This window comes from Nyctibius grandis, chromosome 7 (genome assembly GCF_013368605.1).
Source record: "Nyctibius grandis isolate bNycGra1 chromosome 7, bNycGra1.pri, whole genome shotgun sequence".
Taxonomy (NCBI): domain Eukaryota; kingdom Metazoa; phylum Chordata; class Aves; order Nyctibiiformes; family Nyctibiidae; genus Nyctibius; species Nyctibius grandis.
In genome coordinates, this window is record NC_090664.1 from 11,696,233 (window position 1) to 11,839,751 (window position 143,519).

The window sequence follows — 143,519 nt, forward strand, 5'->3', positions numbered from 1 at the left end:
GCACACCTGGCCATGATAGAAAATGCAATACACGTGCACACACACCACTGCTGGTGAAGGCCACTAATATGTCTCAATTCCAGACTTAGAAACATGCTAACATCTAATTTTCTGGCTTGCTTATGGGGCAGGCACCAACCCCACCAAGCTGTGATGTGCCCTGGCACACAGCGTCCTACCAAGCTGACACCTGACAACGGACTTGGAAAAGCCTCATTGGCCTTCTTTGCCTCGCTTTTACTGGCAAGATCTCAGCCCAGTTTCACAGACTAGGGGAGAGAGGCACTCCCCACACCACAGAAGGGTCAAGCTAGGGACCACAGAGGTAGGTCGCATGCACACAAGCCCATGGAACCAGAGACTATGCACCTGAGGGTGCTGGGGGTGACAGCCAATGTCACTGTGAGGCCACACTCTCTCATCTTTGGAAGGTCATAGCAGGAGAGGTCCCTGATGACTGGAGAAAGATGCTTTCCTTAAAAAAAAAAAAATAAGCAGAAAGGAGAATTTGGGGAAGGACCAGCTGGTCAGAGTCAACCCAGTGCCTGGGAAAATTATGAAGCAAGTTCTGAAGGTCTGTGTCCACATCATGAAGGACAGGAGCATGACTGGGAAGAGCCAGCATGGGTTCTCCAAGGGCAAAGTGTGCCTGACCAGCCTGCTGCCCTCGTGATGGAATAAGTGACCCACTCTGCAGGGGCAAGGAGGGCAATGGATGTCACTTTCTTTGGCTTTAGCAAAGCTTTCACCACATGACATCCTCCCATAATATCCTTGTAGCCAAACTGAGGCAGTATGGGCTGCATGGATGGACTAGAAAGTGGGTGAAAAACTGTCTGTGTGCTCAGGCTCCAGAGGGAGCGGTCATGGATTCAGAATCCATCAGGCAGCCAGTTATGAGCTTTGGGGTCAATACTGGGAACAGAACTGGTTTACACCAGTATCACCCACAACCTGCACAATGGGAGATAACACATCCTCAGCAAGTTCACAGGCAATGTCAAACCATAAGGAGGTCATTACCCTTAAGGGCAAGGCTGCTGTTCACAGGGACCTCGACAGCTGGAGAAATGGGGCAATGGGGACCTCATTAAGTTCAACAAGGACAAACGCAAAGTCCTTCCCCTTGCCTGGGATAGTGCCCTGCAACAGTGGGGACCTACTGCCTGGGCAGTAACTCTGCAGAAAAGGACCTAGGGGTCCCAGTGAGCAATGGGTGGAACACGAGCCAGCAGTGTACTCCCACAGGGACAAAGGCTAACTCCAGACTAGGTTGGATTGGCAAGTGACCAGCAGGTCAAAGAAAGCGATCCTTCCCCTGTTTTCAGCAGTAGTGAGACAGCACCTGGGGTATTGTGTCCAGTTTGGGGCTCCCAGTGTAAGAAAGATATGAATATACTGAAGCAAGTGCCATAGAGGGTCACTAAGATGGTTAGGGGACTGGAGCGTGATGTGTGAAGAAAAGCTAAGGGAACTGAGAAGACTGAAAGGACAAGAGGCAGCAGTCACAAGTTGCAGGAAGGAAAATCCTACATGGACATAAGGAAAAACCTTCTTTGTTGTGAGAGGTGGGTCAGATATGGGAGCAGGGGCGTAGAGAGGCTGAGGAACATCCATCCCTGAAGATTTTCAAAACCACCCTGGGCAGCATTTTCTCTGCCTCCTACCAATGCAACAGCCACTCTTGCAAGGACTACAAGAAACAAACATTTTTACTTGGCTTATTCTTAAATGCCTAGCAGGAGTCAGAGCAACAAAAAGTACCATTTACTGAGTGAAGATCTGAAGGCCTCTTAGGAACAGAGATGCAGTGACTGGCCCAAGGGCAGCGTAAGGGCAGGAAGGTGAGTGCCTGGGGCTGTGGCAACATTCGGTCTCATCACCTTGGTATGGGACTTCATGAAATGATTGAGAAAGCTGCTAGTGGCCACAGTTTAGTTGGAATTTGGCCTGGAGTGAAGTCAACAAGAAAGAAAAAAGCCTCTAACATCAAAGCTTTCCTTTCAGGGTCAATTTACACCCTCAAATTGTCTGTTGTCTGAGTCAATCTAACAGCTTGCTGCTGAACAGGGAGGGTTTGCTTACCCAACCCTCTCCTGCTCATCCAGCTCTCTGGTCCCACCACCTCCTCTGCTCGAGAACTCATCAGCCCCTGCTGTCAGCTGCCTGGGGTGTCCAGAGACGAGCAGCAAAGAGCAGGAGCTAGAGGGAAGGAGCAGGACTTGCCCCTTTCTGAAGTGTTGAGCTGTTAGATTGGCTCAGCCACCTCCTTCTGCCAAAGGGCGGGCCGGGTGGGAGGGAGGGAGTGAGAAGGGGCTAACTGAGCTGTCTTGCTGCAAAGGAAAATCCTGCCGTTGGAAATGCACAAGACCAAATTTCCCTAACCTAGTGCTGGCAAGATCACTTGAACAGGCTCAGCGTGGAAGAGATTCCCTGGTATGTGGTAGCCACAGATGTAGCAGCGGTCCTCCCCAAACACTCATCCTCTCATGCCACTGGCAGTGGCAAGACAGGCACTGGCTGCCCTGCTTGGTCTCTGCACAGCAGATTGCGGGGTGCATTTACCACCCGCAGAGGGGAGGTCACAGACTCTGTCCCATCAAGTGCCCAGAAGGACAAAACCACAATTCCCAGGTGGATGTTTTTGATCTAACTACCTAAGGCCAAGAAAGCAGGATCTGCAGCTATTCAGTGTTGCCCGGCATAGAGACTGGCGAGGGGAGATTACTGACTAACCATTTATTTTTACGTGAAAGAAGCTAGCAACATGTGTGGGTCAAATTGTCTTTCTGTTTCACGCATCACTACCTAGAAGGTTGCTTTCCTATCACTGCTGCAAATCAATCCTTCAAAAGTTTCCTGGCTCGGTCTCCAAATCACTTATCTTTGATTATTTCTAGTTCCATCGTGTCTTGAGGCCACAGGACAAAAGCCAGGAGTCCTACAGTGCAACTGCTCACTTAATTCCTTGGGTGTCTTCCCTGCTGATACATAGCAGAGATTGGCAACTAATCTATATATAGTACAGCACCGCAGCCGAGACACAATGGCTGCATTCAGCGTGCATACATGATGATGTCAGCAATGGCTGTTTAATGGCATCATGGGAAGCGAGGGGAGAAAAGAATTGGGAGGAAAAAAAAAAGAAAGGGGGCCCCTGGCCCCTCCACTTTACATAATTTCCTTCACCACCAGATGGGAACTCATGGGAATGCTGGCCCCTCATCTCGGGAGCTACCTCCCCAAAGCCTGGCATGGCCACATCTGTTTCCCTGATTTCCTACACTTCTGATCTTCTTCACCTGCCCTGCACCCCACCACCTTGGGCGAGCTTCCTGAGATGCTGCTACTGCCATTTGACTTGGCTTCCTGAGGCTCGCTCCCTCCTTCCTTATTTTTACTTCTCCAGCTTGCAGTAGCATCCAAAGGCCTGTAGCTGTGGAACACCGAGGAAGGGTAGAGTCTGCACTGCGGAGACCACACAAGCCCCTTGGCTGCTTTTATTTAAACAAATGAGCATCTGTACTGCCAGGCAGTAGTTCACAAAAGGGGCTGTCAGGCTCAACGCAACTCCACTGCTCTGCGGCGAGCAAACAGAAGATATACAAACTTCTCTTCCCAGCAGCCATCCATCATCGTAAATGTACGTGGGTTTTATTTGAAAGGAGAGACAACACCCTGCTTTAGTAAAGTGAAAAAGGGGAAAGATCCTCAGAGTGACAGCGTTCCCCTCTCTGAGACCTACAGCATCAGCCACAGCAACAGCTTTAAAACTTCCTAATCCCTGCCTTCCTTTTAAAGTTCCCGCTCCTGCAAACAGTACCAGTGGTACCCTCCATTTTAAGAAAGCTTCCCTTTGTCTTATCCCCCAGCCTATTTATAGCTCCTGTGGCAGAGGTGTACTGGGAAGGATTTACACCAGCAGGCGCAGGGCCCTTCTGCGCACAGAGAGGAGGCACGTCGCAAAGGGACATTTAATAGCCTCCAAGAAACATGCCGCTCCTTGGGGCTCGTTTTCTGGGAGGAGGCTCTCTGGGTTTCAGCTGCCTATTTTCCCAGTGGCAAGTGAGAGGGGCTTTGGGCTGTGACGCGAGTGATAGGCTGCTGTTCTAAGTCCACTTTTATGAAGGACCGTAGGGATGCCATTGGGGTCCCATGTAGGAGAGGAGACAGCCACCTGCTCCCACTGCCAGGGAGAGCTGCCCAGGCAAGAGCTTCTCCCTTCTTGGCTCCCTGGCAGAGCAGTGAGGAGGGGAAAGGCCTCTTCATGGGTCATTTAATGTTCCCAGACACTTTATAGAGAAGCTGGGATCTGAGACTCCAACCTCTTGAATGTCCCGCGAGCACGCAACAGCCTCATCCTGTAACCTGAGTCTGGAGGAACCGCAAGATGCAAGGTAGCAAAAGCTTCATCTGAGCCCATCTTACAGCTTTGCCTACAGGAAATGCAATTATAACCACAATAAACACTCACATGAACCACAAACTTTGATTATCACCCTGCATGGCTGCTTGCTTCTTCATTTGCTTTCGTAAAGGAGCGTCCCCAACCAGTGTTGGTTTCAACATATAAAACTCTAAACATTTCAGGTCCAGACTAGCTCAAATCCTGTTTCCTGCTAAGGACAATGCAGAAATACCTCCACTTTTCTCTCTCAGCATTCAATTTATACCTATGGAACTGACCTGCCTTGATCAGAGCAGCTGCAGGAGAGAGCAGCACCAGAACGCGGGTCAGGATCAGTGCTGCACATAACTCAAAATCATCTAGGGGCACGTGCCACTTTCCAAGGGTCACGGTTTGACGATGCTCGGGGAATTACATTGCATGGACCTGAGGGAGAAGCGGTCTGCCCAGGTCCCCCAGGGAATGACAAGGAGGCAGAAGGGGACAGGCAGCACTTGGAGTCAGATAGCCTTAAGATGTAGATGATGCCTCTTTGCAACGAGCCGAAGAGATGGAAGATACTAGTGTCCCTCTGAACAGGCTACACAAGCGCTTCACCCTTCCCGGCACAAGGTCAGCCATCGCAGTGCTGCAGCGTGTTAGGGGACACTCACGCGTCCCGGTTTAGGGACTGAACTGGGGGCTGGTAATGAATAGTGGAGGGTGCCAGGCTTCCTAGCTCCCGCAGCCAGATCTGGAGGGGAACAGCTGCCCACGCCCTGAGTTTACACAGCTGCAGGGAAGCATTAGCAGCTGACAAGCCATTCTCTCTTAAGCGTTAGCGTATACCACCTCTTGCAGTTAAAAGAACTCCCCCAGCCGAGTAAAAGGATCTTGCGGATGTGAACACGAACGAATGTAGGGCGGACTTTTGAGTTACAGCCGAGTTAACTGTGTGGAGAGGATAAATGTGAAGTGAGGTATCGGAGCAGCAGCAGTGTCAGGAAACGGGAGGCTAATAACAAAACATCTGCGATTATTAGCCCATAATGTTGGCACCTGCTTTCTACCTCCAGCTGCTCAGAGCTTGCATTTCTTGACCTGCAGAGCATGTTCACAAGACACAGCTATTCTGCCAAGTTTTACCTGAAGGTAAAAGTGATCTGATGGGACACGTTCGTTGAAGGTGAGTTTGCGTGCTTTTAATACTACTCCAGCATCAGTTTTGATGTGTGTTTTATAAAGTACAACATCCAGTCAGTGAAGACACTTCTTGCGGGCCAAAGCCTGGATTTAGACCATTCTTAATTGTAGGCACCACGTTTGAAAGCTGTGACAGGGTTAGAGTCGAGTCAGGGTGAGAAGAACAGACATTTGCATCTTCTGGCCTTGATTCCATCCTGGAGGGCAATATTTGCGCTATCATCATCAGAGATTAAAGCCAACACAGGTACTTAGTCTAACAAGAAGCCTGACTGAACAGATGGTGAATAAAGAGATTTGAGAAGTCTGGAAGAGGAAACTAGTTTTAGAGATGCGGTCATTGGGATGTAAAAGTGTTAACAGTCCCCATGATGCTAAGTCCCGCTAAATGGTTAGAAATGGCTGATTTTCAGCCAGAATTTCTGAAAGGAAGAAGGAATGAATCAGGATGCACAGAGGAAAAAAAAAAGGTCATTTAGTTTCCTCTCAGATGCATACCAAGTAGCAGGAGAGCTAGAGCGAGGCTTAAACGTAAAAGGTGCTCTGGGACACTCTATCAATATAAGTGAAAAACCCCCTTTCTTTAGCACATCCAAAAATGACACCTTTGCATCAGTTGCCTGCAGAGCTCTGTGCTGTAAGGCGAGACAGTAGGGGTTTACTTATTTTTGAGACCAGAGAGTAGAGGATCGATCCCTAAACCTGGTCGTGTCTCTGGGGTCAAAAGTAACGTCAGCTGTTTGAGTGCAAGATTCCCGCTTCCCAAAGCCAGCCCTTGAAGGGTGTAGAGTTGCGAAGTTGCACACCAACAAGACCTATAGATTTCACTTGCATATGTGTATAGGGGAGGCTCTCTCTGTTCCCCTCTGGATCCCATCACATCCTAACAAGCACATCTTTAAACTCAAGGTGACCCTGCTGTAGGGGAGATGGATGGGTGGAGGAGGGGGTGTCAAGAGCTTGAATTAATATGCTGAGCAAGCCAGTTCCCAATGATTTATACCATGGGGACAACTCTTACTGCTTCTTTGCTCCCCAACCCTCCACTCTGCTCAAGATCCAGCATACCATACAGGAAGCTCCGCAACACATGCAGAAAGTTGAACTTACTACTGTACTTACTAATGGATCCAATGACAGATATACGGTTGAGCGAGAGTCAGTACGCAAGAGCAGGCATGGCAAATTTGGAATCTGAGGCAAATTTAGAAGTTTGTGCTCACAAGAGAAAAAATGAGGAAAGAAAAAAAAAACACAAATCAGCGCTAAAGTGGCACAGTTGTCCATGAAGTGCAGTCGTGGTGAAAGCCAAAAAAAAGATGGATATTCCTCTGAGTGTAATGAATAAGTTGCTAACAGTGAGCTAAAAAACAACTGCAAAACCTTCCTCTTTCATTTATCCGGGACTATTTGACAAACGTGAAATCCCCAAAGACTACGCTAGCATCAAGATCTTGCTGGAGCCCTTCCCTGTGGATAGACCTGTTGGAAGTGCTCCCTTCATACATTGATTTACTAGTCGAATTCCTGAGCATGGGAGGCAAAGATCCAAGCAGGATGCAATGCTGTGTCTCTTGCCTCTTTGTTAACAAATAAAGAAGGAAGGGGATTCTCGGGTGCACCAGGACAGGGAGAGTTCTAGGTCTTTATAATCCCTAGAAAATACTATGCAGAACTTGAAGCTGTGAATGACTGTCTTGGCTTTTTATGTTTGTGGACCTCTTTGGTATAGCGATACTGGAGATGGAAATATTTTCCAGGTCCTTAGGTGCCAAACAGCAACAATGACAACAGAAGTTCAGTCCTATTCGTTTATTATTACCTGTGCGCATTCGGGGACTTGCATCAGCTACTCAGCTACTTCAGTTCGCATGCCCTGCCGAGCTTTGAGCTTGCACGCTGCCTTAGTGCTCAACACAGCAGGGCATACAGTATCTGCCTGCCAGACCCTTACACGCAGGTGGTATAGGGGAGAGCTCCTTATGTGAATGTTTGCCTCTAAAATTACAGTAAAATATCCCCAAACCCACAATTACTGTACCTGGTTCTATTTAACAAAGCTTTTAACCTCCAGACCCCTGACTTTTCCAGCTGTATTGCTTTTGGCAGGAACACTGTTCTGTTTGTCCTGTAGTGCTGCTGGCGGAAAGCAGATGCTTTCCTTCAAGCAAACGAAACTTCCAAGTACGGATAGTGGAAAGCACATCCCGACATTGGAAGCAGATGCTAGCGAGTGACTCAGGTGCAGTGTTCCATCCCAATGTCCTATTTTCCACTGAAATAAAAGGGGGAAAGGAAAAAAATTACGTCTTTTTAATGCATAGTTTAGCTGCAGTGGCTGGGCAGTTAGTCAAGGACAGAGAAACATTGCCAAATTGAGATTTTCCAACTAGGTGGAAGTTGGCTTGTATCTTCAGAGTTATTTTGATGCTCGTTAGGTGTCTCTGAAGATCTGGCCAGTCATGCCCAGATTTTAGCATTGTTAGAATGTTTTAACGGTTAATGTTTTAACACAGTTCTGATGTGATCTTGACACAGTTATGATTTCGACACAGTTTAAATGATGGGCTCGCCTTTAGTACAAATTACACCATTTCAAATTCAGACCAGCAACAGCGTATGAATGGAGGACAAAAGAAAGATGAGAGAAAAGGGTGTGAAAAATACCACAGAGAAGGGAATAAATGCGAGAAAGCTCCGCAGAGTGACACAAAGGAGAACGAGCAGAATGCAGAGAAATGCCTCAGACGCTCACGTAAGCAGTGAGATTTCATTTATTTGGCACAGAGGGACAATAGCCCCGCTAACCAGGATAGCTATTGTTCTTTTGTTTTTAAGAAACAAAAAGGGCAAATGTGAAGCACTAGCTTCCCAGGGAAAAATCATAAAAATAAGTTCTCATCCTGCTGTCTACTGAGGAACGAGAAACCTCTCATACTTCACCTATTGCTCTCGTGCTGTTATTCACCCACGTGTTTGTTGGCTCAGAAAACAAATGAAATATATCGAGGGCTTGCTCTATCTGAGGAGAGCTGAGACTTTTTTATAGCAGAACAAGTTAATTGGATCGAAAACCATCAAGTCAATGCACTAAGCAGAAAAATGCATGGTGCTGTGTAGTTGAGGACACAAATGCTCCAGCAGCTAATGTTTCAGAACAGAATATAATATTGGTGCATTCCCTTTAGCTTTATTTCAGCGTTTTTCATAACGAAGATGGAAAACCATCCATAATCAGAGGAAGCTGCAAAATGTTGCATTCCTTCAGCGGTGGTGGAGGGAGAAGAAAAGGAGGACTTTGATTTAGAAAGACAGAGGTGCTCAAATACGAGGATGACAGCAGGGGAATAAGGACCCACTGTTCAGGGACAGTGGATTGCTTATAGCCTTTTACAAGCTCAGGGAGGGTGTAAGCTGTAAATGAGGTTCGGGAGCTTTGGCACAAATACAGTGGATCCTGTCAGCGAAAAGACCTTCCACAGCATATAGGTAGCCTCATGAACCCGTTAGAGCTGTTTGAAGCACGGAGGGGCAGAATTCCCCCTTCAGCGGGTTCACTGGAAAGCAAACAGCTGTCACTGAGGAAAGCAGGGGTGTCAGATATGCCTGGAGACATGCATATGGGAATTTCTGCCCAATTAAAATATTTCTGAACGCAAGAGATGACGGTTTCTACTGAGGGAGCTAATAGCATTATCTGGGAAACCCAAACAGATCAACCACGCGTTTGTTGTTCGGGGAGTTATCGTTCTTCACAACTAACTGGCTTCATCTGGAAAAGGACAAGCTCCACAGCATCATAACCCTCTGCGGCAACCACAGGACAAACAAACAGAGCTGAGGCAAGGCTCGATGATTTTTTAACCTCTGCTAGTCAAAGCTGCAGTGGGTTTCACCTGCGTGCTCAAATGTTAACATATGGGTATGTACTATAAAGAACACAGCCCTCAAGCCAAATCCTTTAGTGATACATAAGGCAAGTTCCCAGCTGAATATACTACTGAGGGGCATAATAAATATTCATGTTTGTTTACAACCTAATGTATATTTGTTGCCCCATGGACTTCATCAGCGATTCCCATTGCTTGGTCTCCTATAAGGACGATAGCGCTTTTGAGTTTCTTAGTTCCCTGAAGGGCTTTTGGCGAGAGATCCTCACAGGCATAGCTCACTGCTGTGTTTAGTCCCTGTCAGCAAAAGACAAAAGACATTTTTATTTTTAAGTAGACACTTTAAGTTAGTGTTATTTATGTGTCTAAGGCCTAAATAGTGTAAGTTATTTGTATGTCTAAGGCCTAAACAGAGGAGAAACATCGTTCAATATATTTTAATAGCCTGTTTTCCATTTCTGTGGTGTTTTTAAAAATGTGTTATCATTACTTAACACTAATTTGTTTTGAGTTTATTTTGCTTATTTTCAAATGCTTTCGTTCACAAATCTCTCTGTATCTTTTCCTATTTTTATTCCTTTTCCTATTTTTTTGGCTTTCCAGTCCCTGAGCCAATTTCACGTTTTCAAAGTTTTCAGCATTTCCAGCGTCCTTGTTTAGGGTAAAATGCCATGTGTCCTCCCTTCCTAGTACAAGCCCCACTAAAACAAGAGGGTGGCCGTTCAGTCATGCTGCAGCTAAAACTTTCCTTTCAGCAGTTGCTGGTTGCGAAGCGTTTCATTAAACCAAAATAATTGTTGCATTTTTATTTGAAGTTCGGTTTCGCAGCAGTGTAAATGGCATCGCCGGTTAATTTTTGCTAACTTCACCGCACCAGTTTAAAGGAGAGGAAACGCCTGCCCCTGGCTAGCAGCAAACCTCGGGCTCGCCCTCCCGGCCACGGCAGACCCGGCAGCAACCGCAACGGCGCAGAAAGGAGCCGGAGCTCACCCCTAGACTGGGCGTCAGAAAACAATTAATCGAGCGATTTAATGTTTAAGGCTGCATTAACGCCCCGATGCTTTCAAAGAACGGCCCCGGAGCCCCGCTCTTTCCCCGCTCGCATCTCAAACCGAAAAGGGGCGGGGGGGGCTGGCAAACACCTCAGCCGCCGCCGAAGCGCGTCAAACCAAAGCGGCGGGGTGGGGTGGGTGTCCCCGGTGCCGAAACCGGCGATATTAACAAACGGCGGGGTGGGCTGGATGCGGGCGGAGGGGGGGGCAGGTCGGGCGGGCGGAGGGCGAATGTTTCCTGCCCGCCGCCACCGCCCCCCGGCCGCCCCCCGCCGCCGGGCGGAAGTCAGCCCGCCCCGTCGGAGCTTAAAAGGCTCCCGCACGCCGCGCCGCCCCAGTACCGGCGGCCGCAGCGGGGCCGGAGCCAGCGCCGCCGCCAGCCCTGCGGGCCACGCCGAGGCGGGCTATGCGCTGCCCCGCGCCCTGAGCTTCCCCCCCCCCCCCCCCCCCCCCCTCACCGAGGGCCGAGCCCCCCGGCTCTGCACCTCCGCACCCCGCCAGGCAGGGGGAAGGCGCCCGGCGCGATGGCTCTCCCCGGATCCCACGCCGCCCGGGACGGTGCTGCCGCATCAGTGAGTAATTCCTGCTAATTCACCCCCCGGGGCTGGTGGGCTCCGTCTTGGCAGATCGCAGGGGAGGCGGGCGTTTTGGGTTTTTTTGCTGCTTTTTTTCTCCCCTTCCTTCCCCCTCTTCGGGTTTTATATTATTTTTGTTTTCTCAATAAAACACCACGCGAAGAGGCGAGATGACAAAGGAAATGTGATCCTAGGCGCTGCAGGGGCTCAGAGCGAGCAAGAGCCGGAGAGGAGGAGGAGGAGGGGGCGAGCGTAGCGCTCTCGGATAGCATTGCACAGCGGCTCCAATTTGTGGGAGCGAATATAATACACCCCCCATGAATAATTCAGGGCGGCCGGCGGGGACCTGCCGCTGCTCCTCTGCCCGGCCGCGGCCGCCGCAGTGTGTGCGAGCCGCCCCGGCCCCGCGGCGCTGACCGGCCCGCCGCCGCCGGGAGAGCCCCCCCGGGCCGCCGGGCACCGCGTGTGGCGGGCTCAGCGCTGCCCTCCGCGGGGAGCCCCGCTTGGAGGAGGGCGTCCGGCGGGAGCCGGGACTTTGAGCGGCGAGAGGGGACTGCTCTTCTTAGCCGTCCCTGGAGCCCTTCTTGCCTTCCCATCTCCTCCTCCTCCTCTGTGTCCCGCCAGCGTGAGCCTCTGCCGGTGGGGTGGGCACCAACGCCGCCCTCCATCCCCACCCCCCAAGTCATGCGGTGGTGGAGCAGGCGTCGGCGGGGGAGGACTGGAGCCGGAGAAGTCTGCCTGGCCACTGTGTTTCAGTGCCTCTCTCTCTCCTAGAGCTGCTCTGGATTGCAAAAGTGGAGGGGGGAACTGAAACGAAATTTCCCCTTCCCCCCCGACAAGCACAGGTTTAAAGGAAAAGAGGAAAAAACCCAACGCCCCAAGAAGAAAGAGCGAAACTTGAGTTAAACCCCTGCTGTCCCCCCACCCGCGTCCTCCCCGCCTGGCCAAGAGGAGCTTGCACTGCTCGGCGCCCCGACCTCGTCCTGCGGCCGTGGGAACCGGAGCCGAGCCCCGGCGGACAGAGGTCCGGTCACCGCTGGATGCGGTGGGGATTAGGCGATTGGCGCCCATGCACTTTCTGTTTAGGAAGAAGACAAGTAACCAAACCACGTTGTCAAACTGCTGACCCAAGGGGGAAATGAAAAGACTGTGTGAGGTATTGACCGATCTGGGAATCGATACAATTTGTCTAATACAACGGGGGATCGGGGGTTAAGTACATGTGAGGGAAGAGAGGATCCATTTGCTGAGAGAGAACGGGACAGCTACACCTTGATACCAAAAATACCGCCCCCACCCCGCAGCAGCAAGCTCGGCAGCAGCGAGGTACGAGGCGAGGGTCCAGTTCCCTGCAGACCGCCGGATCGATGACACCGTATTTGCAAAACCGGCCAGTCGATCCCACTTGGCAAAACGACTGATCGATGCCAGCTTGCTCGTAAGCCGCTTGCAGAACTACCTTCTCCCCACGCCGCTCCAAACGCCCCCCGCCTCCTGTGGTTTTTCCCCCACACTTTGTGAGGGAGGGGAGATAGATTTTTTTTTTTTTTTTTTTTTTTTTTACCCCCCCATCGGAGAGTCGGGCCCATCGCAAATGGCTTCGTTTCCCGAGTCCGACTTCCAGATCTGCCCGCTGTGCAAGGAGATGTGCGGCTCGCCGGCTCCCCTCTCTTCCAACTCCTCCACCTCCTCGTCCTCCTCGCAGACCTCCAGCTCCTCCGGGGGCGGCGGCGGCGGCTCCTCCTGCGGGGGCCCGCCGCGGCGGCTCCACGTCCTGCCCTGCCTGCACGCCTTCTGCCGCCAGTGCCTGGAGGCGCAGCGGCACCCCGGCGCGGGGGACGCGCTCAAGCTGCGCTGCCCCATCTGCGACCAGAAGGTGGTGATCTCGGAGCCCTCGGGCATGGACGCCCTGCCCTCCTCCAACTTCCTCCTCAGCAACCTGCTGGACGTCGTCGTCGTGGCCGCCGCCGCCGACGAGCAGAAGAACGGCCGCGCCGCCGGGACCGGCCCCACCGCAGGCTCCGGCGCGGGAGGGGCCGGCGGCGGCAACAACCGCCACCACGGCCGCCCGCCGCCGCCCCACCGCGCCGCCGGCTCCTCGCCCGCCGCTGCCGCCTCAGCTGCACCCTCCTCGACGTCCTCCTCCTCCTCCTCCTCGGGTGGCGGCGGCGGCTCGGCGGGGCTCCTGCTGCGGCGGCCGCACAGCCGGCAGGGCGAGCCCCGCTGCAGCTCCTGCGACGAGGGCAACGCCGCCAGCTCCCGCTGCCTCGACTGCCAGGAGCACCTGTGCGACAACTGCGTGCGGGCGCACCAGCGCGTCCGCCTCACCAAGGACCACTTCATCGAGCGCTTCGCCGCCGCCCCTGGCCCTGCCGCCGCCGCCGGCCCCGCCGCGCCGCTCGCCCTCAGCCCGCCCTACCCCACCTCGCCTTACAACATCCTCTCCGTGTTCCCCGACCGGGCCAGCTACTGCCAGCACCACGACGACGAGGTGAGCGAGCGCGCGGCGCGACGCGGGAGGGGGCGGCCGCGCTCCCGCCCTTCGCCGGCGCCAGAGGGCCCCCGCCCGCCTCGCACCCCGGCGGAGGGCCGGCCGGCCCCCAGAGGCGGGCGGCGGCGGGGACCGGCCGCGGAGCTTCCTCCGCTCGCGGAGGCGTTCGGCTCTTGCCGCTCCGCGGCGCTCGGGGGCCGGTCTGCGGGGTGGGGGGCAGGGCCGCCCCTCCAGCGGCCGGTGCGGGGGGCGGGAGCCGCTAACGGGCCGGGGGAGGGCGGGCGGCGAGGCGGCGGCGTCCCAGGGCGCCCCGCTCCCTCCGGGTGCCGATCCGCCACCCGGGAGGAGGAGGTGAGCGGGGGCGGGGGCCCGCTGCGAGGTGCGGGAGCCGCTGTCCCGGAGGCGGCCGTCGGCGCCTCGGGCTGCCGGTGCGTGGCGGGGGCGCCGGGCTGCGGCGGGCTCTGCTCCTCCGAGGGAGCTTGTCGGGCGCGTAGCGAGGGGTAGCGAGGCCGTGGGGATGCGAGCGGGAGATGCCTGGAGTCCCCCGAGCCCCTCATGTTTATCATGCAAAGTTAAACTGCTTCGTGGACTCTGCTTTGTACCGTGTTCGGCGTGTAACCCATCGAATAAAGAGAAAACGAATAAATAGGGAAGGAAGATATCTCTAACGAGGAAAGGACTCCTTTTTGGGTTTTTTGTTTAATTGAAGGTAGAAAGTTAGCAAAGATGCTCACCCTTGCCTATACCAGCTACATCTCTTGCTCTTGGTTCACATTTTAGCTGTCCCTGTGCTGCAAACAAGAACTAAGAACTTTATACTGATATAAAAATGGGAACTTGCTTTACATGATCTTCACTTAAAATGCTTTGCTCCCAAGTTTTGTTTCTGATGATCCTAAGTATTGTTTCACAGATCTAAAAGAGGCTGCGGCTTCTTCAAAATGTACTCAAAGCATCTTAAGTTTCATTGGGACATGGTTTCTTGCTGTGATAGTCTGAAATTTGATTTTCATCTGAAACTGGAAAAGGCGATCAGCTGTTCCCCCCCCTTCTGCTCTGGGGGGGGCAACGCGGGGGATTTTGCTGGAATTTTCCAGTAACTTCAGTGTTGGAGGTAGTTTCCTCCCAGTATGAAATGGGACAGCACAACAAAACTGCTTCAGGGGACAAGCCTGCCTGAGGACAGGGTAGTACAGAAGTTTTCTGCGGGATGCTTGCGCTTAACTGATATGTGAAGGCGTTTAGCCTAGTGAAACGTGGTGATGCCTTTGTCTTCAGCTTGTTTGCAAGGACGCTTTTCCTACCTCCTCTAATGCTACTATACCTCTGAAATAACTTTCTAGAAAGCTCTGGAAGAGCTTTTCTTGTTCCTTAAAGTTGCTAGTGTCAAAGGACAAAGTATGAATTTTGGGGAAAAAGAAAAACCTTAAAATGGCATGTGGAGGGAGTGGTGGGGTGTGCTTGAGGAGCAAGAAGGTCTTTTTTTTTTTTTAAAAAAAAAAAAGGGGCAACTTACGGCAGTTGGGCTGCTTGCAGCTCTTTGTGGTATCTAAGTATCTTCCTGCTAGTGGGCTTCCTAAAGAACATACGTTAATATCGAATGCAATGAAACATGGTGTTCTTAATATGCTAAAAAAGCTACGTGTCTGCATTCACTTTAGACCATAACTTTGGACTTGTTGTATGGGCTAAAAAGCTTCTAGTTCTTGTGTTCTCAGAATCACAAAACTTATGGAAGTGTGTAAAATGAAACAATGGAGGACTGTTGGTCATGGCACAGAATATTCAGCTTCGAAAGCAGATGTATTCTCCAACATTTGGTAAAGAGTAGCTGGGACAGGAGCTCCAAGGTGTTTTGTAGACTTAAAAGCTTAAATTGCAAAGGGAAGAAAGATACTCTAGACTTGCTTAAACTGTACAGCTTTTCTAGAAGTAACTTCTAAAAAAGCTTGTTTATTTTACATAACTAATGTTTTATTTGCAACAGTGTGCTTTGAAAAGAGTACATGTCTCTTAGGATTGGTTTTGGGTGTCCTTGTGTCCTGTAGACCCAGAAATTGTTTTAAAACAAGTGAGTGTTTTCAAGCCTTCAGCTCCTGTTGAGAAAGGCTTTTATTCTTAATTCTCAAATTAATGATCTACTACTGTTCCTGATTAGTGAGTTTTGGTTCCTTAATGTGGGTGTGCCTGATCAGCATTTGCAAGTGTTTATTATTCACTCAAGGGGAAACATTTGGGAGAGACTAAGGCGGTTGAGAACAGTTGATACTGCAAATCTTTCTCACTTTTGCTAAAAATGTGGGTGAGGTGTACAATTTTTTGAGAAAGGGTGGCTGCAAAACTGTGAGGGTTATTGCCTGTTTAATTCTAAGAATGCTATTTACAGCCTCATAAAAGGAATAATAGAAAGGCAGCCTTCCCAGAGAGTAATGAAGTGATGCACTAGGTACTTTGTTTGGCTGTCTAATAGTGTAAAAACAAACCTAAAATGCAAGGCTGGAATGGCAGCTTGAAACCTTAATTTTAGTTGTTATAAACTCTGGTTCTGTGCAGGATGTAAGTGGAAAAAGCTGGTGACAGAGCAGGAGATTCCCACAGGCTCATGTTGTGCAGGTAAGTTTGAGCAGAGGCGGATCTCATCTGTAAGCTGCTAGAATTGTAGTTCCTCTCAGATGCAGAGTTCTTCCTCAGGATGTATCCTCACCCTGTTTGAGATGAGTTATAAGGAGTTTGACTCTGACCCTGTCCCTGAGGCTTTTCTGGGCCAAAACAGCTGGCTCCCTTGTTTTCTACCTCCTCGCTTAGAACATGTTACTTGTGTCCTTCCAACATCACAACTTCACTTGTTACGTTTGGTTTTGTTTCTCTCTGGTCTTTCCACCCCTCTTCCTGGGAAGCACTGTCCATTCCCCATAATTTTTCCTCCTCCTACCCCCGTTTTGAGACTCCCTCAAGTGAGGAGGAAAATAGCACTGTGGGTGGTTACTTACTGGGTAAAAAGTCTCAAAACAAGACTACAGATACACGCCTTTGCAAGGCAAGATCAACGTTGCTGCTTGTCCTTTCGGTGCAGGAAATGAAGGTTTCAGCTCTTTACTGGGATGTCTGGAGCAGTCTCTTCAGTTGAGTTGGTTCTGTTCTCAGTTGAGCTGTTGACTTGTGTAAAACAGTAACGTGTTGTATGCTATGAGTGCATGCAGTCACTGACAGCACTTAGAGAATATTGACTGTTACTGTAGTGGCAGACATTAAAGAAAGTGTAACTCTGGGCACTGCTTTCAGAGTGGAGAGTGCCTGCAAATACTGCAATACAATAAAGGAAAGTAAACTATTCCTGCAAAAAAAAGCAAAAGCCAATCTTTCTTTGTCACAGAGCCGCTGTTGAAACCCAGTTTGGTTGCTTACAACTTGGAACATCACTGTCTGATGTAAAATGTTGTCAGGGCAGCAAGGGAAATGCTTAATCTCAGTTAGATGCTTCAAAGCCTTGTACAAATGTAGCAATATTTGTATTGCAACCCTGAAAACTTTCTTCTGTGTTGACCATGTTTGTTGTATGGATAGAATTGGCAACATTGCAGTAGTAATTAGATGTTATTGTGTCAAAAGCCACTAGAACAGGAGTTTAAAATTGAAAGAGGTTTTACCTTAGTCTTATCCATAATTAAATCAAATATGCTAACTTATGTGTCAAAGTGTGCCTGATTGTCTCATCTCTCAGACTGAAAGAGCACATGTATTTTTCTTTTCATAGAATTCTTAATAATGGGCTGCAAATTAAACCAGATGCTTAGAAAATGTTGGAAGAGCCATAGGATACCTGGCTTGTATAGATAAACTACCTGGATTCAAATGGCGCTGCTGTTGCAGAAAATGGAAAAGGCCACAAGGCTCAAGTTAAGTAATGCAGGGTTTCCTTTATGCCAACTCTCAGCTGCTACATGCTTTAGTATCACTTGGTGATAACAGTGGCAGACGGTCAAAACACTTCAATAGCAGGCTTCTAACACTTTCTGGGGAAAGTGAGGAGTTGCCAAATTCAGTCAACTTAATGGTCTGTGACCCCATAGTTCTCATATTGCTTTACAGATTCCATTTTAGCAGTGGTTCACAGACTACAAGGCAAAACCCTGCAGCACTACGGTTCACCCCCATGCAAGAAAGGATTTTAAAGTTCTTTCTTCCCTTGCCTTTAGCCACACTGTTCCTTCCTTTTGCTTGCATCAGTTCTGGCTTTTTGGTCACATTCTTCATTGATCAGATTAATTCACAAACTCAGAAGTTTCTTGCCAGATGCAGTGAGTTGAAATGGCTCATGAGGGTATCAGTGCATGTGAACAAGACTGGCTAAAATTGGGTTGCTGTATTGAATTCTAGAGTTGCATATATTCCTGAATTTATTGCCTTTTTAGACTACAAAAATTTACACTTCTTTATTGTCTTACAGGATGTAAAAGATGCAAATTATGAAAGCTTATATATATATATATATATAGGGGAAGGCATTCTAACACAACTGTCAGCTGAACTAAAAGCTACTTATGTGGTACCTTGGCTAAATTTACTGATTGAATTTATACCTAAGTTGCTCTAATGTAGGGTAAAGCTCTGGTTTCACAATAGGGAGCAAACTGTCTTAACATCTCATGGCTGCTCAAAGAAGGGGATCTTGCTTCTTTCTCTGTTCTCACCAGCCTTGGTTGTGTGCACTCAGGAGATGCTTCTGTGAGCCAATTTAACACACTAACATGGTACAAAACTTTTTTCCCTTCTTCTAGCGTTGGTATAAGTTTATTGGAATTTCAGAGGAATCTGTCCCAAACTGAACTGGTGTGAGGGAGAAGGAGGAATAGTGTGGCTAGGAAGGAAGGCAGGCTAGGTTACATAGGGTCCCTTTTGTGTAATGGCTTGCCATCACTGCCAAACACAGAGCTTTACTCCATGGTGCTCTTAACACTGTCCACCCACACGCCTCACCAGAACAGTTGGCTAACACAAAGGGAATATGTCTGTGTCCCCACTTCTATGCCTCTTGCCCAAGTGCTATTTATATGAAACAGCAGTATGTGATACAAATGTGGTACAGGCTCCTGCTGTTCCTTTTTCTAATGGTTAGGGTTTTTTACCTCCTGACAAAATGATTAAAACTTCTAGGAGTGCATCCTGGAGGCACTGTCTTAATATGTAATACTTTATTGTGTGGCAGCTGTTGTGGCTGCTATAGCTTCAGCTTTATAGGAGAATGTGCACATGAGCTAGAGAAATACATACTTACAGTACATGTAAGAAACTGTGCATATACTTCTTTATACTGATGCACCGTTCATTTATTGTACTTACTATGTCTTTTCTGATATCAAATGCATGTGCAGGTGTCCAATCTGAAGACAATACTTTGGATTCAGTTAGACACTTGTGTTTTCATTTTTAATTTTTTTCCTGGTGAAGAAAGGAGGGCGGTGAGTTATCTTGTTCATACATGGTCTATGTAATGTGGACTTAACATCTTTGGAATGCTGAAGTGTTTTGATAATCCCTAATTTCACACTTTTTTTTTTACTTATAATGTTCAGATATCTGGTGCTAAACAGGTCATCTCTTAGATTACTCTGCCTTACTTCCCTTTCAGCTGCCCCTTCCTCAGCATACCTTTAGCTCCTGGCTCTCTTCTGTATGTAAAAGTATTTTATTTATCTGCTTCTCTTTCTTTAAGAGAATGAAAACTTTGCTGGGCTTGAAACAGCTTTAATACCATATTGGACAGAATCAAAACCTCACCTCCTTTCCCCTGCTTTGGTGTCCCTGATGTTCAAATACTTTCAACATTTTAGGGTAACTACAGCAAAGTTTGTTTTTTTTCTTGGTGATAATCTGATATTACACTACTTGTCTAATGAAACATGACTTCAGATAGTTTCCAGTGAGTAAAAATTGGAAGAAACAGCAATGCCTTGTCTGTGCAGGCAACTGTCATGGACTGTTTTGTACTTGGAGATCATCTTTGAACAACCAACAGTATCAATACAGTAGAAACTTGCAGGTTGCAGCACAGACTTCTGAGGTTATAATAACTTTCTTGAGAAAATGGACTGGACATGTGCATACAAGAAATAGGCATGAAACTAGGCTACTGTATACTGAGAACTTAATTTTCTTTAACTTCAGTTTTGCTAAAACCAATGTCTTGAAATGTATCTCATAACTTGGAGAAAGAGTCTGACTGAATTTTGCTTTGATATATTGAAGAAATCTTGCATCATGTGTAGGAGTTTCTCCTTTCAGCTGAATCTTCAGAGCATGTAAACATGCTTGCTAGAGTATGCTTCCTTAGAGGAAAACTACCTAGTTCCTCTGTTTTAAAGTTAGGAAGGTATCATTCCTCTTTCAATACTGTCTTGACCCTGTCTCTTCCTAGTTCTCCTCCCATACTCCTTTCCTTCCTGCAAAGTTGTCGGTGTCTTTCCATCAGACAAAGAATCATGATGTGTTGAGAGCACAGATCTTAAGCTGTATGAACAATGCACTGAATGCAAGACTAACGTTACCACAGATAAGATTTCACAGCAGAGGTTTATTGTCTTTAGCCACAATCAGCTTTCAATAGAGCAGTTACAAATATAATCTTGGATCATAATTGTGTAGTACATAATTTTTAGTAATGCTTTTACGGTATCATTCTAAGTCTTAATTAAAAGTGTAGAAATGCTGGATGGGAATGGGACTACTGTTTGGCAATGCAAGTATTAGTTAATGTAATGAATGGATGTCCCTGATCCTAAAATACGTTAGGTGTATGTCCTTGTTTTAGCTGTTCTTGTCATGGGCTCAGCTGCAGCTCCTTCCACAGGCTGTTTTCTGCTTTCCCTGGTTGTGCTTATGGGTGGGATGGGTTTGGTCCTCTTACCTAACAAATTATGGTTGTGCATCCAAATCAGTTTTGAAAGTCACAGGAATAGAACAGAAACGTTAAAGAATTGGAGCAATACTATCTACTGTTTTCTAACTTGAGCTCAAAAGCTTCTTTACAATGCAGTATCACTTTGGACAATTTTATGTCTTCTTCTTTCCCCTTCCTCCTCTGATCTTGAAGAAAAATTGTATGTGGCTAATACAGGAGTAGTACTTCTTTCCTAAGGTTTTTTTGACTCTGAGCTACTTCTGTCTTCCTCTTTACTAACCCTCAACAAAATAGCATTTTCAATTATGGAGTCTGTAGCTAATAAATGATCTTCTCATTTAAGAACTAAAAATGCTGACCAGCTTTGAATGCTGTAGCTGTTTAGTATGAAAAGGATTAAAACTTAGTGCCCATGGATGAGGCTCATGAATATATGTTCTGTGTTGTCCTACTGTGCTGCCTCTTGGATATGTGTGCCATGCTGACACTTCCTCACAAGAACTAATTCATAGTTACATGTTCAGCTGTAAGAAATAAGAGCTGCAGTCCTGTTATTTCACTTGAGTGTATCACATGCATTTCTAAAACCTCAGATTGTGAGCTTGTTGGATAGGATGATGTCTGGTCAGCAGTTTTCCTACATATGTAGGTGAAATATTTTTGAAGTGACTAAGACTTGAACTGGAAACTTTAAATGAGAAGCTTACTGTTTTATGATTCTGCATACTTTGTGCTAAGTCTCTGCACTGGTGCCGACTTCCAGTAGCAGGTAGGCAACTTGAGACAATCTCTAAATTTGTCGCACTAGCAATGGGTAAAAGTCACTTTCAGAGTTGAATATTTAAAATTTTGGGGATGGTGAGGTATGTCTTCAGTGCTATAGTGGAAATGGTCTCTACTGAACAAAGAAATGTGAAATATCTTAAACTTATTTGTGAAGTTAACGGCTTAATCCAGTCAAAGGCTGCTGTCCTCCTGTTGTTACCTCAGTAGTTATGTCTTACTCCTGTTGGTTACCATAGTGTGATCTTCACTAATATCACACAAGTAATCACCAAGGCTTATCGCATTACCAGTACTTTCCAGGACTGATAAAATAGCAACTGCCTGTCCTTGGATCTCAGTGCTTTGTGGGGAGAAGGGTCCTTTAGTGAGCTAAAGGTAATAGCTAAACCTGTGTTGTGTCATTTTCCCTTTAATGCTGGTCTCCATGCATAACCAAAATATTTAAAGGTATCTTGTAAAGTTTGCTGAACCTTATCTTTTCTGGTTGTTTGCTTGTATTACATGCCCATTGCATACATTTTATGGATAGCCAATGTTGTTACAAACTACCATCTACTGTAAATATTTCCTTTCCCTAGTTAAGGTATTGTAAATGTACAGGACTACCAAATGTTGCATTCAGCTGGATTAAGAGGCTGGCAGGGACCTGAGATTCAGAAATCAAACTTCAGTGGGATTCTCAAAATTAGTAGTGTTAGAGCTTGTTGCTGTGTCTTCCCCTTGTCCCGTGTTGTCTTGGTTTTTGTGGGTACTGTTTGGATATCTAGGTACTCACTGTCCAGAGTGGCAGGCATATGCTAGAAAACTAATTTTATACAGCCTTTTGTTCAGCTGCTCTTGGTTAACAAAAGGCAAACTATTATTTAGGGGAAAATGTCAGCTGTCAAACTTCAAATCCTCCCCTTTTCCCTCCCCCTTCACTTCAGTGGTTCTTACTACTCATGCCATTTGCCCTATCAGACAGTTAAGCATAATATAAAAATCCCTAGCCTTAAATTTTTGGTGCAGGCAAAGCTTGAAAGCCATCTGTGTTACGGATGCCTTTTAAGCTTTGTAATCCAACCTAGTGCTGCATCAAGGGACTAGCGAATGCCGCCCTACTATGTGAGGGTTGGTAGCCTGGTCTGCGAATTGCCAGTGAACTACTTGGTACTGGTCCCTGTCGCCTGGCAAGGTTACTGTTCCTGATCTTCTGTAGCCTTGAGTAATGCCATATCAGGTGATTGAGAGTGTAAGAGAGAAAGCTCAGGTAGTTTCTAGGGGCTTGCTGTTGCTGCATCTTTCTGTGGTTTGGAAGTCAACTATATAGTTCTAAAATGTTATAGTAAGTGCGTGTATACGTGAGGCAGAGCGAGTCTGTTACTTTGAGGAAAACCTTGTTAGAGAATGGAAAGATTAGTCATGCCTCCAAGCCTTCTTTTTCCTTTAAAAGCAATGCTGGTGAAGAGTTAAATTTCACCCCCCTGCAGCACACCCCACCCCCACTGCTATATGCAGTGTGCCCAAAGGCACTGGAGATTTAATACATTGAAGTTGGAGCGTGAAGGGGGTCTGCAGGCTGCTAGACAAAGTCACTCAAATTTCAAGAATACTTGATCCATACAAGGATGTTACTTGAGAAAGGCATGACTTCTCTGTAAGAAACTGGTTGCCAAATGAGCCGGCTGAGTGTGTCCTAAATGTAGTTTTTGTGGCTAGATGAGCAAATTGGAAACCAGATTTTCTTTAATTGGTAACTGATAAGTACACCAGCCAAAGAAGTTCTGAGAATGATCTCCCTTCAGAGAACAATGGTTATTTGTAGTGGAAAATGAAAATTGTGATTCTCCCACTGAAGTGCTTGCAAGTTATAGAAACCGTTGTGCAGATAACTAAATTCTCTACTGTATCATACTGAATTGACTGAACAAATGGCAAATATAACATCTTTCCCCTCTAGTTACTGTAGAAGCAGCTGTAATGTTGCAGTGGTGTCCCAACACAATGCATTTGGTGTCAGCTTCTGTTAAAGGCTTTTAAATGGATGGGCAAATATTTTGGGAAGAGAGGAGGGACAGTTTATGAAAAAATAAAAACAAAAATAAGAAAAAATTGGGAACTGGAAATGTCAGGCATTGGTCTGGAGTGGATTCTACCCTGAAAGAAATAACGACCAAACTAACAACAAAAAAACTTTAGGGAATTAGAGAGGATGAAGTACAAAAGAATTACTGGAACACTGGGGTCCCAGTCTTCCCAGTGCTGCTCTTTTACTTAATAAAATGGTAATGGGGGAAGATGTAATACTCTTCCTGCTTCTTCCCCTCTTGTACTTAGTACAGTTTTACTAAGTACAAGTAATAATCCTCCCCAATATAATGGAAGCATTTATAAGATTAGAATTAGGAATTAGATTAGGGTTATAAATGATGGCTGTTGACAGTGTCCCAAAAGGTAACAGCATGCCCTTTTAGAGTGAAGGTGTCTGCTTTCTCCATTCTAGACAACATCTATTTTAATTGACAGTGCTGTTTCATGGTAGCTCTTGCTCTCTTCTAGCATTACTTATTTTCTCAAGGCCTCTGAGCCTCTTATGAGAGCAGAGATAACGAATGTATGACCCTTGAGCTTTCTGTTGCTGAAGCATGGCTCCTTTATTTGAGTTACCCTGTATGGTTGTTGGTGGGATGGGTAGCATGGAGGGTAGTGGGCGGTCTAAGCAGGCTGGTGTGAGTGGAAGCAAGCCTGGAGGGTCTTGAGCTGATTTCCTCTGCATAGGTGGCATGCTGCTGGAGGGCTGTCTACTCCAAACCTTGGGCCACTCGAGAGGCGCTCTTACCAATGACAGACTGCATACAAATGCATACAAATTTGATATATATGGGATAAGTTTTAGACAATTGTAACTTGTCAAAACAAACATGATTTTATCTTCATGTTATTGCCTTTCTGGCAAAGGTGATGATATCCCATCTTTGCATCTTGTCAAAAAGTAGTTCAGTAAGTACTTCTGAATCTGAACTGTTACTCGCTAAACAGGAGCAGCTGTGTCAAGCCAACTGAACTTCTTTGTACCAAAGACAAGTGGAAAAAACTCTCAGGCAATGTTCATGTGAGCCTGAAGAGGTGGTGGGGGGGCTTCCCTTCAGAGTGGCTTACTCTTGAAATAGTATTTTCAGGGAGCCAGTTGTAGGCTTTGATTGCATGTGATGCTCCTAGTTAAAATTAAAATTTCTTTATGATTCAGGAAGATACACCTTCCAGAGAACTATTAGAGAGATTCTGCTGGAAGTTCTGAAGCACTGTGATTAAAATTAACATACTGTATACATTCATTTCCACTTGGTATTGACTGGATATAGGTAAGGTCAGCATGTCTCTGCAAAGACTGGAGTGGTTGCATTTCTCTGGCTGGCCACTTAAGCTTGTAGTGGCATACTATACACTTGGGCTTGGATTAGATCCAAAGGCTCTTCTTTCACCTGCACGCTTCCTTGTCAGTTGTTTCATTACGTGTCCTGTGCCTCTGAGTTAGTGAAGTGAGTTCAAGTAGTACGTACTTACTAATAGTATTAACTAGTGTTCCGGTATTGGTCTCTTGGCAACAATGCCAAAAAAGCTTTCTACGTTGAGAGCAGAAATGGGTCAGTGCTTAGATGCTGCATAGCAATTGAATTGTATTTATCTACAGAAAGGACCATAATTTTTATAGCTGTTGTAGAAGTCATTTAGGGTGTTAAACTACTACTCATTAGCTTTATTTTCATTGGTTTCAGATTGGCTCATCTAGCCACAAAAACTTTATGTGGAGGACTTACTGAGCTGCCTCATTTGGCAACTAGTTTCTTACAGAGAAGTCAGGCCTTTCTCAAGTAACATCCCTGTAAATACAGTTCAAGGTTAGCATTTTCATTCTGTGTATGGTGTCACTTCTGAAACTTATTCTCAGTGCCAGCCTACACTACTCAAAGAACAGGGCTGCTGAGGAGCTCAAGCTGATGAAACTCCTCAGTGGTGTGGACTCCAAGTGGGGTCCAGGCATGAAAAGCTGCTTTCATTGTGGGGGGAGAGAAGTGACAGTGCTTGATATGCAGGCATATCAAACACACAGGTGGCTTACACAAAACCCAGCTAGCTGCCTTACTAGCCTTGGCACAGGTATCCCTTGTCATCTAAATCTGTATTTCCTTTCTGCTTCAGCCTCCTTCAGGCAATCTGAGTTCTGTATCTGATCCCTCCACACATTTATCAGTAACAAGTAGCAGGGTGAACTGGCTCAAATCTAAAAGGAAGCCAGTGCTAGGCTGGCTGAAATGATTAGACAATGGAGGTAGCAGAACTCTGCAGCTGAAGATGCTGTAGGGAAGAAGAAGAAAAAGTATTGAAGTTCCCTTTCTCTTGTCCAAACCTATTAATCTGTTCTCCTTCCCCAGCTCTGCCTTAAATTTAACAACCCAGTCTTTGAAAGGGAATTAAATAACTTGGCTGCTTTGAATGAAATTTTGGTTAAAGCCATAGTTCTATTTTTCATTATAAAGCATTCTTGTGACTAAACTTACTTTAAAAGTGAGATGTTATCTTTTTTTGCTCGTGGCAAGTTGCTGTCTAAACATGGAGCATGTGTTCATTCTTCTCAGCTGTTCAGTAATATGCTTTTTCTGTTGCTATTAATTTGTCTTCATTATATATTGTCAGTATACCTATATAAACGTAATTTTTATGTAGCATTTATGAGGGTTTGGCTAGCATAGTAAGACTGACTTATTTTTTCCTAAATGAAAGATAAATCTTGACAGTTAATCAATCTAGGAATAATCTATTGAACCAGTATCCTGTCAGAACTGCTGTTTTGTCTTCACCGATGTTCAGTACAGCTGTTTCAAAAAAATATGGAAAGCTGTATAGTATATAGTTGTAGAGTAACTGGTCCACAAGGTTTTCTTCCCTTTTAATTTATATCTAAAATTATCATGGGGGAGGCCTTGAAGATGTCTTGTCTTATACTCTTTAATATTAGCTTTCTAATATGAGCAACAGAAAAAAACCACGGTCTCAACTGAAAATACCATATAATGCATGAAATTTAATATTGTCTTGACTAGAGGAGAAGACAGTATTTTCATCAATGTTTTTATTGTTTGAAGTTTAAATTCATTTTAATGCCATCCAAGGAGGAAACATAAAGGGAAACACTTATCATAAGCTAGGGGATAAACTGGCAAAAGGAAGTGCTGCATGTTAAAACAAACACCAAAATAAAAAAAAATAGAGTAGTGATACCTCCCAGCTGAGATTACTATGTGCTATCCAAATATGCTATCAGCAGGTGAGAGACTCACTGAAGTTGTATGTTGTCTTGTGAATCTTGTTTACTCATCCAGGTATTCCTCAGTATATGAGAGAACAGTGTTACCTTCTTGCAGAATTCAAGTGCATTTGTATGTGGCTTACCTTGGGATGGAAATCTGATTAACTACTTATAATTAGTATATTTTCATTATAACGCTATTGTAGTTGTCTCTTGGGGAACTGACAGAATTTGGTTTATTCCTTGCTTTGACAACAATTATCTCATTCTATGTTGTGGCTTATGACTTTACTAGAAAGCTTGCTGGTATGAATTTTCCTAAGGTGTGTGTAAAGAAATAGTTGCCACCTGTATTAATGCGTTCTCATTTTGGAAATAGATTGGCAATTTTCCATTTGGCTCCTATGGCAGAGATATTTTGACAGACAGCTATATAGTCCCTTGCCCTGAGGAGGGAAGTTGGGGGAAATAATCCAAGGTGACTTCCACAGCTGTAAATCTAGTAACTTGTTTTGGATGCATGTATTCTAATGAAGTAGCGCATGTTTCTGAGCAGCATGATGTGAAAAGAATAAAATACTATACTTGTGATCTAAGAAAGGAAACTCCTCTTCAGAGACCCCTGTCTGACCCAGGCAAACTGCTGCCAGCGGCTCACTAGGAGCAAATGGCTGTTGAAAGATACTCTCCTAAATCACTGAGTCAGAATATCGTGGTGTGTGGCTTGTTTTTCCCCATTTCATGTATCTGTTTTTCTCCAAGCAGGGGAGACATTCCTGCCAAATATGTATGCCATGGCTCTTTTTCTGCTACAACTAGGTAGAAATGCTTTCAGAATGAAAGATCTTTATAAATTGAAGTTTAAACAAACAAAAAGAAACAAAACCAGCCAAACAAATTCTCAAAACACCCAGCTCTCATGTGGTCAAAGAAGCCACTTCTTGGAGTAAGCTGACTTGTTTCATGTTTGATCCCATATGGAGTTACGGAGGGAAACCATTCCTTGAGTGCTTTTGTTAAATAAAGCTGTTGCCATGAATTAAGCAACACTGCCCTGGAATGTTTCTGATCATGGTCTTGCAGAGCTTGTGACCTTTGCACTGAACATGTGAACTGAAACTTCATCTTCCAGTGTTCAATAACCATGTTAAAAATTCAGAAGTGAGGCAGTCTTGGGATTTCCTTAGGCTAGCTTAAATGCCAAGTATAATTTAAGTACTGATTTATACAGCTACTCTTCCTTTTTTGTAAATCTAAGTCAAATTGAAAAAACTGAAATCTATTCTAAAGCTGAGAATTGTCAAGCTTAAAAAAAAAAAAACTGCATAGACAATCTCTTTTAATGCTTTCATTTATTGGAGCCTACTAAACCACTAAAATATTGCTACCTTCTTGTCTAGGAGCATCCAATTACTATTAATCTGGATGCTTATAGCAGTATACTACTACTTAAAAGCAATTGCTTTAACCAAGAACTCCATGCAGCACCTGAAGAGGCCATGTGGTTTAACTGGGCTGCAGCTGAAAGGGAGAGAGTAGCTATTTAAAATCTGTACCTCTTGCAGTGTATCACTGTTTGATGCCACTGGCCTTCCTCCCTTACTAGAATGCTATAAACAACTAGTATTTTTCTTGTTTACCAGATAGAAACACTGCCATCTCTTGGCTATTCATTGTCCTGACCTTTTTAAAAATACTTTTTCTAGTTTCTTGTGATGTTTTATGATGCTGTGTTTCTGAATAATCAGGTGGTTGTGTGATGGTGATAATAAGTCTTAATATCATATACTGTAGACTTGAAATCTTAATTATTTACTGATCCTACCCTGGAACAAAAGGAGGAGGGGATATGACTTCATTCTAGTGACTCTCTACTCTTTCTGACCCATCTCTGTGTATACCTCCCCTAAAAATATACTAGGTTAAGATGGGCTTCTGTCCTTGCTAGATTAGCTGACCAGCCAATTTGGCAACAGTGCTGGCATCTGAAAGTAATGTCTGGCACAAGGGAACTACTCAGCCTTTATGCCCTATGAAGAGATTGTTAAAATATATACTACTGATCTTAGATTTGACCAAATTCAAATAAACAATATTGATCAAATTCTGAATTCTGCAGAGTTGAGGGAAGAGGGTCATGTTAGGTTCTGACCGTGTTTCTGTTTTAGTGAAGCTAGCTTGAGGAGTTGTTTAAAATATTGCGGCTTCAGTATTGCCTATATTGTGTGGGGTTGTAATAATTAACCCTTAATTCCAGAAGACTTCCCAGTTGAGGGTGAAGTTATGCTTCTACCCAAATGCCTTTTCTTGCTGTAAGCAGCCTTGTCTTTTCCTATAAACATCCAGTGTTGTGCTGGCCAAGTGTTTGTCTGGTTGCACAGTGAACCTTATTCCTGAGAATGTCTAGAGAAGGGTGACTTCTTCAGCCCAGTCAACCTGCCAAGTATGAAACCAGCCTTGAGGAGCAGCCTTGATGCTGGTTCTTACTCTAACAAGCCAATCCAATTGGGTGCTGCTTAAAACCTGCCCAAGTGAGAGAGAAGTCTGACCTGCCACTTCTCAAAGGACCTTTCCCATAGAACAGCTCTGGTGTAAAGCAGTAACACCTGTATCCCAAAGGGCTGTAATACCAGTTAGTGCAATCCCCACCCCAAGCAGCAAGTTTTAGTGGAATGCAGAAACTTGAGACAGAGACAAGGTGCTTACAGAACATGAGAGGACTTCAGTGGTTGAGTGGGATTGTCAGGATGCGAACAACATCCTGACTTCTATATTTGCAAATGGAATTAATTTCTTGATGTGTAACTTAAGCTCCATGATGAGGATAGAGGATCAGGGTTTCCAGCATCTGTTCAGAAGTTGCAGGTCAAAACCCTTCCCCAAAGGTAGTCTCCTTCTTATACCCCCTACCCCACCCCGTTCAAGTGTGGGGTTGGGAGGCCATGCTGGAGAAGTGGCTTTGCTCTGTTGTATCCCTGTTGTGTGCAGCTCTCAAAGATGAGGCAGGTGTAAATACAGTTTCCTGTGAATGAACTTCCAAGTCTTAACTTCTGGGATGATGGTTTGGAGTTTCTTGTGTGCTCAGCTTCATAGAGCAGAACCTGAGTGACTGGCCCAAGAGAGCAAGGGTCAGCCTGGCTTCCTCATCAGTAGTAAAGGACAGGGGGTCTGGGGTGCACATCTGTGCCCTGGTGGCTATTATTTCATATCACTAAATTCTTTATCCTGAGTTTATAAAAAAAAAAAAGGACTGACTCTTGTATTACTGCAGTACAAACTAGGAAATAAGCTGGAGCTGCTTAAAGACATACTGTAGCCATAGCAAATAAGGTTTCACTGTGTAAGCTACATGCTCCCTTTTTTCAGATTTTAGAGTGAGGAAATAGAAAAGGGTGAAAGATACTATACCAGCTTTACTAAGCCTTCTCTCACATCTTTACTTTTTGTAAGCACCATTACTTGTCTAGCTTTGTGAATCATAAGGTTTAGAAGAGCTCTGAAATTTCATTATTGGATTTAAATGGCAAGTAATATGACAATCCCAGAGGTTCATAAAATATTTTTGTTTAGCAGCACAAAACCCCTGTGTTGTGTTTAGTTTTGATGGCATACAGATTAAAGGTGCATTGTGCAGAGTGCTGATGCTGTGTCATTAATGAAATGGCTATTTAGTGTCTATTTTTCAGCATCCTTATTACTACAGTCAGTCATACGGTATAAGCAGTAGTGACTGATTTTTAAAATGGAGGCTTCCTGGAGGGAGGAAGGATTGGCAAATAAGGTGCATCTGAAAATTACTGGAAAACAGTAATTTTCAGAATTGTTTTTGTAGTGGCAGATTCATTAGGATAAAACATTAACTGAATAGTTCTGGTTCATTTGTGATAAAAGTGAACAGATAATGGAAACTTTAGAACTGCTTGCAGCTATTACGATGGCTAAGTATTTTGAATGGAAGAACAAAAACCTACCTTAAGATTTTTTTCAGTCTTTTTGACAAAGCTTAAGAGTTTTTTAACATCTCAAAACACGTTTGACCTCCCCACCCTTAAGCCATTTTGACACTCTTTACCATTGCATTTCAACAGGAAAGAAAGATCCTTTTTATAGCCAAATGGCTTCCTCTTCTCTTCTCCCTCTTTCCCCTTCCATCCCCCACCCCAGAGTGCCTTTCTAGTGCTCAGGCTTCAGCTGCTGCCTGGATACTGGCTACATCTGTCTCGTTTAGATGGTCCTAAGGAAAAACAGCACAGAATGTGACCGGAGGGCCAACAACAAGATATGTTTCTTTTCAAATTTGAAAGGAAGCCCTGCACTTGCTTCTGCCTGTTTGCCTAAACTGTTTTTTAAATCAATCATGGCTAGGGCTGGTAAATGCCTTCTCTTCACTCCTTCCCTGAAATGGTCAAACTCCAAAACATTTGAAAAGTCTAACGAGTTAAATATGGTGGTGTTCACAGGACTGTTTCCCCCTGTACAACTTGAGTTTGATGAAATAAACTCTCTTTTATGGGCTCTTGCTTTGAGACAGCCATTAGGAAAATTTTCAAAGAGGATAGTGTTGCTCTGGGTGGAATTTGGAGGTTTGCAACTCCATAAAACGCTTGTGCTGACAGCAGGCTGGGCTTTTGTACTTGCGTTAAAAGGGACAGCATTAAAAACTGATTTTGGGTCTGAGCATTGCTTGATGTTTTGTGGGGACTGTGGTGTAAAAGATGGTGACTGTCAAGGCAAAAGTAATTATGTGGGGCAGATAGAGGACAGTGTAGTTCTTATTTTGGAGGAATTTTCTGATATTTAAGTGCAAGATAAAGGCTGGGACAATGACAATCTATGCCAGTGAAGAACGGTGTTAGTCTTGGGGGGGGGTGGTGGTTCTGTTTTTTTAAAGATTAATCAGCTTGGCGGTGGAGGGCAATGCGACTTGATCCTGTTCAGAAAATTCAGTTGTAGTGGAAATGGATTTGCCCTTGCAACAGTGTATTGTTATATGCAAAATAGGAGAAGATTGTCTTAAAACATCAGCATGTTCTCATGCATTTACATCACAACTTGTGTGTGTCTGGCTGTTCTGAGGTGCTAGGTTTTGGCTAGCAGTCCCTTTACCACCACCACCCCACCCCTGGATAATGTGTATTATATTAAACTGTGGGCAACAGAGGAGAAACAAATAGCAGCAGAAGAAATAGCTCTTGCAAGAACTCATGTTACCCCTTGTTTTAATATGGTTACTACTACTTTTATCTGTTCAAGAACTTATTAGCCATTTCATTTTTTAGTAGGCTTATACTGCAGTGAATGGCTATAGATGTGTATGAGCTGTATTTTATTGTTCATTGTGATCTTTTAAAGAGTCGTGGAGCAAAGACAAAATCAGTATGTAGGCTTAGGAGATGCAGCCTAAATAGTTTGCATGTTACTGGTGTAACACAGGTGCCCAAGAACTTGGTCCTTTAAATTTTGTGGAAACATTGCTAGAGTGAGATTCTGGGTTTCATTTCAGTGTTTTCTCTGTAGTAACAGTGCTTGAACTTTGGAATCCACTTTCCCAGCTTTTGTGTGGGGAGGCAGAGCAAAATGGATGTTTGCACTGAACTCAGCATGTGCACTGAGCTTCAGATAACAATTATTTGGCTTTTTAACATCCTTGTATTTGGCATGTTGAACCAGCCACACAGGGTTGTCCTGTTAGCGCATGAGGTGCAGAAAGTAACCTGGTCAGCTTGCAGGAGCTTTAGCTTTCATGAACCATGTGTTGCTGAAAACTGGCTTGTGATTCTGTGCAGAGATGCATAACCTAACCCAGCTCTGAGGCTGCTTCGGCCTGTGTTGGGGAACAAAGATTCTGAAGCTTCTGTTCGGATGTGTGATAAGGACAGGGTCTACTTCAAGGCAGTCACTCTTAATATATGTTATAGAACTTGTAGAATGGGTACCTTAGGTCTAAAACTAAAGGAATGCTTTTAAAATGTGTTTCCCTATGAAAATGTGGATTAAATAGGGAAAGAGATTTGCAAAAAGTGAATTTAATAACCCTGACTCAATTTTTTTCCAGACTTGAAGGGGTAAATCTCAATTTCATTCAATGATTTAGTAAAAATTAGTGGCCTAACATCTGTTGATTCTCAGCAGACCTGAAAGAGGTCACAAACTGGAATAGGCTGTGCCTGCTTAACTGTGCCTGTACTGGTGGGATTTAAGTGCTGGCATAAACTGACGGGTACACTACCTGGATATTGTTTTAACCAAAAGAGCTGTGGAGCCCACTGACTGCAAACATACTTGTAAACAAACTGTAGCTTTGTCTTCAGACTGCTCTTGAGAGGTGTGGATTTCCCTGGCTGAAGTGACCTGCGAATGCCAAAGACCTCCCTGTTTTGAGACATGCCTACTGTTTTACAGTCTGCCTTTCCCCTGCAGAGAAATGTGGGGTGAGGGAGAGGAATGCAGATAAATACATTAAAATGAGTAGCCCTTGCTTTCATTTTCAATTTAGTAAAAGTTGAGAGATTTTGAGTTTCGGGCTTCCCAAGATTGTGCTGTGAGGACTGGTCTTGCTGCAGAAATCCCGCACTTGGCCCGTGGCTCTGTGTGCAGCCCTCTTCCTCTGGCATGGGGTGGGAGGGGGACCTGAAGGATAAACGCCCACTATATTCAGAAGTAGCATATGACTGGGGGGAATGCTGCAGGCATTAACGATAGCCTGTGCTGGAAAGTGCTAATGACGAATCTGCCATTTTTATTCCTAGTCATTGGAAGCTGATGTTGGGCCTCTCCAGACTGCCCGGAAGGTTTCCAGCTCCTCAAAATGGAGGCTGTTTGCTGATACAAAGGCAATCGGCAGTGCTGCCGGAGGGCGTTCCCTCCCCACCACTTTGCTTGCTTCTCCTGGCTGCGGAGCTGCGGTGGCCCTGGTGAGCGAGCGAAGGGCACGCTGCTGCCGGGAGGAAGGGCAGGACGGCCCCTCTTACTATGTGGCTGCCTCTTCCCACCACTTGCTTTTACACCAGCACCAGCTTTTACACCTGTAGTAGTAGTCCTATCACTTCCCAACATCAGTACAATAAGCCATATTAGGGAACGGAGCTGACTTGTGAGCAACTTTATAGATTATGGACAAGTTCAGGGTGGTCTTCAGCCAGGCACTACAAGGTGCTAATGCTTGCATGAGGGAGTTGACTAAACTGGAAGGATGTTCATGGGGTGGTGGCTCTTTAATAGGAGGGTTTGCTTGGGTCAGCCTTGAAGCAGTTGTGAAACCCCCGCTGCATATTTGCAAACAAATCTGTGAGGTCCCACTGCATGCTGCATCATGGAAGTGATAAATGCTTTATATAAGTTTGTAATCTCTTTAGAAGTAAAGCTGGTTTCCCCTGACTGGTTCCACGCTTGCAGCCCTGGGGACTTGTAATGCTGACTAGAGTGGAGAAATAGTGTGAGATTGGGATAATTACCTGAAGCTGAGACTTTCTCAGGATTGCATTGCTTCTGTTCGACACCATGAAACCACAGTACTAACAGCTATCTCTTACAGTAAACCTTGAACCCCATGCGCCTTCAAGTCCAAAGTATTGCCTGCAGTGAATTTGCTTGCTCTCTTTTTCTTCAGCACATTAAACTGTGCTGCTAACAGAAGAGCAGTCTTTGTGAAGAAGAGGCTTTGGTCCACTGCATGAGCTGAACACAAAGTCAGTGTTACAGCTGGAATCTGTAATAGTGGGTTCTTCCCTTGTTCCTCAGTTTACTGAAGCCTTCTGCAAATACTGTCTTAGAATGGAGCTTTTAACACTTTGGGAGCTGTTAAATCGTAATCCTTTATCTTGTAGATTTGCCGCTTGTGTCTGGCACCACAACTTTTCACCTGTCTTCTAATTCAACACTTGTTTTTTGAATCTGGCTTTAATGAACAAATGTAACTTTGGGTTAAGGGAAGAATATTAATGTACAGTGTAACTGGGCCTTCTGTTCACTGTAAGGGTCTTTTGACCTGCTTATTAGTGGGGGCATTGTTCTGGTAAGCCATTCCAGGACCCATCCTGCCAGTCTTCTGCACAGGATTAATCATTTCCTCTTGACCTCCTGCTCTCTTTTCCTAACATGTTGCATTGATCAGAATCCTTAACTCGCAAGTTTGCTCCTGTTTTTTAAAAATGGGAGGAAAAGGAGGGGGAAAGGAATGCAAAGAAATTAGATATAATGTCTGCTGTTAACATTCTTAGTAAGGTTTTTTTCCTTCTTGACTCCTCCTTTCTTCTCCCAAGAAAAGAAATCCTTTCCTGGTATGTATTAGCTCCAGATCTCAAGCATCTTGAGTGCCTCTGTTTCACTGGAATTACTTTTTTTTGAGCATGCAACTTCCTGCAAGATCAGCTTTGCTTATAGAGGTCAGATTTAAAGCTTTACCTAGCTGAGGCTTTCAGCTACTGATCTACCAGATTATAGCACTGTATTAATCTTCTTGATCTGCAGTATTTCTATCATAGGTAAGGCAGTGTCAAGAATACTGCATGTGACTCTTCATTTCCCTCTTTTTTTTTTTTATGCCAGCAGAGGAAGGTATTTATGAGATCCTAATAGAGAAAACTCCATGTTTGTCTTTACTGACAACATCTTTGTTATGCCTTTAAGGGAGCTGTTGACTTTAAGGTAGAAGGGTCTGCTGCCAGCCAGTCCCAGATTATATCAGTAGCAGAAAGGAATACTTGTTCTGTTCAAATCACCCACAGGTCCCTGTATTCCACTACTGCCTGTGGGTGGCAGCTGAAGCAAACTTCCCAGGAGCAGACCTCTCTAGACTTCAAATGTCACTTCTGCCTGAGATAGTCGTTCTGACTCATTGTGTCCAAGCATGATCTGGCTTTTGAGAAGGCTGCTGTGGCTTGTGCTTCCTTTTTTAAGGTGTTAATGGCAGCTCCAAGGGAGAGAGTTAAGCTGAAGAAAGCCAGTGGGATAAAAGCCAAGGTCTGTTTCCTCTTCTTGTATAACACCTTTCTGTGAGGGTGCATGTCAGAGGTAGTCTTCTAGTCTTGGCCCTTGTTTTTCTCTGAGCAGGAAAGAAACCAGCAGTAGGACTTAAAATCTCCTGGAAATAAATCATTTAACTTGCTTTGTATCTCTGAACAGGGTGATGCTGGCTGATAAGCTGTTCTAGGTTCATGGCTGTGCTCAGATCAGAGGAATGCTAGATGTCTGTGCCTGTTCCCAGGAGCACTTTGTGCTACTCTGGGCTACCTGGGAATTCATCTTTGCACCCCAGTTTAGACTCAGAATGGCTCCAAAGGGGACTGAGCCATGTGGCTGGCAAAGCACAGACCTGAACACATGTTTATGAGTAGCAGAAATGACAAAACTAGAAGTAGACCATGAGCTGGAAAGTAAAACTGGATGTGGTTCTCCTATCAAAAGCAAACGGATTGGAAGCTCTGCCTCTAGTGAAACTCATACTCCCATGGAGTGAGAGAGCTGACTAGAAAGTCCATCCACTAAGCCCATGGAGTCTGAGAATGCGACACAATAGCCCTTTGTTCTTGAAACTGTGGGAGTTATTAGCTTTTGTTAACTGCTAGGTTTGGAGGAATCTCCAAATTCCATTTTGTTTCCTGCCCTGAGGTAGGGTTATGGGATCATCCTCCCAGTAAGAAAACTATGATGGCTAATAATGTCTTCTCACTTCCCAGAGCAGCATGTTAGGACCAAGCAAAAAGACCACCTCACAAAAAAAAACCCCACTTTTTTGTTGCTTTGTGTGCATCACAAAGCATTTGGAGGCAAGAAGGCCTTTCACAAGAACACCTCTGTAGAGATGGAAGAGGGCCTGTTGCCTGCTTGGTAATAGACAAAAGTAAAAGAAACCACCTGCACTGAAGGAGGGTTCTGGCACTATGCGTAGGAGGTCAGGGGCTAGGTGACAGGAGCCATACATCTTTCCTTCTCCTCTCAGAAGGTACTGTGGGGTGGGGCTGTTTTCTGCCATGCCCAAGACTTTGCATTAAGTAGTTGTTTTTAGCTGCTGTTGGCCACCACACCCGAACATCCAGGCTATTGTCCCTGGTTTCTGCTGCTGGCTGTTGTGCTCTCTACTGGTTCCCCTAGCATCTGGCTCTAGTGATAAGAGACACAGTAGCAAAGATGAGGAGGAACATGCAGTCACAGAAGGGGGGCCTCTTGGTTGCCACTGGTCTAACTACCAAAGGTCTGTCTTCCTTCTCCCTAACCTTCATTGCAGAAGGCTACAAGGTCCCTTACTGTCATTAGGTGGTATCAAATGGGGCCCTGCAGTTGGGGTGTGGAGGGGGATAGTTGCATAACACTCTGCCCTTTTATCTTGATGGACTGTATTGGCAGTTATTACCCTATTTGATTAAAAAAAAAAAAAAGCCTATTGACTTATTTCTAAAACTTCAGCTGTGTGGGCATACATAGGATTATTTTCATCATTGAGATGGGATACTTGCAAAAATAATGAAATTAGTGATTCTCTAGGAGTTTCTTGTGAATGGTTTCAAGTTTCAGGGTGTTTTTCTTCTGCTTAAACTTGAAGTCCTGGCTCTAGTCCATTTACAGAGATGAGAATGGAGGTCTAATGGAAAATATTTTTTTCCAGTTGAAGCAGAGAGGGTATTTTTGTTTCACACAGCAGCCAGAATAGGGCTGAGGCAAGATCAGGGCTAGTCAGTCACCTGGATGATTCCCATCTTGTTCTGCTCCTGTGCTATCTTCTGTTGAAGAGCAAATGACTACATGTAGTGCTGGTCCAGCATTTGGCTGATCGTTATGGTCCAGAGAGTATACCTGAACCCCTGAAGGGCTCTAGGGCATAGTCTTGCCTTATTTGTAGCTCAACAGAACTATCTTTTCAGGAAAGAAGGTATCCAGGTAGCTGGATTTCATAAGTTTTTGTGGCAGAAGCTGTGTCAGTGTAGTATCCAATTCCAGAAATAGCCTTATTATCCAGTCCAAAACCAATGTCATTTGGTGACTGGCCTGTCACCAAATAGGTTCTCCTTATAGGAGAACTATTTTTTAAACTAAAAGTGTGAGGAATAGCTATTTTTAGCAAGGCCTCTTTTTAGCTTTGTACAGCTTACACCCCTCTCAGGACCATGGGAGGTAGTGCAGCAACAACTGTAAGAGTTAACTCAAGTTGTTGCAGACTTGATGCAAGCTTTGGTCTTTCTCTCTTGGAGGGAAATTTGCAGTGGTAGAACCTATCCTCTGTCTAGGAAAAGGTGGGCACATGCAGGCTGCATAAAGTTAGGGTAACACTTCCATGGTGTCTCAGTAGTGAATTTGAGCTTGTGCTAATGTGAGTAAACCAGAATGCTAACCAAGCAAAAAATCAGTCATTTTTTTTCTCTGAAAGGTCTTGATGAGGAAGTATGTCTTCCAAGTCTCTGTAATAGAAGGCTTCTGGTTACTTGTTTTGCTCCTTCAATGCTATATGAATTGGGTACCTGCAGAAAGGATCAAGATCAACTGCCCATCTGTATCTCTTAATTTTCCAACTGGATGAACTTTGAAGTTGCTTCCTCTAAGAAATTACCAGTGTGGTCTTTCAGTGTTCTGTTTTTGTAGTATTTGTTATTAAAGCAGACTTAAGTATTCTTTCACTGGTTTGAGCATTATAACATTAGGCTCTTTGGAGAGAGAAGTCTTGCTTCCTGTGGTTAGCTCTGTGACCTGTATATAACAGTCTGTATGTTCGGAACGCATTCTGTTTATATTGACTGTGTGATCTTGAACCTTTCCGAGAAAGAAAGGGTGTGGGAAGAGAGGTCATTCTGTTCATCCTTATTCACTAAGGTATTTGTTAAGGGTGGTATGCTTTTTACCTTGTCAGTGAAAATACTAATTGTATTAAAAAAAAAAAACCACCCAACATCCAGGTGGCTAGCAGCACAGGGATGTATTTTTACTCAGGTCATTAATGCCTAATTGCATTTTTCTGAAAATAGTTCTCCTCTCCCCTCCCCACCATTAGGGGTTGTGGATATATGACTCAGTCTGTGCCTAAAGTCACTGCTGCGACTCTTCAGTTTCTCATGTGAAGAGCTGGTAGTGACTAATGCTGGAGCACTGGGGCATAGGATGGGGAAGGGGGCTCTTGATCTGTTTGGACAACTTACTGCTCCCTAAAACACAAAGGAAAGCAATGGCTTTTAATTTTATCACCCTTACAATAAAGTGTGGGCTGGGTGACCCTTTTAGACTAAGGAAATTGCTTGAAGTTGCTTAAAAAATAGGCATAGAAATGCCTTGAATACATATAGAAATCTCTTTAACAGCTGATTGTATGCAAACTGGTTTTGCCTGTGTGTGCATGTGCTCAGCTGTTAATGGAGGATCAAACAAGCTCTTCGAATGTACCTTGGTGGTGTCAGAAACCCCTTTGATACCTGTGCTGCTCTTTGCCAAGCAGCAATAAAAGCCACCCCCTTTCTAGGAACTTGGAAGCAGCCAGACCAGGACTCTGCATGTCCAACGCAGACATTCAGTAGGGCAGTTCATAAGGACCAGTCAGGAACTATTACCAGAGGGCAGTAGCAGATGAAATTTAAGATCATGGAGGCTAGAGAAAGACAAAATAAGAAACTGGCCTTTGCTTTCTGGCTTTGCTACATCAGCTATGTAAAAAAGTTACTAATGGGGATACAAGTAGACTAAATGCAGTGTTCTGGTCCTTCTCAGTCTGAAGAAGTATTATCTGTATCTCAGATGTATTGTTTCAAAAATATGCAACTAAGTAAACGGCTTTCAGCTGTAATTTCTGAAAACTTAAATCATTCCAGGAAAGAAATACAATATTCTAGTATTCTCTAAAGTGCATTCATTTTATGTTCTTAAATTCTACCTGCTCTCCCTGCTAGATGAATAAAAGCTACTTGAATGATTCAAATGCTTGAGTGTCTTTGCTTTAAAGTTTGGCAATTTCATTTCCACTTACATCTTCACAGTGCGAATTTGGTCTGGAGAGATTAAAGAGTTAGTTTAATCTTTGCCTGCAAGACCTTAAACTCCTCCTTCCTTCCTACCCATCCCTTTCAAGGATAGTATTCCACTGTGCCAGATTGCCCATATTGCCACCAGAAAATTGCTTGGACCACTTCTTACAAAATCAAAGGTCAACTCCATGCCTTGGTGGCAGCTGGGAAACTAATGATTTAATGCTGCTTTGACCTTTGGCTTCCTAGTCCGTTTGAGTCTGACCCAATGTTTTAATTTTCCAATACTGCTAGGCAGTTGGCTTTTGTCTGTTTCCAGATGTAACTTGCATACTGAGGCCTCTTACTGAAGTGAGAACAAAACAACGAAACATCTCAGCCTACAAGGGGAAGGAAAAATAACAGCACCTAAATTTTTTGTAATGCTACAAAATACAGCTGTCCAGTGAGACTGACTCTTCTACAGCTAACAAGGTCAGGTTTAGAATAACAAAATGTGAATATTTGTCCAGCGTTTACATCTAGACTATTTTAATGGCAGTCTTGCTGAAATGCTGCTTTTTTTTACAGGTCTGTAAAAAGCAACAGAGTAAAAACAGTAGCTCTTTTCCCCTTCTGCCCTCAATCTCTCCAAAACAGTATTTCTTTTTTTTTTTTCATTGGAAGAAAAGTCAGTGTTTGATATGATACTGGGAAACATCAGAAAAACAACCAGTTGGTTCTTGAAAACGCATGTGCTTGCTATTGGTGGGGGAATAGAAGTGTAAAGTGAGATGGAAAGCAGTGGTGACTTGTGCTTTTAGTGTAAATAGGAATTTCCTTTTGGGGTTCTTTTGTGTGGTTTTTTTTAAAGCACTGCAACATTTGACCAAGAGTACTTTGTCGTGGATTTTTGGTGTATATACAAGATGAATAGGTTTTTTTGCAATACCGGTGAATAGGTTTTTGCAATACCAGTAACTTTGCAGCCGTTGCCGGTACAGTTTGAATTTGCTATTAATGGTGTGATAATGGTGGGGAAGGCACCCTAAGGTGGCTAGCCTTTTTCTATTGAAAAGACTGCTGATCGGAACGATTCCCCTTGCGTACTGATGCATATGGAAACGCCCCCTTGAGTACTGATGCATATGGAAACTCCTCTTTGCCTGAAAGTGCAAATCTCCTGTTTTGTCTGGTCTGTCTTCCCATCACAAGTACCCATCAGACTTGATTCCTGCCTGAATTACACTGCAGCTCTCAAAAAGGTCAAATCCTACCCGGGCTTGTGTGAGAGGTTAGTTTGGCAGAGCAGATGGGCTCCTAAAACTTTTATGGTCTCCAGTCAAATCACCTCAAGCTGTAATGTCATTAAATCTTAAGTGAATCAGTGGGTCTGGTTATTACTTAAAAGCAGAGTTACAGGAAGCGATGTTCCTCATGCAGTAGGTCTGTCTCGGTAGTAAGCTACCAGAGGTACTTGCCTGTGTGTGGCTCTTAAAGCTGCTCTGTTACTTTGATAGTAGAGAGGGTATGTGGGGTGCAGCAAGTTAACCTTTTGGTAGAGGTGCACCTTTTCCTGAAATCCTTATTGCGTTAACTTACGGAGTTTTGATTCTCCCTTGCACTCTTTATCACATGCAGCCATTACACTGTCCCAGTAAGCCATTCGTACCTTAGAAGAAATTGTTTTGTTCTTCTGCCTGGATTGCAGAACGTATTACACTTTTTTAGAAAGAGTAAATCTAACCTATGATCTCCTCAACCTTTCTTCTTAGCAGGCAGGGGACATGCAGGACTAGTTTGGCAATATGCAAAAAACTTAAAGATCGTGGCTTAACATGGAAGATTTGTGTGTACACAAGAGCGTTCATAAAAACTTCCTGCTGATAGTGCAGAGAGAATAAAATTTCTTCTGCTTTGCCTACCTGCTTGCTCTTGCGCATGGGGGAACCATACCTTGTGTAAACCCGGCCTTTTGGTGAATTCGTGTACCTAAACTGCAGTCAAACTCCTGCTGGTGCTTGTCAGAAATAGCATATTTCTAATGTAGATGTTCATGGTGCACTTTCACATGCCTTCACTGTAAGAATGGTCTCTTCCTTAGAATTGTATTATATATAACAAGCCAGTGCAGATTTTATCATAAAATAGCCTTTTTCGTAGTAAGACTAGTGCATATTTTTCAATTCAAGAATTGGGAAAGGATTTAACCTTCTTAGCAATCCCTTCTTCCTTTAGTAAAGTGAGTCACATTGGACTCTTCCCCTCTAGTTCAACCTGAATGCTTTTCTTCTCTTCACTGGTGATTGAACAAACCTCTATATTTACATTTATCCTGATTTAAAGCTGAAACGAGGCTATAGTTAAAGTTTAGGGTAAGGCTAACTTGACTGCACAATACAGATTCGAAGTATCTAAGCATTTTAAAAGATTAAAATGCTTTCAAATTCTTAAAATGTCCTTGAAATAATATCACTGAGCCATGAGAGGGTGGCACCAAACCACTGTAGTTTGGTTAGACCAAAACTATAATGCTCTACAACAGAATTTATTTGGTGGCAGTATGAACACATACACTATACCTACATATACTTGACTTGTGGGAGCACCATGGGATGGGTTTAAGAGTGAGTGTATCAATCAAAACTTAATCTTGACTGGGATGGAAGGTTGTCCTCGCTCTCCCAAAACTAAACTTACTCCTCAATAATGGTGTCTCTATGGCACAACGACAAAGTGCAATTATTAGTGTTTCTTATTCTTTGTCTGTAAGCACCTTAAATCTACCCTGCAGTTTGAAGGAGTAGTAATTCTGCTGCTCTTCAGTTTTCTTCTTAATTGAATATTCATCCTGGAATGCTTACCTCTTCCCTTCTCTCCCAAATTCAAAAGGAAAGCAATCTTAAGTCCTCTCCCTGAGGAAATGGGCTATTACAGTACAAAAAGGGCTATTACAGTACAACACTGTGCAGCACTTAAGTCTATGAAAGAAAGGCAGAAAGTTATTTTGCGGGGGGGGGGGGGGGGGGGGGCAAAAGTGGGAAAAAAAAATTGTCAGGGGGTGGGGACATAGGCTTGAAACATGCTTGTACCTGTATTTCACCAATTTGGAAATCAGTGTGGGTCAGGTAAGTGATTAATTTAGAGTTCTGAAACTTCTGAGGTCTTGCTTCTGCTCTGTTGCCAGAGAGGCAAACAGCTAGAGATATATAAAGACATACTTAAAGTGTCTATCAGAACTTGTCTTAAATCTTCAGATAGAAATAAAAATGTCTCTAATTTTGTGTTAATGGCTTGTAAACAAAGGTTTATCTGTTGATCTTACTCTTCTATAGTGATGGAGAAAAAATTACTCTGAGTAAACATATCCGACTTCCTGGAACAGATGATCTTATTCTTAGGTGTTTTTCTTTTATGATTTACAGTACCTTTTTGGCAGTAACTGCAGAGCTGTGTCATTATGTGATAGATGGACGAGAATTTACTCATTCACTCGCAAGGGATTAAAGAGTAACCTGCAGTAATGTTTGTTATATGATTATTGAAATGCCCCTGTGGCTGTTCAGACAGCTAGGTCTTCCAAAACAAACATTAAATACTAGAGTTCAGTTGGAAGTAATAGTGCACTAGCACCCATAGGATAACACTTTCATGAGAGTCTTTCATAAAATGTGGTTGTATAATCCTCCTTAAAATCAAGAGGAATTGTAACAAGTGTATTAATCTGACAAATTTAGTCTGTTCTACTACAAGCAGCAAAGCTTTGATCCTCAAGGACAACATTGTTTCTCTGAATAACATACTCCTATGCTGGGAGCAGATAATCATTATTTTTGACATGGATGGTACAATTTGGTGTTAGCTGAGGAACCCTGGTACAGTGTACATATATAAAGTATGCTTTTAAAAATGACTGTCTGGGTCTGGAGCAAACCAATTTTTTTTTCTTTCAACACAATCCAAATTTGGTTTTGCATAATTAAGATTCTTCATTTATGAGGAATCCCAACTGAAACCTTAATGTGTTGTAATTTTTCTTCCTGCTCTGAAACATGTACTTAAGCTAGTAAAAATTTTACACTTGCATATTTTTAGTGTGTGAGTATTTGAGAGAATGATGGTATAGCGGGAGAGCTTGAATGCTTTTTGGAAAGATATCTTCCAAATCTTCGTGTTAGCCATTTTTTGGGTGTCAGTGAAGAGAAATTCCTTCAAAGGCCTTATTCTGTCAGGACTTGGTATGTGGGTATATAGTTGTTGTAAAAACAGTGTTTGGGCAAGTAAGGCAAGAGGAGCAGGGAAGGCAAAGAACAGAGTGGGCTGGTTCAGTGCTGCCTTTGTGCTTTCCACAAAACCCGTTCCACATAAGCAGTAACCAAAAACACTGCAGTATAAAACACTTGGAATTGGTTTATATGTCACTTTTCCCAGACAACCGTCTTGCCTGTATTTCCTAATAAAAGGCTATAGTTGGTCATATTCACTTTGACCTGAGTTTGATGTGCATATGGCATTGGTGGCAACTGGACTTGTTTAATAGGCATGGATTGTTTCACAAATAAAGAAGAAAAAAAAAATTAACAGCTCCTGCTGTGGGGGTTCAGTGCCATGGCTGTTGTTACAGCTTTCCTCTGAAGACAGAAGAGGTACAAGGCAGAAGTGTGAGGAACAGCAGAACTGCGCTGTTCCCATCAGACATCCAGGCTGCCATAGTAGCCAATGCCTAATGCTGGGATGGTGGGGGGAGAAGAGAGAAGGATGCCACTTTCTTCCCCCTCCCCTGTCTTCATGTGCTGGGCCAACCAGGCAGTTTCCCACTGAGTGCATGTGAGAAGGGAGGAATTCCTTCCTCTAATACCCCAGGTGATCAGCTTATGCCCTAATGCATAAATTTCTGTTACTCTTCTTTGCTTTTATTCCCCATAGTTTAAACTGCCACAGGATCACTATGGTTCTGTTTCTAAATTTAAACTGATAGAGGTATTTAATTTCTTGTATATGAGAGAGTCTAAGTCTTACCACAAGGAGTCATTGCAAGCAGCCTAATCCCTTCAGTGATTGCTATCTCTGTAGTGATATTAACTTGCATAATACTAGGTAAATCTCTGAAGAGCTGGTACTGGAAATGGGGGGAGGGACAAGTGTCTTGTACAAGTATGTGGCCTGATCTTGCCTACCAGGCTGTTACTCAAACTGGAATTACCAGAGTCTAGTAGTGGTGGTGTTGGATATCCGAATTGCTTCATTTTGCTAGATGTATGGTAACAACCCTCTCTGTTAAAAGGGCCTTGAGATTTGTTAGTCTAAAATACTTTTTCCTTCATCCTAACACAAATCCTGCTTTTTAAAAAAGGTATAGAGAGATGCTATTTTAATTCTGTAGAGATTATGTAATGTTATTAAAATAATTTTAAACAAATAGTTGGTACAGAAACAAACCTCCCCTAGACAGAGTATGCACTTGAAGATGGAAATTAAAAGATGTTGAGCTACCTCATACTTACAGTTTTATATTAATGGTACTTCTATATAAAAATGACTTTATCTGAAATTTGTTGTTTTTTGAGCACTGTTCTCTGCTACTAGTTGTTTTGATTCTGGGTTCTTGTGCTCTCCCCCTGTTATTGGCAGCAAGGCCACACAAGCAAGGGCGAACAACTAGACAAAGCTCCAGAGCGGGCTCAGAACTCATAATAGCGTAGCTTTCTAGTACTTAGTTTTCTAGTGTTCTCAAGCTACTGCGGTTTGAATTGCAGGTTAAATTCACATGGTGGTTAAACTGTGGGAGCTTTCAAAAGTACTAGATGATGTAATTGAAGCATTACACTATGTGAAAGAATAAATGCAAACTCATGTTCTAAAGAATATTTACTGAACCCAGATTTCTAGTACTGCTTAAAACAGAAGAAGAAAAAAAAACCCACAAAAACCCCACCAACCCAAAAACCTCACACGAAGCAAAAAACTGAGGTAGAACCTATCACAGAGTTAAAATAGGTAAAGTCACAGTTTCCCTGGATAAATGTGTTCTTTCTTCTTATACTCATTTTTTCCCCCCGAACAACATTATGAATTTAAGATGTCTAGCCTCATAGGCTTTCTGACCTGACCCCACTCCACCCTGAGAAGCCCTCTAAAAATATTAATGGAAATCTGTTGCACCAAAGTAAATTTTCTTAGGCAGTGGTGGTTTGACTACAGACTAGCTCTATAAGAAAATTAATCTTGCAGAAGACCTGTTTGTGGTGGGATCAGGAAACTGCTCTGGTAAACTGCATGCAGTCCATCAGCTTAAGATGTTGTTTCACAATTGCCTTGTCTTCTGTGTGAGGACTAGCTTGAATGAAATCTGGGAACTTTAGGGTTGGTTGTTTCTCTTCCCACTCCCTTTCCCCATCAAATGAAAAGTAATGAGGTTTGCTTCCAGTGTGTTAAGAGACAAAAATGTTTTGTAGCTATTTGTTTGCAAGGCACATAATTGCATTCTTCTTGTCAGCTTTCCATGTGAAGGTCAACAGTTGCCAAGGACCCGAATGGGAGGTAGTGTTCTCTGCAGTGGTGTAGGAGCAGCATGGAGTTGAGGAATATAGATTTTGAGAGGCAAGACCTATACTGATGTTAGTCGCAGAGCAGGATACAGGAGCCTCCAGTGGGCCCTGACTCCTATTCTGACCCTTCCTGTGCACAGAAGGAAAAACTTCGAAAACTCTAATGCTGAGCTCTGCAGGAAGAGGGAAAATGTGTTACGTAAGGAGTCTGTAGAGATGTTGAAGTTTCTTGGTTCTCTCTAAGAAACAAAACGCCACATGCAATAGCAAAGCAATTATCAACCCATTATCATTTACAGCATCACTGAAATTATGGCCAAGCTTTGGCTGAGAACTGCAAGACACTCCAGATTTTCAGAGAGCTGAAGAGTTAGGGAGGCTCAGTGAAGGATTTGCAAGGACTTAGAGCAGTGATTTGGACAGATGGGCTTGAAAGTAGAACTGGGTCGTGACCCACTCTCATGTCTGCTTCCACAGCAAGCTATTAGCTTGCTTGCTTGAACTGTTGGATATTTAGATACACCCACTGTCCCCTGTGCCAAGACCACCCTGCTGCTACTGGTGTCGTGTAGATTTGGCATACAAGCTGCATTCAAACAGCTAATGGTTTACATGTTGAAGCACAGGCTGGTCTCCCCTATTGAAATCTGTGAAAGAGCTGACTTATCACTGGGTGAGTAATCTACTAGCTACTGATACTATTGCATCTTTCCATAGCCTGGATACTTTACCTGCTTTAGTGCTGAAGCAGGTTCTGTGGATTTTAAAACAAAAGAAATATGGATTTTTTGCTGCAATCTCTTCAAAAGAAAATCACAGAATGTACACTTACTGTTATGCGGTAATTAAATGATAGCTCACTGTGGGATAATTATACCTGTGCCACTTCAGTATTAACATTAGAAGAATAATAAGCCTTGTTCATCCCTGTTCAGGAAGAATTGGAGGGATGAGTAAAGGTGGATGCGAGATGTTCTTTCCAGTCCATCAATAAGTGGAATCTCTGAGGTAGTACATTAGATCAGCTGGCCAAGTTACATTGCACCCAAGAGCTTTTAGAAAGCTAGCTGATGAGATGTTAATCTTCAAATGCTGGGCAAATTCCAGGTGAGTGTGTAGTTAGTGCTCTGTCCATATTTAAAGTGAATGAACAGGGGGGTACTGCAGCTGGCAGAAGTGCTGCTGTAAGAAATGTTTGGGAGGCTGCAGTTCCAGGGCTTCAGGTGGGTGGCTATAACCAGGAGCTACAGCCATCACATGAAGTTGTTTTTAAAAGATTTCAACTCAAAACACAGAGGATGCAATTTTATAGTATGCTGGAGCCAGCAAATCCTTAAACCAGCTTTGTCAAAGGGGTGAGTTCCTGTCTCCTAGCCCCAGTTTGCAGCTGCTTGTTGCACCATTACAGTGGTGATGTGGCCTTCAGAGTGAAGTGGAACCAAGTCCTTTTGAATTTGCCAGTGCAAATAGCATTGGCAAATTCAAACTTAAATGGCCTCTGCTCTACTCCCAGCTCACTGTTAATACCCACTGTGTTTTCTAAACCATTAATAGAACTATGTGTCTTCCAAAAAGACTTTGCTTTTAACCTAGGTGATTTGACTGACCCAACCTGTCACATCACAGATCTCTAAAATATGCAGCTGTTTCTACTGGCTTCATGACATCACAGCAGGATTGAAGAAGGTAAACATCAAGAATTTTAAGGATATGGTGGTCTGGTTTAACAGCCTGTTTAGCTTATCAAATTCAACTGGGTTAGATATTGCTCTTCCAGTTAGAACTTGAGATGAGCTCTATCAGTGAGAAGATTTACACTGATTTCTAGTTGTGAGGCTGGCAAGGTACTAGAGCTGAACCATGTGGCTTAGTACTGTAGCTTAGCTGATATTTAAGATAGTTGTTGTCCGATATCTCCATGTCCTTAGTTGTGGGTTCTTCCTCCTCCCTTGTGCTGGCCCTACTGCTATTCTGATCCCAGGGTTGGTGATGAAATAAACTATTTTCTATTTGTATCTGCTGTTTGTAAAGGTCCCCAAACACCTTCACTGAGACTGGAGGAGCGGTGAAGAAGGGAGGAAGGCAGAAGGTATAGGGCTTCCTCAAAAAATGGCTGTCAGTTTAATTGTGGAGTGAAATGACAGCCTTGAGCTGCGTGTGGTTTCACATTGGGAGCAGTGCTGGTTAGATTGGGGGTTTTATTAATGAGTTTCCTTCCCCTTCATGTGCTGGGCCAAGAGATACCTGTGTGGCTGAGAAACTGGAGCAAGGAACAGAACCCACTGGAGCATCTGGGGAAGGGAGGGTATTAACACTAGTGCTGGAAAAAATGGGTGTGGAATTACAGCTTGATTTCCTACAAACAGACTTGCATGAGTCTTAAAGTCATCTGTTAGCTGGGCTTTTATTATTCCAGGTGAGGTAAGGAAATCAAGGCAAAAGGAAGGTGATAAATAGAAAACTGAATACAACTTGGTACAACTTTCTGTGCATACTGCATGCCCTATGTAGTATAGGGCTCTAATGCTTCAAGGTGCCCAATTTTATTATTAGAATATTGACCTGAATCAGAGAATTAACTCTTTTGTCTGCTGTGGAGACCTTCTGGAGTTGGTGTACCATTTCCCATTACCACTGGATGCAGTGAGGAAAATTTGTGTCAAGCCAGTCTCTTCTACACCAGAGCATTAAGTCAAAACAGAGATTCAAAGAGTAATTTGATCATTAACTGGTACACAGAAACACGAGGTTTTCAAGTATCTCTGAAAGCAAAATGTTTTGGATATACTGGGAAATAGCCTGTAGTTCTGATGTGTATTCCATGGCTTGCTCATATCTTCAGTCTTTGTATTTACTATTTAAATTTCAAGAGTTATATCGGTGCAGAAGTTAAGGTTCCTAAAATGCTACTGCAGTTGTGGTGTGAAGCAAGTTTAATTGTCACAAATTGCTATTAAAATGGAAACTGAGGACCAGCTTCCTACAGAGTAAAAATATTACCTCTTTCCACTTAAGCTTGTAAAAATTAAAAATTATCTGCACCAAAGTCAGACCCTGTCATCCTGAGTGGGTGCTGTTTTAAAGAAGAAATAAAACTAATTGCTGCATGCATGATGCAGGGAAGCAGCTTTTTCTCCAGTTCGGGGCAGGGGCAAAACCAGATAAACAAAATAAAAATAAAAATAAAAAAAAAACCAAACCAACCCAATGCAAACAAAACACAGTGCTGAGGAAGGAGGACCAAAATTCATTGGAAAATTCGTTTATACTAAATTCATAGTCATCTAAGCCTTACACACTACCTAACAAAGCCACTGGTGTTTGAATTATTGTCCAGGGAACTAGATAATAAAACACCTTTAGTAATGGAAAACTTGAGACTGGCTAGGGTAAGTATGGTGGTTTCTTTGGTCATAAATGCAAACTAAGTTAACTTACAAATGACATACTGAAACTTTTCCAAAAGCAGAAACCAAGAGGCTACTGTTTTGTCTGTAGATATTTTTTTAAATTATTGGTTAAGATTACAAGGTAGCTTTTAGAGCATCAGACTTATATTTTTAAATAATGTGACCTTGTGTGTTGCTGCCTTGTACAATTTCTTAACACTGTAGGCTTAAATAAAATCATTGCAAGACACTGAAATGTCATGACAGAAAACAAATGCTTAAACATAGATTCTGCATGCTTTATTGACAACTGCATGCACATGTGCGCCTAAATGTGCTCTGAAATGAGAGAAGTGAAGTGTTTGCAAGCTGGGAGGAGAAGGGCACTGTGAGTATTGCTGAAGGAACATTTATTTAAACACAGGTTAAGGCTAAGCCTCCTCAACTGCTGTTTCTGCTGAGTTTTCCTCTGTCATGGTGCCTACTACATTCCATTGCTTTTGTTTGGGCTTGGTATTCGGGAAATTTTGGTGAGGGCTGGAAGGTGCGGAGGGGGGCACCCTGGAAGCTGGTCAGCGGGGAGGAGAGGAGCGCTGGTGTGGGAATTGTGGAGTGGGGTCAGGGTTTAACTTTAGTGGCCATTCATCAGATGATGATTGATTGCTGTGCAGTCCCAGGGGACGTTTAACAACATCTCCGCCCATCCCCCTGCCCCCTTTGAAAGCAGATGGACCAAAAAATGGGGAGAGCGACACCCAGGAATTCCTGCTGTTGTAAAATGTTTTTACGGTGCACTGTACAGCCTTTCCTGAAGCAATCACATTTATGGCCTTGCTGTTGTATTTCTTGGGCTGCTGTGGCTGTAAAAGATGAATAGCCCTGTAATATGGTTCACTGATTCTGTTTAAATTGAAGTAGGCTCCCTTTATTGTTTTGTGTCTAAAATTGTATGCCACCAATTCAGGAAATATTTCCTGTTTGGGAAATAATCAACCCATAGCTGATTTATTTTAAAATAAATCACTTTTAACTATCTCTAAAACTATTCCCCTCATGCTTCTGACTTCTCTCTTCATTTAATTCTGAAATACTAATTAATGTAGTGAAGCAGTTCTTTTAAAAAATAAATCTACTAAACTTGCTTATGAATCTTTTTTTCCTTACTAATAGTTAGCAAAATGGGTGTTGGAAAGGTAACAGTTTTCATATTTTAAAAACGATTGCACTTATTTACTTAATGGTTTCTTTCTGTAGTAATTATTAAATGCAATTTACACAATTCTGAATTTCTTTGAAAGGAGAAATCTCTCTGCTTTCTTCTCATTTCTCTTGCTGCCTATCAGAACATTTGTGTGGTTTGGAAAAAACAGTGCGTTTGAAGGTTTTTGCTTATAGGAGTTTTTCATACATTTGGGAAAACAGTTAAATTAACAGGACAATAGTTAATTTACAGCTTGATGGGTCTTTTGACTGTATCATCTCTGTCTCTTTAGATAAGGTGGAGTGGGGGAAGTTTTAGGACTTTCCTCTTAAGTACTGTGTTTGGTTTGGTGTTTTTTTTTTGTTTTAAGCTGAGTATCATGAGCTGATCGCTGTTATAGAAGACTTCATATTACTCTTCTCTTCCTTCCCACTACCCCTGCACATTCACATTTCAAGACCAGTCTTGTTATTTGTCATAGTGAGCATAGAAGGAGCAGTATGTTGCTATATTAACAGTGCAACTGAAATTTGGGGTGGCCTTTTCATGTTGCTGAGATTGGAAAAAGGGAAGGCTCTGGCAGCCTTTTAAGTACACTACTAAGTGCATCAAATCTGAATTGAGAACACACTCTTGTATTGTTCTACTTCAATAGGACAATATATTGTTATGAGGGGTTTTTTTAGGGGATTGCTTGTGCTGTTCTTGTGGAGTTTTTTGACTTATTTTCTCCCCGTCCCCCCTTCTGTTTAGAAACAGGCATAGAAACTTAATCTAGCAGTACGTGACCTTTGTGGCCATGACCTAGGGACTAGGAAGCGAGCAGGCTTGAGCTTAACAATAAATGCGTGGTTGTGGTTGCAAGCGCAGGCAAGCTGGATGCTGTGCTCTGAGCTCTGCTAGCCTGACTGGCACAAATCCCCCGTCACTGTTGCACCCTGTACAGCTGGGTGCTTCCCAGTTTAATTCTCTGGGTGTGTAGGCCTACTGCTTGGTGGAGCTGATGTACAGCCTCTTGGGTGTTCCTGCTAGTGAGTATGTGAGATTGAGCACAAGAGGAGAATTGCCCTTCTTGTACCACAGCCAAGTTGGGGTTTCTGTTGTAGCTTTTGTGTCCAGAAGGGAGTTTCTGGGAGGCTTCCTGGTTCATCTTGAAGCTGGCTGACTCTTCCGCTTTACTTCTGGTGACTAGCTGCCTTCCACTTTGAGAGCCCTAGGGATTATGCTTCTGTGCTTGCTTCTGTGTGTATTTAAGGTAACTGTTTTAAATAACAGTGTAATGATGGAGATCAGTCCATCACTGTCTACTTCTCCCCCTTCACCCAAGCTTGTTAACTCTTTTGCTCCCAGATTTTAAATCTAGGTGGTTTTCACCATTTTGTTTACTAAGAAACAACTGCGAGGTTTTATTGATGGCTTTGTAGTGTTTACCCAAAAGACTTCCCTTGCTGTGTCCTACATAATTTGAATATTTCTGAAATCACAGAGAAATGAGATTATGGCTCTTGTCTCTCTTCATCCTAAATTCTGGAGTGATGTTTTCCATCATATTTTGGTGGGTGGCAAGAGACAACCAAACAGCTTAAATTTAGCTTCTCTGTGGTTTGAACGGCTGGATGACTCTCTATCACTGGATGCTGTTAACCTTGCAGTAGGAGTGCCTGGGTAACAGGGCTGATCTGTGGCGCTTTACCAAGCTTTTGCTTCTGGGCTTCACTATTTTGTAGGGCTAATAACATATTTAACTTGCTTCTGGACTTCTTTTCATATGGTCACCATTTTCCTTTCAGCTGCTCTGCTTGATTGAGGCCCCAAATCCCTGCTGTATGTTTTTAAAGTATATCGGATTCATATGACTTAACTTGATACCCTGTCTTGGTTTTCATTCTCTCTCAACTTCTCAGTTGTTTAAGTGGAGTCATTCAGCAACATGCAATAAACATTCCCTGTAATTTCAACAGCAAAAACACAGAACTGCATGAGCAAGTGAAGATTGCATACAGATTTAGACAACCACAGCGTAAAGACAAGGAACCCTCTAGTTGAGGAAGATGATGCATTTGAGTAATGCATTTCGGAGCCAAGGAAGCTTTTTACATCTTTACAAAAGACTGGGGATCTGAGAGACTGGTTGAGGGTTTAATAGTTGAATAGAAGCAAAATGTAACAGTCTGTTCCAGTTTCCCCACAGCAAAACTTACTAAAAAAAAAAAAAAAGAGGTGTTTCAGTAAAATCTGACATGTGTGCACAAACACACACATACCCCTTTGAGAAATTAATCCATATACCACTTCAGCTGTTGCGCTTATAGGAGCTTAAAATGTCACTTTATGTAGCACAGGCAATCTGAGGGAATCACCTGTCCTGTCCTCCCCCTTCCTCTTGAGGAAGAAGGGAAAGGGGGATGTTATGCACCATATCACAAACTGTTAGCTGGAATTGGGAGTAGCTGGATGACAGCTGTGAGAAGACAGGCATATCAAACACTCGTCCAGTCTGTGTTCTGCGCTTGCTCCTTTCTGAGGTAGATTTCAAATAGCTGGTGATGGAAAAATTTTGTGGTATGAAACCTTGTTTGCCATTGTGTATAGTGGATTTTTGACTCTTCCAATGGTAATCTAGATTCTCTAACATTACGCTCTAACAAAAGTAGTGTATGTAGTTCAGAGCAAGACCTTGAATACAGAACTTTCTTGTGTTGAAGTGTTGTACTCCTTCACTTGCATCTTTAAAAACAAACCAGCTGATTTCTGCTTGCCTCTAAGATAAACACATGTCCATGGAAGATGCTATTTCTGTGTGCTGCTTCCCTCTACTGGGTGGAATGGGAACAGTTACAGCTGATGAATGGATTCAGCTTCCTAGGCTAACATCTTGTGTAATACTTTCATTGTGATTTGAATATAGGGGGGTTTTAAGTGCTTTGTGAATAGAACAGGGTTTTAGTGGTTACCCACAGGTCACTGTAGCATTCAAATGCTCTGCCGGGCATGCTAATGTTCCAGCCTTGCTCTCCAGCTCAAGCATCTCTTAAGTATCGCTAGCATAGAAACGCTATGTTTGTAGCAAAGGTTATTTGCTTTGTTGTTGGGGTGGCAGGAGGGAGTCTTGCCTAATACTGTCACTACCCTGAACGTAAAGGATTTGCATATTTTGGAAAAAAATAGAGGATGGTTCTCAGCATGCATACTTTGTTTTCCCCTTCTGGGAGGTGGGTGTGGTGGTGCTGCAGTTCTCCAGTGTAATGATTATTAAATAATCCACTTAAGAGAATGTGGTGTTTGTGTATGCAGGAAAAGTCTTCACCTGAAACTTGCCATAGATGACATCTCCGATCTGCAAGTGTTGGCAGATGGCTTCCGCTCTTAAGAGGAGCTGATGTGGACACTCTTCCTAGTATTGTATTGCAAAGAAAACAGTGACACTTCCATCCAACTGTTAGGGTATGATTTGGAGCTTACTGGGAGGGATAGCTCTTCCTCTGTGGAGAAACTATTGTGAAGTCTTTGCCTATTGCTACTGCCTCTAACCATCTCCTTTATAGTTGAGCTCTTGGATTTTTTTCATCCTGGCTCTATTTTCTCTTTAATTCTTCATTAGATAGTGATACAGATTTTTTTTTTTCTTCTAGGTACTGCATTTCTACTGTGATACCTGTTCTGTCCCCATATGTCGGGAATGTACCATGGGACGACATGTGGGTCACAGCTTTATCTACCTCCAAGATGCCCTCCAGGATTCCAGGACTCTCACCATTCAGCTCCTGGCAGATGCTCAGCAAGGACGACAGGCTATTCAAGTAAGATACTCCCAACTTGAGTACTTCCTCCTCCTTCTTCCCGCCCCCCCCCCCCCCCCCCCCGCCCCGGCTTGTCTGTTACAGGGCAAGGTGTCAAGGCATAAAGCTCTCTGCTTCTGCTGTCAGTCTTCTCACCCCTTCTGTTCTCCAACACATCTGACAGAAGTGGCTGTGGAGCTGAAAACAAAGTGCTGTTATATGAATTTTGCATTCTTGCAGCATAATCCTGTCATGTAAATCACAATATATATGAAGCTCTGTACAAATGCACTTGAGTGTGAAACATTTTGAAGAAAGTTCTGATCTTGTATAGCAGTGCCAAGCCTGGTTTTAGTGTCACAACTGAGACTTACTTTCAGCTGTCTTTCATGCCTGCACAGTATCTAGCGCTGTAACTACCTATGACTCTGGTTATGTCTTCAGTGTTGCCACCAGATATAAAAATGCTAATCAGCTGTTGGATTAGTGTGAAACTTCTAACCTGCCTGTGCAAAGAATCCGGAGCTATCTCCATACAAGGATTACTCTGCACACACAGATGTATACTGTAACTGCCTGTTATTGCATCCTACCTCAGCTATGTTTTATAGTGCAAACAAATACTGAGCAAGGACTGGAAGGAAGGTAGTACAGTCCTTCAGACTACAGAAGGAATTTACATAGGGAATTAACCTGCAGGGATATGCAGATAGTTACTTTTGCTGAATAATATCTAGTAGTAACTATTATATGATATTAGCAGTAGTTTTGCCTGTATAAAGAGATGTTGGACAGGGAAAGCATAGTGGGAAGCTACACTCCACACTACTACCTTCGAGTTTTGTTAGCTTCAAGTGTTCTAGATTTGAGCTGGCTATTCTGAAACTCAACACTTCTATGTGTTTTAACTAATAAGATTTTTTTTTTTTGAGTAAACATTGGTAGAATGCCACACATAGGAAGTAAACTTACTTTCTGAATTGGGTGTGCTTTCCTGGCACATGCATGGTACAAACAATAATAACTAAAAAAAACAAAAAGCAAACCTGTTGTCCACCCATCATTGCTTGTTTCTAGTAGGTGAGGATTTGAGTGAGGCTCTTAACAGATTTTATTTCTTAAGAAAATTTAAATGTCTTTCATTGCTGTTGGCAGTGACTGCTCCTTCAGTCTCTTACAGCTCACTTTCCTGCAGTCCTAGGGAATTCCTGTGTACTCTGGGCAGGTTACTAGATGTAGGGATGGTGTGTCTCGGAGTGGCTGTTTTGAAGTTGGATTGTTTTCTGTGATGTGACAATTTTTCTGCCTCACGGGTTAGTGAGAATAAGTCATAACTTTTAGCCTGTCAGATAGCTATAACACTTTTATGTAAGCTTGTTCAGTGGGACAGGAGCAGCTAACTTTTCTCTCCTTAAGTCTTTGCACCTGTAGAATGAAATAATAAGTATTATGATGGTATAGGTATTAAACTGTTGTTGATGTCTCCCAATAGCTTGTGATGTTAACTTGTTACAACAGAACAGCAAACACCAAGTTTTTGGAGCCGGAAGGGTAATTTAAAATTCCATCTTAAGACAGAATCCTGCAAGCCTTAGCTTCTTCCAAGATTTGTTTTAAATTGGATCATAAGGCTCTTTAGCAGTATCCACAGTGAAACATTTCACATATCCCCAAAATGAGCAAGAAGGAAGGGATTATACTAGTTTAAAGAACTTCACTGGTGCAGTGTTCTGAATTTCTCCAGGCTGCCCTGGACAAGGGCTTGTCTGTTAGTAATTAAGTTACTGCTTTTGACCTCCAGGCCTCTTAATCAATCTAACTGGTATGGATAAATCATCTAAGAAGGGACTGACTCTTAAAGTAGAAACTAGCAGAATATCATTGAGTACCACTCTGCTACTATTGCATGAATGCTTTTGTGCCTGCTTGCTTCCTACTGGGTTTACTTTGCTCATTCCCCCCCATTTTCTTCTGGCTTATATGTTGGAGGCTCCTACCATTGTGGTGAGCTGACTAGTTTATGATGGTACAGGTAAAGGGTAGGTGGTACTGGCTATGCTCATGTAACTTGAACAAGCAGTTTTTCCCTGGTCTGGTTACAGCCTGTCCAAGTTAAGAGGCTGTCTTGGAAGTGTTAACTGGGCAGCTTGTGTAAAGATCCTGTAAAATGAACAGTGCTTTTCAAGAACTGAGCTGTTTTATCAGTTTAGTGGGCTTTTTAATCTGGGCTGCTGTACAGAAAAAAGGTAGGGAGCGAGCAGACCAGTGATGAAGTTGAGGAGATGGTAATCTGTGTGTGCATATGCAGGAATGGGAAGACTGTACAACTCAAGACAACTGCTACTTAAGCAGCATCAGCAACAACAACTACAAGAGTGTGTGATGCAGTTAAAAGCAGATGTGCCTGACTCAAAGGCTGATGCAGTGAGCCTGCTGCATAAGAAAGTTTTCACAGAGCAGAGCTTTCTTGGGACGATAGGGCTGTGAAGCTATGTATTTATCCTCGGGAGGAGACAGCATGTCAGCTCTAAAGTAACTAGACTTTAAATTAAAAGAAGTTGGCTTGGGTGATTTTCTTAAAGTTTGGAAACAGTCAACAGAGAATTAAATGCCAGTACAAGCTGCAATATGAGGAACATAGGCTGGAGCTCTAAGAGGCTTGAAAAGTAATAATGGTATAGTAACACTTAGTGGGACTGATTGATACTGCTGTACTAGTAACTCTTAATAGGCTCTGAAAGTGATAGTGCTCTGACAGGAGATGTTGAGGATGGATGAGGAGGGGTAGTTGAGAGAGTAAAGGGGAAAAGGTGGAATTTGAAGGGCATTGCAGGAGAGAGGAAATCGAGCATTGAGTCAACTGGCTGGAGAGTATCTGGTTAACCAAAGTTGAAGGCTTTTAGGAAGAAATGTTTATTTAAACTCTTCCTGTGGCTTTGGAGGAAAGATTGTTTTTCAGACTTCAAAAAAAAAAAAAATGCTGTGAGCTGGGATACATTTCAGCCTCTTGATCCACTGAAGCCTGATCTAGTCTGTCACTCCTGAAAAGTCCAAACCTCACTTTTCAAAGGAGTTGAAGTCCTCTGTAAGAAAGAGTAAGCCTGGCAGCAGGAGGCTTACTTTATTCCTTGGTGAGGTTCTGCAGCAATGGAAAGCTTCCTCTGCTTCCCTGTGCTGTGCTGGTCCTGGCCTGGGTTATGCGTTTCTAAGCGTATCCCTAACACAAGAACTTGTGCTTGTGTGCCTGAGTGGTGAGCAGATCCAGCTGAAAGGGTAACCTTTCTGCAGAAATACTTTTTGGCTGGGTCACTGCAGTGCTACGAGGGCTGTCAATGATGCCAGGGAATGGAGTGGAGACACCCAATGCTGTGGCTTGTAGGACCTCTTTCTTGGCTCAGTGGAAAGCTATTCTCCTTGCTGGGATACTTTTCTATCCCTTTCAGAGGCTTGAATTGATTCATGGGATGATATGAAAGCCAAAGCTGACATTGGATTAACAGGGTGGGAGGAAGCAGGACTGCTGCCTTTCTGTACGGAGGAGCTTGTCCTGCTGCCTTGTTTTACCTCATGAAGTGCACACTTCGCTGTCTTCTTTCAGAATTTTTTCCAAGGACTGAGCCACAAACTGAACGTAAATCTCTTATGATGAAAGATAGATGGCTTCTTCAAAATGTCATGTTCTTAAAATACATCTATACATGTGTAATTGTATATATGTATGTATGTGTGTCTGTAATCTAATGCACTTGCGTAACAGTAAAGCCTTGAGTGCTTATTCCCATTTAGGGTCAATTTCTAGGTGGACATGTTAAAATACAAATTGATCTGTTCATGTCAGTTGTCTTAAAAGCAGTTCTACTGGAAAACAAATTATTTCCTAGCTGAGCCTATACTTGTTTTTGCTGGGATATTTGACTGTGCTGGCTTCCACGTTTAAATTAATGCAGTGAGACTGGTCATGCACAGAGGGACCCACTATCTTATCTACCAGCATGAAAGGTTTAGGAGTTGGCGGTAAGGTGAGTCAGCCATTAAGGCAGTGCCTCTTCTTTCCCAAATTGTGGAAGAGGTGATGTGAAGTAGATTAACACTTTTCTTCAAGGGAAAGGAGGAAGGAGGTACTGTAAGAAAGTTGGAGAGCCAGAGGAGGAAGCTGATCTGTTGCCCTGAGCCTCTGCCCTTCAGTGGAAGCTTCCCTGTGTGTTGCCATATGGATCTGTGCTGCCAGGAGGTTGATACCTGAGAAGTATGGCACCGCTGTGCTGCAAGGGATCGTTCTGGGGTTGTCACATTGAGTTAGCTCAAGCACCCTTGTGTGTGGCTTTGAAGTCAGGCTTGCAGGTTTAAAAATCTGAAATGAAGCTTTATAAACAAAAAGGAGTCAATTGTGCAGCCTTTACACATCTCATGGTGTGGCCACAGTGGCACGTTGTGCTGCAGTTTGTTCAATTTGATAATTTTCTGAACTGCATTGATATAATTAACATTATGGCTCGGCATCTGGATTAACAGGCTGTGCTGTTTCAGAGACATAAGTTAGCCTCTTTAAATAGATGTGTGCTCTGTGGACATAACTATGGACAGACTGCTTTTAATTTGGGTATTGGATTGTGGAAACCATGCAGTGAGGGCATGAGCACCTTTATAGTAACTCTTCATTTCTTGTTTATAGTCCATCAGAGCACATGCTTTGTAATGTTTTGGGTTTTTTTGTTGTTTTGTTTTGTTTTTCTCTTGGAGTGTTGTATGCTTAGGATGGAAGGTAGGTAGGTAGGTAGGTAGGTAGGTAGGTAGGTAGGTAGGAAGGTAGGAAGGTAGGTAGGTAGGAAGGTAGGTAGGATGGATGGATGGTAGGATGGATGGATGGTAGGATGGATGGATGGTAGGATGGATGGATGGTAGGATGGATGGATGGTAGGATGGATGGATGGTAGGATGGATGGATGGTAGGATGGATGGATGGTAGGATGGATGGATGGTAGGATGGATGGATGGTAGGATGGATGGATGGTAGGATGGATGGATGGATGGATGGTAGGTAGGATGGATGGATGGTAGGTAGGATGGATGGTAGGTAGGTAGGATGGATGGATGGATGGTAGGTAGGTAGGATGGATGGATGGATGGTAGGTAGGTAGGATGGATGGATGGTAGGTAGGATGGATGGATGGTAGGTAGGTAGGATGGATGGATGGTAGGTAGGTAGGATGGATGGATGGTAGGTAGGATGGATGGATGGTAGGTAGGTAGGTAGGTAGGTAGGTAGGTAGGTAGGTAGGTAGGTAGGTAGGTAGGTAGGTAGGTAGGTTGGATGGTAGGTAGGTAGGTAGGTAGGTAGGTTGGATGGTAGGTAGGTAGGTAGGTAGGTAGGTTGGATGGTAGGTAGGTAGGTAGGTAGGTAGGTTGGATGGTAGGTAGGTAGGTAGGTAGGTAGGTTGGATGGTAGGTAGGTAGGTAGGTAGGTTGGATGGTAGGTAGGTAGGTAGGTAGGTTGGTTGGATGGTAGGTAGGTAGGTAGGTAGGTTGGTTGGATGGTAGGTAGGTAGGTAGGTAGGTTGGTTGGATGGTAGGTAGGTAGGTTGGTTGGATGGTAGGTAGGTAGGTTGGATGGATGGTAGGTAGGTAGGTTGGATGGATGGTAGGTAGGTAGGTTGGATGGATGGTAGGTAGGTAGGTTGGATGGATGGTAGGTAGGTAGGTAGGTAGGTTGGATGGATGGTAGGTAGGTAGGTAGGTAGGTAGGTTGGATGGATGGTAGGTAGGTAGGTAGGTAGGATGGTAGGTAGGTAGGTAGGTAGGTAGGTAGGTAGGTAGGTTGGATGGTAGGTAGGTAGGTAGGTAGGTAGGTTGGATGGTAGGTAGGTAGGTAGGTAGGTAGGTTGGATGGTAGGTAGGTAGGTAGGTTGGTTGGATGGTAGGTAGGTAGGTTGGTTGGATGGTAGGTAGGTAGGTTGGTTGGATGGTAGGTAGGTAGGTTGGATGGATGGTAGGTAGGTAGGTTGGATGGATGGTAGGTAGGTAGGTAGGTAGGTAGGTAGGTTGGATGGATGGTAGGTAGGTAGGTAGGTAGGTAGGTAGGTAGGTAGGTAGGTTGGATGGATGGTAGGTAGGTAGGTAGGTAGGATGGTAGGTAGGTAGGTAGGTAGGATGGTAGGTAGGTAGGTAGGTAGGATGGTAGGTAGGTAGGTAGGTAGGTAGGATGGTAGGTAGGTAGGTAGGTAGGATGGTAGGTAGGTAGGTAGGTAGGATGGTAGGTAGGTAGGTAGGATGGTAGGTAGGTAGGTAGGATGGTAGGTAGGTAGGTAGGATGGTAGGTAGGTAGGTAGGATGGTAGGTAGGTAGGTAGGATGGATGGTAGGTAGGTAGGTTGGATGGATGGTAGGTAGGTAGGTTGGATGGATGGTAGGTAGGTAGGTTGGATGGTAGGTAGGTAGGTAGGTAGGTAGGTTGGATGGATGGTAGGTAGGTAGGTAGGTAGGTAGGTAGGTAGGTAGGTAGGTTGGATGGATGGTAGGTAGGTAGGTAGGTAGGTAGGTAGGTAGGTTGGATGGATGGTAGGTAGGTAGGTTGGATGGATGGTAGGTAGGTAGGTTGGATGGATGGTAGGTAGGTAGGTTGGATGGATGGTAGGTAGGTAGGTTGGATGGATGGTAGGTAGGTAGGTAGGTTGGATGGATGGTAGGTAGGTAGGTAGGTAGGTAGGTTGGATGGATGGTAGGTAGGTAGGTAGGTAGGTTGGATGGATGGTAGGTAGGTTGGATGGATGGTAGGTAGGTAGGTAGGTAGGATGGATGGTAGGTAGGTAGGATGGATGGATGGTAGGTAGGATGGATGGTAGGTAGGTAGGATGGTAGGTAGGTAGGATGGTAGGTAGGTAGGATGGATGGTAGGTAGGTAGGATGGATGGTAGGTAGGTAGGATGGATGGTAGGTAGGATGGATGGATGGATGGTAGGTAGGATGGATGGATGGATGGATGGTAGGTAGGATGGATGGATGGTAGGTAGGATGGTAGGTAGGATGGTAGGTAGGTAGGATGGATGGTAGGTAGGTAGGTAGGTAGGTAGGATGGATGGTAGGTAGGTAGGATGGATGGTAGGTAGGTAGGATGGATGGTAGGTAGGTAGGATGGATGGTAGGTAGGATGGGTGGTAGGTAGGTAGGATGGATGGTAGGTAGGTAGGATGGATGGTAGGTAGGTAGGTAGGATGGATGGTAGGTAGGTAGGATGGATGGTAGGTAGGTAGGATGGATGGTAGGTAGGTAGGATGGATGGATGGTAGGTAGGTAGGATGGATGGTAGGTAGGTAGGATGGATGGTAGGTAGGATGGATGGTAGGTAGGTAGGATGGATGGTAGGTAGGTAGGTAGGTTGGATGGTAGGTAGGTAGGTAGGTTGGATGGTAGGTAGGTAGGTAGGTAGGTTGGATGGTAGGTAGGTAGGTAGGTAGGTTGGATGGTAGGTAGGTAGGTAGGTTGGATGGATGGTAGGTAGGTAGGTAGGTTGGATGGATGGTAGGTAGGTAGGTTGGATGGATGGTAGGTAGGTAGGTAGGTTGGATGGATGGTAGGTAGGTAGGTAGGTAGGTTGGATGGTAGGTAGGTAGGTAGGTAGGTTGGATGGTAGGTAGGTAGGTAGGTTGGATGGATGGTAGGTAGGTAGGTTGGATGGATGGTAGGTAGGTAGGTAGGTTGGATGGATGGTAGGTAGGTAGGTTGGATGGATGGTAGGTAGGTAGGTAGGTTGGATGGATGGTAGGTAGGTAGGTAGGTTGGATGGATGGTAGGTAGGTAGGTAGGTTGGATGGATGGTAGGTAGGTTGGATGGATGGTAGGTAGGTAGGATGGATGGATGGATGGAAGGTAGGTAGGTAGGATGGATGGATGGTAGGTAGGATGGATGGTAGGTAGGTAGGATGGATGGTAGGTAGGTAGGATGGATGGTAGGTAGGTAGGATGGATGGTAGGTAGGTAGGTAGGTAGGATGGATGGTAGGTAGGTAGGTAGGATTGGTGGTAGGTAGGTAGGTAGGATTGGTGGTAGGTAGGTAGGATGGATGGTAGGTAGGTAGGATGGATGGTAGGTAGGTAGGATGGATGGTAGGTAGGATGGATGGATGGTAGGTAGGTAGGTAGGATGGATGGATGGTAGGTAGGTAGGATGGATGGATGGTAGGTAGGTAGGATGGATGGATGGTAGGTAGGTAGGATGGATGGATGGTAGGTAGGATGGATGGATGGTAGGTAGGATGGATGGTAGGTAGGATGGATGGTAGGTAGGATGGATGGATGGTAGGTAGGATGGATGGATGGTAGGTAGGATGGATGGATGGTAGGTAGGATGGATGGATGGTAGGTAGGATGGATGGATGGTAGGTAGGTAGGATGGATGGTAGGTAGGTAGGATGGATGGTAGGTAGGTAGGATGGATGGTAGGTAGGTAGGTAGGTAGGATGGATGGTAGGTAGGTAGGTAGGATGGATGGTAGGTAGGTAGGTAGGTAGGTAGGATGGATGGTAGGTAGGTAGGATGGATGGTAGGTAGGTAGGTAGGTAGGTAGGATGGATGGATGGTAGGTAGGATGGATGGATGGTAGGTAGGATGGATGGATGGTAGGTAGGATGGATGGATGGTAGGTAGGATGGATGGATGGATGGTAGGTAGGATGGATGGTAGGTAGGATGGATGGATGGATGGTAGGATGGATGGATGGTAGGATGGATGGATGGTAGGATGGATGGATGGTAGGATGGATGGATGGTAGGATGGATGGATGGTAGGTAGGTAGGATGGTAGGTAGGTAGGTAGGATGGTAGGTAGGTAGGTAGGATGGTAGGTAGGTAGGTAGGTAGGATGGATGGTAGGTAGGTAGGATGGATGGTAGGTAGGTAGGTAGGATGGATGGTAGGTAGGTAGGTAGGATGGATGGTAGGTAGGTAGGATGGATGGTAGGTAGGTAGGTAGGATGGATGGTAGGTAGGTAGGTAGGATGGATGGTAGGTAGGTAGGTAGGATGGATGGTAGGTAGGTAGGTAGGATGGATGGTAGGTAGGTAGGTAGGTAGGATGGATGGTAGGTAGGTAGGTAGGTAGGTAGGATGGATGGTAGGTAGGTAGGATGGATGGTAGGTAGGATGGATGGTAGGTAGGTAGGATGGATGGTAGGTAGGTAGGTAGGATGGATGGTAGGTAGGTAGGATGGATGGTAGGTAGGTAGGATGGATGGTAGGTAGGTAGGATGGATGGTAGGTAGGTAGGATGGATGGATGGTAGGTAGGTAGGATGGATGGATGGTAGGTAGGTAGGATGGATGGTAGGTAGGTAGGTAGGTAGGTAGGTAGGATGGATGGTAGGTAGGTAGGTAGGTAGGTAGGATGGTAGGTAGGTAGGTAGGTAGGATGGATGGTAGGTAGGTAGGATGGATGGATGGTAGGTAGGTAGGATGGATGGTAGGTAGGTAGGTAGGATGGATGGATGGTAGGTAGGTAGGTAGGATGGATGGATGGTAGGTAGGATGGATGGTAGGTAGGATGGATGGTAGGTAGGATGGATGGTAGGTAGGTAGGTAGGATGGATGGTAGGTAGGTAGGATGGATGGTAGGTAGGTAGGATGGATGGTAGGTAGGTAGGTAGGATGGATGGTAGGATGGATGGATGGGTGGATGGTAGGTAGGATGGGTGGATGGGTGGATGGATGGATGGGTGGATGGTAGGTAGGATGGGTGGATGGGTGGATGGTAGGTAGGTAGGATGGGTGGATGGGTGGATGGTAGGTAGGTAGGATGGGTGGATGGGTGGATGGTAGGTAGGATGGGTGGATGGTAGGATCGTTTGGGTTGGAAGGGACCTTAAAGATCATCTAGTCACATTGAGTGACTAGATGTCCTACAGGGAGGGACACTAGACCAGGTTGCTCAAAGCCCCATCCAACCTGGCCTTGAACGCTGCCAGGGAGGGGGCATCCACAGCTTCTCTGGGCAACCTGTTCCGGTGTCTCACCACCCTCACAGTAAAGAATTTCTTCCTAATATCTAATCTAAATCTCCCCTCTTTCAGTTTAAAATGTTACCCCTCGTCCTGTCACTACCTGCCCTTGTAAAAAGCCCCTCTCCTGCTTTCCTGTAGGCCCCCTTCAGGCTGCTATAAGGTCTCCCCAGAGCCTTCTCTTCTCCAGGCTGAATAGCCCCAACTCTCAGCCTGTCTTCATAGGAGAGGTGCTCCAGCCCTCTGATCATCTTCATGGCCCTCCTCTGGACTTGCTCCAACAGCTCCATGTCCTTCTTATGTTGGGGGCCCCAGAGCTGAATGCAGTACTCCAGGTGGGGTCTCACGAGTACTCATCATAAGTTGTTGGTTTTTTTTTTTTCATTTAAAAAAGCAGCACTAGCGACTTGGAATAGTGATATTTCTAGAACATTACATTTAAATATTCCATAGGAATATTTAAGTAAAGAATAAATTGTAGAAAAGTTTTTTGTTAAATTGAGACTCCAGTTCCTAATGTCCAATAGAAGGCAGCAAATGTGAAAAATGGCTGAAAACTGCCAGTCTACAAAATGGCAAATCCTGATTTGGGCCCCTCTGTAGTCAGCCCAGATGTCTAGAAATTCATCCAAATTCTATGATACTACTCTGCTACTTTGATTTCTTCATAGCTTTGTGTTGTAGCATCAGTTGCCATGTCAGAGCCACTGTAGCAAGCTCATCACTAGTTCTTTTTCCACAGGTGGTTAAATGTAGCTAAAGGGGAACTCAGAGGTGCTCACCTAAAGGGGGCTTGCAAAGGACACCTGGGGTACAAGATGACTTTGCTCTTCGCCTTTTCATCAAAACTGGCTGGAGCATGTAGGAACTGGCCAGGCATGCCTGGGTCTGCTGGCTTGTACTGGAAAGGAGAATTTGGTTTAGCGTGTCTTATGTAAGCACTGGCATGCTGGGTGCCAGTGACACTTTATATAAGGGTGTGTTTATGCAGAGCTAGGTCTAATAAGATGTAAAATGCTGTATGAATTAAAGGAATAACTAGCTTGAGGTGTTAAAATAGCCTTTTTGGTTTGTACAAAATGTCCAGAGAATGAAAACTGAGACTGCACATTCAGTAATCCTCATTAAATGCTTCGAAATCTGAAAGTATGGGTAATAATACTGCATGCCATTGTCCTCTTCTGCTAAAGTGTGTGTTTTGAATGTTGTTGGTTGTTGCTATTTGGGTAGGTTTATTGAGAAGAGTAAGAGATTCTGAAATATGCTGGTACCAACAGCTAGGGATGGGTGTCTACATTGCTTTCCTTCAGGAAAACATGCTTGTCTGCCCCACTGGAACTCTATTTGCAAGGTTTCCTGTTGTTGTGGCCCTCTGGAACATGTCATCTGCACAAACACTGTCATTACTTAAATTTTACTCTGAGGAATTGGAAGTACCAGTTTCCACCCTAAAGTTTACAAGATACCTTGCAAAGTCCTGGTTTTTTTTATTTTAACACAAGGCACTGGTGACATTTCTAATAGAATGGAGAATGTATTGGCCATCTTGGGCCCTTGGGAAGTCACGAGTGAATAGGTGCAGCTACCAATGGCTGATTTTACTGTATCAGCAAGAAACAAAACAGTTGTTATCCATCTCAAATTCAGTAACCCCACGAGATTCTCTGCTGAACACAGGCCTTGTCTTCTGTTTCCCAAGCCTTTGAACTGGCTGACCATCTCATTCACTAGCACTGGAATAATTATGACATACTGTGAGGAGAGTGCATCATAAAAGCTGCTTTTCTTTAAAAGGATTTGTTGTTAAAAAGATCATGTGGTGCCTGACCAGAACAAGAAATGCTGCTGCTTAACATGTTTCCTAAAAAGCTGACCCCTCTGAAGGCAAGTTCTGCACAGGAAATGCCTGTAGAACAGCAGGAGAGAGTTATCATGGCAGAGTTGTTATATCTTACAGTAATCAAAGAGAACAAGGGATTTCCATGTAAAGAAGGCTCCCAAAAGTTGTACTTAAAGCTCTTGGCTTTTGCTTCAGATAACTTGCCTGTTGCTGTTCCCCTCCCACCATACCACCGCCTGCTGCTGTGAGTTTGATGCTGGTCAGCCTTCCTAGGCTGTTCTAGCCTGTTTTGGCAAAGTGCAGGAGCATGTGAATTTTACCAAAACTTTGTCAGTACCCTGGACAATACTGAACCTTAGTGTTTTGGGCATCCTTCAGTGATCTGAGCTGTTCAGACCCAGGCAAGTAAAAAACAAATGCAGATGACATGAGTTGTTGGTAGACAACCTTGTGCTGTTGAGTATAGTTACTTGCCCTACCATAACTGGTTCCTACAGATGAAAGATCATGGCATCCACAGGGAATTAATACCTCACCTGCCATGATGGAGTTCTTGAAAGGTGGACTCTGGTTTTAGTGAAGAATTGTGAGGGAAGTGGAGACTGCTCTTAGCTATAAGGCATGAGGAAAGCATACACACAGATCATGGTCCTAATGGGTACTGCTGTACAAAAAGCTCAAACAAGTAAACCAAGACTTTACTGCTTTCACAGACATGCTTACTGGAATTGGAATATGACTGGATGGCATAGTTTCCCTACACTTCTCAAGGAGATACATGTTTGTGTTTGCAAGAGAAGGAGGATGTTTTGCTGTACTTGACAAGAATCCAGGTCTGTTTTGGAAGAAATACATTTTCCCTGCAGTAGAAGCTGGTTCTATTTGAATGGCAAAGTGGAGATGATAGAGGCACAGTATTATTACATGTGGACTCTTCCAGCTAGGACTGAGACTTAGGGCTTTTATGAAGCCTTAATCTGTGGCCAGTTGTGACTTCATGTCTGCTTTGCTAATTGGTGTAATGAGATTTTCACTTTCTGTCAACTTGAAGTGTTGAGTCAAATTTGTCTGCCAGAACCTTTGTGTGAAGGCAGGTCAGGTCTGCTTCCAGTGGGACAGGGATATTTAAACTGTCCACGAGTTTGAAGATATTCCATGTTGAAAATGTAGGGAAGGTGACTCTGACCTAGGAGTTGCATGAAGGAGGAACAGCTGAAAGGCATGCTGCTCTTACCGAGCCCTGTGCTGTTGAGGAACTGTCAAGTGGCACTCCTATTTTTCTCTACCAGTTTGCAAGAAACTTCTTTGGATTAACGATCAGAAACATTGCCTTGTCTTATTTTCTCAGGGTTGTCTTCATCCTGTCTTCAGAGACTAATCACCTGACCAAGTTAGTCTTCCTTTTCCTTTCAGTTCTCTACTGCAATGTGACCTTGAAGAATGCATCTAGTTCAGACTAGTTGTCTTAAAATAACTGCCTGGAATGAAAAAGTCCAAGTAACAGAACACTTCTGTTCTTATGCTTTAGCATTCCAGTTGTTGGCATAAACTAGATGCTGTTGAACTTGTCAGATCGGACTTTGAAAATACTAACAAGTAATTCCTTAAAAGATATTGGAAAAGACCTGACTTTTTTTAGACAAAGCTGGATCACATTGGGTAGTTCATAGATCATTGTATCAGGTGGTTCTTAGAGTGGTACATATTCATATACAGAATTAAACTAAGGATATTTTCCATTACACTGAGGATATTTTCTGTAAGGCCCTGAATGTACAGTAAAGCCTTTAAATTACACTTTTGCACACTTTATCAAGCCTGCATTTCTGAAGATTAAAGATGTTTCTGCCAGAGCATTCCCTGGCTACCTAGTCTGAAACAGTTCAAGTTCTGAAATGGACCAGTTCCTCAGACCAGAGTGAGGGAAAGGTATTGTAAAGTCTAAAATGCTGGATTTAAAAACAAATACCCATGGCTATTTCCATGGCTTTCAGTATGTAATGTGGAAGACAAAGGTGAGTTTGAGTTACGTTCTCAGCTATCAGCAATGTAAATCCTTGCCCGTTGAGCTGCTACAGTCATGTGTAGTGTGTTGGTAGGGGTCTAGATGTCTTGTGTACGTTACCTAATATTAAAATTCTAGAAATAAAATACTGTGATGTGCCAAGCTTATGAAAAGAGAAAAAAGTAAATGCCTGATGGTACCATCACAGAATCATAGGATGGCTGAGGTTAGAAGGGACCTCTGGAAGTCTGGTCCAACCCCTCTGCTCAAGCAGGGCCACCTAAAGCCAGTTGCCCAGGACTGTGTCCAGGTGACTTCTTAATATCGCCAAGGATGGAGACTCCACAACCTCCCTGGGCAACCTGTGCCAGTGCTCAGTCACCCTCACAGTGAAAAAGTGTTTCCTGATGTTGAGAGGGAACCTCCTGTGTTCCAGTTTGTGCCCATTGGCTCTGGTCCTGTCACTGGGCACCACTGGAAAGAGCCTGGCTCTGTCCTCTTTGCACCCTCCCTTCAGGTATTTGTATACATTAGTAAGATCCCCCTGAGCTTCTCTCTTCTAGGCTAAATACCTTCACATACCATCATTTTGTTCTAGAATTTTGTAACTAATAAACTAGTATTTTTTTAATCTCGTAAGGTTCACAATCTCATCGGTATGTTACAGCTGGTTCTCTGTATGACAAAGGCGTTGAAAAGGTTCAGTTAACTGATGCCATGGAACTGTTTCTATTGGGACCTTCAGAGTTGCCTGCTCTTTATCTTGTTTGGTTTTATGCCCTTTTCTGTAATATTTTGTGAAACCAGGAGCAGTTTGGAAAGCATTCTTAAAGGAAACAATTTTCTCTTTGAGGGGAGAAACCATGTTTGGATAGTCTACATGTTCCTGCCAGATGCATTCTGCGTATTTGCAGAGTACTACTACAGAATGTATTTAAAACACTAGTATTAAAAGGTTATATTAGAAAGAATTTGGTATCTATCCAAGGTGTGAATAACTATATGAATACTTTCTAATTATAACCATCTAATAGTTGTTTTTTCTTTAAAAAATTATTAATTTCACATTCTGTTAAGGGCATTTCTGTACAGCTCAGATGCATAGATAAAACAGTCTGTTTCCTACAGTGTCATTTCTTACAAGAAGCAGAACCATCACCCAACAACAGTCTGAATCATTTTGAGGGACGAGACAAACTGGGCTCCCTATATGTAAGAAACATGACTGAATTTCTGAGTCTCTTGTTTGAGTTCATACTCGCTGCTTGCTGGAATTGCGCAGGGAATTTACTCCTGTGGTGTTGGTGCGCGGTACAACGAAAGTGCAAACTCTGTCACAGATGTATTTAAAAAACTATGTCAGTTTTCAGGCTCTGATGTATCAAACGGGTAAAGGCCTGGTAAAACGAGTTGTCATGTTATGCCTTTATCTGAAGGCATAGTGAAATGTAAGCAGCAGTCCTTGGATGCATTTCTAATTTCTTTGGTTGAGCCCTAAGTGTGTTGTCTCTTTTTTCTTTGTTTTTCTCCCCAGCTGAGTATTGAACAGGCCCAGGCTGTGGCAGAGCAGGTTGAGATGAAAGCAAAGGTGGTACAATCTGAAGTCAAAGCAGTGACTACTAGACATAAGAAAGCCTTGGAAGAGCGGGAGTGTGAGCTGCTTTGGAAGGTACGCACCTTACATTTGTGGCTTGAACTGCTGACAAGTGCCTTTTCAAACTGAAAACATGCTTTTTAACTAGTAGATGGCCAGATTCTGGTATCCTTCCAAGGAACATTGAATTGAAACACTACTGTGAACTCATTTTTTCTGTAGGTAGCAGAATGCTGGATTCTGGCCCATGTTGGTTTTGTGCTGAAGGTATCTCTTAATCTGAGAACCTGGTTGGGTTTTTGTAGGGATGATGGTATTATCACACAAGCTGAGCCCCAGAAGTAGGCTGGGCACTCCCTCTGCTGGCAGAGCAGCTGTGCCTCACTTCTCCTTACTGATGAGAGGAGAAGTCTCCTTTAAACACCTTGCTTAAAGAATGTTTTTAAAACCTCTTTAATATGTTGCTGTAGAATTAGGTATGTAGCATATGGGTTTTCTTACATGATCCACTCTTCATAAAGGAGCAAAGCTGTGTATACTGTGTCCTTTTTCAGAAAGACTAGTAGAAATTCTGCAAGACTAACTTTAAATTGTCCTCACATCTAAAAACTTAACGTTACTCTCAATGAAGGTAGTGTCCCTCTGATTTATTTTTTTTTTAACTACTAGTAGAAGAAAAGAATACTCTCCAGCAAGAGTATCTGCACAATCCCAAGCTACTGCACTCACTTCAGCCACAATGCATTTGTGGTATTCGGAGAGGAAGTAACAGCAAAGTTTCTTATTCCAGAAAGGCAACTTAGTGGTCATGGCTCTTCTCTGCTTGTTTAGCAGAGATCACTTTGGCTTAGCCCTTTGGGTCCCGCTTGCAGAACTGAACAGAAACCTGCTCTGCTGTTGGATTAGGTCTTTTAGATCAGTGACTCAGACTTATGACCATGTGATTGCTAGTACTGGTATAGGGGAGCAAAAATGTGCCATCAAGATGGGAAAAGTTTAGGAGTAAGTTGGGAATGCTCCTATAATGTGCAGTTGCACCAGGTAAAGTGTGGCAGGAAACCAAGTGCTGTGTGGCTGCTGCCTGTACTAGCCAAGCCAAGCAGGATGGCATGTACATGTGGTTGGCGAGGCACATGCTGCCAAGAAGCAGAGCCCTCCTGCTGAAGTAGTTCTCCCCCGCCTCTTCTCTGTCAACATTGATTGGAACAGTAATTTTCTGGTTTAATACCCGTTTCCTGCAAAATGACCACTCTAAGAGTTTATTGTATGGAACTACTGGGAGACTAATACCCTAAAAGAGAAGTTTGGTTTTCTGTAGTTCTTTTATAAATGTCAGTGGCAAGATTAAAAATGCACTTTATATAGCTACTGTACTTCTAATGCTGCTTTTTCTGAGCTATTTGGATTGAGGGAGATGAGTTCACTTTCCACTGTTAGCCTTCCCCAAGAAGTTTGGCGGCCTTCTCTTTTGAGGCATTCCTAGTACAGGAGAAGTAAGAGCTGCCCCGAAGCTATTTGTATCCCAAGAGGCTGCATAAATGCACTTAATTGGAATGTCTGCACTGAGAGCAAGTTCTCTTCAGGTTATAAAACATTATTTTAAGAAGGAAACGTGGTGGTGGTGGGAAATCATTCTAGAAAATAAAGCCAAGTGTTTTAAGCCCTCACATGGAGTGTGTTAGTGAATAATTTTGGGTACCAAAGCTGAGGCCAAGGATTATCTGTTGGAGGAAGCATCTCTGACTATTTTAAGTCTTGTAAACCTGCATGCTGTACCTTTAAATGAAACAGCCTGTTTGTACATCTGTTATCTAGTCAAGGAGTCTTCAGACAGTGAGTTGTCCCTCATTAAAATACATTGCTGGTATTGTTCTGCAGCCAAGCAGGTATTCAGACATAAGGAAATGTATTTTTGCAACAATAAACCAATTATATGTTTCATTAGTTTTACAAGGCAGGTATCTTTGCCAGATGGTCTAAAGTGGTTTTTCACAAGTAAAGAGAAACACGGGCTTATATAAAATAGCTACAAACAAACCATTTTTGCTTGAGTTTCAGTCCCCCAAGCAGTGACTGGCAGCAGCCTTCTGTCATTTGAAGTGACATTATAAAGCATCCTATTGTGAAGCATTAGCTCAGCATGACTTGCCAGTGTTTTCAAGAAAATGTTAAAATAATTGGACCCTAAAAATCTCTGTAGTAGATGTCTGGTATTATCCAGTTATACATTAAAACAGTTCTGGCAGGCAGGGGAATGATAGAAACCTATGTGCATTAGCTGATGCTGACTCCTAGCCTCAGCTTTGAGTGATAACAGCCCACCTTCTGAAATTGGTCTAGATTCTGGTTAGAGAAGCCTCAGCCTCTGTTCTTTGAGAGCCTACAGTAACCTCTGTTCTCCCTGGCATCTAAATAAGGCGTACCTTCAGATGATCTGTCAAGTAGCTTCCAACTAGAAAACAGAATAGCATTTGGGGAAGCGAATCATTATCAGTAAGCAAGTGACTCTTCCTTTTAGATGGCAGTCTGATGCAGCAGATCTGCAGAGTAAGAATGTATGATTTTTGGCTGGAGGCTGGGAGAGAATAATAATCCTGAATTTGGATAAACAATGACTTTTCCTCATTTCTGCTTCTCTATGTCACAGCTTTTAGAGGCTTGTTCTGACGTTCTATGTCAACTGCACAACTGGTTTTTACATAGAAGAGTGACATTACGAAATGTTTGTGTTGCGGGTTGTCTTTCCTGATGTAAGTGTGCTTTTCTCCCCCTTGCCCCCCCTCCAAGGTGGAAAAGATTCGTCAAGTCAAGGCTAAGTCACTCTACTTGCAAGTTGAAAAGTTACGTCAGAACCTAAATAAGCTGGACAACACCATTAGTGCTGTTCAGCAGGTCCTGGAGGAGGGTCGCACCATGGATATTCTTCTAGCTCGGGACCGCATGCTGGCTCAGGTGCAGGAGCTGAAGAATGTGAGAGGCCTTCTCCAGCCACAGGAAGATGATAGGATTATGTTCACTCCCCCTGACCAGGCATTGTATATGGCCATTAAATCAATGGGCTTTGTCAGCAGCGGGGCTTTTGCTCCTCTGACCAAAGCCACTGGGGAGGGCCTCAAGCGTGCACTGCAGGGCAAAGTGGCCTCTTTCACAGTAATAGGCTATGACCATGATGGTGAGCCTCGCCTTTCAGGAGGTGACATGATCTCTGCAGTGGTGATGGGCCCAGATGGAAACCTTTTCGGGGCAGATGTCAGCGATCAGCAGAACGGGACCTACCTGGTCAGCTACCGTCCACAGCTAGAGGGAGAGCACCTGGTATCTGTGATGATGTGCAACCAACACATTGAGAACAGCCCCTTCAAAGTGGTGGTGAAATCTGGGCGCAGCTACATAGGCATTGGGCTGCCGGGGCTCTCCTTTGGCAGCGAGGGAGATAGTGACGGCAAACTCTGCCGCCCCTGGGGGGTTAGTGTAGACAAAGAAGGCTACATCATTGTTGCTGACCGCAGTAATAACCGCATCCAGGTGTTCAAACCATGCGGGACCTTCCATCACAAGTTTGGCACGCTGGGCTCCCGGCCAGGCCAGTTCGATCGCCCCGCCGGTGTGGCCTGTGACATCTCGCGTAGGATCGTTGTGGCCGACAAGGACAATCATCGCATCCAGATCTTCACGTTTGAGGGGCAGTTCATTCTGAAGTTTGGAGAGAAAGGAACAAAGAACGGGCAGTTCAATTACCCATGGGATGTGGCTGTCAACGCAGAGGGCAAGATCCTGGTCTCTGATACGCGGAACCATCGCGTTCAGCTGTTTGGGCCTGACGGTGTGTTTCTTAACAAGTATGGCTTCGAAGGGGCACTCTGGAAGCACTTTGATTCCCCCAGAGGTGTGACTTTCAATCATGAGGGCCACTTGGTAGTGACAGACTTCAACAACCATCGCCTTCTGGTCATCCATCCAGATTGCCAGTCAGCACGCTTTCTGGGCTCGGAGGGCACCGGCAATGGCCAGTTCCTGCGCCCACAGGGAGTGGCAGTGGATCAAGAGGGGCGCATCATTGTGGCCGATTCCAGGAACCACCGGGTGCAGATATTTGAGTCAAATGGTAGCTTTTTATGCAAGTTTGGCACTCAGGGAAGCGGCTTCGGTCAGATGGACCGTCCTTCGGGTATCGCCGTCACCCCTGATGGCATGATTGTTGTGGTCGACTTTGGAAACAATCGAATTCTTGTCTTCTAATCTGTGTTTGAATTAGGAAGAAACTGTCTCAGGGAAATTCTTCTAAGAGAAAATGAAAAAATACAACGTTAATTCAAACCTACCTCATCTTTATTTTTTTTACAGATGAATGTACTTATCTTTTCTGCAGGGAGTGAGCCTGTAAAGTTGAATTCTATCTACCTCATTGTCCTCCCTTCCCCTCCCCGGTTTCTCTCTTCCTCCCCATCCCCACACACTTACAGTTCAGAACGTTTTACCTCTCCCCCCCGATGGGGTTTCATGCACAAACAAGTGTTGCTGTGCACATTAGGTGGTTTGTGTGGTGAGTTCTGTAGACCTAAGCCAAAAAAGGCTCTGTGTAACTTTTTTAATGGCGATAATGGTAGTAGGTGTTTGTAGAGAATTTGTGTTCTTGACCATACTGCAGTTCTGTGGGTGGGGACATGGGAGGGGGGACTTTTGGTTTTTTTTGAATTGCTGCTGCAGCAGAGAACTTTTTCCTGTTCTCCTTTTTATACCTCAGTGTGTTTGATTTACTGGTGAGCACAGAGTCTTGTTCCCAGAAGACTTTGAACATTTTGTGAAAGTGAGTGGGATTCACTCGCCGGGAAGAGCAAGTTTGCATCTTTTTGGCATTTCTGTGTATTTTTTTCTGAAACACAGTAATCCAACAGCACAAAGTGAAGCCGATGAAAATGCACAAAAATTCTTTAAGTTTAAACCAAATTGTTCATTTTAGTGGTTTAGTGCAGTCATTGTAAAATTTAGATAAAAAGCAAGGCTTCCTTTAATGTAGCCTGTCATTGAGTATTTCTTTTTACCTTTTTCACCTGAAAGCTAAATTAGTTTTTAAAAAGTTACTATTTCTTTTCTCAGTGCACCTAATCTGGATAACAGAAGAGGTTACGAGGAGCATTGAGACAGGGAAAACCAAACCTTTTTGATTTACTTTCTTGTGAAATGACTAGCTTTTTTTGCCCCTCCCCATAGAGAGACTTTAAGGAAGTAACGTTTGATGGATTTGTTAGAACAGAAGTGGTACCTCTTTCCAAAAGTAAGAAATAAGCACAGCTTTGGAGATTCAGGGTGCGTTTTGGAGAAGTGAACAGTTTTTTGTGTTTAAGGAGGATTGCAATAACTCTTATCAGTGACAAAAATAGATTTTTTTTTTTATCTTCTGGCTTCCCCAAAGAGCTGGACTGAAAAATTCAGGAAGATCTACTGTAGTTTTTAGGGTGGGGTGGGCCTGTAGCTCCACCTATCTCTTGCTACAGATCCAAGTGAAAAGTTACCAATACCAGCATATGGCAAACTGCATAGAGATGACACTTTGCTGCTTTTTTTCTAGGGCAGTACCAAAGAATTCTGTGTAAAAATAAATGTATATGATCTTTAAAAGCTTGGAGGCAGGGAGAAGTTAACCCTTTTGGGGATATAAAAACAGCGTTTCTAAGAAGCAGAAACTTTTGGAAGAATAGAGATCTCTTTAGCAAAATGTGACTTTGAGTCCCTGGAACTATTTGGTTTTATTCTTCAATTTCTTGCGTTCCAGTTTAGCTGTTAATGCAGATATGGTCTCTGCAGAGCTGTTGCTTCACCCTCTGGGTGAAGCCTTTCATGGCAAACAAGAATGGTTAAAGTAGGGAACAGAGGGCTTTTCTGTCTCTCTGCAGCGGAAAAATTAATGTATCAGTACTCTTAGGCTTGGCAATAACATGGGATTTACCTTACTGTTTGCAAGAGAAGATCTCTGAAACATAAACATGGTCGTTATCAAAAAGTCTGGAGAGCTTTAACCATCCTTCAAGGAAAGGGTTCATCTCTCTGCCAGCCGCCACCATGCACAAAAGTGACCTGAGACTGAAAGGCTCTTCACAAGTTTGTGAGAAATCACAAGGTGCACTTTCCTTCTTGCTGCTTTTCCCCTCCAAGGAGTGTTAACTTTCTGGGTTTTGTAGAAATCCCAATGATGTGTGCAGACGGATAGCTGCCACTTTAGAGGAGGCTTAAACTAAAGGACCAGAAAGAGACAGACAGATTCATGAGATGGCAAAACCTCTTTTGAAAGAAGGGTAAGGAAAAAACACTGAAATTAAACAGAAATAACTGTGCTGCCTTTCAGCCAAAGCCTCAAGGAAGCAAACTCTTCAAAGCAGTATGTTTCAATTGGGCTTAATCTTAGGATAGCATGGTTTAAAAATAGTCTTTAAAGGATGATGTTTTATACAGATGTCTGTCATTAAATTTGTGTGGCCACTCAAAATATGGGTATGAGAGCAAGCTAGTTTACCTTCAGCTTCTTTCAAGTTCTGCTTGTGTACATGCCTCCCTTCTTGGGGGTGGCCTACAGTTGTGACAGATGTCCAGGTTTGTCTTGTATTACTCCAAGAATTATTTGCTACTTGGGCTGTGAAAACAAATAGCCTGCAAGATCTAAATACCAAAGAAAACTGGTTTAAAAAGCTTTAATGTTTAGTTTGCAGTGTCCTTGCATTTATCCTATCATGTCTTAATAAAAATGCCAGGTCTCTTAATACCTTGACCAGAGTGGCTGACAGTGTTGGAGTATACTAGAAATGCTCCTGTGCTTTAATGCTTGTTGGGTTCCCCCCTTCTCTGGGACTAGAAGGGACTTTTTTCCAGGCATTAAAAAAAAGTTAAGTGTGCATTCAGGATTGTGTTGAACTGCAGAAACCTTTTTGCCCCTCTCCAGCCTGCACCGTGCAGAAGGTGACAGACACTGAAGTTGCCCTTTGCTATTTTATATGGAGCCATTGCACAACCCCCCAGTCCAGCTCTGTCAGGAAGAGGAATGACTTTAACTCTTCCTCAGTTGCTGTCTATTTGATTCAGTGGGATTTGCCTACAAACCAAACCTCAAGTGTTTGACCTCATGTGTTGGGAAGCTTTTTCGTTTTAAAAACACTACTATTTAGCTACCCAAATTAATTCCTTATCTTTGTCCTAGATAGTGCTAAGCACGCTTGGTCTCATTGAAAAGTGGTAGTGTAGCTTATAAAATGGAGTGTTTTATATGCAATGAAAATAAGTAGTGATAATATACAATGCCAACATCAGATGCCCCATAGGGGCTTTTAAAAAGTAATACTTAAATGAGATTCAGACCTTTCTCTGTTTTTCCATACATGTTCTCAGGCTATGCATGTTCTCAGGTTAATGCCCCATAATATACATGGTGAAAGCGTGCAGAGAGAAGCAGCAAGGGTTTGAAGCTGGATTGCAAACTGAACAAGCATTCAGAATAATTTTCTGAACTAGTGGTAGTGGCCTGGAGAAGGGTGAGGTGAGCTTCTGCCTCTTTCTCTTAGTCTGACATTGGGGAACAACAGATGTGGGTGACAGACCTGGCTACTAGAACTCCCAAAGGAATTTCACTGTGCCAGGTTAAACCAGTGGCTCTCAGCAAACTTTTTGCTTGACAAAATGTTAGCAGCAGTCAGCGTGGCTGGTTTGGGTTCAGCCTATGAAGAAATCTTGTCCTTTCTCAGAACTATTTAAGCAGGAACTTCAGTAGCAAACTGAAGCAGACTCAGTACTTGATAATGCAGGTCCTTCAGATAATTCACTCCTTTTTATTTAGTACCTTTTAAAGATAACCTATTTAAGGAAGCCCATAAACCTTAAACTTGTAAAGAAAGCAAGGGAAGGAGGACAACACCTGAAAAGTAATGCGTATTGGGGCCAGACGTAACCAAGTTGGGAGAAGGAAGAACAAGGCACTTGGATGTGGCATTCCCTTGGAATGGCATGAAGGTGGGCCCAGTCTGTTACATTGCAGTTAAACCAAAATTAATTTCTGAAGAGAGCAAGTTTATAGGATTGACTTGCCATACCTTTGATCACAAGATTTCTTTGTTCAGTTCTGGTTTAAAAAAAAGTATTGTGCCAAAGTATTTTGTTGTGGTAGTTTGTGGTTTGGTTTTTTTTGGTGTGTTTTTTTTTTTTTTTCAAGGAGTGTAAGCCAAATGGTGCCAAAAGGTAATAGGGTATTTAAAGATAGAGATATTTAGACAAACAGTTTGGAGCTGTATAAAAAATGAACACTGGTACTTGCGTTAGACAAATATTGTACCTTTGGTCTTTGAGTCCTTGGGAGTTTGAAACCCAGTTTGCTGTGGTACAAAATGCACAACTAGAGATGCCACTATCTTTTTCTTGAAGTTCTACCTCACTTTGCAGAAGTAAATCATCTACCTCAATTTAGCATCAGACAGGTTTGAGAAATAATTGAGAATCTGCCTGGGGGAAGGATTCATCCGGCCTGTTGGACGAGCATTTTAATTGAAACAGATACTAAGTGTGTACAATGTGGTGACTTGCTTTTGTTTGCTTTTGTTTTTGCTGCCTGCCCATGGAAACATTAAGCTGCCCTTCCTAGAGAACCTGTAAATAAAACCAAATGTTCATATGTTCAGGCAAACTGGACCGAGATGCCTGAAACACTTTTGAGTTTGTTCTGTTTTCACTACGAAGTATGGAAAAGTAAACTTTTTTCAGTATTATGACACTACTAGCTGACATGACATACTTCATGTTTATTTGCAGTGTTCTTATGTCTGTAAGACCTTTAGGTCTTCTCTCTACAAGAGAAAAACTTTTATGCATGCCTACAAGTATATCCTGTTTGGAAAGACTAACGTTACGATTGCTGTAAACACAACACTATACCAAATGCTTGAAGGGAATGAGACCCTGATTTTTTTTTTTTGGACTTGGTGATTGTATTCATAGCTTTCTTGACTCAATGGGATTTTTTCCACCATGACAAAGCAACAAAGTTCCTATTCCTGGAGGGCAGTTTAGGTTCAGACATTCTCAGGAGAGGCAGTTTAAAACCAGTATGTTGGAGTTTTATGCAGCTTTAGTAGTGACATGCAACATGCCCCTTGTTTTACCTGTGGAGTGAAGTTGCAGCAGCACGTTTTCAGGTGACTGTATTTGAAAAATCTTTTTTCCTCCCCTGCTCATATTTAGGGGGTGACAGAAGTGGGTACAGGAGACCCCTAATAACGATAGGCTATGTTGGGTTTGATAAATGTTATGGTGGAAAATGTACATTGATGTCTCTAAGTGATCTTACGGGTTAACGAGCCAGACTGGCATCTTTTTCCATCATTGTTTAACCAATAATGGTTCTAAAAATGCTTTGTGTACCTGCATGGTCTTAGACCTTCTATTAATGATTGTATCAACTTACAAACTCAGGTAGATAATTTTTTTAAGCTCTTTGTAGAGCCTTACTGACTGAATGTTAAGTGTCTGTGTAGTGATGTAGTTCAGTAACTTCCTTTTGAACTACCAGACTAGTTTAAAGAAAAAAAGTCCTTCTATAGGTTTGTAGAGTACTTTTCAGACAATGTAGTAGTTTTTCCTTCAGAGGGAGAGATGTCTTTCTGGGTTTTGTTTTTAGGTTCTTTTCTAAAATGACTAAAAAGTTTTTAACTAGTTTGTAAGGTGTGCTTAGTCACCTGAGTTGGTGGGGGTTTCTTCCTGTATGTGACTCTTGTACTGTGCATTACCTGTCATGCGCTGCTTGGTTCTTGTGCACAGTTCTTTTGCTTGGTTCTTGTGCACAGTTCTTTGGAGTAGTGAGGGTGTTGAACACACGCCTGCGATTTAAGTGAAGTAGAAATTGGAAGCCTTGAACAAAATGGAGGTGGTCCACATGACACCAATGTCACAAATGTGCCTTGTTCTCCCCTCGTTTAATTGACGGTAGATGTATGGCTCTATCTTATACACTGGTAATGAAGTTTTACAAGTAGCGTTGCCTCAGTGCAGGTTTGCATTGGGATCCAGAAGGATTTTGTCAGTCCTTGGATGTTGGGCATCTTGAGTCATTTCGTTCTGTAGTTTTTTCCTTCTGTTGCAGCTGTTTCTGTTCTACTTGAGCAATTAATCATGCTGTTCTCCTAATAACAATAAAAATGTCTCAGCAGGACAGACAGTGCTCTGCTTTTAATGAGCTGCTCAGAGCTTTTTATATCTAATTGATAATGAAACAGGCTGTGACGAGAACTTCCATGCTCCAAAAAGGGCATCACATTTCTACTTGGATAAAAAAGTGACATTTTTAGATATCAGATGTGGAATAGCGCAGAGAAGAAAGCATGGCAGGTTATGTGCAAACTTTTACGTAGAATAAGCGAGCAAAATGTTAGAACCCTTGTGTTAATGGAGGCTTCTGAATGTATCTTTGTGGTCCATAGGGAAGGCTGAAGGATGTAGCAAGGAGATGATGTATCAGCTACTGGCAGCCTTAAAACAAAGTCAGTGTCTCTCTGGACTTTAAAATGTTCCTATGCAGTTTATTTTATTTTTGTTTAATCAAATAAATGTGAGGTTTTTTTCATGGCAAATCTCTGTGTGTGTGTGTTTTTGTATTACCCAGCCAAAGCTGTCTCTTCTGTCAGGATGCAAAAAAGAAAAAGCACTTGCCTGAATTTGAACCTGGCTGCCTCCAGCTGATGACTACTGAAAACTTTAACCAGAAGCACCTGCTTTGAAAGGAGAGAGGAAAAATGTTGGGGTGCTATGGAGTGAAGTGTAATTTTTTTTAAAAACAAAAACAACCCAAAACCAACCAACCAAACAAACAAAAAGTAGTTTTGATGCAGTGTCAAACTGTCAGTTGGCTGGTCTGTTAAAAAATGGCCTCCCTGTCATGACTGGAGGAAATGGCTTTGATACTGGACTCCCCACCTGTGCTCCATGCAGTTTTTCCAGTATTTTGCCAGAAAGTTCCTGGTTAAACCTTGTTAGATCCATTTCTAGGTTTCCATTTTTTCACTATTGCAACTGTGAAAGTAATGCTTTTTCTGGGTGGGACTTTAAAGCAAAGACACCAGAATATTTAACAGTGTATCTGGCATCTTGCAGAGCAGGCTGCCAGAGTAAGTTGGGTAAGCAGAAAAAGTGCTCTCTTTCCTTATGGAAAAAGTTTGAAAAGAAATGGTGAGCAGGGGAAGATACTCTTCAGCAAGTAAGGTTTGAGAATTAAGGCCACTGACTGAGTTCCCAGCCTGGGTAGAAGTGGATCCCAGTCTCTGAAAGAGCTGACTGCACTAGCTCTTCAAAACTGAGATGCTTTCTGGCCCCAGCTGTGTACAACTGTAGGACTGCTCAGCACCATGCTATGCTTTGTCCATCAAAATCCTTGACCAGACCATTGCTCGCTGTTCCTGCTGGAGCAGCTGGCAACATAGCAGCAGTAGAGAGATGACTTCAAGTTGAAAGGATGGATGGAGAAGATCCTGTGAAGGCAGGGCAGAAGGCTGCTCAGGTGAGTTTCAAGACTAACTGGGCAAGGTTCTGTGGTATTCATCCTTATTCCCTTGGCTTCTCCGTGCTATGTCCCTGAAGAAAAACAGAACCTGGAAGCTCACTGAGCACTATAAGATGGCTCTGGGTGCTGCTGAACAGCTCTTGCACTATGGCCATGGCCACGCTTGTCTTCCACTTTATTGCCAAAACCTTTAGCTCCAAGTCCATGCCAGCATGTGGGCAGGGAGGCTGGGATATATCAACAGGGGTACCCACACATATGGTGTGTGGGGGGAAGGGGAGTGCCCCCTTTCTCCTGCTGTGCCAGTGTATGGCTGCAGGGGGGAGATCCAGGCTTGCTGGGATCCTAACGGCAAGGGGAGGGCAAGAGGAGAGGGACAGGCACCCTTTCCCTCAGGAAGTGGCCCAAACCAAAATAATAAGCATTATTGAGTTTACTAACTGCTGCTAGTGCTCCCACAGCTTGCAGTTTCAGTTGACGTTCACCTCTTTACTGTCAGAGCCTAAAAGCAATGGAGGGAAAAAGCAAAAGCGGACTGTGACTCTGGCAATGCCGGAGAGGGAGAACGGTCCTTGACTGCTCCCTTGCTAGATGTGTTTTGATATTTATTTTTTCCCCTCTGTTAATGGTAAAACTAAGCAACCCAACAGCCGAGAGTCACCCCCACTCACCTCTCTCTTCAAGTAGCAGTGCTACAGGCAGGGGGAAAAAAATCGCAGAGCTGCTTGGGTGAATGCAGCAGCCTTAGAGCAGAAGAGCAGTCGGGGGGAGGGGAGAGCTGGGGCTGGATGCTGTTGCACCCATGCAAATGCAGCTGGGAGATGATGTGGGGTGTCTGGAACAACGACTGCATCTTTTAGGGAGCCTTGGGGGGAGCTGGGCACTGCTGGAGCAAGGTATTAGCATCTTTTGCATGTGAATGCCTTGCATTCCGGGGGGGGTGGGGAAGGGCAGAGAAGAATCTTCTCTATTCAGGGCCCAGGACCACCCAGGGATCATCTTTAACCTTTTTGTATTTAATCAGTCAATCTATGACTTGACTGATGTATCAGCTCCCTTTCTCCCTTCTTTCAGAAAAGTGACCTAATTTTTTTTTTCCCTTTTTTTTTTTTTTTTTCCTAATAAACCACTTGCCCCTACCGCAGGCCAGAGTGGGTGCCACCTCCTGCAGCAACAGAGAAGTTACTGAAAAGAAAAATCACCTACTTGGTCATTATTCTGAAGGCCTTGAAAAGCAGAGAAGCCAGTTATCTAACAGAAGAGGGATTGGAGCAGGTCTCAAGCTTTCTGCTGCCTGCTTCATGATGCTTCATGAAAGCTGAGGGGACACTCACTTGTACTCATTCTACACCTTGCATGTTGTTTAATAAACTACTCTTCTTCTAGTAGTTGGAGCTGGTTTGTTCAAGGCCTTAGGGGCAAAGGCAGGACCATCCTGCCGGCTTCCCCTGCGATAAGCAGTAGGTAGTGCAGATGTGTAAGTTACTGAGAGCAGAACTTGCAGGACCTGCACCGCAGGTGACCTTCTGGGTGGGGGCTGGAGGCAAAGTACAATGTCACCAGCACAGGGAGATAAGGTGTTATCCCAGCTTTACCCTGGAGATTATCTGGGCAAAGTCTCAGAAAAGGTGAAATGGCACAAAAGAGCCAGGGAGGGGAAATGAGGAGAGATGCTGTGCTCTGTGCTGGGCTCTGGTTATCTTCTGTCTGGATTAAATCCCAAGGCACGATGGCTCATCTCTCCTTGGCAGTACTAGGTTAATGGTTGGACTTGATGATCTTAAAACAATTCTATGATTCTCCTGTGTTCACAATAAGTAACCAGAGGGTCCTTGCTTATGCTGCTATCTCACAGCCTCTTGGTTTCAGTAAAAAGCAGAAAAGTTTTTGAAAGAAAGGTATTCCTCTGAAGTGGAAACTGCATTTAAAAAAAAAAAAAAAAAAACAAACTGCATTTTTTTACAGCCAGGCACTCCTCCCCTGTACCTGTACCCTTACACCTTCCTTTAGGGCAAAGGAAAATGAGGGAGAATTTAAAAAAAAAAAACAAAACCAAAAAAACACACAGACTCCCCCAACATAAACAACCCCCATCCAGCTAAAGCGAGAGTGATCCTCAGCACTGGTCCCTTCAGAGCACCCACTGCCTGCTGCACTGACAACAGTTTAGCAGCTGTACCAGGTTTCACAGAGGGGCCACAAACCTCTTCCACCCTTGGCTGTGACCTGCAGGGGAAAATAAAGCTCCTTTCCTTGCAACTAAGGCCATTTACCTGCATATGGCCCCCACATACACACACCCGCACATGTCCCAATGCCTGAAGGGGCAGCTTCAGCTACAGCAAGGACCAGACTTCCAGCCCCTGCAGCATAGTGGGCTGTAGCTACATTAACATAGCAAAGCTGGGCAAAAGCATCTTATTGGAGGAATACAAAAACCATAGCTCATTTGTGTCAAAACACAGCAGCCAACACAACAAGCTCAGCTGCTATTTCAGCAGGACTTTAGTTCAGGTAAACAATATTCTCCTTCTAGTCACTTCCCTCCCATATATTCTCTTCAAAAAAAAGCAATTAATTACACACTTGCTTTACCACTTTTTGGTAAGTAAACTGCCAAAACAGACACAAACCTCTTTTCCTTTATGAAATAATCTTCACAAGCACTTGCAAGCATGCCTTTTTGTTTACATGTTTTAATAAAAATTTACAGAAGTGAACACACTCCAGCAATTGGGGTATGCAGGTGTCCTAGGTTAAAAAAAAAAAAAATATACAAAATCCCAAGCCCTCACGGTCAGGGCAGCAGCAGGGTGAAGCATAACCTCACTTCCTTTGAACAGTGGTAAAAGCTGGCATCTGAATGGGCTGGATTGAGTGGACTGGCTGAAACACAGGCTTCTTCCGCATGTCGGTGAGTGTTTTCACAGAAGGGAGAAGCTGGTTTCTCTTGATGATCTGCAGTGCCAGCTGCGTGTTACCTGTAAGACAACTTTTGATTAAAAAACAATACCTTTGTATGGCTCAGGAATCACTGTTCTCAGAACAGAGCTGACAAGCCGGCCCAGGCCCCATACACTAGCAGTCTTCCTGTTCAGTGAAATGCTGACATGGACATGAAAAGTATTAATTAGACAAAAGTAACTGAAAAAAGTAGCAATTGCTTGATTCTACCTGTTCTAAGGTGAAGACATCAAGCTTTAACCTCAGAGCTTGAAGATGCTAGAGCACCTGAAGGGCACCTCTTCTCTTTCCCATCTGCATAATGAGAGTCTAGATCTCACACAAAATGTCCTCACAATGTGACATTACAGCGAGGCAAATGTCAAGGGTGTAGATAAAACATGTTTTTAAAACAAGAAATCCAATTTTTCAACTGTATGCACAGCCCCTCACAGAAATACCAATGTAAATGGAAAAATTGTTCTTTCTTTGTTAAAAATTAAACCTATAAAATTGTAGGAGAAAACCCGCTAAGTTCTAAAAAGAACCTTTCTTCCTCTTATAAAATACTTTCTTGCACAGAAATTTTAGTTTCAGAAGAGATGCACCATTTTGTTGCCATTTATAGAACAAAAAGAAGTCTTTAGCTCCTTTAGGTTATATACTTAGAAGAGAGTGAGAGATGTAAATCCCACTTTCTACTTTCTTCTGCTCTGTACTTCTTTGTTGCAGAAAGAAAGGTTTCCAAAATTCCAACTTAGAAACATCTTTATAAGAAAAGCTTTGTAGACGTCCCAATTCTGAATACAAACGCTCAAGTCTTCTGCCTGCCTGCAGTGCAAGACAACTGGAGGGGAACAAGCATACACAACATTTCACGACACTCAGATATCAAGCCCCAAAGGGGCACAGGTCCACAACTGTGACAGCTTCAATGGTGCAGCTGCACCGGTCTGCTCACACTGCAGAATTCAAGTGCAATCTTTCCAGTTTCCCATGATGTAGGCTTTTTTCCCATGCAAACACAGCGAACCTTCAAAAGGAAGGATTTTGGAAGAGATGGTTATCAATATTACAAGTTTTGTTACAGTACTGGCTACATAGGCCCTGACATGGCTTCTCTGGGAAACTTCGATTGCAGTTGTCTTGTAATGAAAAGCCTTTCAAGCCCTCTTTATAGTATAAACCTCGTCAAGGGTTTTACTGAGCCTATCCAAGACCACTGATTCCAGGACAAGGTACAGAAGATTTCAGCTCAGAGGATGAACATTTAGGAAGTCAGGAGTGTGTAAGAACAGGATGGCAATAAAAAAAAAAATGGAAATGAAGGTGTGGATACATGGATCAATAGCCGTGTAAAATGGAGATGAGGCCTAAAGGGCATCATTCCAAATATTGGCACAACTCTATGAAGACTAAGGGAGGAAGGCGGTCGTCATCATTCCTAGTATCCCAAATCTAGGTCAACAGAACATTTCAAAACTTAAGCAAAATGTTAGAACAAATTCTTATGAGGGTTAGCTGTAAACTTCAAGGAAAAAAAATTTAAATGTTAAAAATACCAAGTTACATTCAACATTCCAGCTTACATGTTAAATTAGGGTTTTTAATGTCGGGGAAAAAAAATAAAAATCAATTCCTTACCATTCTGTAATTCAAGATATACAGCCAGCAGAATAGCCTCTGGAGGAATCTCTTTGGGGTGGATCAGTGAAGCAGCCTTATTAAAAAAGAAGAGGGGAGTGGGGAGAAAAAGTGCTTAAGAGAAACATCCAGCTCAAAGAAAGTGCCCCATGACAAGATGGTGGTAACAATCTTAGCTAACAAAACCAAATAACAATTTGTAAACTAAGAAAGATAAGATATTTCAAACTAATACACTCGTCAGGTTTATGCATGCAAGGAGAGACTGAGCGATTATCTATCTGCCTTGCAAGATTGTTTCACGCTAATTAGCAGCACCATCTGCTGTATACTTATGTTAATATGAGTGTGTAATTCTTGGGCCGATCTACTGTGACTTCCTGGTGAGATGACAGGTGAAGAAGGTAACCTCCACTGCTCCAAAGTTCAGAATACAAAGATAACAACAAGGCTCCTTCATTAGCTTTCCATATACAAATATTTTTCAGCTATGAAGTTAATGAATTTATTGTAGGTGCAGAGACCTACTATACTTTACATCCACAGATTGCCTTACAGTCCTTTGGGCTTTACCCATGTGCTACAGAGCCCAAGCACAGACACCTGCCCAATCCTAAGAAGCCTCAGGAGGAAAAAGAGCAAGACAACTGCCTTTTAAGCAGTTGAGAACTTCACAGAATTTGAACCTGTTCACCCACACAACTACTATGAAGTAATTTGGAAGACTGCTGTCAGTTTGCAGCTCAACAATGCATTTGAGTAGTCTTCCTGACAGACAGGAACGGCTATGAAGAGAGTCAAACATCATCATTGAACAAGATGGGTCCCAGCCATAAGACCAACCCAATGACACAGGCTAAGTGAAGACGGTATTTCAAAAGCAGTACTTGAGAATTCTTGGGACGAGAGGCAGGCAAGGAAGATACCTCCAGCAGAATTGCAGTTTGTTCTCACAGCCCTTACCTTAACAGCTTAGACAGCACATTATTAACTGATCAGAGAAAAGTAAACTCAAGGCCCCCAAGAACTTTCTCCTCTGAAATATAACAATTACTATTGGACCATTAGAAAAAAAAAAAAACAACAACTTAGAAAAAGTGAAAAGGCTTCCTAGTCATATTCCACTGTTTTGATACAATCTAGAAAAAAAATTGCTTCCCATAGTGGTATTGAACTATTTACAGAAGTAAGAAATTTGGAATCCTTTATTTTATGTTACTAATATAGACTGGTTCATAAAGACAGAAGAGAGCCACCATCTCAGCAAAGTCTGCAAATAAACCTGGGCTATGAAATCACCAGGATTTGCTGTGATCTAAATGGCACTTTGAAGGAAGTACATTTGCTCCTAAAGCTGTCTTGAGATTTTTTTTCATACCTGATGAAGACACTTTCGAGCTTTGTCATATTCACTCCTCAAACAGTAAGCACTTCCGAGGTTAAACAACATCATTGTTCGTGCAGATGTGACCGAACTGGGGTAACACTGTGGGGTCTGCTTGCCAGCTGCAATTGAAAAAGAAAAAGAAATTCTTTTTTTCCTTACACTTCTATTCCAAACGGCCAAGTAAGTTCCTGTACTCTGCTGAATACAGTGGCTGGTACTTACAAGATTCCATCGCCTCATTCTCTCCTTTGTCAGACCCTGCAAAGAAAAAAACCCACAAAAAACATCATGTTCTGTGAGCTTTTTTAAAGCTTATTATAAAAATAATACAAAGATACAAATCTGCTTCTTTCTTCATGGTCTGACATTAAAGAGGGAAATCATATCAGTTTGCTCAAGAGTTTACGCCACTTAAGACTTCCTGTCTTTAATGTTTTCCTTTTAGATTTGCAGATGAGTACAGTGAGGTTTAAACTGCAGACATGTCACTGAAATCAGAGCTGCTGCAGACTTAACTATACAGACAGGCTCTGAAGTATTTTTCTGCTGCAGAACACACTCCCAACTGGAAGCACTACAGGAAAATTAAGATACAGATTAACTAAGTTCTCCCCACTCCTATCTCTCACTAAATGCAATAAGTAGACTTCACTGGTACTCCAAAGCCTGGTTTAGAGACTAAAAAGCTAGAAGAGAAGGTACGAAGCCCAAACTTAACCATAATTGCTCAACTAACAAAAGCAGCTTTCAAAAGTTACCTTCAAACAAGCCAGAATGCTACAACGTACAGGTCCATTTATGTTACAGAATTAGCCACTTCAAAGGAATGACAAACATGCAAAAGACAAACCAAACACAAAGTAGGAACTAAAGCCAGAAAAACAAAACCACAACAATAAAAAAAAACCACAAAAAAAACCCCAAACAACCTATGGTCTTAAAACAAGATGTCTTAATCATCATTATATTTGTACACAGAAAGTTACAGCATTATGGCAGCTAAAAGCACCACCAGTTCTAATGAAGTGTGGATTCATTAACCTTGATCCTGCTCATTTGATGAGATCCCGAGGGAAACATCAGTGACATTCTCAGGGTTCAAGTGAGTGATGGCATCAGATATTCTGTCTAGAGAGATGAGAGCTTCTGCTGCATACAAATGCCCAAGAAACCTACAACAGCAAAGAGTTGGGTAGAAGTGTCAGCATAGTGACCCCCACAATTTGTTATGCAAGACAAACTGAATGCAGTTTTTAGCACAAGCACATGAAAACTATTACTTGAAACACTTGCATGGAAGTTAGCTTGCTTATAAAGTATTGTTGTAATACCCAGTTCTACCATTTACTGCTTTTAGGCACTAATGTTGTGAAAAAATCTGCACCTGAGTAATGACAACTCATTCATGCACAGGAATCGCTATTCCAAAAAGACAGTACCTTGGTATGGCTTTATCTCAGAGAATTTAAAAAGGAATCCTTACAAAAACACCACAGGATATGGATACATCTATAATTTGAGGTAAGCGACTTTAGATTCCATAAAACCCAACTAATTCTTTAAGATAGCTGCATTTCTAAGGACAGCAACCGTACAGGCCTGTCCATGGGGCACAAACACCTTTCCAACTGCAGGTTTTGCAAAAAAATTAAGCAAGTCTGATGTTTGACACTTGTAGTTCAGCTCAGCTAATCAGCAGTTTTCCTTCTCAACTTTGGAACAGAAGGAATCCTGTCGATCAAGAGCGTAGTTAGTTTGCAAATATTTAATCTGAAACAAAAGTTGAGCAAAAAAGTTCACACTTGTTCTATGCAGCTGTATACAGTACACTTCAAAATGACTGCATAGTTGGTTGTATGAATTACAAAACATCACGTAAAATATCAGCCAATCGTCCAAAATAACTTCTGCAATTTAGATCTGATACGGCAAACATAACTTTCTTATTTCACTTAAGAAAACAAGAAGAGATCAATATTCCCAATCTGCACAGAAGCCTAGTTTCCTGGGACCAAGATATACAGCTTCTTGTCTTTGCAAAAAACTGTCATCTAGCATTTCTTGCATTACATAACAGTAACACTGCCTTCACAAAATTATGTGTTACCTTGCAAACTCCTCTAAAATCTTGCTGATACAATGACTGCGCAAAAAGACGAGCTTCTGCAGTGCTCTGAAGCACAGGAGCCAAAGAATTTAATTGGCATTAACCATTTTAGAGTATGCTACCAGCATATAAAAATAAGCACAAGTTAGCTTGCTTTCTGCAAGTACATTATCAGTTTTGAAAAAGATTACTACCATAAAAACCTCGGCTATATTTTATCCTGCATATGACATAGGAATTAAAGGCACAAACAAGGTCAGAAGGATGAGACTAAAGCTGCCTTTTTTGAATTTGCAGAGATATAGGAGAACTGGTGGGTAGAAACAGAATGAGCTTTGAATATCTTTCCAAAAAATACAGTGCCAAATGAGAACTGAAAAAGAGAAACTGAAGAATGGAACGTATATAAGCAACAGCAGCAGGTGAAGTGACAGTCCTGCACATCCAAGATCTGGTACCCTCCTGACTGAGCAAACCTTCCCCTCCACGGCTGTAGTTTCATAAGCAAGCTTTCAGCAGCATGCTGGTTTAGCTGACGTCCACCTCCAGCTGCTCATTCCTGCCCCCCTGTGCTGTGCCAACATGATCATGTGCAGCCCCACAGTGAATCAGGACAGAGATCTGACAGTCCTGCCACTGTGTGGGACCCATAGCTGGAGATTAACAAATAGGAACAAGAGCAGTGACAGATTCCGAATTACATGGAATTCATACACAAATGAGGGGACTCACGTTCCTGCGTGTCAATGAACATTTAGTCAGTGCTTCAACAAGAACAGGAGCGGGGCCAAGCAATTCTTTGCATCAGATACAGAACTGGCAAGCAGCTACAGACATTGGAAGCTTCAACTCAGAACTCTCCAGCAAAAAGCAGGGCTGAGAAAGAAGAAATGGTCACATCAGACTTACTTAAGAGACCCTGACAACTTTGGTTGCTGAAGAAGTTTATCTGCGTGATTCAATGCCATAAGGTTATCACCCAAAGCCAGAGCCACGTAAGCGCTACACGCAAGTATTGAGCACCTGAGGGGAAAAAAAAAAAAAAAAAAAGAAAAAAAAAGAAAAAAGGGAGGGGGGAAAGCCAATATGTTAAATGGAGAATTCTGTGATTCCAAATGCAGATATAAGATGTATTTCTTGTTAAGTGCTGAAGAAATAAATCAAACTTTCAATAACATCTTTGTGTCAAACTATGAAGTAAAGGTGCTAGTGCTTTGTTATCTATGGCCTCAATCGCATTCTCTGAATTAGGAGATACATACATTGTGTTCTACCAGTATAAACTAAGGACCACCACTGTGTGCTCAGTAAGATTTTGAAATTTTGACTATAAATAACAGATTAAAAAAAAGATGGACCTCATTACACCTGTCATTTTGCTTATGGACAGTCTCCCTTTCTCACCCTCTTCTCATTCGTTTTGCTTCAGACTCCCATTTGTACTCCCCTGCCCTCCCCTTCTGCTGCAGCAAAGGGCACCAGGTTTGTAGATTTCTGTAACATACAATCTACAGACACATAGCAGCAATCAATTAAGTTGTAACATATTTCACTCTTGTATTGTACATTGTTTGCACACAGGCAGACAATAAGCACTGGAGAATTTGGCATTTCCAGTTGTGTTCAATTGAGAGCTGTAATCCACCACCAAGACTCTGACTGATACGTGGCGTTTTGTTGCTGTCACTGACTTTCTTATCTTTCCAAAACCACAATATCTCTGACCGTTCCTGTAATGAAATCTGAACTACTCGCATTTTCCACCTTCACACAATAACCCCACATCAGGATGCCATCATTAGGCCAAGCTTCACACTTTGTAATAACTGCCCCTCCCACCCAAACACAGCCCTTGGGGCTATTTTCCACTTCGTCAGATGTCATACAGCTCAGGCTGCCTTGTCCTCAGCGCACAAGCCCCTGCCCGCCCTGGGCTGCAATGGCCTGGCGCTGAGCACGGACTCTGTCCTTCTCCAGGGAGGAACAGGGGATCCTCTTAGCGGAGTCTCATGTTGGGAGCGATGGGAGAAGAGCCCTTGTCTCTCCCTCCCGTAGGTGGGCTGTGACCTCGCCAACCTTCTGGCAACTGTCAAGCCCACTTTTGGTCCAGCAGTAAGTCATGTAATTCGTGGCAGGACCTGGGGTGCCTTTATTCCCCGTTCCCAGGAGGCATGCTCCTTAATTACGCACAAGCAGGATAAGCAACTTCTCCAGTGTTTCTCTCTACCCCCCACTTCCTCTCCACCATGCCCAGATGTCACATCAAATCTGAACACATACAAAAGCCCGAGAGAGGGAGAGGAAAGCTTCCCCAGCTCAAGTCCCAAACCTAAAATATTTCTGAAAGGTTGCAACTGGGGAGGGGGAGGGAACAGGGGAGAAAGTCTCCATAATAACAGCCGCCTTCTAACAAGCCTCTTTTCGTCGCTGCCTCAAGGAAGCACAGCTTTTAAACCAGCAGAGATGCTAAGCGTCACCAGCTAAATACCCTCAGACACAAGTCAAGGCCTGCAGAGTTGGTTGCTACTGCCCTTTACATCAATGTGTCTTCTATTTCCCACAACTTTTTTAAAGCCTGTTTTTATTTCTGAAAGTGTAAATTCAGACACAAGACACACTCCAATCACACAATAGGTAAATCCAGCAAAACTGAAACCTGCTCCTCTGCTCTAAGGACTCGTCACCATTTCAGCCATGTAAGAGCTGGCAAGATTCTTCAGCAACAGCCATCTAAAGAAGAGGAAAATATTCAGGTTTTCTTCCCCACAGTACTGTTCTTGCGCACTCGGATCCATTGTTGAACGGCTAAACCAAACGCTCAGGAGACCTGACAGCTAACCGGAGCAGAAGAATCGCACCACAAGGGAAAAGACAAACTAGTTTTTCACCCCGGTCAGGATTCTGACAAAACTCCACAGGTTGCCTTTGAGCACGGCAGACTTCCAGCATCACTGAGCCTCCGCATGCCCTAAATAAAACTGCCTTTGCACTAGGAAAAAGAAAAATGTTTTTTTAAACTGCCAGATTATATCAAACAGCCTCTTGTGTAGGTCCAGGCAACAACATTTGTCAGCCCACGCTGACTGCAAGTTTACAGAACCCAAACTCCACATCTGACTTGGCTTATTTCTCAGGCAAAGGGCGAGCCAGAGCAAATCCAGTTCTTCAAAACTTACTATCAAGGCACCAAAAATGGCACTTTTAAACCATTTAGAGAACATCACTAATCTGAAATAATTTAAAACAGCTAACTAAGCACAATAGTGGATATAAGCTATCCTTTTTATGTTTCAATGCAGACAAAACAATCCAAAATATTAAGAAATACAGAATGCAGAATGTGCTTAATGGGGAAATTCAGCACCAGTGAAGGGGAGATGGGGGAGAACTATGCAGTGGCTGACAGTGAGGAAGAAAAAAGTGAAACAGCTATGGGTGATTATCATTGTAAGCTTGCAGTATCGTGACAGGGCCAAACAGGCCACTGCAATCTTTAAGTGGACAAATGAGGCAATACTAGGTAGGTGTGGAGAAGAGACAAGGTATATTGGTGGGCAATAGTGGTCCTTACAGTATTACCTGTGAAATTATTAGCAACGTCAGTGATGCTCCTGGAAATAGTAGGATATGCACACTTCAAAAATATGTAAGTAAATAAAATGAATAAAGCATCAGGATGGACTGCAGGGGGCCAATGGAAGAGTCAAAAGAAAGAAAAAATGGTAAAATTGGATCACATGCCTTATAGCAAGGGCTTGTTCAAACCTATTAAGGACAAAGTGGCTGATCAAACTATTCCTTTATCTCTAGCTGCTTTGAAGGGGAAAATTAGCATTTTCACACAAAGTTGTTCAATCTAGGGAAAAGGCGGCTACAACAAGGTCTGGTGCTATCCATCTCAACTTTTACAATAAAATCCACAAAATTTGCCAAATGTAGCCCTGTGGTCTACCAGAACTCCTTTACTCTTGATGTATCCTAATGGTGTTGGGTTGTTCCGGTGGGGTGAAACATACCACAGGCTGAGAGCAGAGCAGGGGAATTGGCTTCTCGAAGGACGAGAAGCAGCAAGGAGCAGAATCGTTTAGAAGAAACTCGGAAGAAAAATCTGGAGTTTCTGCTTCCTATGGATAAATTCTTAGCAACGTTTGGTGTCCTCAGACTTCTGCTTCTTGCTTGTGAAACCTTACAATTGAATTACTGCTTATTATGAGAATAGTCTGTTCAACTAATTTGTGCACAAGTACCGAACAATACATATAACACGTAAGCCTTTTCTAAATCGTATTTTTCATTTTTGAGAACTATTTAGGGGCAAAGCTAGTCATTTTAAACTCTCATTAGGGTATGCAAATATACAAAATTATGCAAAAAAAGCATTTAAGTTCCTCATTTCAGTTCTAGAAGCAACAGAGGTTTTTCAATCCAGTGACTTAACAGGGAAAAACTGAATTGAATAGACACCTACTCCTCAGGATAATCCCTGCCAACATTCAGGTGTTTTTTTTTTCACATTTCCCTGACTAGCCAAGAATTTTACTTTTCTCACTTAGGTCCTCAGTGAGCAAGGCTACAGGAATATACTAACATTCAAGGGTAATGAATTTTGCTTTTCACAGCTATCTGCAGAAACCTAGAAATAGTTTTTGCAGAATCACTCTCTAGGGATGTCTAGTCCTCTGGATATAACCACCAAAGCAAGTATTGCACAAAAATAAATCAATGCTTTTCCTTTCCTTATATGATGTTCTTTACCAGAAGCAGTGTAATTCTTGCTAAACTGATAAGTTTTTCCTGACATGTTGTCAGTTTTCATCAGTAGATAACAACAGCTGATAGTGAAAGAAAAGACTATGTAATTTTGACATGTGGCAACCACATTTTCAACAGTCAGGAGGAAAAAAAAAAAGAAACCCACAACCAACTCACATCCCTGTTTTTAATCCAGTGCTTTCTATTTCGAGTGGCATACTCTTGTACCACTTCAGAATAAATAATCAAGGTCTCAGTAATGTCTCCTCACAGAATCCTACTACATTGCTTTTAAACGACTACAAGTAGATTTGCTACATATAGTGGAGCAAAGTAAAGGTTAAGCTGGTCATTATAAAACACAGGTTACCTGGGGTTAGGCTGGAACAGTGTTTACCCAAGAGTTTAAGTGGGAAATTACTCTATGCTTTGTCCATAATGGAAACTTCAAACAGATTTCTTTTTTCTAAACAGGTGCAAGCTTTATAGTAAGAGATATTTTCAACAGGCTGTCAGCCACCTGAAATAATTAACATTGCCAGCAAATGATAATCTTGTTAGTGAAAAGTAAAGGGGCTCCAGATAACATGATACTTATTTAGATACATGGGAGTTACTCTGTTTGGAGAGCACTCAGACTGCTGAACAAGCAGTTTATGGATCTTGAGAACATGAAAAATTCTACAGTCAAGTTTTACCTATGTTCTTCCACAGTGAGGAATTCAAATGCCTGGACAGAGGCAATTTTTCTTTCTATTTTATGCAAACTATGGGTTTACTCCTGCTGAAAGGAACACCATTCTTATTTGAAAGCAGCATAGCTGCTTTTACCACTTTCATTATTTTTTTCCATCCAACAAGCATATAATGTTGTGGGGGCTGAATTCCAAACTAGCCTTATCAAGGCCTTAAAGGGAAAAAGTGCCATACAGTAATTTCCACCCCTTCCACCAACCACAATAGCCATTGTCAGGTTTTTAGCTTTGTCATTTATGGGACTTGATTTTTTTAGTTTTGCCCAATATATAACGCCAAGCCTGTAACAGTGGGATCAAACAGACTGATCTACCTTCTGAACTGAAATTCTGGATAGTTTCTGTTTGTTAGGACTCAAAGCCAAAAAGAAAGGAAGCACACGCATTTGAAAAAAGGCGTCCTTAGATTAACAGTTACAATTCAACGTTGCAAGTGCCCCACCCCCCCAAAAAAATAGGCTAGCAATGACTCCAGAATCACAGCACAGTTTAAGAGGTGGCTCATTCAGTGGTGAGTATTTTGCATTATTTACTTGCCTTAAATTTTCTAATTCCTGTTTCTTCAAAGGCGAAGAAGGTGGAGCTGCAATGAATTTATCCCCTTCATGACTTTTATTGCTAGAATAAAAACAGTGTATTAATTATAGGGAGTGACTATAAATAATTAATTAAAAAATTCTCAGTGTAATAAGCATTGATATTTATCTACTCCATTTAAAAGGAGAGCAAAAATTCTATAGCCTAAAAAACAAGGAAATGAAGCTATGCAGAAATTGAGGCACATGCTCTTATCCTAACCGTTCTATTTGAGAAGGAAGAAGGGTAACATTTGCTGGGAAGGATTTGACTGACAGACCAAACCACCCACACCATTCTCCACAGCCTTGAGCTATTTTTGAAGTTTGGTGTAGGACAAGAACTTTAAACTGGAGAGATGTAAAAATCGCTGCATTTGTAGCCTCTCTTCTTTAAGCCTCTAAGAAATGCAGTAAACTATTTCTCTCCCTCGACATCTGAAAAACTAATTACATAAATATTCTAGAAAGATAATCCACAAAGTGCTACAGCTTCCTTTAGAATTCTAGCTGCCCTTTATTTTTATTATTTCAAAATGTCTTTTTTTTTAAAAAAAAGAATAGAATTCCACTTTCTTAAAGTTAGGCTTGGCTTTTTTGAGGGAGCAAGTATTCACCCTATTTAAAAAGTATGCAACTTTGCTCTCCAATAAGCTGAACGATAACCTCCTTCTGAAAAGAGAACTGAAGAGAAGATTAACAGCTGCACCTTGGCAGAGAGAGATACTAAGGTTTAGAAACAATAGATCAAAAAAATTGGAATTGAAACTGAGTCTGTCCACCTACCAAGAGCTTCTTCATTGATGTAGTTTCATGTCTATTTATTACAAACAGGTAAGATAACTCTAACTTAGACCTTCAAAACAGACAGCAACAGACTCCAAGGAAACCTGTACTCAACACTGCTGTAATGTATACACCTCATGCCTTCGCCAAAAATTAGGTTAAAAAAATACCCTTAACCACTAAAAGTATTTAGTGTTTTCTTGTGAATAACAGAAGAATCTGTCTCAGAGTCAGCCTGCTCAGTTAGTGGGATTTGCTTCAAAACCATCCTGTTCAATTAGTGTGATTTTCTTTAAATGCCTTATATCTTTTACTGTTCTCTTGCAGAGGGTCCCTTGTCAGAAGGAACAAATCCTTGGACAACCTTTCAGAACGTGACACACAAATTTGAGAACAGCCTGCTTTGTTGCTGGATATTTTGAAATTGGCGATGACCACTCGGAGATATGAGGGAGCCTTTGTAAATTTTTTAAGCCGAAGAAGCATCTGGTTTTGAAAGTAGAAGGTAGTAACAGATCTTCCTGTACGGGGCACGTTTTCTTTTCCTCGCTCCTACAAAACCAAAAAAAAACCCCACCAAAAACAAAACAAAAAAGGAGTTCTCGCCTAAGTAAGTGCCGCCGTTTTGTTTTCATCACTCAGTGGGCCCTGTAAGCTTAAAATTGAAGTCTCATTTAAACCAGAGGAGCTTCATTTCAATGGGCTGCATACAACTTGCCAGGGGAAGTTAGTTCACAACCTCCAACCTTGGTAAGCAAAGAAGAAACACCTCTCTCCCCCCTGAAGTTAATAAATCATTTGGTCACTTGACAGGAAAGATTGTCATTGGGAAAAAGGATTACAGAGAACAGCCTTCAAATATTGTTGTAGCAGTAACAGCCACTGACTCCCAGCCCTAATCTATCTCCAGGCAACCTCAGAATATATGGGGATGCACCTTGTGCCTACGCACCACAGCATATGTGCAGTAAATCCTGCCATGTGACAAATGGGTCTTATCTCCTTAAAAATCTATCTGTACTTGGGTCTGACAAAAACATTGTGTTTTTTCATTACACTAAGTAGTTCAAGTTCCAACATAGCCACTTTTTCCAGATTAGTTATTGTAACTCTTCCCTTCTCAAATTGGTCATTAATGGAAGTGCAGGCTATGGCCAAAGTTACTCTTCAAAAGGAAGTTCGGAATGCATCAGGATCAACACAAAAAATTAAACCACCTTCCTGCTATTTGACATACATTGTCTATAAGTTACTTTTTCTGAAGCTTTAAGGAGAAAAAACCCCAGATTTTTCTTAAACTTTTTTTTGTAAAATGCAATTTATTAAGCAATAGCTCCATGCTGCTTTCCTACTTACCTTCTAAATCTAGTTTCCCATTTCTAGTCTAAAACAAACACAACAAAGTATGCTAGGGCTGATGAATGTCAAATCTGATCATGGGGAAATGTTTACAACTGAGTTGCTAGACATTCATATATTGAATCAAGTACATGGCACACGTGCACGCACACACAATATCACTGTAACATGTGAAACTTCACTTACAATTAGAGAAATACCAATATGCACTGCAGGAGGGTGTGGGAAAACACAACATTTGCAGCACAGAAAATAAGATGGCCAGTGAAAAAAAGAATTTCACTGTCTAATTTATTAAAGTCATTAGGAATGGTAGGAATCAACTCAGTATTTTATTTTTAAATTAGCATACCAGCAATTAAAAAAACAAGTAGCTAAACAATTTCCTTGGATATCCCAACACTGCTAAGAGAATTTAGAAATATGTTATTTTTTTCTGCTGGCCAAACAGGACAGGTAGCAGACACAGACTGTCAGCCCAAAGTTACTCTGGACAAAAAGAAAAGTTTCTATGCAATTCTGTTTACCTGCATGCTTCACTGCTTTCACTGTTTTCTGTATTCCCCCCCAGCTGATTACTAGTTTTAGATCCATTTTCCTGCTTTGGCTCCTGCTGGTCTTCTGGCAGTAGCAGCAAGGCATTTCTTAGACAAATCGCTGCAAATTCCATACTGGCTACAGGTATTGCTGAGGACTGCCCATCACTTAAAGAGACACAGAAATTAGCCAGTGAGTAGCAATCCTACTAAATTAAAAATTAAAAGCAGAGCTCCAGAAAGATGGGAACGCAGATAAAATTTTATCCAAAAAAAGAGTTAAATCATGTTTTAATATAACAATTTACAAAGACGTATGTATCTTGTTATTCTTACATATGGAAAGTACACCATGATGCCCAAATAGAGTAAGCAGATTCAAGTACATAATTACAAGAAGTTCTCTTGTTTTTCTTGACTTTGCTTCCTGAAGTTTTATGACAGAGCAACTAGATTCTTCACACACTTTTCTAAAGTGGATTACTGAAAATATATATTTTTAAGCAAGAAAAAGACGACAGATTTAGCTAACTGGAAATACTAATTTCAGATAAATCAATTTAAAGCTTTAATGGCCGCCTTAGTTACAACGACTACACGGTGAAGCCCTCTGCTGGCCATCATGGAGAAGGCATCCAAATAATATTAAGTAGGACTCATCAAGTATTTTAGCATGCCTCTCTCTTCACTACATTAATAATTCCAAAATGAACAGTTATTCCACGAGAGTTTTAAAAACTCCTGATAAACAGATACATATCCTTAACAAAGCTATGGTAACAAAACAAAGAGCCCACAGAACACATACTTACTTATAAACGACATTCTGTATTGACTGGGATGCTAGGACTATCTTACGGTGGTAGCCTTGACCTACTATAGATTGCACAATTCCCTTTTTGCTGGGAAGACCTTTAGTCTCTTGTTCTGATGTCTAAAAAGGAAAAAAAAAAAAAGAAAAAAAGGAGGACTAAAATATCAAGGCTTTTGAACGAGAGCTTGTCAAAATAAGTGAAAGGTGCAAGAAGGCTTTGAACCCTGCTAAAATGTAAGAATTAATAGTTTGTATGGGCACAGTTTTAAATCTTAAGTACCATGAAGGATCAGGCACCTTCTATTGTCTTTGTGTTGCAGAGGGATTTTACTGCACACAGTGTAACCACAGATTAGTTCTGACAGCTTGTCTGATAGCCTGCTGACCTAGTTTCTCCTCTGGTTTGAAAGCAAAAGAACAAAGAACCAAGTAGTTTTAAGAGAGCTGCTAGGATATCTAAAAAGAAATCATATGATCAGCCAAATAATATTCAGAGTTGGCACTGTAACACTTGCCACCTTCTCTCCCTGCTTACACAGCATTCAAAACACTCTCTGAAAAACCTGCTCTCAAACCGTTCCATGGGGAGCGTGAAGCTCAACTACAACATATGCAAAGTTACATTACATTAACTTGTTTAACAGATTTTTGAGTATGCAGGCATTCTGGGGGGCAAACAAACTTAAAGCATCCTAATTGTCAGTCCCAATAATGATCTCTACATCATATTTACTGGGGTTTGTTTGTTTGTTTTACCATGAGCAGTCTTAACAACTTTGTCAGCAAGTAAAGTTAGTGATGAAGAGTTGCAGTTGTAAGAAAAAATTTATCCTAGATCTGTATTTTAAATATCTATCACTTTTCAGAAAATTTATCACAATCTATTGTGAAGAAGAATATTGACATTATAATGGCATTTACTGTAAAGTAGAAAAAAAACAACATACAGTTAGTTTGGATACGAATACTATATTTCAAAAAAAGCATTAAGGTGCAGAAAGGCAGTCATCTTCCACCTATATTTTATAAGCTAAAATATTAAAGCAGGTGAAAGATAGCTTCAGTGAAATTACTTTTCTGTATGCTGTTCAGAGCATAAATATGAATCTATACTTAGATATCAAGGAATATTATCGCAAATTGTGTTACAAGGTCAAATTAAACACAGTATTGATTTTAGGGCCTCACTTGTCATGTGGCAAATCTGTCTTATAATTTGAAGACACTTCCCCTTTGCCTTTAATATTAACAGCATCCAAAGTTAATTTTTTTCCTCGTAAGATTACAAATTCTGGAAATAGCAAGCTGTTTTTGTGACATGAATTCAAGCTCTCTGGTACACCACACAACATCACAACTATAGGAGGAAGAAAGCCAGGCTGCAGGAGCCTGGCATGATCTACTGCTTTGGCTAGTCTGCAGTAAATAAAGAAGTGCCCCATAAGGGTCTGTACTTCCCTTTGCCAGACTGCTAAACACTGTCCTTGTAAACAGAATCCTAGCTTTGTTTTTTGCCACAAAACCTATGCTAATCCAGTCTCCTATATCCAGCTTTCCACTAGAGATGATCAGCAGTGTCTTCTTTATCTATGTGTGACTTGTAACCAGTAGGATGGACACAGAAAATTGCAAAACCATTATGAAGAAAGCTGTCCTTCCTGCAGTCGCTGTGCTTTATAAAACTAAGCACTCAGAACTATCTGACAAGAGCTAGCATGAACATAAAGTCACTGCGTTTTTGGCCCAACACTCTTGAAGCTTCAATGCTGTGTCTCTGAAATGGGAATATAAGCAGACCTCTCCTATAAAGCTATAAAGCTGTGCATATCTATCTTAAATTTTCTGAAATAGAGACACCAAAATAATGAGCACCATTGGAATTCCCAAGGGAAAAGTTACAAATTTTGTATTTGGAAGGATTTGGATAGTGCGCAGTAAATAGAGGTGCAGAGGCCACCCAGAGAGGGAAAACAGTGAATTCAGAAGTGGGGGGTGGAAATAGAGTGAATACAGCTGTTTGTTCAATTAATCCCACCCCTCGCATGCACTGAATGAAATGGGCATACTGTGGAAGTAACTGCACGGGATTATGCAATTATAGATTACATCATAACACCCACAAGCAGCGTGAATTACAGTTTCACAGGGAATCAAGTACAGTATCTCTTAATTTCACAGACATACTATTTTGGGGCAGTTTTCTGTTCAAAAGAAAGAACGATCCCTGTCCTCACTACCTATCTGAATGTTAACATATGGGCTAATCCTAAACAGACATGGATCAACAGGTTGAAACCATGATGCCCCAGAAGACAATATGTCTGCCGTCAGCAGGTTTCCACAAACTTTGCCAGGAGAAGCGATTCTGTTCGCTGGCAGCTGTGATCACAACATCTTCCGATGGAGAAGGCTGATCTCAGCTTCCTCTGCCTATGCCACTTTTATGGTAGCCACACTAGAGTCCCACCCCTCTCAACCTCCAGCAGCAGAGTGAGAAAATAATGAAACTTTAGATGAGTTTTGGCTGTCTGAAAAGAAGGAAAAGGAACACATGCAAAGGTTTCAGTGGAAATCAGAGCACGTCTTGGTATCTACATCCAGCTTAGTCCTATAAAATGAAGCCACATCCGAATTCGGATAGTGGATTTACAGTAGACAGAATTAAACAAGAAGTATTTAAAGAGTTTATATTACTTGTACATCAAGAAAACTATAAATAATTAATTGAGAACATCCCAGGAAGGAAGCTTCTCTTTAACCAAATACTTTTAGTAGTCCTCTACAGGAGTCTTTGCATGTTCCAATAAAGTTCTAGGACACAGTGCCATATTTTGTTTTTAAACAAGATTATTCACCAGTCTGATCCAAGAATCATATTCATGAAAACTTCAAAAAACTAACCTTACTGTCTGCTAAAACAGTAGCAATATACTTTCAGTCATACCTTTCACACACTACTATCTAGCCTTAAAGTAGGGAGAAAAGATCTCTACTGGATAGCTGTATTTTTTCTCCTACTACTCCAGCTAAAACTTAAGATAGAACCTCATTGTTTCAGAGGCTGTAATGCAATTCCTAGAGTCTAAACATAAAAATCCAAGATGTTTCAGTCAAAACTTTTCCCAAAAAAAGAAAAAAATCCTTCCTCCTCAATGCATCAGCAACAAAAGCTATCACAGTTGTTTCTGTGCATCAAGCCTCAACACTAACTCCAAACCTGGAAGAGCAGCCATGACAAATTTCCTTCCTTGGATACTAGAACTAGTCACTGACTCCAATCTCATCTTGCCATTTCTGCAATCCAGGAATAGAAATCCTTGGAAGTACAGAACTCAGTACAGAGAAAAGATCTTGTGCAAGTTTAATTCCTCTGTTCACACAAAAGAGACAGAATTACCTGTGAGGTTTTTTTGGTTGGTTGGTTTTAATATATACCATATATATGTATCTATATATATACACATATATAAAATACATAAACCCCAACATTTTTCTACCAATATGAAATGAGTGTGGAAAGCTGAGGCATCATAAAATAACCATCAGGCGACTCAGCAAAATCTAATGTTCTTCAAACCAATCCAAGATTACTCATTCAGATTATGAGTTGGAATGCCAAAGGGGTGTGATGGTAAATTGCCAGAGCAAAATCATGTTTAACCAGCCTCTCCAGCAAAAAACTTGTAACTTTATAGAAGAGCTATAACAGCCACTTAGGTGCTTTCTCAAGCCAATCTTTTGAGGAGCCTACTCAAATTCTTCTGATCTTAGAAAAGTCAAACACTGGGTCTCAAGACACTATTTCTATGGTAGTTTTCCTCCACCTGTTGCAGCTTCAGATTAAAGATGCAAACACGTATCCATAAAAAGAATGAATATGGACTAACACAGAGGTGTTACAACATCAGGCCTTTAAAACGCATAGTTCAGCTCAAGGTATTCTTTCTTCCCTTCTGTGATCAGAGGTATTGCATAACTACAATCAAAATAATGAATTTGCAAATCTACTTACCCCTTTATTGGCAGCAATGCAGCATTCTGCTATTCTCAGCCAAAGACGAGGGTTTGAGTGATAAACCTGGACTGCCTCAATCAGGCATTCAAAGGCGGCTAAGGGCCTCCCAATATGCAAGAGCTGAATTCCACAATTGTAGAGTAACTCATACCGTTTGTTAGTCAGCAGCGTACACATGGGTCTCCCTGAAAATTTTTTGCCTGCAGAAAAGGATAACATAATACTGGATGTGCAGGTCAGAGGAGCTGAAAACATAACTCAGGGAAAAGGAGGGAAGCTATGAAATATTCAAAAACTACCAAAAAAAACCTTTTAATCACAGAAATTCACTAGCCTCCCTCTGTAAATAAATTCCTTCAACATCAAACCTGATGCCAAAGACAAATTAATTGTATTCTTAAAGGTTCAAGTACATTAATTGCTAACCACTTACGTTCCTCATCACTCAAGGTAAATGTTATATAATAATATTGAATTCCAGATTTGTGAGAGTACACATCTTTGTTACTCTCATAAATTCCAGAAGAAAACCACTTTGCTGTTAACAAGCATGGAAGTTTTTCTGTCTTCACACTGGTGCCTATGACTGTATTTAGGTACAGGGCCAGGGGAGGAACAGGAAAAAACAATAAAATGTGCGATAGTAACTGGATTTTAAAGTAAAGAAGAAATGAAAAAATTGTCACTTCATCATGAAATCATTTACTTGGAAGAGGAAAAAAAAAACCTTAAGTCCTACTAACCAAAGCAAGAAAACTTATTATAATGCTTATTTTCTTGTCCTTTGGTATACCTAAAACAAAAGTAGATAAATAAAACTAACCATAAAACTAAACAATAGATGAACATTTCCCATACAAGTCTGGGAATTGTTCAGTAAGAAAGTTTGAGAAATACACCATCTTCCAAATGCTAATTTAACAGTATTGCACTCCGCATTTTCTATATCTTCCAAGTTAAAAAAAAACAAACAAACAAAAAAAACCAAACACAAAAACAAAACAAAGACATCCTTTAAGTCCTGATGATTCTACCTGCTCTCAGCAGGACTATAAATAACATCTTTAATGATGCATCGTAGGTCACAGAAACGTTATTTTTGTCACATCTCCCTGACTGATGGCCAAAGACTATAAATGAGAGAGAAGTAATTGCCCCAGCCCCATGGCACATTGAAGAAAACAGCAAAAAAAGAACATATTTCATCATCGTCATCTATTTCTGGGAACAGCAACTATGCTTTGAAATCAAGTTACAATCAAAATTCTCACCCTCCTTATCCTATCCTCTGCAAAGAGGTGAAACAGGAATTTTGCTGATAATTACTGAAAGCTTCTATCCTCTATTTTCTTGATTCGCCCACCCCTCTTCCACCATCTATTTTCATCTCTTAAAAGTCTTACCTGGATCTGAGCTACCCGTTCCTAGCTGTGCACACGCGTTATCGTTTTCTTGTAAGGCTTTTTTAAAGTAAAAAATTCCTAAATTGTGCTTTCCCATTGCAAAGTGGATGCAGCCAAGATTGTTCCAGAACATACACCTTAAGCATTCACCTGAAAGAACAGCAAAAGACCGTTTTTGTAAACTGAAAAATGTCATCGAGCCCACAAAATGCTCCCACTACTCTCTCATGGGTCAGCATATTATGGTAGTTTATTAAAAATGTTCTTCAGCGAGATAGTAATGGATTATGCAGTTACATCCCTGCCTCACAAGCATTTTAATAACTTCTGTTTCTGTATACCGCTCTAGCTCTCTTGGACAATTGACCTGAAATGACCTATATATAAGCAGCCACAGGTTTCCAGATCTTATGCACTGTATTCGAAGAGAGCCAGCTATAAAGCAAATTTGTCAGGTTGCAAGTTGAAGTAAATTCATCTGGAGGTTTTTGTAGCATTTAGCATGCAAGCACTTCACATTTTTAACAGATGGCTCTTGTATAAAAGGATGTTCTCAAATGATGTTACCTGCCTAAGTTTTATAAAATAAATATGTCAACCTAACCATACAAGCAGGAAATGCACTCTCCTTCCTAAATATATCATATGTTCAGATAACACTGTAAGAAGCTCCTTCTAAATAATAAAGGACAGAAAATTTAACTTTTGACTTATCTGCTGGTAGTTGAAGCTTTACAGGGTTACCATTGATAAAAAAGAAAAAAGAAAAAAAACCACCCTAAAAATCCAAACACCCCAGAAACAGACCATTAACAAATTAACCAGACATTATTTTAATCGTAACCTAGGAAGACTATTAAGTGAACGTTCTACTGTGCAAAAAAGTTATATGAATATAAGACATTCCAGAAAATGTTCAGTTACAGAAAGAACTTGAAAAATAAAAACTGCCAAAAAGCTAAGTTACAGTAAATTCTAAAAGAAGTGTCAAAATATGCCCGAATGGGCATTATGGCAAATATTTTTAATGTTTTCCGTTAAATTTATCTGTAAATACAGAAGTTTACAAAATGTACTCAGTCTTGTGATTCCCAGGGCCAACTCTGCGACTTCTGTAATCCAACTGCAATCTATGCAGCAATATCTACTAGATAAGAGATCTTACAGCACAAGAAATTGAGAGTACTATCACAAAACCAGCACTGAACATAGTAAAGAAATTCAGTAGTTTTACAGTGCAAGTATTTTTTGAAATCTTAACTCTCTACTGACACAAGACACAGCTTTCTCTCCAGATTTTTCAGCTGATGTTTTAAACAGCCAATTAAAATCTCAAATATATTTAAATAATACTGTATACAGTTAGTGCATATATAGACAGCATATATATTTATAGTATATAAATAACTTTTATATCTAAAAAAGTATACAGATCTATGTACTGTTATATCTCCGTGCATGTGTACACATGTATACTTTCTAGACATAGAAGCAACTTAAAATGGCATACAATAGAAGTCAAACCTTAACACTTCATGAAAAATTAGCGTTTCCCCCATAATAATCATTACAACTGCTAAAGTCTCCCCTCTGAGTACAATCTGAAATCTAATTTCTAGACCTAGTACGTTGCCTTTTGATTCATGTCTTGATTTAGGGACCCAAATATAAGGCTGGCAAATATTACATTTACACCTTCACAAATCCATTTTCTCAACCACTGCATTGCCTAGAAGAATGTTCAATGAAAAACACAACAGTGTTACGTGAAGGAGCACAAGAAAGATTAAAACATATCCAGCATATAAACCCATGACATTCAGGGCCTACCCCCTTAAGTAATCATTAATATGCTTAAAATTCACATCAATCAATAGCCCTATTATATGACACATTTGCATACTTGCAGGATGAAGGTTTTCTATTTTACCTGTTTTCATGAAGCCTGGATGTTCAGCAATGTTTGCGCTGTTTAGAAGTTTCACTGCTTTACGATAATTGCCCCTCAAATATTCAAAATTGCTTTTAAGAAAGAGAGAAGGAGCTGACTGTGAAGGAGAAAATAATAGTTAATTAACTCTTGTTTCATGATTTCTACTGCTAGTTTTAAATCACTCCACAAACAGCTTGCCCCTGCTACCATTTTAAAAATACGCGGGCTTTGGCCATAATACCTTCCTGAAGTAGCATTTCTTTGTTGGGTACATAATTAACGCTCACCTCCTCTGAACTACAAAACTACGCACACTCTTCGTTACTGCTCTAAAACTCAACATTGTTCTAGAGAACTCTGCCATGGCAATGGCTAAACGCAAAGGATCTTTTAGTTTTAAGAGGATCTTTCTCCAACCTCTCTTCTAGTACACTCCTCCCCACGCTCCCCTCCCTGCAGAGTCCAACAGCTTCCTCCTGGGCTGTGATCTTTCTGGTCTGCCAACAAAGACCTCATGATCCAGAAGGATTTCTGTCAAACTAGCAAGTGTTGAGACTGGCAACAAAAGGGAAGTGCTCTCCTCCCATTCCCTGCTCCTCAGTTAATGTAGAATTTATCTGGGAAGGTGGACATAATTCTGAGTTGAGAACTCCTATATAAAAAAAAGAAACTGCTTTCTAGCAAGAGGTAAGCCTCCAACAAATTTCAACCAAAAAAAAAACCAACCCAAGAACTGCGTATCCTAGAATTCACCTTTTATGAACTACTTTAAACCACCAATGGCATCAGAAGTTTGTAATACCCATAACATTTATAGTAAACTAAAGCTTGTTTTGTACTGCTTAAATTATAAAGCAAACTGAACCTGTTTATTATGTAGTATTTCACTGTCATTTTGGTATCATTAACAATAAAGTGTATTTTTCTGAACAACTGAAAACAGCGCAAATGAGAAAATTCTACATTAATTATACTTGCAGAAAAGAGATTACAAATCCAACAGACTACATAAAGCATTAATTCAGTCATCCATCCTCAATAAGACCTACCTTTGTAAAGAAAGTTAGCAAATTCATTTTAAAAATAGAGAACAGATGTAGATGTAGAAAAACAATAGCCTTAAGAATACTTACATTCCCAGCTGTATTCATAACAGACTTGATCTCTCTTTTGCATGCTTTTAGAGACTTCATCTGGATATAGGCTCTCACCTTATACTGTTAAAAAATTAAATTTGTTAAATAAAAAACAATAACTTGTGTAGGCTTGCAAGATGAACCATTACTAAAGATTTATTACAGAATATTTTATATATATCTTAAAAGTAGTTAGTAAAAAGCTGTTCAAAAAGCCTTCCTATAAAAGAAATTCTATTCAGACTTTCAACAACAAATTTATAGGCTTTGTATGTACAGTAAGCAGATGCACATTTTGTTCAATGGTCAACAGCTACTCTATATTCAAACACAGTTACTAGCACTTAAAATGACAATTAAAGTAAGTTAACCTCTTAATCCCAGACGTTTGCCTACTAAACTGAACACACCAATAGGTGAATGCTGATACAGAAGCATTTTGTTTCTTCACCTATTTTTCCACAGAACAGCACAGTGAAATAAAACCTCAGCTGATTTAGAATGTCTAAAGAGGTCTAACAGATATAAAGTCAGTGCAGCTATCTGCAGTTTTAAAAAATTATGATAAACTGCAGGGATTGAAATTGGGGATTTTTTGTGTTAGGTCAGTTTTTCCTGTACGCGGATCTCACAAAAAGGAAGAGTTAGATAAATTCATTCTTGTGTTTTACAACATGAAATTCAAGGAGAGACAGAGTATTACAATTCATGCTGAACTAGATTTGAAGCAGATGGCACTCGGTTTTAAGAAAAAACTCGAACTGATGTTCTTGTATAAATCATATGCAGACACTTACCTGATGTATCTTAGATTTAGCAACTTCTATCAAAGCTCCACTTTCAGCTTTTTGATTCGAGGAATCTTTATTTGTATTATTACCTGACTGAGCGTCAAACAAAAAAAAAAAAAAAGGAAGTGTCACTAAGTCATATTTTAAATTCAGGTTACAGATTCTTTCATGAACTATTTTTATCAATCTCACATGAAGAAGAAAAATAAGTATTTATTAGTCAAAAAATACACATTCCACCCAACACTGTAACTTGAGCTTAACAATCAAAATCCAAGAACAACCATACCAGCCTATGAAGAGCAGAATTCTATATTAACATTAGCGCTATGTTGCACCACAGTTGAAGTATTTTAAGAATTCTCTCACCCAGAAGGATGATATGCACATTCTAGAGTCTTTCTTACATATTTTCTTCAGTAGAATTACTATGTACTTAAAATGTTTTATCTTAAGTGTGGCATTCCATCAACAGGAAAAGAAAGAAGTGTCCTCTTTTCACTTCCAAGCCACTCCTCATTCTGTTGATTTTTCCAAAAGACACATACAAAAGATGTCATTTGAAAGTGTGTCTATTACTTTCAGATACTATGTAAAAAAGATGCTTGATTTCCCATACTATGCAACTGCAATTCCTCTCTGACACCAACTTCCCTTTCAAACTTAGGGTCTCATATGGTCATAATCCAAGACAAACAAGGAAAAATATACATATTTGACCCTGCAGACAACTGTCTTTCCAATGCAAGTCTCTGACTTAAAAAACACTTCTTAGCTCCCTGGAAGTAAGAGAAAAGGTTGGAAGAGAGGGAATAAACAGCTGCTGTATACAATTAACTCAGTTACTAACGTGTATAAGTTGCTGTGTGAAGTTACAGGTGATCTAACATAGTTTTATAATTCCAAAGTATTTTAAAAGAGCAATTTTGGATTGAGTTAAAGCATACTTCTGGTAAAGACTTAGTGGCATTCATATGATTTTAAGCTTACCTCATTTTTTCCATTCTTGCTGTTATTGTTGCCCTGTGAAATCATTTTTTCCAGAACAGCAAGCAGATGCAAGGCTTTCTCAGCTTGGTAAGTGAGCAGATATAAGTCTACAAGCAAGAAGCACACAGCCTGGGCAAACTTCTCTTCTGTATAAAGAAAAGAAATAAAAATTATTTTAAAGCTCTAATACCAATCCTTCGAAATATGACTGAAGAAAAAAAAATTGACTATAAAGTGCATCTATGCAACATTATGGGAAAAATAAACATATTGCATAAGAAAAAAATTGATCTAAGCAGATCCGCACCAAAGATCCAGTGTCTAAATAGACAGATGGAGCCATGTGCGTACACAGAATCCCACAGAACTTGAAAGGATTCTGTCCAAACACATTTCTGCTTGGCTGGCTTCACAGAGTAAGTCCCAAATAGGCATATTGAAAACTGGGAGGAATTAAAGGAGAAACACAGTGGCATTTACTTAATTTACTGAGACAAACACACATGCATCCTTCAGCCTTGTCACCTCTAAATTCAACAGGGATTATGAAGTTATTTCATACAAATACGGCAATTCCACTACACAGGATGCCATAGCTCATAAAAGCTGGAGACTTTATATGCCGGTATGAGCACATAAAATTATGTATGACCTAATGGAGATATTTACAAATGTGAGTGCCCTGACAAATACACACCCAACCATGAAATTGCACGATGACTCCAAATCCTAGATTTTAAATCTTTTAATTAGCTTGTACATATTATTTACATAAATACCTTTTACAGTTGCCAAAAATCCATTTCAGTTTCATTATACTTGGCTGCTAAATGTCTCTGAAATACCTTCCCCCCAAATTCAACTGTTGGCCTTGATATAAGTAAAACATATTCTTCATTCCAAACGCTATCTACTTTTTTGGAACCATAGTAGGCTATTTATAAATCACTTGTCTGATAGTGAGAAGGACTGAAGGATCTTTCTGTAGTTATTGCACAAATAAAACTCTTCTTTCTGTCTACGTACCGAAAGGCTCTATAAACTGGTACAGCTTCTCCCCAACTGATATAGCTTCAGTATACTGACGCAGATGATACAAAATAACAGCCTGATTGTAGTACAGCATGCTATTTTCAACATCATCTAAACCATCCATTTCTTCAACAGCAGAGTGAACCTGAAAAAAAAACCCACCTCGTTTCATTAAACTTTCAATACCTGTGATTTTAAAAAGTGTCAAATATGGCACAAAAAAAATCCAAAGGTATTAATCCATCTAAAGACAAGTCAGTAAGAGTTATAAGCTAGTAAACTTTATTGTTGTTCCACATAAAGCCAGTGAAAAATTTACAATGAAGAGAAAGCTGTCAGCTGACCAGTAAAGTAACATTTTCACTTTTTACTTTATATGAAATTACTTCAAACTATTTCAAGTTAAGGAACTGTTTATTGAAAGAACATAGCAGGTCTTTCTACAGTTATAATCCCTGGAAGATTTAACCTTTGGATCAATTTCAATAATAACTAAAAAAATAACTATAGAAGTAGTGTCCTACATGATTAAACAGACTCAGAGGTTTAAAAGTAGTGTCACTTTCTTATTCCTTTATCAAATCTAGGGGACAAGGGGCAGAAATTTTCTTCCTATTTCACTGGAAGATCTCATCACCATTAACAGTACTCAAAGTCAAGTACCATGTCAATACGTTTACATTACCTGGTTCTTCAGCTGGTTAAGGGTTTGTCTCAAACTATCTGTTGTAGTCTGGTTACTCTTACAGAACTCTGCAACAGCAGTATTCAAAGTTATTTTGTAGTCATCTTTGTTAATGTCTTGAAGGGTATTTAGGTGTTGTAAACAAGCATCATAGTTTCCAGCCTGGAAATTGCACACATACCAGAAACACACATTAGAAGATACAAAGTTTAAACTAATAGACTAGTAAATTTTAATGAAAGTATCCTCTATAAGTTTAGAGAGAAAAGTAGTATTTCCTTTACCAACAGCAAGTGAAGCGAACTAAACGTCTACACACATACTCTATTGCAGATTAATATGTGGAAGTAAGCCTAAAAGTTGAGGTAATATCCAAACATCAAAAAGAATTTAGTGGAGGAAGCACAAATGGAGTAGTCGATTATTATAAAAAGATGTTTCCATGAAAAGTGTTATTCTGATTTCTCTTCACCATATTATTTCGAGTTTCAAGATTCTTTATTTCCTCAGTTTTCATCACATATATATTGAGCGGCTGCAGTTGCTTATATAAGTCCCAGCCCATCATTTTATGTTCGTTCTTCACTTCATCTGGAGAGAATGTGTTACAATTTAGTCTGCGGAAGTCAGCTTAAGACAGGTCACTTTCCCAGTACAGGTTTAAATAATATTTTTACAAGTTCTAGCTGTTGAAAGAAGTATTCAATCATCTAGGCACACTTAAACAGAAACTAGGACCCAAGCATGATGCTCCTCTGAGGTGCGATTTAATCAAGAAAACCCTTTCTTTCACCTCGGGAATAGGCAAGGACTTCATAATGGCTCACCTCTTTCCGCTTTCAGTTTTAGTCTTTTCTGTGTTTGTGCAGAAGGAATTTAGTGGCATCGAGGAATGAAAGAGAACTCCAGACTCTTTCAACTATGTTAAGCCTAAATGATCCTTCACTCTCTACTGTTCAATTCCTATACAGGAATAATCACCTTCCCCTCTTCCATATCAGGGTTACTTCCAATCTGGTCAGACAGTTATGCAGATTCGTTTCCATCTCTGTCAACGCTTCACAATCAAAAGCTATGCTCTTGAGTATCACGACCACTCCACTTTCTCCTCCTTTTCTTAAGTGCTGTTCCACAGAGCTTCTCCTGGGCTCCTGCCTAACTTCCTCTGTTAAGGGAAGAATTACAACAGAGAAAGGCCCTGTGGTCCTTCTGCTCTTCCTGAGAAAGTTGCCATTCTGCAGCTACTCTCAACAGAACCATCCCAGTTTCTTCAGTCTCCTGTGAAAGCATAGTTATACAATTTACAGAGAGATGTAGCAGGACATTGACACAGAGTATTTCCACAACTCTTAAGTATCAACAGCATGGATTGCCTAGAGATTATGTGCATAAACGCAGGGACTTGCAACTCAACTGCTGGCATGCTCTTTAATTGAGACAGCTCATCTCCCAGTGATTTTCTTTAAGCGTTCACACTCCAGAGCTTCTCTTCAACAGGAGTAGCTTTCAGATTACAGCAACAAGGCTTCTAACCACGGCTGGTCTACAAACCTTGAACCCTTAAATGCCCAGCTTATTATGTGATGTTTTTCCTCAGCCAACAGTCCTTTACTCTACTAGACAGGATCTAGAATATAATACACAATTTTATAGCAATTCTGTCAAGACTGAAATTGGAAGTACAATATGATAAAGCAGCATGCAAGGCAGTCCACAAAGCCATTTACAGCAACTCAATAGCAAGCAAAATTGGCAAACAAGGCACCAGACTAATTCTGCTGACACCTGTCATCACCTCACAACTCCATGAACTTAGAGAGTTCTTAAAGCAAGAAAAAGTCATGAGATAAACCAGATACACTGGACCAGTATAAAACTAAAGATTAAGTTGTTAGCAGATCAAAAGTATTTTAGGCATGTAGATCTGTGGGCAAGGTGGAAAACAGACGATCCTTTCCTGTGCCTTCAGTTCTCAGGATCAAATGCCAGTGAGCAAAAAGGTATTGAAAAAGAGCAATTGAGCTGGAAAGCACTCAAGAAGACATCAGTGAACATCAGCTGTTTTCAGTTTAAGTATCAACTACATGCACTTCATGTAACAACATTCTAGACAAAATAAAAGTAATGAGTGAAACATACAAGCAGGAATATCAAAAGACAGTATTTAAATTCTTCCCCCGATCTATTTAACGCATCCAAAACTGAATTATGCAAGGCATTGTGGAGACAGAGATATAACAATTGAAAGGAAAAGCAATTATACTTCCTGTCACTTGCTACACTAAATAAAATTAGGAGTCAACACAAAGAAAGAAGTAAACTGAAAGACCTGGTACTTGAATTTTAACACACAAAAAGATCTTCCAAGAAACACAAAACAGGTAGTAAATACTGCCTGTAGGTGTTATGTGTTGAAGAATATATTTTAATGTAAAGTGACAGAACAGTATACAATGCTTTTTGTGAAAGAATATAGCAAGATGCTAAAACAAAGAAGTTTGTTTGGTTGCTGGTTTTTAAATACATGTGGTTCCTTTAAACCCTTTAACACAACATTTTTAGCTTGAAGTGATTAATTCTTCAGAGAGATCATGCATTTCCAATGCTGATACAGAACAGCAGCCTGCTTCTTCTAATTAACTCATTATACAGCTTTTAAGGCTACTAAGTTTTGAGAATCAAGATTAAACGTGCTCTTGTGCACTTCATTCACGTATCCCCTTCAGTCTTCTCACATCATAGCAGACAGAAAATGCATGTGCTGGCTTTATAACACAATTAGTGCTACTTTTGATATAATATCCCATTAATACATTTGCAACTGTGCTAAGAAAACAGGCAAAATAATTATATAAGCCCATTTAGCATTTATGTGGTAAATTAGAAGTTTCAGAGTTTGGCTTTGTCTTACCAGAAAAGCTTGTAACGCACTGCTCGACAGTTCCTTTTCCTGATCAGTAATCCCAGAAGTACCCGCTCCTTCATGCTTCTCAGTACCTTGATCTGTAAAGTGGACAGAAAATGACAAGAAAGTTTGCAAATGTGATGAGAGCTATTCAGCTTTAAAATTCTGTTTCTTCCAGTTCTCAAGACCCCCCTGCCAGTACATATAACTTTCCAGATAACTGCAGCACTGTCTCCCTACCACAGTAAAATATCTCAAGTTATCCTATACTCCTAGTGAATTCCTCTCTGTAAAATGTAAATGTAATAATCCTTGCTAAATTACTGTGCTCAATGAATAACCAAAGTCCTGCAAGTCAACTGACAATGCATACATTTTAGATTTCTCTTTAAAGCTGCAACCATATACTAGGATTGTCTTTATTTGCACAAAAATTAGCAGTGAAGGCCACACATCATAAAATAAGTACCACACTGGGTTAGATGAACAACCCATGCATCCTGTATGCTGCTTCCTAAACAGCTAGCAAGGGATGCTTTAGGGAACAACGTAAAAAAAACCAGAGCAAACACTGGGACTTCCACCCAGCTCCCTGCCTTGGAAAGAATAAGTCTCCCTAAGTAAGAGGCTGCAATCGAACCATCATTGTTAAGAATCACTGACAGACCTGATATATTTTTAAAAAACTCTTTATACTTTTGTAGTCTTCAACATACTCCATCAAATGCTATCTAGTGATTATACTGCAAGACACGAGCAAATGCTGCCTATTCACTTTTTCAGCCTCACTCCCGATCTTACAGATCTTTCTTTGAATCGTCTCCTTCTGAGGTGTGCAGAAACAGTTTATCCTGCGTCTTCCTCACATGCTTTTTCCCAGAATCTTCTCCAGTTCTGCCATATCCTTTTCCAGATTAAGACAAGAACAACACGTGGCAATGATGATGGTCACCCCTTTGATCATCTGTATAGCAATACGATGAGGTTTTAATTGTCTTCAATTTCTTTTACATAGAATTCCTAACATTTTACCTTTCAGTCACTGTTGAGTATATTTTCCAGAAGGGAGTGCACTGAACCCATTTATCACCATGTAATTAAGAATTTAGTGAAGTTGCATTAAAAAAATCACAGTACAGACATTCCATGCCCAAGAAGCTGAAAAAAATCCCACCAAACCCTTCCTTGTACTGAACACAAACTACTGGAGAAAAAAAAACCAACCCCAAACACCACACAAGCACCACACCAGACAGTTTATTTCTAGAAGCATTAACTTATGTACTAGAGCACACAAAAATCATCGAATGTTTTTGAAACAAAGACTTTATAAACCAGCAACAGTTTCTACTTTTGCAGAAAATTTTTTCTTTCATTTCTCAGTGGAAGCTTTGCTCTGACCTACCTTTTGCTATCTTAATAGGCTAGGCAGGCTTTGTAGATTCAATGCCTCTCTTTCTCTTCCCTAGAATTCACAGATGTAACGCAAACCCTGCTATTTTGTTTTCACTTTGTGAGCTCCCCTGCAAAATCCATTCCCCATCATCACCAATATATCTGGATCATCTGCTACTGACTATGAAAATTTACAAATCTAAGACAAACAATAATAGTAAGGGGCAATCAAACCTCCAAAGATTCATCAATTAACATCCTCAGTAGGAACAAGGCAGACTTAGTAATCTATTCAGTTTGTGCCTGTTGCTGGGAAGATAGCGTGATCCCTTCCATTGCCCTATGCAATAACACATTTGAGCAAGAACTGTAAATATCTGGTTGTGACTTTCATCCTGCATCAAGAGGCCAATGAAGTTGAGATTTTAAGATCTCAACAATCTGACACCCTCAAGTTACAAAGTAACCCACTGTGATTTAGGCAAAATTCAGGATTCAGCCATTTCGGTACCCTGGAGAGACGAATCCTCAAGGGGCTACCGAACTGCATGCACCTGCTATAAAATCTGACTACACATAAGCCATTGATCAACACCACTTGCACTGCCTTTTCCTTGAAAGGGAAAGGTAGGAGAGAAAATTAAAACACAAAAAAGCTCAGAAAAATTTTGATGTGCCAAGGTTTGCCGCAGCAAAAGAGGGAAGGAACAAGAAGCACCTCTCTTTCAAGCTAAATATAGAATACATCTGATTCCTACTCTAAATCTTGTGGTTGTACAGCTGAACAGAAAGCTATCACCCTCCAAGGATCTCTAGAACAGCACTGAATAAGCAAATGCATTTTCCCTCAAATGTTCATGCTAACAGTTACGTTATCTGCTTTATTTGCTCAACACGCCCTTTCAGATTACACTCGTATAAGTAACCATAGTGCAAAGACTTGCGACGCTAAAACTTTTGAAGTTGGTAACGCTCGGTCTGCTCAAGAGGTTCCTCACATAGAGGTTTACCTAGCAGAGCGCTGTCAACTACTGAGTGTACTACTGATTGCTGCCGTTGTACGCCAGCTCGTAAAACAAGCATCTCCAATGAAGCTGGGCTTATGGAAGTCTGAACCCTGAAGTAAAATGTCTTCAGTTAAGTGAAAGATAAACCAAAAAGACTGTTGACTAAGCTGTGTAATAAAAGCACCACTTACATAGCTGTGTGATGTATTTCCTAGGGAAAAATGAGGACAGGTCTACAGATTTCACTGTGTCTCTAAGTCTGCTGGTACACTAAAAAAAAAAAAACCCCAAATGAAACCGGGGACTACTTTGAGCAAAAACAGAGCTATCCCTTCTCCTATAAAGTCAGATTTATGGCTGTAATCCAATCAACCACACCTACTACAACTCAGTAAACAAAGCAAGTTTGCAAAACCTGAACTGGAAGCTTATCAAGAAAGAATAAAACTGAAGTCCAGCTGCCGTAGTTTACAGCATAGCTCTTTCCTTTGGAAAAAAAACCAAACAAACAAACAACAAACAAACAAACAAAACAACCCACTTTGGCTGCTCTCTACCCTTTTTGCCCAAACATGCTTGAAACCTGTTAAAGAGCTACAGGTCCTTCTAATCTACTGCAATCCTACCACTCTTGTTTAGACCAGGATCTACTGCTCCAGCTGATCTTTATTATTGAGAGATCTCACAGGCAAGAGTCACCTAAAAGCCGGCTGGCCCAAGATATCAAAGAGAACCCTCCAATGCCACTTAAATGGGGGGAGGAAAAAAAAGTACTCTCGCTCTCTTGGCTGCAAATGGCTATCAAGTACTTGCAAATAAACTATTATTTCCGTATTTCTTGAGGCATTTGAAAATGAAACATGTAGGTGCATTGTACCCTGGCAAAACATAGACCATGCCACTTGCTCATGCAGCTCTAGTGATCTTCGGCATTCTTGCAGAAGTACGTAGCATGGGTAACATACGGCACACCAGTCACTACCGACGTGCTCCCATCCATACAATAGCTACAATTATCAGCTGAAATAGCTGAAACAGTGCAGATTCTCTACTTTACAAATGACAGGACTCGATTTATCTCTGTAAACTGTATTTACACATGGACCTGTTCATTTAACTTTTCATTTTGTCCAACTTTCACAAGTACAGAGCGACTCTAAAACTAATACTTGTCAGGCTAGTGATGAGGGGCAAAAGGGGCAACCTGGAAAAGGGTGTGAAAATCGAGTGCTCAGATTTTGATCTGGAGAAAGCTGCTGCACCGAGTTTCACGTTAAAGAAGCAACTCAGGAAGTTATCTTCCTAGTTAGCAATCTTGGGGCTGAGCAGGAGAAACACTCTGTCACAGAGGCTTGTTTGCTTTGCACAAGCAGACAGTTGTTCCTACTGGAGAAGTTACATCATGGTGGACAGCAGAACTTTGGGAAAACTGGCTCCATGACAGGAGAAGAAGGAAAAGTATGAGACTGCCACCTGAAAAGGGAGGTTCCCCTCCTCATTGGCTTGCTGCCACAACATCATATAAGCAACGAGAAGCCACATCTCCCACATACACACACTCAAAGACACCTGAAGAGTGACTGTAATCATTATCCTTCTCATCCTTGTTACCCATATCTCCAAGGACTGCTGCTCCTGGGCCCTCTTGTTCCTCGGCCCTGTAAATTACATCTGACATAAACTGTGCTGTTACATACCAGAGCATCTCTGGAATTATTTTTTATTTCCAAACTGTACAGGCTGGGAGATAATCTCTTCCTTGGAAGGGGCGGAATCTATCATGTGACTCTTGCTCCAATAGCATTTTGAAGGGTATGAAGACCAGCCAGAGTGTTCAGCCTTTGTAAGAGAATGGCAGTTTGTGGCACCGAGATTACATTTTTCTATGAATCACTGCACTACTAGTGTAACTATAACAGACTTCTTCAATGCTGTACAATAAAAAGCAAACACTTCTCAGTGGAAAGTTATTTTTAACTCACTGCTATAAACAAGTACAGTATGTAGAATATCTTGCCATAGCTCACGTCTTTGATTCATTTGGGCACATACTTTTCTTTTAAGCAAGCACAGCTGAAAAGTTCCTTCTACACTTCCAAGAACAACAACAAAAAAAACCATAAAAAACTTAATGCCAATTTTTTTCCTTGTAGCTTAGCAGATGCTTACAGTGCTTATAAATAAACACAGGATAGTTTAGTACACATTGCTCAGTACACTACACTATTTTTTCCCACAGTCTTTTTCCGATACAGAGGAGTTTCACATTCAGCATCGAGAGAAAAAATGCTCAAGGCAATTTAAAACAATGCTCCCACCATGTAAAACCAGCTGAAAAAAAAACCAAAGAACACAAGCAGACCCCTTTGGCTTTCCTCCACAGCAGCCTCTTCTCCGTCCCCACTGAGCTGCCACCTGAGGAAAGGACTTTTCCTGCAATGAGGACTTCTTGCACAAAGGGCAGTTTTATGGGAGATAGACGAGCAGTAGCTTATTAATGCTAATGAGTTACACAGCAACTGTACTTGAGATTTATTTCAGGTGTTTACCAGAAGATGATTTATTTGTTAATCTCGGTGACTTCTCTCTACAGTGTCTTTTCAGGTCCGAGTTCAGGGAAGACCCACTCATCCCCTGAAACCGAAGCGGCACCGCAGAGGGAATCGCACTGAGCTCCAGAGACCAAGTAGCAACACGAAGCGTTCACATCTCCCCAGCACCTTCCGAATGCCCCAGTTTAACAAATTAACCCCGAAGCTCAATTTCTGTAGCTGTTATTAAGACACCCGGCCCCGCCAACCCGTCCATAACCCCCTCCCCGCCCGGCCCGTCCAGGCCAGGGGCGCACAGCAGCTTGGAGCCCCTCGCGGAGGGCACAGAGGGGCCCATCCCCACAGGGCCCCGCCGGTGACCCGCCAGGACACAGGCCCACAGACGGCGGGCCACGGCGGGCCTCGCCGGCACCTCACACCGGCCACCTCGGCCGCCAGCGGTCCGCAGTTCCGTCGACGCGGGGGCACTACTTCCTCGGCGGAAGGAAACAGTCCTTTCTCCTTCCGCCCGGGACGTACCGGCACTCACCGCCCCCCGCGGCGGAGCGTATCCCTCCGCACCAGGCGGCCCAGGCCTGAGGCGGGCCCGACGGGCCGCGACGGCTCCCCTCGCACTCACCCGCAGCCTTATCCGCCGCCATCTCTCCTGCCGCGCGGGGCGGCCCCGCAGTCCGAGCGCGCCGATAGAGGCCGAGGCTCCCCGCGCTGCGCCGAGCGCTGGCGGCACCACCGCCAACCGGCCGCTGCCCGCCGGGACTACTTTACCGCCGCCGCCCTCCGCGGGCTGCGCCACTCGCTCCTATTCGCCTGCCACTTCCGGGTTCCCGGCGGCCTCGCGACGTCCGGCCGTTGCCGGGGGACCGCGCATCTGACGTCAGGACGCCGCAGCGCTTCCCGCCGGGGAGTGTGTGGGGGTGTGTAGGGGGGCGTGGTGGTGGTGTGGCGCATGCGCGTCGCGTCCCGCCCCACCGCGGGGGCCGCCGGGACGGGGTGGCGTGTTGCCGGCCGCGGGCCGGCTGCCTGAGGGGTTGGGGTGTCTGTGCGGGTGCTTTCGGGTTCTTCCGCGGCACTGAGTCGATTGGCAAGTGTCGACCGCTCTCTCAGACGTGCTTTGGCTTTTCTGCCCAGTTCAGACATGCCGGGATCTCCTCCTGAGCAATGCCGGTAGCGGTGAGCCGGGGGCTTCCTTCAGGTGCCACCAGCCGGTGTTGAGGAAGCCTTCAGAATATTCACTAGTTTATGTGGTGTTACGTGGATTATCCGCCTGATATCTTAAGCGTTGTTAAAGTGCTCATCACCATAGTCATGAAGGCAGATAAGGCGGCCTTGTGTCCACATCTTAAATCCCTTTCTAAATGGGTGTGTGAGCGCCAGTTCAATCCCCCCGGGAGGCCCGGAATGCCCAGTTTCACTCCAGGAGCTTGGGGTGTCCTTGGAATTCAGCGCGCGGGTGGCAATGTAACCCTCATCAGACTGAAGACTCCAATTAGCATTTGTTATTGTTGTCATTATCTTTGTCATTAGAGTACCAGACATCAGATAAATGACATTTGCAGCGTCATAAATATTAAACGATTCTTAAATGTTTATAATGACTTGGATATACTATGTAAAGTGTTTAAGCGCTCCATTCTGCTCTTGTGAGACCCCACCTGGAGTTCTGCATCCAGCTCTGGGGCCCCCAACATAAGAAGGACATGGAGCTGTTGGAGCGAGTCCAGAGGAGGGCCATGAAGATGATCAGAGGGCTGGAGCACCTCTCCTATGAAGACAGGCTGAGAGAGTTGGGGCTGTTCGGGCTAGAGAAGAGAAGGCTCCAGGGACACCTTATAGCAGCCTTCCAGTACCTGAAGGGGAAAAGCTGGAGAGGGACTTCTTACAAGGGCATGTAGTGATAGGATGAGAAGTAATGGTTTTAAACTGAAAGAGGGTAGATTTAGATTAGATATTAGGAAGAAATTCTTCACTGTGAGGGTGGTGAGACACTGGAACAGGTTGCCCAGAGAAGTTGTGGATGCCCCCTCCCTGTAAGTGTTCAAGGCCAGGCTGGATGAGGCTTTGAGCAACCTGGTCTAGTGGAAAGGTGTCCCTGCCCATGGCAGAGCAGGTGGAACTAGATGATCTTTAAGGTCCCTTCCAACCCAAACCATTCTATAATTCTATGATTCACCTTGGTGAAGATGTATCTTCGTAGGGTCAGCAGCCATATATTGTTCTGGCTCTGGGGTAGGGACTCTGTGGATGAGCCTAGAGGAGCCACCTTCTCTTTTGAACCCCACTTGTTATATACAGTGGGAGATGGGATGAGGTTAGGAGAAAGGGCCCCAGGGGGTGTCTCAGGCACCACAAGGCTCCCCATGTTTCTGTCCCTGGAAATCAAGCTCCTGAGACACAGGGGACAGTTAACCTTCGTTGCCTGTAAGACACTGCTTCCATAATTTTGTCGTCTCTTAATATGGGAACACTTTCTTGTATTATTTCTCCAGATGTGGTCTTCCAAGACTTCCCCCCTTCCCTGCTTATTTATTCCTGTTAAACATCGACTTGTTTTTCTACTTGTGACAGTAAGTGTGGATACACCTGACTCTGATTAACAGGTGTTATATTATATGATTTTGACCTTGTTGCCAGCAGACAACATTTGTCAAGAAAGACCAGACTATCTCAAGCACGCTGCACCTGTTGCGTGCCTCTTGCGCATTAGATAAAGATTGGAGGGTGAAATTTGTCCTTGGGGAAGGCGATGGCAAAAGTGATTTAGCGGAAGCAGAATTTCTTCTTGCTAGTCTTCTTGCGGTAGGCCTCCAGCCAGGATGTTTTCCTTAACTCTACTGTCAGGCACCTCAGAGAGGTGAAGGTTTGTACAGAAAGGTGATACTTTGTTTAACAGAGGGATGCAGTTGGAAAGAAAGAAACAGGCTTTTAGACACACCAGCTCTGAACTCATTTAAACCATCACAGCTTTTAATGAGCCAGGCAGTGTAAAATGAAAGATTTTTGAAACATTATTTCAGGAATTTCAAGAGCAGGATGATTCTTTTGATTTTGTAATTGAAATTCTGAACATTCCAAATTATGTTTAATGACTTCTATTAATCACCACTTCTCCAATTTCTCTTCACTAAAGAAAGACTGATCTTCAGACTTTCTTTTAGACATATATTTATATATGAGGGAATCCTGCAATCCTTATTCATAAGTATCTTATTTCAAGTCTCTGAATTTGTTTTATCTTCTTTTGTAAGAAATAGCTGCTGACCCAGACTGTTAGGCCATATCTGTATTAGAGAATATCTGCCAATAAAGTTGCAATAGCAAGCCCTCCTAATGTGTATATATTTACTAGTGTAATTATTTGTTTATGCTGGCATATTATTTATTTATTTATGTGTGTATTTATATATACATACATATATATACACATAAAAAACATGATGTTTTTGTAAGCAATAGAACGTATAAATGCAAAAGCACTGTACTATTCATGTAACTCCATATTCTGATTTCTATCAAAACAAGAAAGTCACCAAAAAATCCAACCTGAGTGACACAGCAAGAATGTCTAACATGGACCTGATGTGAATGTACATCTCCCTCTCTCTCTCGGGCTTGGTACACTGTTTATTGCCAGTATCTAAGCAGTAGTCTGCTTGTTCTGGAGCACGCCGGGTCAGGACAGGCACCACAATTTACTATTCCCTACTGTAGCTTTTCTTTAACAATCTCGTCAAAGCTCCTTTCAGCTTCAAGTACGGCAGCCCTGGCATCCAGCCTCTCATCTCATCTACAGCATGACATCTACAGGACAGTCATAAGAGTTTGCTTTATCCATCACACTATAATTTCACCGCAGGGCTTCTTTACCTGAGGGGTGCTTACAGCAATCTTTGTATATCTTGCAGCATCATTTTGCCATGTTTGTGGCTTGTAGTTCCAAAATAATTTTTTTTTCCATTTCTAAGGCACAGACAGAGCTATTTTTTCAGCTGGCCATTTTTCTTTTTTTTCCATATGGATGATTTTAAAAAGGAACTTAACATGAATAAAGTCAGGTCTTTTCCTCTCTTCTTGTTAAAAGTCAAGTCATAATCGCTTATGTGTGTGGAGGGTACTGAAGGAAGAGAAGAGACACGCCCTTCATTAGCATGACAGTTCAAGCATAGAGTATTTCCTTGAAAAATATTGTGATGATAGCATCACTACCTTCCTCTAAGGACAGGGGAGGGAGTTTCTTGACTACCTGTATGTATAACTGGCATTCTGCCTGACGTATAGTAGATCATGCCGAGTGAGCAGATCACAGAAAGAGTCTGTGGTCTCAGTGAGGCAGGTATGTCATCTGCTATGGAAAATACAGAATAAAACCAAATACCATTTGAGAGAATAAAAAAAAAGTGTGAGGAAAAACCCACACTTCTAAAATATCACCTCTACTGGAGTTTTGGTTTTTCAGGAAAGAAATTACTGCAGTTCAGGCTTTCAGCCCAAAACTCAGTTTGAAAAAAACAAACATGGTACAGAGATGGGCAGATTTTTTCTGGGTTTCTTTTGCCTGTTTCTAGGCTACATCAAAAGAAGCCAAAAGGAGCCAACTGGAATTTATAACCTTCAAGGGGCAGGGCAGGGGTTAGTTCAGGAGGAATAAAGCATATCTGCTTACAGACAGAGAGTAGTCCCAGCTTGTACAGTACCTTCCTTCAGTAGACTGGATTAAGTAGAAGTAGGCCAAGCCTTCCTCTCTGATTTTGGCCTCACAAAGCAAACTTTTCAAGGTTCTATTTTAAGTTTTTGCAGACTCAAAACCAGCAAGACGGCAATCTCCTACCCAGCCTTGCAGCAGGAGATGTAGATAACCTCTCCACTGACCACACGAGCAAGACCTGCCTAGTAGAGGAGAAAAATATGGACTTGCAACATCCCCAATCGCTGCCAGACTACGGAAGAGGGAAGAGCATGGCCAGCTCCAAAGCAAACTGTGAAAGTTACAATGCTTTTGCCAGATACAACAGTATGGAAATCTCAGCAACGCTTTGTTTGTCTAGTAAATTCCAAAACACAAATGATTTAATGTAAGAAATACTTTGTCTATTAATAGGGCTTCCTATCCTTTGCCACTCTTAAAATGTAAAAGCTTTTAACCCCTAGGTGGCACTATCTAATAAAGTAAGGCGCGTTTAAGTACTATTTTTCCCCCTACAGCTGGAGTTCTTATTTAAAATGTAAACTAGTGTAAATTTGAGTATGTTGAACGCAGCTATTAGTCTCAGCTTGGTAATCCTCTTTTTCTGAATCTGTCTCTCAAAGCCAATAAAATATACTGCTGTGAATCTCATTTAATTACAGAAATTTTGCTTTCAGAGTGCTATGGAATACATTTTCCTGGAAAATAATGGTGCATCACAAACCATTAGAGTTTTTGTCCTGTCTGTGAGCAGTGCATAAACCAGCATAGGCTGTGTTTACTTTAGCAATTCACTTGGAGCAGCAGGAGCAGATTGACAGCTGTGAGCAGCGGGTGCCGAGGTTCCTCACATCTCCAGTATATTCTCACACAGAGGTTATTTTGCATCAGGTGGGGACTGGCCCAGTACCACACATCTCCATTACACATTTTGAAAGTCCCTGAAGTAAAGCTATCTCACAGAACTTCCTCAACCACAGGACTTCTAGGAAGCAGCAAGTTCCCCTTTCACCTGTTTCACACCGGCCTCCACTGCCTACATAAAAACTTCACAGGCGGCAGCCCTCTGATTTTTCTCACTCCTGCAGTTTCTGAGTGACACTGTTTTACTTGTTTCTGATCCTGCTCTTCACTCCGATGCTGGAACATGCATTGCTTGGTGGTGCAGGGGAGAAACCTTAGCCTCCATCCTGCAGCCACAGTAGCAGTGCCAGGAAAATATCTTGACTAAGGCCTTCTTACACGTTGTTTTCACAGACAAAAAAGAGAGGCAGAATATCTTTCTGGCAGTGCTTACCACTGTGACAGATTTGCTCACAGTCAGAGATGCTGAGCCTGGGAGACGAGCTTAGCCAGACAGGACCTCATCATCATTGGGATGTGGAAAGAGAAGCGGGTGCAAAACTTTTGGGTACCACTGAGAAACAGAGAACAATGGAGCATAAGGGGTTTGGAGGAATGATGCCACAATATCCTCAATAAATTTCTGATTCCTCTTTTGAAAAGAGGTGCTCATCTTTTCCTCATATTATAGTACCTGATAACTACCTACTTCATGGCATTACTTACCTCCCCCTTCCCTCATTCTGTATCTGCTCTGATTTTGCTTGTATATGGTACTGCTATGTATTTTCTCTCCATTTGGCTCTCATGATAGCTCCCTTATCTTTTTCTGTTAATGAGTTTAAGTCCAGGGATCACTCAAGAAACAAAAAATTATTTTGTATCATCTTTGTCATTTTTCCCTTCCGGTGTCATGCAGAAGAGATTCGCGCACTCAATTACAGTTACACTGGAAATCAAGGTGGTTGTGGAAGGAAAACTATACACACACCACCATACATTTTGGTTTGTTTACTTTCCTGTAGAGAAGGCTCACCTAAAGCTTATGAAACTTTGATTTCCACTTAAACGCTCAAATTGACAGAAAAGCCTTTATTTCAACAGAAGTCTACTAAGGCCCAATCCTTAATTTGCAGAGGGACAAATTTCCATTGTGACAGAGTTAAGAGCAAGGGATCAGGTCTCTAAAACATTTTGTGATTACATCAGTGCCTTTTAGCCCAAGCCAGAACTGATTCATTCATAACAGTAGGATGTCTGCATGACATATGTTTATGTACAATGCGTCAAGCACTACTTTATGTCCTTCTACACTGCAGAGCGCTTTGACCCCTTCTGAGATGCAGAAATAGAAAGCGAATGGACCTGTGTTGAATCAGAGGCCTTGAGTAAACACTGGTTCTTTCAGCCCAGTCTTAAGAATCCTTCCTGTGCTGGCCTAGGCTGATACATACCCTTTGTAGGGAAGGCTAAAACTTTATGTTCTTTGTATTGCAACAGTTAGGAAGCTGGAGTTTATTAAGAAATTATGTTATGTCTCCAGGCAGGAATAATCTATAAATCAGAAAAGATACGTAAATTCTTACTAATTACTTGTTTATGGTAGTTATTATTCCCAGTATTTCTCCAGACATTCAGAAAGAGATGGTTTCTCTCTTAAGAAGTTTAAAGCAATTCTTTTTTCTCTAGAGATACAATGAAGTATTTGGCTGATAAAGCCTATATGAGATGTTGCAAAAGCAAAAGAATGTGTTCAGTACAGTTTTTCTACTTTCACACAGAGCAGTAAAATCTTTGGGTATGTTCTCATTATGCTTTCTTTTTTAAAAGTTCTTACAGGCATTTAAGTCAATGTAAAGTATTTTTTTCTCCAAAACTTTTAGGAACTTAAGAACATAAGATTGAGTGTATTTTATGTGTCACACAAATGCTGAAAGATGTTAAGACTATTCTGATGGAGTTGTTTTTTTAAGAGATAGGAGGTTTTTTTAATCTATTATTTGCCTAAAATAGTAGGCCTCTGTAAAACCTGCATCTAAATGCTTCCATACTGCACATCTGCAGATCATATGAAGATACCAGATTTTATTATTTTGTTGTTGTGAAAACCAACAGGAAATACTCTGTTGGCAGCCACCATTGTTCTCTGTGTGAGACTGTAAGGGTCTGACTCAGGCAGTCTCCACTTCAAGTTGAAACCTCAGTATTTAATGATACATGATTAAATACAAAGGTTTTCTCTTATTTTGGATTAAGTTTTAACTTGCTGTGTAACATACTAGGAATAAAATACTGTATATGATCCTGGATGAATCAGGACAAAAATCCCAACCCAGATAATGTTTTCTTTACTTACAAACAGCAATGTAGATTTTAGTTTGTTTCAATAGTTCATGTTGGCTCTTCAAGTTCCAAATATATTTGACTATAGTAGTAATCTCTGAAAGCTACTTTAGCTTTTTTCTATCAGTCCTTTCTGCCTAATCTAAGTCAGTTGTAAATGAATGTGGCTTCAAAGGAAGGAGAAAAAAAAAGCATAATGAAAACAGTCACATGTTCCAAAATGTTAAAAAGATGGAAAGCTATTCAAAGAATGAAACATGTCTCAGGAGCTAGAGAATCTCTGTGGACTGACATATGGTAATCGTATGTCAGCATATGCCTGCGCTGCATATACAGCATAGATCCATTTGCTAAATTCTATTTATGTCCAAAGTTGCAGCAAGAAGATCAAGTTTCAATGCAGTTAGAAAATGTGAGAGCATGGTGATATGTTTCATTTTTAATTCTCTGCAGAAGCAATGTTGCGCATGATTTCTTCTTTCCTTGCTCCTTTCCCTGACCTCTGAGCCCATCCTGACAGTTAAAATAAATTGACCCATCTTACTCCATGTTAAATTCTCAGTGTCAGGGAAAGGGGGACCAACACTAAGATTAACTACAAAACAGGCACTACAGACTTTCTGAAGTTTCGATGTTGTTTGGCCTCTATGTGAGAACAAAACTCCGATCTCTTCAAGTTGCAGGGGGGAAAGATTCAAAAGATGCAGTGCACGCAGACATGTGGAATTAGGAGAGGGGAAACAGTTTCAGCTCCCTACTCCAGATCTAATCAGTTAATAGCCTAACACTGAGTCATTGTATGTATTTGTTTCTGGTTTCTAGACCAGAAATCCCATTCTGAACCCGAGAAACCTCCCTTTGGGAAATTTTGCTGAAGTTACTAGTTTTAGTTTCAATCAAATAGAAATATAAGAAAAGTGCTGAGAAATTTCCAACGCTAGTCAGCTGCAAACTAGCTGCGAGATATGAGCCAACCCCAATTCTCATGCTTCCCAAAGAAACATTCCTTCCTCCATCTCAAATTTGAGGATAGCTCTTTGTTCCAGTTTTAGGGCCTACATTGGAGATGACAAACTATATGTTTGACTACTCTGGCAACTAGAAAAGTAGGTTATTATGACTGCAAATAACATCGACAATTAATAGCAATAATAGTGAATGTTGTGTAATACTTGATGGGTCTAAAATTTCTTCCATTACTCCAGTGTAAATGGAAAGTGAGCATTTTACTTGAGGGTACTGTATGATTGTGAAATAGGTTTGAGTGAGAAGAGAGATAAAGCTGTAGAACTTCCAATTGTAATACAGTGTTGTTTAAACAAGTAACATAGATAAAGTAAATGGAGCATGTATTTCCTTTCTATGCAGAAACATGCAGTGAAGAATTTAGATTTCTAGTCAGAAGGTCAGGGAATGGATTCTCCTCTCAAGATAAATCCAAAATAATTTTGCCAAGGGGGTGTCACTAGATTGACACTGCTATACTCAAGATGAGAAATTCACACACATTTTTGAGTCTCAAGCATGAATGAATGCAGCAGACCAGTGAAGCAATCACTCAATCATTCAGTTTCATTAAATGGGACACAGGATAACTAGATGTGTCAAGAGCTAGAAAAAGAAAAGCTGCTTTTAGCATGCACAGGTCCTGGGATTAGACAATCATCAGAATTTCTGCCCAAGGATTGTTGCACTGAAATCCACTGAAGGTTATTACCATAACGAAACACGGTGGTGGTGGTTGAGGAGAGGCTGTGTGATGTTAACTGCCGTTTCTGCTTCACTGCATTACCTTGTAATGACATTAGCACGTATTTTACATTCTGTGAGGGGAATCCTTCCCTCCTCCTCTCTGCCGCTTAGAAACAGTGAAGAGATGAGATCTGACACTTGAAAATGCTATAGTGCTGTGACCTCATCAGGGTATAAGATGGTCTTAGTGGATGCAGAAAATTCAGCTGCCCAGAGTATTTTTGCTTTGTCCAGCTGGTGTCCTACCATCTTCAGTACGATCTAAAATACAAAGCTGCTTCCGCACAGCATTGCGTGGCTATTCACTTGGCTTTGCTAGCCTTGTCAGAGTTAATTGGATTTGCGACATGGTCAGATGTTTAGTTCTTGATTCTGTTGTCCCTTGCCTTACAGGGCACATATGCCAGGGGAAACTACACTACATCTTGCAAATACTAAAAATCTGAAGAGATACACGGACATGCTGTCAAAATTTTTAGGAACTAAAATTTAAGAAAATGTGTGCTTAAAATACATATTTTCATTCTAATATATGCCAATATTGTCACTTAGCTTCTGGTTTATCAAGATAATTAGAGCACTTACAATTCTGTTTATTTAAATATATCTATAGCTCTCTAGACTGTCTAATATCACACTCATTAGTTTGGTCAGGCATAAATGCCCAACTAAATCTTATTGTAGATAAACGCTATTTTGGGGAAGAACGCACATAAATCACAGAAATATGAGGTTACACTTCTGGTAAAATCTCTTAGTTTATTAAGTATTAGAAAAACTTACACTGTTTATTAAAGCCACTGCCTACAGCCATAATTTTATTATACTTTCCTTTGTGTAATAACTTTTGTGTTTTGCATATGAGATGACAGTCTCGGGCTATAGAATAGCTCTTCTGCAATTCACTTTCTGAATGTTTGCTACTATTACTAATGTAATATTTTGCTGTAAATGTTTTTAAATACAATGAAAAACAGGTATCAATAACTGTGATAAACATTCAGTGATTTAGATCAAAAGCCACAAAAGAAGAGGATTTCATTTACATCTACTGCAAAAACCATGAGTTTGGGAGCAGATTCACTAGAAAGGATTTATTCTGAAATGCAGTCTGTCTGATTACAGAAGATTTGTTTGGACAAGAGGCCCATACATCGCCTTTGAGAAAAGATCCAAACACACACACGTAGGCTCACACCCAGAGCACACCACTACAACAGTCACAGTGGATACAGTAAGTCATTATACCAGCCTTTTTCTTCAGGCTCGGAACAAGAGTAAATCAACCACGTTTCTGAGTACAAAAAATGTATAGAAATAGCTGAACATTCTTTCGTATGTCAGCATAAACTACATTTCATAGATTTTATATGATATTCAGAGAAATGAGGGAGGGAGAGAGAGACAGATTGACAAAGCAGTCAATCTGGGCTTAACTTTAAGTTTGTATCTAAATCCTCATGAAGTCAACAGCTCGCATTTGGAGCTATGCCAGTATGTAGCTGAAGATATGACCGTCATAGTCTATTCTATATAAGCATGTTGTTACTAAGTTTGTTAGCAGAAATGGAGTTAGGCAACTACTTTTAATCTGTAAATGCTGTGAAAAAACACGTTAGCAAAATTTTTATATTGACTGGTGCAAAGAAACAATAAAATCAAAGAGAAACTACTTGTCATCATTTCAGCAAGAAACTGCATACGATTTATCTCTATTTCATTCTAATTTTATTATTAGCATAGCTGCAATGCTTTCAGTACACTGAAAGCTGGAGTAGCACAGAGGCAAATCAACTGAGCTTGGTTTCATTTTGGACAGCTCATTGGAAGCATCTGCTCAATGCACAACAAGGCCAACCTTCTCCACCCCAACATATTATATCAGCTGAGAAACAGGAGAGGAATATTTTTCTTTTTAAATTATAGTGCTTCCATCCTTCATACTGATTTTGAAGAGCCACTGGTTCAATCAAAGAAGGCAACGTTTGGTTCTTTAGTTCTTGCACTGCTAGGTAACACTATAAACAAAAAGATTATCCACCTAGATTCTGAAACCATTATCCCACCTGACCATGAACTTCAGGAATGGACTTACTAACTTTAGTGGGACAAGGTATGAAGTAAATTTACTAAGTATAGTTGCTGAAAAAGTTACTAAACTGGAGAAAATCTATCTGAATGTCACCTTTTATAGTATCATTGTTTCTACTAGACAAATTAATGATAAGAAGCATTAATTATCTTGTGCTCTAGTGTATTATGTTAACTAAAAATTTTTCATTAGATTTCCTCTAGGGTAGTTATAAAAAAAAGTATCACCTCCAGGCAACGGTCTATAAAAAATTTGGTGTATCACAGTTCTTCATTACATTAATGTGCCTCTTTCAATATAATTATTTAACTTCAGTAAAATAGAGATTTTTTTATTTATATGGCATCTAGTAGTGATATACAAGCAATAGCTGAGGCAGAAAAAGTAGTTCTCCAGCCATGCCTACTATTGTGGAACTGATTTATTTCTGGAGTAGAGCTCTCTTAGGAAAGATAAGTTTTTCTATTGAGCTAATTAAAATGCAGTGAACTATTAAAGAATAAACAGAAAAAGAAAGCAAAATTGCTTTGTCTGATTTTATTATTTATTAACCTGTTTGAGTAATGGTTAGCCTTATTTTTCTACAAACATGAAGAGTTACAGTCCTCAAAATTTCACTAGCATTGCTCTGTGCTATTAAATTGTACTGTTCTCAGCATTAAGACGACAGAAGAAAAACTGTTAAGGTCAACAACCATGTACAAATCAACATAAAGCTTATCAGCTTTTATTTATTATTGCAGTCCTTCCACAATACATTATTAATATCAAGGGTGTGTCAACTACCACGTATATCTAACATTAAAAAATTGCAAGCTAGTCCACAAGATATTGCTGCGGTCTAGTTGAACCTAAAACAATATTAGATATTCGTAGGAGAAACACTAACATCTCTTAAGATAAAAAGAAAACTCAAAACCCCAACAAAACCTAATGCTCTTGTCAGAAGCCAAATTTCAATTTAAAAAGCAATATTCCTCTAGACATGCTGTTGTGTTTTGTGTCATTTCTACATGAACCTTGGAAGTAGGACTGCTACAAAGTGACGTGTTAAATATATACACCCCTCTTTTCAGATACAAGGTCTACCTTAGTGACAGGAATAGGATGTCCACTTACAAAACAATTTCTCAGAAAACTACTAAAAGCTGGCACAAGGTAAGCATCTCCAGATCTGAAAGTTCCTTAACCTGCCACTCTGCCGGGACGCTGTCTGCACAGCACATCACCTCATGACAATGGGGACCCTTTGGGTGATACCTGAGAGGAGGTCCATCTGGCCACCTGCTCTGGAGCCCGCAGCCCTGGAAGTGCCACCATCCTTGACGCAGAGGCAGCTGCAGCTTTTGGAAGGCTGGGCAACCTGCCAAGCGGATGGGTAGATGAGCTGGCGGGGAACCAGCAAGTTTCTGGCAAAAATCTGAGAAGCCTGGGTTCCACAAGATTTCTTATTTAAAACATATGAATAGAAACTAGCATTCTTATCAAGCACTAAATAGTTTATATTAGGAAGTGCATTTTGTAAAAGTCCATTTTCTCCCTCCAAAATACATGCTGAGTAAAATTTAACTTGACAGTTTTCCATGAAGTTCAGATAAAAATACACATTAAGCAATATATGCCTAATTAGAAAAAATTGCATTGAAATAAGTAGAACCATATAATCTACCTGGTAAGTCCATCTCATCTATTGCCTGCATAGTGCAATACAGTGCATTGTAGAAATTCTGCAACTAGTTCTAAGAGACCTTGCTGAAACATCACAAGCAACGTATCTGCTTAACCACAGCACTTCCTCAGGTAGGCTAGGGCCATGCATGGGCAGAGATTGACTATAAAAATGGTTTAAAATGTTATCACTCTCCCAAGTTTTTGTTGGCTTCCCTTAGCTAGAGCTAGTAAAAAGGATAATGTGATCTCCTGATTTAGCTCAGTGTGAAGTTGTCTCAGCACAAACTTTTATCAGTCTCCAAAAGTATTTTAGACAAAGTAGCACATATTAATATTAATGGAGTTATATTGCTTATTGTATCAGTGCTAGATCCTTCAGCTTGGATTGTGCAGTTTGCTTACATATTTAGAAGAGCAGGAAAATCTACAGCCCTTCCATTTCCAAACAGCATAATAATTAAGCAATTAAGTAACAACTACTTAGCTCTTGGAGTAGCCAAACTCTAAAGAAGTTTAGCAGCCTTTCTGAGTAAAACATTATTTTGGGACTGAAGATTGAATTCATGCTAATTAATCCAATTTTCCTTCTGCACTTGTGTCAATGCTTGACACTGTGACCAGATGGGTGGCAAGCCATGATCCAAGTACCCATTACTTTACAATCAGGAGTTCATTATATGGAATGCTGACAGAGTTGCCCCCTGTGAGTACCCACATCTCATTGCATTTGGTTTTCAACATTCCTCCTTCATCATCTCAGAACAAACACAGGATGCATGCACCCACCTAAGTATTATTTCGCCTGAGGCCTACCACTTGGGAGCAATGTAGCTTTATGCCACGTTATGTTTCTTCAGCTCTTAAAACTACTAGAACCAGTTTCAGCTGCTATGTACACTCTAACTTCTGCTTTTTTGCAGGAACCTAAAGAATCTGTTAAGGAAGGTAGGAATCACTGTAGCAAAGAAGGATCCACATCAGGTATCCTGTCCTTTGCCAACAAGAAAATACCAGCATGTATGATACCCTGTTGTACCAGTACAAGACATCAGAGAGAAAATATCTGGCAAAAGACAATGAAAAGTGAAAAGCCTTGTCTCAAAGTTTCCATTTCATATATTCCACAATTTAACTTCTTTGACCAAGGAAGAAGGTGAAGGCCAACTCTTCTTCCCTGACAGCCAGCAGGAATAACAGAGCATAGAGGTAGCCAGTACACATTTTAATGTGCTGCTGTGTCATGCACTCTCTGGAGCACCAAAAGAAACTGTGCATTCCTTGTAACGCTTCCACTATAGTGAATCTCATCTGTTTGTCTCCCTTCCTAATAATACCTAGCAGCATCCAGCACACATGCTCACACTGTATTAGAAAATAACAATAACACTGTAAATGGGGAAAAGATCCACATTTTCTGAAGTCAATGACTGCAGCTAGCAAAAGCCGTATCATACATAAAGGACTGCACTGCAGGAACTGGTGAGATCACCTTGTGTGAGTCACGGCCTTTTCTACAGAGGGTACCTTTATTTCATGCATTGGTTTAAGCTGCATTTCTTTTTCCACCTTATATGTCCTTGGTCACTGGCATTTTTTCATGAGACAAAGCAAATGCTGATTCTCTGTGGGCTGTAAGGGAAAACAGCTGCCAGTTATAACGTGCATTTCAAGTGCACTTGGTAAACCTGAATCTTTGTAGAAGGTTTAAGTACCTCCAGAATGTACTATATCTGTCAAAGCAGCAGCAAATACAACATAAAAAGTAGAGTAGGTCCAATTTTTTGTGTGTCAGTAGAATCAGCCTACATTTATTTTTAACTGCCTTGGAAAGCTTAGCAGGCAGATACAGTTAATCCTTTAAAGGATTTGCAGGTATTCATAGCTTAATAAGTAAGCACAGTGGATTAAGCCAACAGAAGATTGTAGACAGTCAAAGACAACCTTTACATGCTAACATTCAAAAAATAAAAAGAACAGTTTCTTTTATATATTTTTTCCCTGACAATCACTCTCTCTCAACTGTTGGTATGCGCCAGAATCCCACACTCTGATGAAATAAAAAAGTTAATTAGAGCCATTAAACTCAACATGTGTGATAATTAAATCATCAAATAGCAGTGAGTTTCTGTTGCCTTATTTTCCCATTATCCTATGAATCCTTTGAAAAGCAGAACTACATCCTGAAAATTAATTAAAAATGCATCTCCTTATGCAATAAATAAACAATGAAACTAAAATGGTAAAAATTCATTTTAGGAAGAAGAAAAAAAAAGGGTGAGTTATTTTTATAGTTCAGATTTTATATTGCTTGTATTCCTTTCTTCATAAAGAAATATTCATGCTAAGAAAGTATCAGGATTCACTGACATAGGCTCAACTGAGAAATCTGGGCCCTTCAATATATTCATAAAAGATGTGGAAAAGTACACACATAATAAGACAAAGATAAAATCAGGTGACACAAAACTATTAGGCTGAGGAAATCTAAAGCTGGCTATGAAAAGCTTCAGAGGACGGTTCAATACTGAATGGGTGATAAAATGCCAGAGGCTATTCGGTGTCAGTAAGTGTAATGCACATGAAGAGAGGAAGGGAAAATACACATATACGTATATACTTGGGTTGTTAGTCAGTATCACCAGGAAAGAAATCTGAAAACATCTGGTGTTTAAATGAGCAAACAAACTTAGGACTTATTTAAAAACTAACAGAGAACTAACTGGAAAAGTCTGCTCTGTACACATTTAGGCCAGAGACACGTTCTGAATAGTATATGCAGTTTAAGTCATTCCATTATCAAAAAGGTTATGGTAGAATTAGAAAAATATCCAAAGAAGGATATGATAGAGATGTATTAAGTCATGAATTTTATGGAAAAGGTGAGCTGGGAACAGTCATCTACTAGTTATCATAATGTAAATACTGTAAGGCATGCACATTTTTTGGTAATAATAAACTAAACTCACTTTCATCAGATATTGTGAGGCCCAAACTGTACATGGATCAAAAATATCATGACTTCATGAATTCAGCAGTTCTATTCAGTAGGTCAGCAGTAGCTATCAAACAAAAGAGTCTCCTAGCCACTGAAGGCTAGAAGAGCATGACGGAAAAATCACTATAAGCATGACAGCCTCCGTACAGTTTTTCCATAAGTATCTACTTACTAAGACTTACTAGGTTAGGAGGACTTTTCATCTGGTTGAATTCAGCAGTGCTCAAGTCCTCATGACTAGAATGACTGAAATCATGATGTATATTGTTTGGCATATTTTTTACAAGAAATTTGACCACAACCTCCCTGGTTCTATCAATCACTGTTGTTTAAAAAGAATAAAGATGAAACAAAACTGTTTCATTAACTGTACAACTGAAGAAGCCTAATTTCCTACACATTTTTAAGGTTATATACTCTGGCTAGCAGAGAACCCACTCCTTTCGCCCCTCAATTCTGTCAACTGAAATATATATATACAACAGTTGAAATATATGCACAAAGATAAGAGCAGATTATCACTCCACAAGGTTATAATTAGGACCCTGCTCTTCCCAGATTATTCAACAGTGGAATTTATCGTTGACTCTGTCACTTGAACAGAACTGCGAGACATAGGAACATAGGATTAGAAGGGAACTCCTGAATCACTGCAAACAATCCACTTTTACACTTGCAGTCATACCACTTAATCCCTTTCAGAAACTGACCAAACCCCCTTTTATAACTACTTGATCAGATGGCAGTCCCAAAGCATCTCTGCCCTGGCAGAAAATTATTTATTTTTAGACTCAATGTATTCCTAGTCAATGACTTCTGCTCTTCTACTAACACTGTCCCTTTGCTTAAACAGAGTTTTTGCCTCTCTGGTGGTACATTCAGAGAAAGAAATCATACCTTCTGTTAATATTCATTTTGCCTGGCTAAACAAGTCAAGCTCTTCTACAGCACGTGTATCTTACAACATGGTACACAATGTGAAGAGGTTCAAGCCAATTGGGACACCATGCCAGCCAGTGCAGCACACTGCAGACACTCTATGGCCGCATGCCCCTGGTTCTAAGAGCTGTATAGATATGTTAGCACACTCCTTTCAAGCCAATGTGCCCTGTTACCAAGGCAGCCAGTCTTCCTCAACATGTATTCAATGCCAAACCAATGTGGCTATACTGATTCACTTCTGGAAATAGTTTAGTGGTGGTTAGATCAATTATTTCTATAATAAACTTCACTGCGTAGCATAATTGTGCTCCTAATCTCACACTGTACACTTCTAATCCCATGGATCACCATACTCTCTTTCTCCTCACTGACTCTACTGATTTGCCTTTCTGGAATGCAGAATTTCCATCGAACAGACTCCGATTTTTTCATATGTATCAAAGTCTATGATAATCTTTGACATGCAAACTGAAAAGGTTTTTCAGACTTTGCACTGACAGCTTTGCTGGAATGTTTAGCCATGAGTCACAACAATGACTCTGAAGCTCAGTGATGACTCTATTATAAGAATGACATCACTTCTTATAATTTTGAAAGAAACATGTCCTTAATATAGTAGTGGCAGATAACTGGTATCATCATCACTGAGTTCCTAAGAGATGCCTGAGAAGGGAAGAAAGAAAGATTGACAGAACACTTGACAATGGTTCTGTATTTTTTTTTTATTTCCTTTTAAGAATAGTCTATCTTAATTCCTCACATGTTCCAATCTTTCCCCTATAAAATCCAATTTGCTTAGGTAGCCTGGACATCTTTCATTCTTCATGGTTTCTCTGGCTCGGTTCCACACTGCCAATTTGTTACTGCAAGTCACTCTTACTAACAGATACTGCACAGAGAATGCAGTTTCAGGAAGTCTACCTCTGATCTGACTGAATGGTTCACTGTCATGTTAGTTAGCACTTCTTTTGGAATGAGGAGGGCGGGGGTCTAGGAGTGGGAATGAGAGCAATTGCTTGGACAGTGGACTCTATCCTGACACAAGCATGAAGGGAAGAGCAGCACAAAGATCAGCATAAATCTTAAAAAAGTATCTGAGGGCAGAAAAGGGCTCCAAAACACAGGGATGTAGGAAGAGCTTTATCACAAAGCAAAGAAAACATGAGAAGCTCCAGAACTCTAATGGCCCAGAATGACTTAATGGATGAGAGGATGAGGGGCATTCATGTTTTATAGATTAATTAGAAATGGTGAGAGGAAAAGGGCTGTGAAAGATACACTGGATTAGGAGAAAGGACATACTGAAAAACATTTAAAAGGGAGATTTTTTTTTTTAAATGTGTGGCCTTCTGCACAAATTTAAGTTTAGTTACTGAATATAACCACATAAAAATAATAGCTGTATATGCACATTTATTCTTATGAAAGCAAGGCAAAAAAAAATAAAGTTGAATATGCAGACCCTATGTATTTACCACAACAGGAAACCACAAAATGTTTATTTTAAAGTAATTTATAAAGGTTACAACTTGCAGCCTTTAACATATATTTTGGAAATCTGTAACACATATCTGAAATCAGACTATGCAATCAGAGAGAGGTCTGTATTTGCTTAGCAGAGGAAGCAGGGCAGTTGTACTTCCTTATTCCCCTTTTGCCATCACGATCGATGTCCTACTGGCACTGTACCTGGCTTCTGTGTTCCTCACGTGTTGAAAAAATGAATGAATAAGAGGAAACAGCCTGTAGAAAATCTCTCTGCTTGACTATCTTTGCATGCTCATTTTGCATTGCTGCAATACCTCTGGCTTAAGAGAGGTTTCACTTGATTAGTTCAAGTCAAGAGAAGAATCAGCCCCACGATGTGCCTCACTGCTGCTGAATCCCTGTACCTATGCAACAAGCCCTTAATGTTCCTGACCAGCATTTCGAATGTCTGTCCAAAGGCAAACCAAAGCACTCAGAGATTTCAGATGCAATCTGAATGTAACGTGATGTGAACCTGACAAATTCTGCAGCTGAAGTGCCACTGTTAATCTCTTTCCAAAACACGGAACATTGCATTAGTAAACGTCAATACTCATTTCAAAGCCTTCAGAGTACCTAGCTAAAATGTTTTTACTGTATTCCTACAATCAAGGGTCAGCAAGTTTCCACCATAAATCATCAACTTAAAGACAGTTTGCAAAGAATTTGGGGAAAAAATAATCAATCAAATCCAGCAACTCCCAATGAGAAACAGAATGCTGAACAACTATCAATATACACTTTTTTGACAAAAAAAAAAATTAATTTCTTATAAAATATGCCATGTTGAATAAAATAAGAATCATTCTTTCCTTTATTTTCTTTGGTACTTCTACTCACTCTGGTATTGTTGCTGTGAATCAGTTTCATAGCACAGTACTTCCCTGAAGTAAGATTTGATCCTTTTTCTTTACCCTGGCAAGATTCTTACCAAAGTAATGAGAAATTGTTCTTATTAGCCATAAGGTGCAAGATTTATTCCTTTATTGTGACTAAATAAATCTATAAAATATTCTGGCTTGGTTTTTTTTATTTTTATATGAAAGCGATATGAATCACATACTTCTAAATGCAGATAAAATTAACATTATTTTTAAGAGACCAGTTAATCCTCAGCTACATCCATAGACCTGCTCCCATCATATAAGGATTAAGAATTAAACAGAGGCCTTTCACTTGAGTGTAGCTTCACTGAGAGAAGGGCAAGGATAACAACCTGCGAGGGTGCTATGAAAGAGACAAGAATGGAGCATCTGTTCCTGTGTGGATTCTTCTCTCCTCCCACACATTAAAGGAAGAGATGTATATGAAGTGTGTACAGTTTATTTTTAGCCAGTCAGGCAAAGGGCCATCACATGGCCCTGTCCCATTGCTCTGTTTATCTCAAGGACAGCTACAAATGCCTGGTGCTGAAATCTGATTTTCTCCACTCATTACTTGATTTCCACACACACACCCCCGCCTTACTTTTTCAGTGTTGCCTTACATGTTAAAAATGCATCTGGACAATACCTCTTCTTGGCATTCTGGGTGTAGTTCTGCTAATAGTTTTTGGGCATAACACCTCTTAATACAACATAAGGATAAATTTCTGCAGGACTTAAATAAAAGCCAAAAAAAACCCCAAAACAACCAGGCCTCCTTCCACTGTAAAGAACATCTATAATTCTGTTTACTGAATATATTATTTCTTTAAGATTTGCTTTCAAGTGAGAACTCTTACTGCCAGTATTTCCCCTCTCATCACGTTAATAAATTTTTTTAAAAAAAAAAAATCATAAGACACTGTGAGGCTATTTAATGCAATTCTCCATATTGCCAATTCTTGTTTATTTTCTGCTTGGGCTACATTTTCCTCATTTATGCAGTTCTGAGGATGATGGTGATTTTAACAGGCAGTTTGATTGGAAAGGACATCATCCTTACCAGAGAGATTATTCACAATTCACAGAAAGAGAAATACAGAAAAGAATATCTTCCTCCAACATATGAAACAACGTATCACTTAGTTAAAATAGCAATTTCTAACCCAGTAGTTTAAGGAAGTGTATATATATATATATGTTTCTGAATTCTGTAGACCTTCAATGACTAGACTTTTAAAGGGAAAAACAGAGGGAGTCACATCGGTTTGTGTAAATAAATAAATTATATTCCATTTTTTTTGCTTTTTAACGGATAGCAAACTGAAAATAGAGATGTCTTTCGGCAAGTAACAAAACCTGTAACAAAACAGGTAAACTCTCCTGTGCAGAGGCAGGATAAAATAGGAGTAGGTCTCAAGATCATTAAGCCACTGGGATGATGAAAACCTAAACCCAATATATCTAATACAATACTCACATAACTAGAATATTTATTTCCAAGCTAAGCACTCTAGAATGCTTACTTAGGTGGCAGCTAAAAATGCTCAGTGTCTTCAAAGGAGGACTTTGAATTTTGAAACATTAGCCCGTTTTAAGGTTTTCATACATAGTTTCGATAATACCATCCAAGGTCTGGGCCAGTGGGAAATGACCAATTAGAAACCAAGTCCTGTAGATTAGATTCTCAGACCACACAACAGAGCAGTTAGGTGACAGTCTGGCAGCCCCTGCTTAGAAGAGTATGTTTACCTAAATTATTGCAAGGTAGCCTCAGCACAGGTTTACACTTTTTTAGCTACTCTGCAGTAATTGTCTCTATGAACACTTACTTTGCAGTAAATGGAAGATATCTTACCTTATTCCTGCTGAAGACAGAGCAAATGCAAATTTCCTCACAGATACCTTGAGACAACTTGCATGAAGTAGCTACCACATCACAAACACACATCCTTCCTTGTTTTATGGTAACCTATCCAAGTAGCCATGCCACCTGACAACCAAAAAGCCAGTATAAAGCAAACCAGCTACTTGAGTAGCAGTCACTCAGTGCCCTGAGGTAAAGAACTGACTAAAGGAGCAGAATTGTCAATAATGCACAAGGAAGTGCCTGCTGCTGTCTCTACAGTAATCAGAGAAATTCTTAATTTGTATGTATTTTTTTCTGAATAAACAGTATTACATTAAAAAAAAAAAATCAACTAAGACATTTCTCTCTCTGAAGAAATGATCCTGCTCAAACCAATAAGTACTAAAAATACTTACACTGGGTGGCACTGAAAGAGCTGAATGTGCCTTGAGAGGTAAAACACCTGGTCTCCCAATGGAAAGTAAGGGCATTCAGCTCTTGGCTGATCAGATCCTTCATAGTTACCTTCTATAAATGCATAGCAAGCACATATTTTTTCATCAGCAGCCAGACATGTAAAGCACGTTTTAAATCTCATTGATTCCATGTAAATTTAAGGGTGTACTTAAACATATGTTTAAGGTCTTCTGCTGCATCTGCTGCAGAATGGTAACAAATTTAGATTCAAGAAATAAAACACTGTCTCTTTGAAATAAAACAGTCTTTGTCTCCTTTGCAGCAGACCATAACACTCTGCTTCATAAAATTAGTTAGCCCTGTACATTCTTAAAAATTTACAATGCAGTATGTAGAAAATAAATTTAGAAGTGGTACATTGCTGCATGGTCTGCAGAGCTTATATTACCAACAAGCAAAAGACATAATTGGATGAATAACAAGACTTATACTTGGCCAAATGAAAAACAGAAATGCGATACACAAAACTGGTCATAGTCTAATACTTCTTATGGATTCGTCCCATTAAGTCTCCTGAGACGTGTTTGTTATTCCTAAGTATTATCCATACAGTTTATATTAACAAATCTCAGCGTACAGATGGAAATATTAATTCTGTGTTGAAGTTATCCATTTGCAATTTGTGCTATTGTCAACTGTTCAGCTAAGACATACAATATTTTTTCATTTCCAGACAGAATGGCTTGAGCATTGTAAACAAGAAAATAATCAGTAATTTACTTTCAAGATTAAGTTTCAGATGACTAGCTGTTAATACTACAAAAAAGGCACCTTGAAACATCATTACCATCTTCACGAATGCTTTCTGCACATTAATTTCACACAAATTCAGATCAACAAATAATGGCAAATCACACTTGTCTTTCTCTTTTTAAGGCTTAGGTTTGTACTCTTTAATAAACTACAGCCAAAGGCAACAAAACATCTTGTTGGAAATTCTGTGTATTCTGCTTCTTCATTGCTGCCTTTTCAAAGAGATGCTTTCTGCACAGTGAACTACAAGTATGTATTGAGCACTGTGACCTTTATGATTTTGGTTTCAACAACAACGTCAACATTGCTAAGAAGCCAGTTCTGCCTTAAAGGCAAAATCTCTCTAAAAACCCAAAATGGATCTTTTAAATGTAATTGAACTACAGCAATTCATTTCCATAGGCTTATGAAAAAAATGTCTTCTAAATTCACAACCAATTTTATAGTATTTGGCCACTGACAATACATACAGACAGAGAAACTGGCCCATTACTTTTTGGATTTCATACAATGCTAACTGAGACAAAAGTTTTTACATGTAGAGAGACAGCCAACAAGGAGGCCTATGTTAAGAACAAGCAGAGGGGTACAGAATAATCAAAGCACATCAGAAACTGAAAAGGCACAGAATATGAGAGAAACCAAGACTCCAGCTAACCAACTGTGCACACAATGTATCTTTTCCCGTTGGTCCCTGCTTGGTCAGTATAGCACAGCTAGCTCACAGCTACACAGCTGACTCCCTCTCAGGGTCTGCACTTTGGCATCACCCCAGGGCTGTTCACAGAGGGACCCAGACCTTGCATGTATTAGGAAATGACATTATTTTGCCAATGAGATGTTGTCATAGTTTGCCCTCACGTATGCAGCAGTTAAGCCACTGGCAATGATTTTTCAAGTTAAAGCTGTTGCTAACATTGTTTCAGCTGTGGATTGTTATTTCTCATCATAGTTGATGGACCTGATTCTTCTTTACCTTCATTTGTCTTGCATAGTCATACCTACCTCTGCAAGTGTAACAGTGACTGGGTATAAGATCCTATCAAATCAGAATGGTAGTTTTAAGTAAGAAAACATACTTTAAACTTGTAACTTTAAAACTTACAACTTGATAGTCAGGGAAGACCTTATATTTAATGTGCCTGGATAAACAGCTACAGCTTGGGTGAGGTAGGAGAAAATTAGGCTTTTATGTTTGCTGAGCATCATTAACATCAGCTCCTGTTCACAGTTACCTTTTGGAAAAAGCTGCATGGAATGGTTGTTCCCCTACATTCACAACATCATTTTGCCAGACAGAAACTTACTTCACAGAGGAGGAAAGGAAATCAAGTCTTATTGATTCCCCCCCGACACACCCCTTTTCTATGGTTGCTTCATCTTCATTACAGGCTTTTCCTAAATTTCCTCTTCCTATCATGCTGCACAGCTAACTCTACGAATAATTTAATTGAAATACTGTATCATCATACTGCAGTTGATGAAGACTTGATTTGACATTTTTGTTTCCATCTTGATTTTTTTTTTAACCTAACCTGAGAGTACGATGACCAAGCATTTCCATTTTCACCTTCTCCTCTGCAGCTCCCGAGACAGAAATAAAATGGAGAGGAGGCAGAATAGGAGGGAGGGATTGCTTCTGGTAAAGGTAGCAAATATACCACACAACCATCATCAGAACTGTCAGGTGTGACAATCTGGTGAGTGAATCCTCAGAGAATCTTGATTGTACACATCTCCTTCATAGTGACACAGCAAAATCATCCATTACAAGAGGATGAGACAGTGAAAACCACCTTAAAAAGACTTCAGAGTGAATGGATGTCAGGGGAAGGAGGAGGGGAGAAAGAAAAGAGGTAGTCTCTTTTTCACTGTG

At 41.8% G+C, this 143,519-nt stretch overlaps 2 protein-coding genes across 4 annotated transcripts; one reads left to right on the top strand and one right to left on the bottom strand.

Moving 5' to 3' along the window:
• The first annotated feature begins 12,701 nt into the window (after positions 1-12,701).
• On the top strand, positions 12,702-74,065 carry TRIM71 (tripartite motif containing 71). Its single transcript, XM_068405514.1, has 4 exons — positions 12,702-13,598; positions 54,260-54,427; positions 69,767-69,901; positions 72,614-74,065. Exons 1-4 carry the CDS (start codon positions 12,702-12,704, stop codon positions 74,063-74,065), a joined length of 2,652 nt encoding a protein of 883 aa, XP_068261615.1.
• Positions 74,066-84,033: 9,968 nt separating this feature from the next.
• Positions 84,034-119,735, bottom strand: CNOT10 (CCR4-NOT transcription complex subunit 10). 3 transcript variants are annotated; one of them, XM_068404714.1, is made up of 20 exons: positions 114,703-114,931; positions 113,908-113,999; positions 111,978-112,274; positions 110,997-111,158; positions 110,306-110,456; positions 109,280-109,425; positions 108,296-108,382; positions 107,496-107,579; positions 106,360-106,477; positions 104,430-104,579; positions 103,024-103,226; positions 99,010-99,131; positions 98,189-98,365; positions 95,479-95,559; positions 90,344-90,457; positions 88,369-88,499; positions 87,550-87,585; positions 87,319-87,446; positions 85,941-86,016; positions 84,034-84,334 (listed from the first exon to the last, which is right to left on the bottom strand). In XM_068404714.1, the coding sequence occupies exons 3-20, from the start codon at positions 111,990-111,992 to the stop codon at positions 84,180-84,182; spliced, it is 2,136 nt and encodes a 711-aa protein (XP_068260815.1). In that variant the 5' UTR covers positions 111,993-112,274; positions 113,908-113,999; positions 114,703-114,931; the 3' UTR covers positions 84,034-84,179. The 3 variants fall into 3 exon arrangements, with proteins under 3 accessions (XP_068260815.1, XP_068260812.1, XP_068260813.1); XM_068404711.1 differs by lacking the exons at positions 111,978-112,274; positions 114,703-114,931 and adding an exon at positions 119,475-119,734; XM_068404712.1 differs by lacking the exons at positions 87,550-87,585; positions 111,978-112,274; positions 114,703-114,931 and adding an exon at positions 119,475-119,735.
• Positions 119,736-143,519: the final 23,784 nt, after the last annotated feature.

Coding starts and splice junctions, on each gene's coding strand:
- TRIM71 (XM_068405514.1), top strand. CDS start 12,702: ATGGCTTCGTTTCCCGAGTCCGACTTCCAGATCTGCCCGCTGTGCAAG. Junction 13,599..54,259: donor GCCAGCACCACGACGACGAG/GTGAGCGAGCGC, acceptor TTTTTCTTCTAG/GTACTGCATTTCTACTGTGA. Junction 69,902..72,613: donor AGTGTGAGCTGCTTTGGAAG/GTACGCACCTTA, acceptor CCCCCCTCCAAG/GTGGAAAAGATTCGTCAAGT.
- CNOT10 (XM_068404711.1), bottom strand. CDS start 119,496: ATGGCGGCGGATAAGGCTGCGG. Junction 110,457..110,996: donor TTAACCAGCTGAAGAACCAG/GTAATGTAAACG, acceptor TTTTTTTTTCAG/GTTCACTCTGCTGTTGAAGA. Junction 98,366..99,009: donor ATACAGAATGTCGTTTATAA/GTAAGTATGTGT, acceptor TGTCTCTTTAAG/TGATGGGCAGTCCTCAGCAA.